The 132,968-nt window shown below is 41.4% G+C and overlaps 3 protein-coding genes across 8 annotated transcripts in view; 2 read left to right on the top strand and 1 right to left on the bottom strand.

Moving 5' to 3' along the window:
• Positions 1-13,943: 13,943 nt before the first annotated feature.
• LOC128698186 (cytochrome c oxidase assembly protein COX18, mitochondrial) lies at positions 13,944-55,647 on the top strand. Of its 6 annotated transcripts, none has more exons than XM_053790301.2 (7): positions 13,944-13,964; positions 26,199-26,813; positions 27,085-27,222; positions 32,719-32,866; positions 36,891-37,015; positions 37,099-37,209; positions 54,792-55,647. In XM_053790301.2, exons 2-7 carry the CDS (start codon positions 26,202-26,204, stop codon positions 54,969-54,971), a joined length of 1,314 nt encoding a protein of 437 aa, XP_053646276.2. In that variant the 5' UTR covers positions 13,944-13,964; positions 26,199-26,201; the 3' UTR covers positions 54,972-55,647. The 6 variants fall into 6 exon arrangements, with proteins under 6 accessions (XP_053646276.2, XP_053646275.2, XP_053646277.2 ...); XM_053790300.2 differs by lacking the exon at positions 13,944-13,964 and adding an exon at positions 18,353-18,478; XM_053790302.2 differs by lacking the exon at positions 13,944-13,964 and adding an exon at positions 18,442-18,553.
• LOC128698187 (transcription initiation factor TFIID subunit 10-like) lies at positions 55,567-84,370 on the bottom strand. The gene is made up of 5 exons (XM_070098666.1): positions 84,274-84,370; positions 81,589-81,644; positions 66,579-66,680; positions 56,105-56,169; positions 55,567-55,872 (listed from the first exon to the last, which is right to left on the bottom strand). The coding sequence occupies exons 2-5, from the start codon at positions 81,637-81,639 to the stop codon at positions 55,668-55,670; spliced, it is 423 nt and encodes a 140-aa protein (XP_069954767.1). The 5' UTR covers positions 81,640-81,644; positions 84,274-84,370; the 3' UTR covers positions 55,567-55,667.
• Positions 84,371-114,743: 30,373 nt separating this feature from the next.
• Positions 114,744-132,968, top strand: part of LOC128704759 (chloride intracellular channel exl-1) — a 231,239-nt gene continuing 213,014 nt past the window's right edge. The window contains exon 1 of the mRNA XM_070098661.1: positions 114,744-115,135. The gene's annotated coding sequence lies outside the window, so the exon portion shown is untranslated. The remainder of the gene's footprint in view (positions 115,136-132,968) is intronic.

Genomic DNA, 132,968 nt, shown 5'->3' with positions numbered 1-132,968 from the left:
TGGCAAGAAGAGCTCACTCCAGCAGAGCAAAGTTGCTGGTTATGGGGGATTTCAACCACAGGGAGATTGACTGGGAAAACCTGGAGCCACATGGGGGTCCCGAAACATGGAGAGCCAGGATGTTGGACGTGGTGCTGGAAAACCTCATGCACCAACATGTTAAGGACACTACCAGAGTGAGAGGGGAGGATGAACCAGCAAGATTGGACCTTGTGTTCACCCTGGGCAGCTCAGACATTGAGGACATCAAGTATGAGAGTCCCCTAGGAGCTAGCGACCACGTGGTTCTGTGCTTTGAATACATAGTAGAGCTGCAAGTGGAGAGAATAACAGGAGTAGAATGGGAAAAGCCTGACTATAAAAGAGGGGACTACATAGGGTTGAAGAACTTCATGCGGGAGGTCCAGTGGGACAGAGAACTGGCAGGAAAGCCAGTAAATGAAATGATGGAATATGTAGCAACAAAATGCAAGGAGGCAGTGGAAAGGTTCATTCCCAAGGGCAACAGTAACAACGGGAAGACCAGAACAAGCCCCTGGTTTACCCGACGGTGTAAGGAGGCAAAAACAAAGTGCAATAGAGAATGGAAAAAGTACAGAAGGCAGAGAACACACGAAAATAGGGAGATCAGTCGCAGAGCCAGGAATGAGTACGCACAGGTAAGGAGGGAGGCCCAGCGACAGTATGAAAATGACATAGCATCGAGAATCAAGACTGACCCGAAACTGTTGTATAGCCACATCAGGAGGAAGACAACAGTCAAAGACCAGGTGATCAGATTAAGGACAGAAGGTGGAGAACTCACAAGAAATGATCAGGAGGTATGTGAGGAGCTGAACAGGAGATTTAAGGAAGTTTTTACAGTAGAGACAGGAAGGGCTGTGGGAAGACAGCACAGAAGGGAACATCAAGAGGGAATATACCAACAAGTGTTGGATGACATACGAACAACTGAGGAGGAGGTGAAGAAGCTCTTAAGTGACCTTGACACCTCAAAGGCGATGGGACCGGACAACATCTCCCCATGGGTCCTTAGAGAAGGAGCAGAGATGCTGTGTGTGCCTCTAACCACAATCTTCAACACATCCCTTGAAACTGGGCAACTACCTGAGAAATGGAAGACAGCTAATGTAGTCCCCATATTTAAGAAAGGAAACAGAAACGAGGCACTAAACTACAGACCTGTGTCTCTGACATGTATTGTGTGCAAAGTCATGGAGAAGATTATCAGGAGGAGAGTGGTCGAACACCTGGAAAGGAACAAGATTATAAATGAAAACCAGCATGGGTTCATGGAAGGCAAATCTTGTATCACAAACCTCCTGGAGTTTTATGACAAGGTAACAGAAGTAAGACACGAGAGAGAGGGTTGGGTAGATTGCGTTTTCCTAGACTGCAGGAAGGCCTTTGACACAGTTCCCCACAAGAGATTAGTGCAGAAGCTGGAGGATCAGGCACACATAAAAGGAAGGGCACTGCAATGGATAAGGGAATACCTGACAGGGAGGCAGCAACGAGTCATGGTACGTGAAGAGGTATCACAGTGGGCGCCTGTTACGAGCGGGGTCCCACAGGGGTCAGTTCTAGGACCAGTGCTATTTTTGATATATGTGAACGACATGATGGAAGGAATAGACTCTGAAGTGTCCCTGTTCGCAGATGACGTGAAGTTGATGAGAAGAATTAAATCGGACGAGGATGAGGCAGGACTGCAAAGAGACCTGGAGAGGCTGGACATGTGGTCCAGTAACTGGCTCCTCGAATTCAATCCAGCCAAATGCAAAGTCATGAAGATTGGGGAGGGGCAAAGAAGACCGCAGACAGAATATAGGCTAGGTGGACAAAGACTACAGACCTCACTCAGGGAGAAAGACCTTGGGGTGACCATAACACCGAGTACATCACCGGAGGCACACATCAACCAAATAACCGCTGCAGCATACGGGCGCCTGGCAAACCTGAGAATAGCGTTCCGATACCTCAATAAGGAATCGTTCAAGACACTGTACACTGTGTATGTTAGGCCCATACTGGAGTATGCAGCACCAGTCTGGAACCCACACCTGGTCAAGCACGTCAAGAAGTTAGAGAAAGTACAAAGGTTTGCAACAAGGCTAGTCCCAGAGCTCAAGGGAATGTCGTACGAGGAAAGGTTAAGGGAAATCGGACTGACGACACTGGAGGACAGAAGGGTCAGGGGAGACATGATAACGACATACAAGATACTGCGGGGAATAGACAAGGTGGACAGAGATAGGATGTTCCAGAGAGGGGACACAGGGACAAGGGGTCACAACTGGAAGCTGAAGACTCAGACGAGTCACAGGGACGTTAGGAAGTATTTCTTCAGTCATAGAGTTGTCAGCAAGTGGAATAGCCTAGCAAGTGAAGTAGTGGAGGCAGGAACCATACATAGTTTTAAGAAGAGGTATGACAAAGCTCAGGAAGCAGAGAGAGAGAGGATCCAGTAGCGATCAGTGAAGAGGCGGGGCCAGGAGCTGAGTCTCGACCCCTGCAACCACAATTAGGTGAGTACAATTAGGTGAGTACACACACACACACACACACACACACACTGTAAGTACATGCCGGTAAGTCCCAGGAGGTTGGGGGTCAGGTCACAAGAAGTTGTGGGCAGCCAAGGACCACTGAGACTTACATTACAACGCACAAGCCACCTACCTTTCAGTACATAATAAACCCACACATAATTCCACACAAAATTACACACAAAATTACACACACACACACACACACACACACACACACACACACACACACACACACACACACACACACACACACACACACACACACACACATATCCAGACTCACACATACACTCCCCCCTCCCCCACCGACATCTCACTACTTCCCCTGATCCCTCCCCTCCATCGATCACCCTCCCCTCCCCCGCTCACCCTAAACCCTCCCCACCCCTCCCCACTCCTCTCCCACATAGCCACAGTTCCTCCACTACTTCCCCCTCCACACTCTGACATACACACTACTAACCTAACATACAGAACTACATAGGTTTCCCACTCTGAGGCAATCAGGATAAAACAAAAATGGGTTGCCAGAGAGCAACAAGAAAAACCAAGGGACAGGAGGAGGAAACTGCAAAGGAAGATTGGGCAGCAGAGCTCATAAAAAGGGATCATGAATGGGAAAAGAAACTAGAAGAACTTAGCATGAGAATGGAAGAGAGGATAGATATGGAAAGCAGGAAGTGGGAGGTGCATGTCAAAGCAGCAGAAGCTAGGATACAGAGTTTAGAAGAGGAATTGAAAAATCTGAAACAGCCTAAAGAACTAAAGAACATTTTGGGATTGACAACAGAGACTGCTACCTCAGCCACAAATAAGGGGACTGTAGGGAAAGAAGGGGCACAACTGCATGGAGAAGCTCTATCAGAGGAGACTGTAGCAAATGAAAGAGCTAAGCTTTATGTGGAGGCCCTAACAGACAACAACAGAGCCCAAGGAAAGCCGAGAAGGGAAAATGACAGGCCACTGAGCCCAAGTACATTAGCCAGTGAAACTGATGAAAGGAAAGCTGCAGTGGAGGAAACCAAATTAAATGAGGGGATACACAGGGATATGCAGTGGGAGAATGAAAGGGTGAGGTCAGTCTTTGTGTATGGGCTCCAGGAAGTTGAAGGGGAAACATATGAAGCAAGAAAACAAGGGGAAAAAAAAGCAATTGAAAGCATCATGAAAGCAATAGGAGAAGACGACATGACCCAGCTGGAAAATTTTCGGAGAATAGGGGGGTTTGTAAAAAAAAGAACCCGGCCAGTGAGAGTGACCTTCAAGGCAGAAGCGACTCGGACCAGGATCCTGCAGGAGAAAGCACGATTAAGGGACATGCCGGCATACAGGAAGGTGTATCTCGACCGCGACAGAACACAAGAAGAAAGGCAGAAACTGAGAGAGATGGTACAAAGGCGAAAGGAGGAAAGAGAGGGGATGGAGAAGACAGACAGGAGATCCCAGACCCAGGAAGAAGATCAAATACAGCCTCCCTCACAACTTCCTATAGAAGCCTCCCAACCAGGTCAACCCCAGTGCAACCAAACACTCTAAATCAAAACACCCATGCCACATCCAATGCCCCCACCCACTACATTACAAACTCCACCCCCACAGCAACAACCCATAGTTCCTTACCAGGTCTCCCACTTCCCCAACCCCAATATACCTCCCAGACCACAGTCTTAGAAAAGAAGTTGAAGGTGTGGTATACAAATGCAGATGGAATAACAAACAAGTATGAGGAGTGGCACGAAAGAATCAAAGAGACATCCCCAGACATAATAGCACTCACAGAAACAAAACTCACCAGAATAATAACAGATTCAATCTTTCCATCCGGATATCAAATCCTCAGGAAAGACAGAGGGAGGAGAGGGGGAGGAGGAGTTGCACTGCTCATTAAAAACCAGTGGGGTTTTGAGAAAATGGAAGGAATGGATGGCACGGGCGAAAGGGACTACTTAGTAGGAACAATCCAGTCTGAGGGACATAAGGTGATAATTGCAGTAATGTACAACCCACCACAGAACTGCAGGAGGCCAAGAGAAGAATACGATGAGAGCAACAGAGCAATGATCGACACACTAGCCGAGGTGGCCAGGAGAGCACACATGGGGGGAGCAAAGTTACTAGTTATGGGTGATTTCAATCACAAGGAGATTGACTGGGAAAACCTGGAGCCCCATGGGGGTCCCGAAACATGGAGAGCCAAGATGATGGATGTGGTACTGGAAAACCTCATGCATCAACATGTTAGAGACACTACCAGAGAGAGAGGAGAGGATGAACCAGCAAGGCTGGACCTTGTATTCACCATGAGTAGTTCGGACATCGAGGGTATCATGTATGAAAGGCCCCTGGGAGCTAGTGATCATGTGGTTCTGTGCTTCGACTACATAGTTGAGCTCCAAGTGGAGAGAGTAGCAGGAATAGGCTGGGAAAAACCAAACTACAAAAGGGGGAACTACTCAGGCATGAGGAACTTCCTTCAAGACATTCAGTGGGAGAGGGAACTGACAGGAAAACCAGTACAAGAAATGATGGACTATGTAGCAACAAAATGCAAGGAGGCAGAGGAGAGGTTTGTTCCCAAGGGAAACAGAAATAATGGGAAGAACAGAACGAGTCCTTGGTTCACCCAAAGGTGTAGGGAGGCAAAAACTAGGTGTACTAGAGAATGGAAAAGGTACAGAAGACAGAGAACTCAGGAAAATAAAGAAATCAGCCGAAGAGCCAGAAACGAATATGCACAGATAAGAAGGGAGGCTCAGAGACAATATGAAAATGACATAGCATCAAAAGTAAAGACTGACCCGAAGCTGTTGTACAGCCACATCAGGAGGAAAACAACAGTCAAGGACCAGGTAATCAGACTGAGGAAGGGTGATGGGGAATTCACAAGAAACGACCGAGAGGTTTGTCAGGAGCTCAACACAAGATTTAAAGAGGTATTTACAGTGGAAACCAGTAGGACTCCAAGAAATCAGAACTGGGGGGCACACCAGCAAGTGCTGGATGAGGTACATATAACCAAGGAGGAGGTGAAGAAGCTGCTATGCGAACTTGACACCTCAAAGGCGGTGGGACCAGACAACATCTCTCCATGGGTCCTTAAAGAGGGAGCAGAGATATTGTGTGAGCCATTAACAAAGATCTTCAACACATCATTTGAAACTGGGCAACTCCCTGAGGTATGGAAAATGGCAAATGTAGTCCCAATTTTTAAAAAGGGAGACAGACATGAGGCACTAAACTACAGACCTGTATCACTAACATGTATAGTATGCAAGGTCATGGAGAAGATCATCAGGAGGAGAGTGGTGGGGCACCTGGAAAGAAACAAGGGTATAATTGACAACCAGCACGGTTTCAGGGAAGGAAAATCCTGTGTCACAAACCTACTAGAGTTTTATGACAAGGTGACAGAAGTAAGACAAGAGAGAGAGGGGTGGATCGACTGCATATTTTTGGACTGCAAGAAGGCCTTCGACACAGTTCCTCACAAGAGGTTACTGCAAAAGCTAGAGGATCAGGCACACATAACAGGAAAGGCACTGCAATGGATCAGAGAATATCTGACAGGGAGGCAACAACGAGTCATGGTACGCGACGAGGTGTCAGAGTGGGCGCCTGTGACAAGCGGGGTTCCACAGGGGTCAGTCCTAGGACCTGTTCTGTTCTTGGTATATGTGAACGACATAACGGAAGGGATAGACTCAGAAGTGTCCTTGTTTGCAGATGATGCGAAGTTAATGAGAAGAATCAAATCGGACGAGGATCAGGCAGGACTACAAAGAGACCTGGACAGGCTACAAGCCTGGTCCAGCAACTGGCTCCTTGAATTTAACCCTGCCAAATGCAAAGTCATGAAGATTGGGGAAGGGCAAAGAAGACCGCAGACACAATATAGTTTAGATGGCCAAAGACTGCAAACCTCACTCAAGGAAAAAGATCTGGGGGTGAGTATAACACCGAGCATATCTCCTGAGGCACACATCAATCAGATAACTGCTGCAGCATACGGGCGCCTGGCAAACCTACGGATAGCGTTCCGATACCTCAGTAAGGATTCGTTTAAAACTCTGTATACCATCTACGTCAGGCCCATACTGGAGTATGCAGCACCAGTTTGGAATCCACACCTAGTCAAGCACGTCAAGAAATTAGAGAAAGTGCAAAGGTTTGCAACAAGACTAGTCCCAGAGCTACGGGGATTGTCCTACGAAGAAAGGTTGAGGGAAATCGGCCTGACGACACTGGAGGACAGGAGGGTCAGGGGAGACATGATAACGACATATAAAATACTGCGCGGAATAGACAAGGTGGACAAAGACGGGATGTTCCAGAGATGGGACACAGACACAAGAGGTCACAATTGGAAGTTGAAGACTCAGATGAATCAAAGGGATGTTAGGAAGTATTTCTTCAGTCATAGAGTAGTCAGGCCATGGAATAGCCTAGAAAGGGATGTAGTGGAGGCAGGAACCATACATAGTTTTAAGGCGAGGTATGATAGAGCTCATGGGGCAGGGAGAGAGAGGACCTAGTAGCAATCAGCGAAGAGGCGGGGCCAGGAGCTGTGACTCGACCCCTGCAACCACAAATAGGTGAGTACAAATAGGTGAGTACACACACACACACACACACACACACACAAACACACAAACACACAAACACACACACACACACACACACACACACACACACACACACACACACACACACACACACACACACACACACACAAATGCACAAATGCAGATGGATTAACGAATAAACATGAGGAATGGCAAGAAAGAATCAATGAGAAGTCCCCAGACATCATAGCAGTTACAGAAACAAAACTCATGGAGACAATAACAGATGCAATCTTCCCACCAGGATACCAGATCATGAAGAAAGATAGAAGGGGCAGGGGGGGAGGTGGGGTTGCTCTGCTCGTAAAAAACAGATGGAAATTCGAGAAAATGGAAGGAATAGATGAGATGGGAGAAAGAGACTACATAGCAGGTACACTTCAGTCTGGGGAACACAAAGTGGTCATTGCAGTGATGTATAATCCACCACAGAACTGCAGGAGGCCAAGAGAGGAATATGAAGAGAGCAACAGAGCAATGGTGGACACACTTGCTGAGGTGGCAAGAAGAGCTCACTCCAGCAGAGCAAAGTTGCTCGTTATGGGGGATTTCAACCACAGGGAGATTGACTGGGAAAACCTGTAGCCACATGGGGGTCCCGAAACATGGAGAGCCAGGATGTTGGACGTGGTGCTGGAAAACCTCATGCACCAACATGTTAAGGACACTACCAGAGTGAGAGGGGAGGATGAACCAGCAAGATTGGACCTTGTGTTCACCTTGGGCAGCTCAGACATTGAGGACATCAAGTATGAGAGTCCCCTAGGAGCTAGCGACCACGTGGTTCTGTGCTTTGAATACATAGTAGAGCTGCAAGTGGAGAGAATAACAGGAGTAGAATGGGAAAAGCCTGACTATAAAAGAGGGGACTACATAGGGTTGAAGAACTTCCTGCAGGAGGTCCAGTGGGACAGAGAACTGGCAGGAAAGCCAGTAAATGAAATGATGGAATATGTAGCAACAAAATGCAAGGAGGCAGTGGAAAGGTTCATTCCCAAGGGCAACAGTAACAACAGGAAGACCAGAACAAGCCCCTGGTTCACCCGACGGTGTAAGGAGGCAAAAACAAAGTGCAATAGAGAATGGAAAAAGTACAGAAGGCAGAGAACACACGAAAATAGGGAGATCAGTCGCAGAGCCAGGAATGAGTACGCACAGGTAAGGAGGGAGGCCCAGCGACAGTATGAAAATGACATAGCATCGAGAATCAAGACTGACCCGAAACTTTTGTATAGCCACATCAGGAGGAAGACAACAGTCAAAGACCAGGTGATCAGATTAAGGACAGAAGGTGGAGAACTCACAAGAAATGATCAGGAGGTATGTGAGGAGCTGAACAGGAGATTTAAGGAAGTTTTTACAGTAGAAACAGGAAGGGCTGTGGGAAGACAGCACAGAAGGGAACATCAAGAGGGAATATACCAACAAGTGTTGGATGACATACGAACAACTGAGGAGGAGGTGAAGAAGCTCTTAAGTGACCTTGACACCTCAAAGGCGATGGGACCGGACAACATCTCCCCATGGGTCCTTAGAGAAGGAGCAGAGATGCTGTGTGTGCCTCTAACCACAATCTTCAACACATCCCTTGAAACTGGGCAACTATCTGAGAAATGGAAGACAGCTAATGTAGTCCCCATATTTAAGAAAGGAAACAGAAACGAGGCACTAAACTACAGACCTGTGTCTCTGACATGTATTGTGTGCAAAGTCATGGAGAAGATTATCAGGAGGAGAGTGGACGAACACCTGGAAAGGAACAAGATTATAAATGAAAACCAGCATGGGTTCATGGAAGGCAAATCTTGTATCACAAACCTCCTGGAGTTTTATGACAAGGTAACAGAAGTAAGACACGAGAGAGAGGGTTGGGTAGATTGCGTTTTCCTAGACTGCAGGAAGGCCTTTGACACAGTTCCCCACAAGAGATTAGTGCAGAAGCTGGAGGATCAGGCACACGTAAAAGGAAGGGCACTGCAATGGATAAGGGAATACCTGACAGGGAGGCAGCAACGAGTCATGGTACGTGAAGAGGTATCACAGTGGGCGCCTGTTACGAGCGGGGTCCCACAGGGGTCAGTTCTAGGACCAGTGCTATTTTTGATATATGTGAACGACATGATGGAAGGAATAGACTCTGAAGTGTCCCTGTTCGCAGATGACGTGAAGTTGATGAGAAGAATTAAATCGGACGAGGATGAGGCAGGACTGCAAAGAGACCTGGAGAGGCTGGACATGTGGTCCAGTAACTGGCTTCTCGAATTCAATCCAGCCAAATGCAAAGTCATGAAGATTGGGGAGGGGCAAAGAAGGCCGCAGACAGAGTATAGGCTAGGTGGACAAAGACTACAGACCTCACTCAGGGAGAAAGACCTTGGGGGGACCATAACACCGAGCACATCACCGGAGGCACACATCAACCAAATAACCGCTGCAGCATACGGGCGCCTGGCAAACCTGAGAATAGCGTTCCGATACCTTAATAAGGAATCGTTCAAGACACTGTACACTGTGTATGTTAGGCCCATACTGGAGTATGCAGCACCAGTCTGGAACCCACACCTGGTCAAGCACGTCAAGAAGTTAGAGAAAGTACAAAGGTTTGCAACAAGGCTAGTCCCAGAGCTCAAGGGAATGTCGTACGAGGAAAGGTTAAGGGAAATCGGACTGACGACACTGGAGGACAGAAGGGTCAAGGGAGACATGATAACGACATACAAGATACTGCGGGGAATAGACAAGGTGGACAGAGATAGGATGTTCCAGAGAGGGGACACAGGGACAAGGGGTCACAACTGGAAGCTGAAGACTCAGACGAGTCACAGGGACGTTAGGAAGTATTTCTTCAGTCATAGAGTTGTCAGCAAGTGGAATAGCCTAGCAAGTGAAGTAGTGGAGGCAGGAACCATACATAGTTTTAAGAAGAGGTATGACAAAGCTCAGGAAGCAGAGAGAGACAGGATCCAGTAGCGATCAGTGAAGAGGCGGGGCCAGGAGCTGAGTCTCGACCCCTGCAACCACAATTAGGTGAGTACAATTAGGTGAGTACACACACACACATGCACACATGTGGTAATGCTTTATTTACAGCTAGCAAAGTCAGGGTATTTCTCCAGAATGGTCTGTAATATACCACTGTGGATAAAATACTTAGCCATTTCTTGAACACTTCTGAGTGAGTTGTTTCTAAATTCATTAATTTTATCGCACTCCAGTACATAATGACGCAGGGTGTGACAATAGTCCATCTGGCAAAGTTTACATTTCGTTTGGTCTACATCTGGTGGTGGTGATTTAACCTGCCAAAGATACTTGTAACCCAGCCGGAGCCGGGCAGTAGTGACATCCAAGAGTCTGCTTATTTTGTTGGATGCACCATAGACATGTGGCTCCTCCTGCATGATAGAATGATGATAGATGGACTCACTGGTGTCAATCTCCCTGAGCCTTAAGTCCATAAAATTCAGTTGAAGTTCTTTTCGTATTATTGTTCTGAAACTACTACCTGACAAGCCAAGATTGTAATCTACTCCCTCTTTGAAAGCGTACAGCTTAGCCAATTTATCAGTTCTATCATGCATCTGAAGACCAATGTGAGATGGAATCCACAGCATGTGCACTCTGACTCCACTGTCCACAATCCTACCATACCTGTGTCTGGCTTCTGACACAAGCATGCCACAATTTATGTTTAATGAGTTGAGAGCATTTATGGATGACAGAGAATCAGTTACAATTAAACTGTCAATCTTTGATACATAGATGCATTTCAGTGCAAGGAGTATGGCAAACAGTTCTGTCTGAAGGGTAGAGGCCCAATTATTGATGTGTGCTCCAATTTCTTTAAGAGAGCCATCACTCTGTACGACAACAGCAGCACTACCAGCTGCACCAGTGGATTGGTGAACAGAACCATCAGCGTAAATAATTTGCGAGAGTGTGTGCTGTGTGACTAAGTTATCAATACAGCTTAAGGCCTCATGTTTGGCTTCAAGGCGAAGTTTTGGTTGTGATTTAAGAAGTAGTTTGGGGGGAAATGGAGGAATGGTAGTTTGGAATAGGGTAATATTCCATGGAGCGGAGAAGTGCCGCTGTTGCCTTACTTGACATAGATTGTGGAAATTTATTTGGTCCCTAAAATTCCACAGGACAGATCCAGCATGGCCGTATGGGACGGCTGAGCTGGATGGCCCTTATACCCCACCCAAACAGGGAAGCATTCTCTTGTATGCGATGGATTCTTGGTAGGCATGTATTTAAGTTATAGATTTACTCTTCAGGGAAGGAGTAGGTAGTTTTACTGGTAGTACACTAATATTAGGTTTACTAAGGCATCTGTAGATAATGATAATGTAGACCTAAGACCTTAACATAGGTAGTAATAGGCCGATAATGTAGGCAAACACTAGGATAAGTTAGCTAGGGAGAACTGGCAGCCCTAGTTTGAAGGAAGAGACGAGGGTCTGGAAGAGGGACCAGCTCATTCTTCTTAAGACAGACACCAACTGGACAAGACGTGCCGTGATCAGCAGACGGCGCCCCCACGTGTCTTCACATCTGAGACTTGGGGAAATCTGGTAGAGGCACCTCGATGTACTGTAGATGACCTCCTCTGTCAGGCCCATACAGTAAGACAAGACCTTCACTTTTTTTCTCGTAGATTACTGGCCAGTGTCTGGGGAGATTGTGAGTCAACTGTCGGCCCGGTTGCAACAGGTTGAGCATGCCCAGCAAGTACCAGTGTCTCAGAGCAGTCTTGAAGCTAGTGTCTGAGTCTGCATAGTTATACTAGGGGATACATACCCTCTTGGATATAGGAATTTCTGAGGTGCAGGCAGGACACTAATTACGATTGAATATTGCAGGAATTAATGCTCCCGGTTGCACGTGGTTTCTGAGGGGGAGTCCAAAGGGGCTAAGGCTAGCTTAGGGAAGTGAAGATCAGGATATATGCTGCAACACCAAGTAAGTTAGTCCTTTATACGTGCATGCAGGCGAGGTTTCTTGCAATACCAATCATTTGTGAAAATCTGTACTATAAGCCACTTGTGAGGCTGAGGTACCCACCTCAGAGCTCGGTGTCAACAGAGTTTGCCAGGGTAGGCGACTCACTTGGAGGCAGTCCACACAAATTTTCACATAGATCATGTATCTGATTCATGCGGAGGTCGGTTCCAGTTTTTTCGATCCATCTAGAGGAGTGTTCACCAGTGCTGAGGAAAGTTTGGAGGGCTTCTGTGCAGGGGTTTGAATGAGCTTGCCTGAGCATATTAACCCCAATTAGGATATTTCTTTCAGTAACACGATCTCTGATGCTTGGAATATCAAGTTCTTTTTGCATATTTAAAATTTTGGCAGTACGAGGGCATCCTAAAATGATCCTCATTGCTTCGTTCTGCAGTTTTTCCAGCCCTCCAAGCTTCCCGTCAGACACAAGAGCAAGTAGTGGCGCAGCATAATCAACCAATGATCTAATATAAGCAAGATACATCATTTTCACAATTTTAACATAAAGGTCCAGAGTGGTAAAGAGGAGTTGATGTATGGTTCGCAAACTGTTCTCCGCGGCCTTAAACCCAGTTGACTAACTAACCAATTTTAATGTTAAAATTGGTTAGTTAGTCAACTGGGTTTAAGGCCGCGGAGAACAGTTTGGGAACCATACATCAACTCCTCTTTACCACTCTGGACCTTTAAGGCCGCTAAGAAGCCTGTTGCTGACTCTCAGAGTGTGGGTCTGGCTCTGTGTAAGTTTATCCAGGTATACACAAATACAGTTACATAGAATTATCATACATAGCAGCATATGTGTAGAGAACCTGGGATAACCCAAAAAAGTCAGACAGAGTGACTTATTTCCATTGGGGTCCTTTTGGCAAATTAATGTCTGAGAGTGTGGGTCTGGCTCTGTGAGACCAAACGAATGTCTGGATAAATAATTTTACGATTGTGACCGGATATGAACATGTAAATAGTTAATTACCACTGTAACTTGTTCATCTATCAACACTTTATGGTCCACTCCTTGGACCCATTATGTACCGCTGTATTCCTTTGACTACCGCCTATGGGATGGGTATGGGGTGCGTAATAAAAATGTTAATCTAAAATTAACTCTGCATGTGTTTAGGTGTACTGTCCACCTGACTTAACTGGGACCTTTTTGTTTCCATTAAATCACTTTGTCTGACTTTTTGGGTTATCCTAGGCAATCTACACATATGCTGATGTGTATGATAATTTGTGTATCTGGAAGGCAACGCTCTCGCTTCACACACGAGATTGTAACGGAGAAGTTAAGTAGCAACAGCAACACTCACAGTAAGATGCATTCTTGAACTTTCCCAGCGCTCGGGCTTCGGCCCAAGCTGGAGTGTGGCTCCAAAAGGATCCTGTAGTGCTTGCTGCCCTTGCACCTCTTGACATCGTCTGCTGCTATGCAGCTGCCACCCTTCGAGCCCAGTGTGGGAGGGGTTTGTGGCAGCCCAAGGTGCCCAGCTTCTCCCTCCGAGCCCCGTGGGGGCGGGGAATGGGGCTAGGCCTGGGGACAGCTGGTCCCAGAAGATGAGGAGGTACTTGTATCTCCTCCTCCCATGGCAGACATTGGTCTGAGACACTTCCTTAACAAGGAGCCAAGGGTGGGCCACCTCTTGGTAAAGACCCGGGCCGGGCGATTATACCGGCGAACCTACAACAGAACAGAACACTGAGTGTCTGTGGTTCGATCCCCAGCAAGGGTGAAAATATTGGACGTATTTCCTTTCACCTGCTGTCCCCATTCACCTAGCAAGTAAGTAGGTGGCTGGGTGTTATTCGACTGGTGTGGGTCGCATCCTGGGAGGATCAAATTTAGGGACCCCAATAGAAATAAGGCAGACACCTTGCACCTCTTGACATCGTCTGCTGCTATGCAGCTGCCACCCTTCGAGCCCAGTGTGGGAGGGGTTTGGGGTCAGTGTTCAGTGGTCAGTCGTCACGTGAGGTCACAGACCCTGAGCTGCTTTGGGGATTAGCGTGGACGGTTACAAAGCATGGCTTGCTTCTGCAGTGTTTTAAAAACTGAGTTTGGAGAGTTGAAGGAGGAGGTCTTGCTTCTCCAGGAGGAGATTAGGAGGCTGAAGGTCCACCTCAATGGGCCTGGGAGAGAGTGTGAGGTGGTTGGAGATGTGGGGAATGAGGCTTCTAGCAGTGAGGTGCAGTCGGTCTCTCACTGTGAGGAGGCTGTAGGTGGGGAGGTAGCAACGGGTACCAGCAGTGAGGTGCAGCCCAGCACCTGCTACAAGTGGCGAGTTGTTCACAGTAATGGGAGGCGCATCAGAGTAAGGAAAGTTAAGAGTGAAGATCTGAAGGTAGGAAATCGCTTCTCTGTTCTCCAGGATGAATGTACTTCAGTGGCCAGTGAAGGTAAGGGTACTACTGCCCCTGCTAATGAAGGTAAGCGCATTCTTGTGGTTGGTGACTCTCAGGTAAGATATGTTGACCGTGCTTTTTGTAATAGGAATAAGAAGATGAGAGATAGAGTGTGCTTCCCTGGAGCTGGTGTTGGGGACATTGTCAACAGACTGGATAATATCATGTCAGGTAATGGGAACAAGCCCATTATCTGTCTCAGTGCTGGTGGAAATGATATTGGGAAGGGTAGGAGAGAAGAGCTGCTAGATAAGTACAGGTCAGCTATAGATTTCATTAAGTCTAAGGGAGGGATCCCAATCATATGTAGCATCTTGCCTAGAAGGGGAGTAGGAAATGAATGGTTGTCTAGGGCAATTGGTGTAAATTGCTGGCTAGACAGATACTGCAAGGAACTTGCAATCCCATTCATTGACAACTGGAACAACTTTTATGGCAAACATGATATGTATGCAAGGGATGGGGTTCATCTCTCTGGGGCAGGGGTGGTAGCACTTGCAGACTCGATTGAGAAGGCCATTGGTGAAATGCCTATGATTTTAAACTGATGGAAGATAGAGGTATGGGTGTGTGTGGGAAACAAGCAGGTTGCAACACTAGGGTTGGAAACAGTAAATGTATAAAAGGCATTCAGCATGAAGTTATAAATAAAGACAATAGAACAGGTCAGAAAACAAAGGGGGACAGCAGAGGGCAGCAAGGGACTAGCTCCCTTAAGGTTTACTATACTAATAGCAGGAGTGTTAGAAATAAGATAGATGAGCTAAGATTAATTGCAAGTGCAGGAAACATAGATATTATTGCTATAACAGAGACCTGGCTCAATCTGAAAGATAGAGAGATGCCATCTGAATGTCACATACAAGGCTATAAATTATTCCACACTGACAGGGTCAACAGGAAAGGTGGTGGAGTAGCGATGTATGTCAGAGACAATTTAAATTGTTGTGTTAGACAAGATATTAAATTAGAAGCGTCAGCCACTGAATCTGTTTGGTTACAGCTTCTCGAGGGCCGAGAAAAACTAATTTTGGGTGTGATTTACAGGGCCCCAAATCTTGATAGGGAGTGCAGTAAACTTCTATGGGACGAAATTCGTAAGGCATCTACATACGAAAATGTTGTGCTAATGGGAGATTTCAACTATAGACAGATTGACTGGAGCAATTTGACAGGAAATTTAGAGTCGGGTGACTTTCTTGATACGATCCAGGATTGTTTTTTAAAACAGTTTGTGACAGAGCCAACTAGGGGAAATAACCTCCTTGACTTGGTTCTTGCCAGTAGGGAAACACTAATTAATAATCTTGAGGTTAATGATGAGCTTGGGGAGAGTGATCACAAATCACTCAGTTTTAACATATCATGGAATTCCCCTAATAATGGCAATCAAGTCTCCGTCCCTGACTTTCGCTTGGCTGATTTCATAGGACTGAAAAATTACTTAGGTGGGCTGAACTGGAATGACCTGACTAGGGGTCAGGTAGGTGGTGATGGTTGCCGATATGATGCTTTCCAGGGCATAGTTCTAGCTGCTCAGTCAAATTATGTTCCAAATAGGGAAATCAGATCAAACAAAAATGATCCTAAATGGATGAACAATAGATTAAAATATCTGATTGGTCAAAAGAGAGGCATATATAGGCAAATCAAAAGAGGAGAGGGGCAATTAAGAAATCGATATATTCAGTTAAAGAGAGAAATAAAAAAGGGAATTAGAAAAGCAAAAAGAGATTATGAGGTTAAAGTTGCAAGAGAATCGAAGACTAACCCAAAAGGATTCTTTCAGGTATACAGAAGTAAGATCAGGGACAAGATAGGCCCACTCAAAAGTTCCTCGGGTCAGCTCACTGACAGTGATAAGGAAATGTGTAGAATTTTTAACACATACTTCCTCTCAGTTTTTACACAGGAGGATACCAGTGATATTCCAGTAATGATAAATTATGTAGAACAGGACGATAATAAACTGTGCACTATTAGGGTCACAAGTGACATGGTCCTTAGGCAAATAGATAAATTAAAACCTAACAAATCCCCAGGCCCTGATGAACTGTATGCAAGGGTTCTAAAGGAATGTAAAGAGGAGCTTAGCACACCTTTGGCTAATCTTTTCAACATATCACTACAAACTGGCATGGTGCCAGATAAGTGGAAAATGGCAAATGTGATACCTATTTTCAAAACAGGTGACAGGTCCTTAGCTTCGAACTATAGACCAATAAGCCTAACCTCCATAGTGGGAAAATTTATGGAATCAATAATTGCCGAGGCAGTTCGTAGCCACCTTGAAAAGCATAAATTAATCAACGAATCTCAGCATGGTTTTACAAAGGGACGTTCCTGCCTTACGAATTTATTAACTTTTTTCACTAAGGTATTTGAGGAGGTAGATCATGGTAACGAATATGATATTGTGTATATGGACTTCAGTAAGGCTTTTGACAGGGTCCCACATCAGAGACTATTGAGGAAAATTAAAGCACATGGAATAGGAGGAGAAATTTTTTCCTGGATAGAGGCATGGTTGACAAATAGGCAGCAGAGAGTTTGCATAAATGGGGAGAAATCAGAGTGGGGAAGCGTCACGAGCGGTGTTCCACAGGGGTCAGTGTTGGGCCCCCTGCTGTTCACAATCTACATAAACGACATAGATGAGGGCATAAAGAGCGACATCGGCAAGTTTGCCGATGACACCAAAATAGGCCGTCGAATTCATTCTGACGAGGACATTCGAGCACTCCAGGAAGATTTGAATAGACTGATGCAGTGGTCGGAGAAGTGGCAGATGCAGTTTAATATAGACAAATGCAAAGTTCTAAATGTTGGACAGGACAATAACCATGCCACATATAAACTAAATAATGTAGATCTTAATATTACGGATTGCGAAAAAGATTTAGGAGTTCTGGTTAGCAGTAATCTGAAACCAAGACAACAGTGCATAAGTGTTCGCAATAAAGCTAATAGAATCCTTGGCTTCATATCAAGAAGCATAAATAATAGGAGTCCTCAGGTTGTTCTTCAACTCTATACATCCTTGGTTAGGCCTCATTTAGATTATGCTGCACAGTTTTGGTCACCGTATTACAGAATGGATATAAATTCTCTGGAAAATGTACAAAGGAGGATGACAAAGATGATCCCATGTATCAGAAACCTTCCCTATGAGGATAGACTAAGGGCCCTGAAACTGCACTCTCTAGAAAGACGTAGAATTAGGGGGGATATGATTGAGGTTTATAAGTGGAAGACAGGAATAAATAAAGGGGATGTAAATAGTGTGCTGATAATATCTAGCCTAGACAGGACTCGCAGCAATGGTTTTAAGTTGGAAAAATTCAGATTCAGGAGGGATATAGGAAAGTACTGGTTTGGTAATAGAGTTGTGGATGAGTGGAACAAACTCCCGAGTACCGTTATAGAGGCCAGAACGTTGTGTAGCTTTAAAAATAGGTTGGATAAATACATGAGTAGATGTGGGTGGGTGTGAGTTAGACCTGATAGCTTGTGCTAACGGGTCGGTTGCCGTGTTCCTCCCTTGAGTCAATGTGACCTGACCTGACTAGGTTGGGTGCATTGGCTTAAGCCGGTAAGGACTTGGACCTGCCTCGCATGGGCCAGTAGGCCTTCTGCAGTGTTCCTTCGTTCTTATGTTCTTATGTTCTTATGTTCAATCCTCGATGACGCCCTGACTCTTGGGTTATCCTGGGTGGCTAACCCTCCGGGATTAAAAATTCGAACAAATCTATCTGTTTATTCGAATGGAAATTCAGTTCCCTTCCCTGTTTCCGTTTAGCTTTTGGGCAGCTTCGACACTATTCCTAGGGTGTCCCGTAGCTCGATCTCTAGCGCACTTAGCCAACACACTGAGGTCCAGAGTTCGAATCTCCGGTACGACTGGAAAACATTAGGGACGTGTTTCCATAAGACACCTGCTGTCCATGTTCAACCAACAGTATAAAATGGGTAACTGGGTATTAGTCTACTGGTGTGGGTCGCATCCTGGGACAAAACTGACCTAATATGCCCGAAATGCTCAGCATAACAAGCGGGTTTCTATATAGTAGTATGTCACTGATGTCAGCTATGGTCAGTATACCTTGTATATGTACTTGTAGAACTAAATATATTATAATTTTATTCCGTAGAAAAGAGGAAGCAAGACTTGATACACAAATAACCGGCGTAAGCAATAGTGGCCCTCAAAACCCTCAGCAACAACAATTTACGCTTCATAAGTAATTTGAAACAATTGTTTTATACAGTAAATTATAAAGAATTTAACCTAGGATAACCCATTAGAGTGAAACTGTGATTTATTTCTATTGCACCATTTTCATTATCGATGTGTAATAATTAGTGATGTTGAAAATGACAGCCTGTATAATTTAGCCAGAAAAGGGGGGATTTTATTTATCAGGGAAAATTGATCTATAGATCTTCTCTGCTGGTGAGGGGCTCTTGATCTGGGGAACTTGATTTGTGTTCCAGTTCCCCAAATTGAGTGTGAATACCTTCCATCCCCCATAGGCACTGTATAATCCCTACGAGTTTAGTGCTTCCCATGATTAGTAATATAGATCTTATCTCAGACTTTTCACTGGAAGAAACACTGCCAAATCTATCAGTTTTCTCTGCTTGATGCTGGTGAAGGACTTTTGGTTCAAGGAATTAAGAGCTATCCTATCACTGACTCTTGGGGTATACCTGGAGGGAATTTCGGGGGTCAACGCCCCCTCAGCCCAGTCTGTGACCACTCCTCACAGTGGATCAGGGCCTGATCAACCAGGCTGTTACTGCTGGCAGCATGCAAACCAACGTACGAACCACAGCCCGGTTGGTCAGGTACTGACTTTAGGTGCCTGTCCAGTGTCTTCTTGAAGACAGCCAGGGGTCTATTGGTAATCCCCCTTATGTATGCTGGGAGGCAGTTGAACAGTCTTGGGCTCTGGACACTTATTGTGTTGTCTCAGTGTACTCGTGGCGCCCCTACTTTTCAGTGGAGGAATGTTGCATCTCCTGCCGAGTCTTTTGCTTTCATAGGGAGTTGTTTTCGTGTGCAAGTTTGGTACTAATACCTCTAGGATTTTCCAAGTGTATATTATCGTGTATCTCTCTCGCCTGTGCTCCAGGGAATACAGATCAAGGGCCTTCAACCATTCCCAGTAATAGGTTAGGTTATATTATATTAGGTTATATTACAGTGGACCCTCGACCAGCGATGGCATCGATTAACGATAAATCTGACTAGTGATACATTTTATCGCAAAAATTTTGCCTCAATTAGCGCTAAAAAACTCAACCAACACTATTCGTTCCGTCTAAGACGCGTCCACTTCTGGCCAGTGTTTACAAGCCAGCCAGCCACCGTGGTCGCTTCCAAGCATACAATCGGAACATTTCATATTATCACAGCCTTTTTAGTGATTGCACCTGCAAAGTAAGTCACCATGGGCCCCAAGAAAGCTTCTAGTGCCAACCCTACAGCAAAAAGGGTGAGAATTACTATGGATATGAAGAAAGAGATCATTGCTAAGTATGAAAGTGGAGTGCGTGTCTCCGAGCTGGCCAGGCTGTACACAAAACCCCAATCAACCATCGCTACTATTGTGGCCAAGAAAACGGCAATCAAGGAAGCTGTTCTTGCCAAAGGTGCAACTATGTTTTCGAAACTGAGATCGCAAGTGATAGAAGATGTTGAGAGACTGTTATTGGTATGGATAACGAAAAACAGATAGGAGGAGATAGCATCTCTCAAGCGATCATATGTGAAAAGGCTAGGAAGTTGCATGAGGATTTAATTAGAAAAATGCCAGCAACTAGTGGTGATGTGAGCTAATTTAAGGCCAGCAAAGGTTGGTTTGAGAGATTTAAGAATCGTAGTGGCATACATAGTGTGATAAGGCATGGTGAGGCTGCCAGTTTGGACCAAAAAGCAGCTGAAAAATATGTGCAGGAATTCAAGGAGTACATAGACAGTGAAGGACTGGAACCTGAACAAGTGTTTAATGGTGACACTGACAATGTTGTGAATCACTTTAGGAATGTCATAAAGGAACGGGAGGTACAGGCCTCTATGGGCAGATATGTTGTGCGACAGAGGTCCAGTGACTCTCAAGCTGGTCCTAGTGGCAATAAAAGAAGAAGGAAAGTAACCCCGAAAAAGGACTTGCCACCTCAAGTCCTAATGGAAGGGGATTCCCCTTCTAAACACTAGGTCCATCAACACACTCCCCTCTTCCCATCCCATCAATCATCACCAGATCTTCAATAAAGGTAAGTGTCATGTAACTGTGCATGTCTTCTTCAGTTTGTGTGTATTAAAATTAATATTTCATGTGTTAAAAATTTTTTTTTTTTTCAATACTTTTGGGTGTCTTGCACGGATTAATTTGATTTCCATTATTTCTTATGGGGAAAATTAACTTGACTAACGATTATTTTGACTAACGATGAGCTCTCAGGAACGGATTAATAGCGTTAGTCGAGGGTCCACTGTATATTGTTGTCATATTTATTGCTTGGTGGGCCACTACTTCTGAATTTCTTTAAAGAAAGGATGCTCAAGAATAACAAAAAAATTATTATTATTACAGGGCTTCCTGATAATTTTGTTTTACTAAATACTGTATATATATATATATCTATATATATATATGTGTGTGTGCATTGTGGGAGAAATTATAACATAAGAAAACATGAAAGACCTCTCCATACCTAGCAGCAGTTTAAGAACATCAGTGAGATCACTGGTATTTTTTAAAGTTACATACATATATACAATATATCTGAAATGCGTAGGGAGTCACTGGTCAGAGAAATAGCAAACATCGAACTTAAGCTAAAGGAATCTTATAGGAGTCAGGAATCGCGGGAAGAAATAAAAGCCATAAATGAAATCGAAAGAAACCCAAAGTATTTCTTTTCTTATGACAAATCAAAGTCGAGAACAACATCCAGTATTAGATTAGGTTTTGCCACCGAAGTGGATAGTTTATTGTGCACCCCATATCCATCCTGTGGACGGTAGCACAAGAGCATATGGATACACAAAAGGCCTAGGAACTAGGCCCCAAAGGGTTAACAGGAATACATATGAATTTATATCTACATATCTATACTTCACTTATCTGTTAAAAGCAAATTTAGAAAATTTGCTTAGTATATCTGGTATCTTATTTTCATTAATAAGATATCTTGACATGTCACATAGGTTATTATACTGTCTGTCTCTGTATTCCTCATTAAGTGGACAATTAAGCACATAGTGTTCAAGACAGTGACCATATGCCTGATCACATAATTTACATTTAGTTTGATCATCGTCTGTGTGTCTCCCAAACTGCCAGAAGTACTTGTAACCAATCCTAAGCCTGGCCACTACAACATCAGTCACTCTGTTCACATTGCACGTTGCTCCATAAACATACTTATCTACGTTCATGTTATCATAGTGGGTTATAGATCTACTCAGGCTTCTAACTGCATTCCTATAACAATCATTTTCATTATTTACTTCTCTCCTACTATTATTCCTAATGCTAGACACAGTTATACCAAAGTTATATTCTACATTCTCCTTCTGGGTACTCTTCTTGGCTAACATATCAACTTTATCATGAAGGAGTAATCTAATGTGTGATGGGATCCATAACAACTGTACATTAATTCCTTTGTCCCTGATTTTTGAGTATCTATACCTGGCTTCTCCAATGAGCATGTTATTGGAGTCATACGAGTCAAGAGCCTTCAATGATGACATAGAATCAGTAATGATGATACAGTCAAGCTTGGTGTCATAAGTTAGCTTTAGCGCCATTAGGATTGCAAACAATTCAGTTTGCAGTGTAGACGCCCAGTTATTAATTCTTATGCCTAACTCAACAAATTTATTATCGTTCTTAACTAAGGAGGTGGCAACAAGAGCAGATGCAGCCCTTCCAGAAGACTCCTGTTTAGATCCATCAGTGTATATAACTTGTGATAATTTATTACTACCAGCTAGGCGAGAAATTTCTTCTTGAGCAGTTGCTTTAAGAAGTGATTTAAGGAAGGGATTACTAGCAATGAGCTTCTTGGGAGGGACTTGCAGGTATATGATATTAAATGAACACATCTTCCATGGAGGGGTGAAATGCTCTTGTTGTCTCAATGATACAGTTCATGCAGGTTATAAAACTTAATGCAATTGCACGTTTTCACAATCCGTTTAGATCTGTGTGTATCTACCTCTAGACACTTGGTAAGATGCATTGTGACAGAGTCTGGTTCATTTCTCAACATTCTAATACCGAGTACAGTGTTAATCTCAATAATCCTATCACTTATACTAGAAATACCAAGCTCCTTCCTCATATTAGAACCTTTGTAAATCTGGGACATCCAAGAATAATTCTGAAAGTTTCATTCTGCATTAACTCCAAGGGTCAGAGAAAATGACAGCCAGAATAATTTAGCCAGAAAAAAAGTGGGGATTTTATTTATCAAGGAAAATTGATCTATAGATCTCAGACTTTTCGCTGGAAGAAACACTGCCAAATCTATCAGTTTTCTCTGCTTGATGCTGGTGAAGGACTTTTGGTTCAAGAAATTAAGAGCTGTCCTATCACTGACTGTTTTGGGGTATACCTGGAGGGAATTTTGGGGGTCAACGCCCCTGCAGCCTGGTCTGTGACCACGCCTCACAGTGGATCAGGGCCTGATCAACCAGGTTGTTACTGCTGACCGCACGCAAATTGACGTACGAACCACAGCCCGGTTGGTCAGGTACTGACTTTAGGTTCCTGTCCAGTGCCTTCTTGAAGACAGCCAGGGGTCTATTGGTAATCCCCCTTATGTATGCTGGGAGGCAGTTGAACAGTCTTGGGCTCTGGACACTTATTGTGTTGTCTCAGTGTACTCGTGGCGCCCCTGCTTTTCAGTGGAGGAATGTTGCATCTCCTGCCGAGTCTTTTGCTTTTATAGGGAGTTGTTTTCGTGTGCAAGTTTGGTACTAATACCTCTAGGATTTTCCAAGTGTATATTATCGTGTATCTCTCTCGCCTGTGCTCCAGGGAATGCAGATCAAGGGCCTTCAACCATTCCCAGTAATAGGTTAGGTTATATTATGTCACTCTTGAATATAAAGTTTAGTATCTCTTCATCATTGTTGTCATATTTATTGCTTTGTGGGCCACTACTTCTGAAGTTCTTTAAAGAAAGGGTGCTCAAGAATAACAAAAAATTATTATTATTATTATTATAGGGCTTCCTGATAATTTTATTTACTAAATACTGTATATATATATGTGTGTGTGTGTGTGTGTGTGTGTACTCACCTATTTGTACTCACCTATTTGTGGTTGCAGGGGTCGAGTCCTAGCTCCTGGCCCCGCCTCTTCACCGGTTGCTACTAGACCCTCTCTCTCCCCGCTCCATGAGCTTTATCAAACCTCGTCTTAAAACTGTGTATGGTTCCTGCCTCCACTACGTCATTTTCTAGGCTATTCCACTGCCTTACAACTCTATGACTGAAGAAATACTTCCTACTATCTCTCTGACTCATTTGTGTCTTCAACTTCCAATTGTGGCCTCTTGTTTCTGTGTCCCCTCCCTGGAACATCCTGTCCTTGTCCACCTTGTCTATTCCACGCAGTATTTTATATGTCGTTATCATGTCTCCCCTGACCCTCCTGTCCTCCAGTGTCGTCAGGCCGATTTCCCTTAATCTTTCTTCATAGGACATTCCCCTTAGCTCTGGGACTAACCTTGTTGCAAACCTTTGTACTTTCTCTAGTTTCTTGACGTGCTTTATCAAGTGCGGGTTCCAAACAGGTGCTGCATACTCCAGTATGGGCCTGACATACACGGTGTACAGTGTCTTGAATGATTCCTTACTAAGGTGTCGGAATGCTGTTCTCAGGTTTGCCAGGCGCCCATATGCTGCAGCAGTTATCTGATTGATGTGTGCTTCCGGAGACATGCTCGGTGTTATACTCACCCCAAGATCTTTCTCCTTGAGTGAGGTTTGCAGTCTTTGGTCACCTAGCCTATACTCTGTCTGTGGTCTTCTGTGCCCTTCCCCTATCTTCATGACTTTGCATTTGGCAGGATTAAATTCGAGAAGCCATTTGCTGGACCAGGTGTCCAGTCTGTCCAGGTCTCTTTGAAGTCCTGCCTGGTCCTCATCAGATTTAATTCTCCTCATTAACTTCACATGTGTGTGTGTGTGTGTGTGTGTGTGTGTGTGTGTGTGTGTGTGTGTGTGTGTGTGTGTGTGTGTGTGTGTGTGTGTGTGTGTGTGTGTGTATTGTGGGAGAAATTATAAGATAAGAAAACATGAAAGACCTCTCCATACCAAGTAGCAGTTTAAGAACGTCAGTGAGATCACTGGTATTTTTTAAAGTTATATAGTGTAGCATTCTTCATTTAGGTATATAATACTACTACTACTACTACTACTACTAATAATAATAATAATATTAATATTACAGCCTCTTCTCACTTAATGACGGAATTCCATCATTGATAGTTTTAATGTCTCCTTTGCGCCATTTATAACATTTCTGGTGTATTTTTAAATGTTTATACAGTAGTGTACTGTGTACTGAAATAAACAGAATAGAGGAAGTCAGTTTTAATTTACATTATTTAATTATGAATACAGGTCAGACAGCCTGTCGTAAGTCTGAGGCATCAGTAAACGAGTATGTCGCTAAGTGAGGAGAGGCTGTATTATTATTATTATTGTAATTATTATTATTATCATACCATTGTTGTATGCTTAAAACATCTATCTGCCCTTTAAATATATCTTTAATTTAAATATTTCCTTTCTCTGGTTAATACTGACATTTATAAAAATGATAAGAAAGAAGGACGATCCTGGTATGGGAAAGCTACTGAGCATATTCTGAAAAATACTATTGCTAGTTTTCACTTTACAGGGTGTGTGTCAGTCCCACAATTTAAGGGTTGTGGGTCAAACCCCCAGAAATGAGCATTGAAAAATTTACAAGTAATTTTAGGGGGGCATGTGCCAAGCCCCATAATTTAAGAGTTGTGGGTCAAACCCCAGAAATAGGCATCAAAAAAATTGCAAGTAATTGAATATTCTTGGGATGATGATCAATAAAATTTAAAATTAGGCAGCACATAAATCTGAGGTTCTTCTTTCAGACCAAGGTCAGTGGTGGAGTCATGTTGCAATTTTATTAAATGAAATATTGACAAAGTACAGCAGCTTGCTGATTATGGGGATTCATTCATCACTCATCCTGACTTCCTCTTTCTGACAGATAGTTTCAGCTTTCACAATATAGACAATCACCTTCGTTATGCTTTGCTAAAGATAGCTTTGGCTTTTTACCTTAAAGTCATGATACATTGTGTATTTTTCACATTGTGTATTTTTACACATTTTGAGTTTGTTATAAGCCAGCTATGAATATTATTTGATAAGCATTTTTAGTCGTAGTTATACTGTATGTTGTGATAATGAAATTTTGGTCAATATTTTTTTCAGTTTTATAAAAAACATTCCCTCCAAAAATTATTTAAGTTTTAGACTATTATACATTGTAGTACTAGAGTTTAATATGCCATGTAAATAATGCTATTATTATACTTACAGAATATGTGGCATGGAGCACTACATCTTCAGATCAGGGAATCCTGTGGCTTGCCGTATAAATGGATACAAAAATCTTTTCATTCCACTAATATCTTGTTAAAAAGGAAACTTCACATTGAAGTTAGGCCTGATATTCTTTACTCCCAAAAATATGGTATGGCAATGAAAAGAAATATGCATAGTTTTACAGACTCTCGCAGAAAATCTATTTTTATATCTCCTTTCAGTTCTTGTTATGCATATACTTATTTGTTACAGAAAGAAATTTTATCTAGATGTAACCCACCACATGCTCAGAATTGTTATTATCACAGCTTCTCAGGTAATTGGATTTTCACTCAAAGAGGAATGGAACATAGTTTTCTCTTAACCTCATTGCAGTGTTCTCCTATAAATAGTGTATCAAACAGGCATTTTTCATTTTCATGGTTGGATAGTTTAGCAGTTTCTCAGGCAGGATGGTTCCAATCATTATCTAAGTCAAGACTTGTGGAAGGCTTGATGACAAGTTTGCAGGGAATCCATGACAATTTACATATCCCATGGTGGGCTGCTATACTTCTTTCAACTGTCTTGATGAGAGGAGTTCTTACCTTCCCTATAGCTGTTTATCAGGTATGCTATTTCTTAATTACTGTATTCTAAGTGTGTGTTTCTTGAATAAATTTAAATTACTTGTGCATTTATTTTAATACTGTATTAGTCTTTGTTAACACAAATGTTATATCTAGTTATGATTGTTAATTATTAGTAGTACAGAATCAAAATATGCTTTTCACAGTAGTAAATGTAAATTATATTTATTAAGCAAAATATTTGTAGATAACAATGATTTAAAAACATTCACTCTAGCTGATCATGACTACTTTTTTATTTCTTCCATCAGAATTACATAGTTTCAAAACTAGAAAATCTGAAACCAGAAATGGATGAATTGGTTAAAGAACTGAAAAAAGAAACTGCATATGCCATAAGGAAATTTGGCTGGAATGAGAAACATGCCCGTCATATGTTCAACAGATCGGTTAGTTTTTTAAATTAATTAATTAGGTATGTGTGTACATCATGTGAGTGTGTTCTTGCCCCTTTTATAATTCCTGTCCTCTTCATTAATTTCAATACACAAGGGGATTGTTGAGGTGGTTTGGACATTTATATGATGGTAAAGGAGGTTTTGTGTGCAAGAAGCTTAGACTTCCAACAGCATGTGTGAGCATGTTAGATAGGAGTAAGTGGAAACAAATGGTTTTTATGACTTGATGCACTGTTGGAGTGTAAGCAAAGTAACATTTATGAAGGAATTCAGAGAAACTGGTTAGCCGGACTCGAGTCTTGGAGGTGGGAAGTACAGTGCCTGCACTCTGAAGGAGGGGTGTTGATATGTTGTAGTTTTTTAATTGTAGTGTGGGCATGCCTCTGGCAAGACAATAAATGAGTGAATGATGATGAAAGTGTTTCTTCTTTTTCAGGTCACCCTGCCTTGGTGGGAAATGGCTGATGTGTTAATAAAAAAAATCTTAGCAAACAATCTTTAATTTCCACAAGATACAGTATACATAGTCGTACAAGATTGAATGACGTTTGATAGTAGCCATGGAAAGCCCCTGGTTATGCATAGCATTTTGGGCATGCTAAACCCTAAGACTAATAAAACATAAACAGTCCACATATTTATATACAAAGACATTAAACAGACAGTAATTCTAATGAAGATAAACATACAGGCAGAAAAATAACAACATTGTTTAAAAGTAGAACACTGGATGTTGTTGCATCAGTCAAGGTTCCTCTAGTGTCAAATGTAAGGTAGAAAACTATGTTTAATCTTAGAAAGGAATTTCATGAGTCTCAAATATTCCAGAGCAAAAAGAAGGGATGTAATGGAGATGTGATTGTAAATAGGATTATTATTAAGAAATTATTTCATGTAAAAAACAACAATCATTATTTGTGCATCGATGTTTTAATTATTTTTTTTTTTTTTATTATCACACTGGCCGATTCCCACCAAGGCAGGGTGGCCCGAAAAAGAAAAACTTTCACCATCATTCACTCCATCACTGTCTTGCCAGAAGGGTGCTTTACACTACAGTTTTTAAACTGCAACATTAACACCCCTCCTTCAGAGTGCAGGCACTGTACTTCCCATCTCCAGGACTCAAGTCCGGCCTGTCGGTTTCCCTGAACCCCTTCATAAATGTTACTTTGCTCACACTCCAACAGCACGTCAAGTATTAAAAACCATTTGTCTCCATTCACTCCTATCAAACACGCTCACGCATGCCTGCTGGAAGTCCAAGCCCCTCGCACACAAAACCTCCTTTACCCCCTCTCTCCAACCTTTCCTAGGCCGACCCCTACCCCGCCTTCCTTCCACTACAGACTGATACACTCTTGAAGTTATTCTGTTTCGCTCCATTCTCTCTACATGTCCGAACCACCTCAACAACCCTTCCTCAGCCCTCTGGACAACAGTTTTGGTAATCCCGCACCTCCTCCTAACTTCCAAACTACGAATTCTCTGCATTATAAGAGCGTTGGTAAAACTATACTCTCATACATTCCCCTCTTTGCCTCCAAGGACAAAGTTCTTTGTCTCCACAGACTCCTAAGTGCACCACTCACTCTTTTCCCCTCATCAATTCTATGATTCACCTCATCTTTCATAGACCCATCCGCTGACACGTCCACTCCCAAATATCTGAATACATTCACCTCCTCCATACTCTCTCCCTCCAATCTGATATTCAATCTTTCATCACCTAATCTTTTTGTTATCCTCATAACCTTACTCTTTCCTGTATTCACCTTTAATTTTCTTCTTTTGCACACCCTACCAAATTCATCCACCAATCTCTGCAGCTTCTCTTCAGAATCTCCCAAGAGCACAGTGTCATCAGCAAAGAGCAGTTGTGACAACTCCCACTTTGTGTGTGATTCTTTATCTTTTAACTCCATGCCTCTTGCCAAGACCCTCACATTTACTTCTCTTACAACCCCATCTATAAATATATTAAACAACCACGGTGACATCACACATCCTTGTCTAAGGCCTACTTTTACTGGGAAAAAATTTCCCTCTTTCCTACATACTCTAACTTGAGCCTCACTATCCTCGTAAAAACTCTTCACTGCTTTCAGTAACCTACCTCCTACACCATACACTTGCAACATCTGCCACATTGCCCCCCTATCCACCCTGTCATATGCCTTTTCCAAATCCATAAATGCCACAAAGACCTCTTTAGCCTTATCTAAATACTGTTCACTTATATGTTTCACTGTAAACACCTGGTCCACACACCCCCTACCTTTCCTAAAGCCTCCTTGTTCATCTGCTATCCTATTCTCCGTCTTACTCTTAATTCTTTCAATAATAACTCTACCATACACTTTACCAGGTATACTCAGCAGACTTCTTCTTTCAGCGTACCAGCCGTATCCCACTGAGGTGGGGTGGCCCAAAAGAAAAAACTGAAGTTTCTCCTTTTAAATTTAGTAATATATACAGGAGAAGGGGTTACTAGCCCCTTGCTCCCGGCATTTTAGTCGCCTCTTACGACACGCATGGCTTACAGAGGAAGAATTCTGTTCCACTTCCCCATGGAGATAAGAGGAAATAAACAAGAACAAGAATTAGAAAGAAAATAGAAGAAAACCCAGAGGGGTGTGTATATATATGCTTGTACATGTATGTGTAGTGTGACCTAAGTGTAAGTAGAAGTAGCAAGACTTACCTGTAATCTTGCATATTTATGAGACAGACAAAAGACACCAGCAATCCTACCATCATGTTAAACGATTACAGGCTTTCGTTTTACACTCACTTGGCAGGACGGTAGTACCTCCCTGGGCGGTTGCTGTCTACCAACCTACTACCTACAACTCAGCAGACTTCTTTCTTTCAACACACCGGCCGTATCCCACCGAGGCGGGGTGGCCCAAAAGGAAAAACGAAAGTTTCTCCTTTTACATTTAGTAATATATACAGGAGAAGAGGTTACTAGCCCCTTGCTCCCGGCATTTTAGTTGCCTCTTACAACACGCATGGCTTACGGAGGAAGAATTCTGTTCCACTTCCCCATGGAGATAAGAGGAAATAAACAAGAATAAGAACTAGAAAGAAAATAGAAGAAAACCCAGAGGGGTGTGTATATATGTGCTTGTACATGTATGTGTAGTGTGACCTAAGTGTAAGTAGAAGTAGCAAGACTTACCTGTAATCTTGCATATTTATGAGACAGACAAAAGACACCAGCAATCCTACCATCATGTTAAACGATTACAGGCTTTCGTTTTACACTCACTTGGCAGGACGGTAGTACCTCCCTGGGCGGTTGCTGTCTACCAACCTACTACCTACAACTCAGCAGACTTATCCCCCTATAATTTTTGCACTCTCTTTTATCCCCTTTGCCTTTATACAAAGGAACTATGCATGCTCTCTGCCAATCCCTAGGTACCTTACCCTCTTCCATACATTTATTAAATAATTGCACCAACCACTCCAAAACTATATCCCCACCTGCTTTTAACATTTCTATCTTTATCCCATCAATCCCGGCTGCCTTACCCCCTTTCATTTTACCTACTGCCTCACGAACTTTCCCCACTCTCACAACTGGCTCTTCCTCACTCCTACAAGATGTTATTCCTCCTTGTCCTATACACGAAATCACAGCTTCCCTATCTTCATCAACATTTAACAATTCCTCAAAATATTCCCTCCATCTTCCCAATATTGCAAGATCTATATTAAATAGAAGACATGGCTGAATTCACTTATTCAGCAATGAAAACCTCTTAATTGGTTTTCATTAAAATCTTCTTCTTTCAACAAACCGGCCATATCCCACCAAGGCAGGGTGGCCCAAAAAGAAAAACAAAAGTTTCTCTTTTTAACTTTAGTACTGTATACAGAAGGGGTTACAAGCACCTTGCTTCTGGCATTTTAGTCACGTCTTACAACACGCATGGCTTGTGGAGGAAGAATTCTGTTCCACTTCCCCATGGAGATAAGAGGAAATAAATAAGAACAATAACTAGTAAGAAAATGAGAGATGTGTTTATACATGCTTGTACATGCATGTGTAATGTGACCTAAGTGTAAGTAGAAGTAGCAAGACATACCTGAAATCTTGCGTGTTTATTGAGATGGAAAAAAGACACTAGCAATCCTACCATCTTGTAAAACAATCACAGGCTTTCATTTTACACTCACTTGGCAGGACAGTAGCACCTCCCTGGGCAGTTGCTGTCTACCAACCTACTACCTAGATTTTCATTAAAATGTACTTTTTTAAACAACTAGGAGGTATGAACAATAAAATGGTATAAAATACCGACAGGTTGTTTAGGTAAGACACATATGCAACAGTTAGGTATAAAGATAAAGATACCTAACTGTTGCATATGTCTTACCTAAACAACTAGGAGGTATAAAAAGCTGAGGAGATGTAGTTTTATTAGAATCTGCATTATTGACATTACACTAACCCTTTCACTGTGTCATACATAGATCTGTATTATTGACATCAGGGTCACTTATGTAGATCTACGTTTTGAGCTCAGCTCCCTCAGATAAGCTCTGAGCGGTAAATCTGACCTAGATATGAGAAAATGGGTCTGTGCTGTGAGTGTGCATGATGGGAAAAGCAAACCTCTGACCTTGTCTTTAGTTTAAAATTACAAATTTGAGGTGCTTTCAAGTATGGTATTTATGGTTTCATTGGTTGTTTCTTGGTATAATTTGATAGAATGGAAAATATATTACTGAAATAGAGATGATTTTGGTTGGTTTTGGGAAGGAATTAGCTTGAAATTAAGGTAACAGTAGCAGAAATATTTGACTTGACAATTTAACTGAGGTCTCATAAGACTCGCCATTTCCTCCACACACACACACCCTCCAGTCTGTTTTATGGGTTTTTACCAAGTCTGATTCAATTACTAAAGCATGACCAGTCATTCCCGGTTATATTATATTAACTTCCTTTTGTAATGAATTCAGAATGGCAAAATGGAGGACAAGTGTAATAAAGGACAGGCCTGAAGACATGATTAATGAACACAGGAAATGTTGCTGTAGTGTGTGGAGTATCTATAGTGTTTATTTTGGACTCACTTTTTAATTTTTTTTTAATTTTGTGTAAAAATGGCCAAATTACCAGTTTCTCCGTACTTGATAGGGTAGTTCTGATAGTTAATTGGGCAGTTTCTTGTGCTCAGTCGATAAAATGGAAGATATAAAAGGAAAATAACTAAGAATTTGTTTGAACTGAGTAGTAGAATTAGCTTAAAATAGGACTCAAAGTGGGTAAAACCACCAGTTTATAAATTGTGCCCAGAACACAGTAATTCCAGAATTTTTCCATCAAATTTCATATTTTTTGTGTCATTACCTTTAGAAAAAGATTCTCTACAATTTTCTTTTTTAAATGCTGACACTGGGCACTTTTAACAGTGAAGGGATTAATTGGAAACAATGTTACGTAAACAAGTTGTGCTCTCTTTTTTTCAGGCTCGTAAAATTTGGAAGGAATTGGTTATTCGAGAGAATTGCCATCCATTCAAGACCAGTATATTGCTGTGGGTACAAATACCTCTTTGGATTGCAATGACCATGTCTTTCCGTAACATGGCGTCCATGATGCCACATCAGGATACAGGTGAGTCAAGGATGGAAGATGAATGGTTTCTCATATTGTCATGCAAAATAATATTTTTTGTAGCTTTTATTTGTTCTTAAATTGTCACGAAGCACCGAAATGTAGCAGATGAATCATTATTACATTCATAAAAAGCACTAAACTCCAGTGTCATTCACTGCTGTAGTACTTGAAGATTCACCAGAAAAAGCACCTAAAGTCAGACATTCCAATTGCATAATTCTGTCTTGTATTCCTCATCCACACCTCCAAACCTCACAGAGTAACTTGCACCTTCCCTTTTTCCAGCAAGACGTTTCACTAATACAGTGCACTATTGGTACCGTATAGCACATTTAACGTATTCTAAAACTATCAAGCCATTTTTTCCTTTCATTGTATTGCCAACTCTCAGCAGATTTTTTCTTCCTGCTCTTCTATCTATATAGTATAAGGTATGCCCTTATATTTTTTAAACGAGAGGTACAGTGCTTACTCTCTGAAGGAGGGGTAGGGATGTTTGGGAGTTTGAAGGGCCATCTGAACTGTGATGTCAGCATGTTTCTGACAAGACAGGGAGTGAATGAGTGACAATAGAAGTGTTTCCACTTTTTCAGATCACCCTACCTTGGTGGGAGATAGCTGGTGTGTTAAAAATTACTGGAGGAAATATAATTCTTACATTATCAATTAATTTTTTTCCTCTTTTTGAATTCTTTTATTCTGGTTTTAACCTCGAATAAATACAGTTGTTTTATGTCCTATAAAAAGCTACCCTTAGTAAAGTTCCTTGTACAGTTGCTGTAATCCCTAAGATTCCACAAGAAATTTGTTCCACAAGAAATGCAGAGATGGTGAATTTGCAGATATGGAACTTATATTTTGGCAACAAAAGGTGATATGCATTTTATAAGTGATATCCAAACATTGAAATATTCTTAATAGAAATGCATTATCAGGAAAAATGTATAATAATGTAATAGTGTATACGGATTACAGTAGAGTAATATAATACTGTACAGAATTGTGGTTTCAAAAACCAAACTTGTGAATAACAGTATAAATTTGTGAATCTCAGTTCTGGGAGTCCATCTTTTGGGCCAAGACATAATACCATACTTGAATCATGGATCCACATACTCAATAGGTAATATTTTTTTTTTATTTTATTTATTTATTTTAGCATACATACAGAGGTACAAAAAAAATACAGATAAGAGCAGCATGCCAAAGCCACTTATACTATGCATAGCATTACGAGCTGGCTTAAAATTAACTTAAGATTAACTAAGCAATGATGAAATCAGTGATAAGACATTATTGTAAACAGATAACTATAAAATAAAACATTCGAGACAACTTTAAGACAGGCACACATTAATGCAACACTCATGATACTGCAAATACATTATGTTGTTTACCATATTTATAGATGGGGTTGTAAAAGAAGTGAATGCTAGGGTGTTGGGAAGAGGTGTGGCATTAAAATACAATGGACCCTTGGTTATCGGCCATAATCCGTTCCACAAGGTCGGTCTAAATTTAAATCACTATTAAATACCTTTATTGAAGACTCTTGTTGGCTTATGGAATAAAGGGAGGAGGAGAGAGGGAGGACTGATTATTATTTGGAAGGGGAATCCCCATTCAAAAGGACTGCAGGTATCAAAGCTCTTTCTGGGGTTACTTCCCTCCCTGCCTGCTACACTCTGTACATGCCTGCTACACTCCCTGCCTGCCTGCTACACTCCCTGCCTCCCTTCCACACACTGTTTCCCTGCTACACTCTCTGCATGCCTGCTGCACTCCTGCCTTCCTCCTACACCCTGCCTCCCTACTACACTCCCTGCTTGCCTGCTAAACTCCCTCCCTCCCTGCTACACTCCCTCCCTACATGCTACACTCCCTGCCTGCCTGCTACACTCCCTTCCTCCCTGCTACACTCCCTTCCTCCCTGCTACACTCCCTCCCTCCATGCTATGCTTCCTGCCTCCCCGCTACACTCCCTGCATGTCTGTTACACTCTCTGCCTTCCTCCTACACCCTGCCTCCCTACTACACTCCCTGCCTGCCTGCTTCACTCCCTCCCTCCATGCTACACTCCCTCTCTCAATGCTACACTTCCTGCCTCCCTGCTACACTCCCTGCCAGCCTGCTATACTCCCTCCCTGCTACACTCCCTCCCTCCATGCTACACTCACTGCCTGCCTGCTACACTCCCTCCCTCCATGCTACACTTCCTGCCTCCCTGCTACACTCCCTGACTGCCTGCTACACTCCCTGCATGTCTGTTACACTCTCTGCCTTCCTCCTACACCCTGCCTCCCTACTACACTCCCTGCCTGCCTGCTACACTCCCTCCCTCCCTGCTACACTCCCTCCCTCCATGCTACACTCCCTCCCTCCATGCTACACTTCCTGCTACACTCCCTGCCAGCCTGCTATACTCCCTCCCTCCCTGCTACACTCCCTCCCTCCATGCTACACTCCCTGCCTGCCTGCTACACTCCCTCCCTCCATGCTACACTTCCTGCCTCCCTGCTACACTCCCTGACTGCCTGCTACACTCCCTGCTAAACTCTCTCCCTCCATGCCACACTTCCTGCCTCCCCACTACACTCCCTGCCTGCCTGCTACACTCCTTGCATCCCTTCCACAGTGTAAGTGTAAAGAACCTAGGATAACCCAAAAAAGTCAGACAGAGTGACTCATTTCCATTGGGGTCCTGCCTCCCTGCTACACTCACTGCCTCCCTTTCGCAACATTACCTTCCTTGATGTTTGGATGAATGAGCAGAAGCATCCTCACTTGCCCAGAGCCACAGCCAGACTGACTCACGAACGTGCAAAGGGCTGGTGGACAGGCAGGTGGACGCGTCCAATACGGCCAATAAGTGAAATAATGGCCGATAACCGGAAGCCGAAAAACTGGCCGATAAGCGGAACAACTGATAACCGAGGGTCCACTGTATATAGAATCTAATACAAAGTGGGATTTGTCACAGCTACTTTTTTGTAGATGACACTGAGCTTTTGAGAGATTCTGAAGAAAAGTTGCAAAAATTGGTGAACGAATTTGGGAGGGTATGTAAAAGAAGGAAATTGAAAGTAAATATGGGAAAGAGCAAGGTGATGAGGACAAAAAATTTAGGTAATGAAAGATTGGATATCATACTGGAAGGAGGGAGTATAGAGGAAGTGAATGTGTTCAGATATTTAGGATTTTACTTGTTAGTGGTTGGGTCTATGAAAGATGAGGTGACCCATAGAATTGATGAGGAGAAAAAAAAGTGGGTGGTGCATCGAGGCATCTGTGGAGACAAAGAAAATTATCTATGAGGGCAAAAAGGGGAATTGTATGAGAATATAGTGGTACCAACATTCTTATATGGATGTGAAGCATGGGTTGTGAATGTTACAGCAAGGAGGAAGCTGGAGGCAGTGAAGGTGTCATATCTGAGAGCAATGTGTGGTGTAAATATTATTCAGAGAATTCATAATTTGAAGATTAGGAGGTACGAGGTTACAAAAAGTGTTATCCACAGGGCTGAGGAGGGGTTGTTAAGGTTGTTTGGACATTTAGAGAGGATAGAGCAAAATAGGATGACTTGGAGGGTGTATAAATCTGTAGTGGAGGGACAGCAGGGTAGGAGTTGCCCTAGGAAAGGTTGAAGAGCTGGGGGCCAAGAAGGTTTAGTATGCTAGGGGCTTGGATATTCAGCAGGTGTATGTGAGTGTGTTAGATACGAATGAGTGGAGGCAAGTGGTTTTTATAATTGATGTGCTGTTGAAGTGTGGGCAAGGTAACATTTATGAAGGGATTCAGGGAAACCGGTTAGCCAGACTCGAGTCATGGAGATGGGAAGTACAGTGCCTGCATTCTGAAGGAATGGGGATATTTACGGTTTGGAGGAGCACCTGAATGGTAGTATCCGCATGCCTCCGGCAAGAAAGTGCCTCTTCTTTTATGTAGGAGCATAATTTATTGACTTCTCAGTCAAGTAATACAGTATACTCTGTACAATTGCTCATAATTTTTGTTCCAGCTGCCCAGGTCCTGTTCTTGGAGTTAAGTGTAGGAGGGTTTGGATGGATACCAAATTTAACACAAGTGGACCATTCTCTTATCCTGCCTATAGCCATGGGAGTCCTCAATCTCATAATCATAGAGGTATGGCTTGATTTTCACTGATACAGTACTGTATAAATAAAGAAAAAAGAACAATCCTTTACTTCTTTACTTATGGTTTACAGGTGAATGATGTGAACCGAATAGGGGAAAAGACAAAACTACAAAAAATTGCCACCAACATCTTTCGTGCATTGAGTGTTGCTATGATACCTATCGCAGCTTCTGTTCCATCGGTACGTTTATGTAATAATAGTATTTTATATCCTAGGTAGTAGGTTGGTAGACAGCAACCGTCCAGGGAGGTACTACCGTCCTTCCAAGCGAGTGTAAAACGAAAGCCTGTAATTATTTTACATGATGGTAGGATTGCTGGTGTCCATTTTCTGTCTCATAAATATGCAAGGTTTCAGGTACGTCTTGCTACTTCTACTTACACTTAGGTCACACTACACCTAGTAGCGACCAGTGAAGAGGCGGGGCCAGGAGCTTGGACTCGATCCTTGCAACCTCAACTAGGTGAGTACATACATGTACAAGCATATATATACACACCCCTCTGGGTTTTCTTCTATTTTCTTACTAGTTCTTGTTCTTGTTTATTTCCTCTTACCTCCATGGGGAAGTGGAACAGAATTCTTCCTCTGTAAGCCATGCGTGTTGTAAGAGGCAACTAAAATGCCAGGAGCAAGGGGCTAGTAACCCCTTCTCCTGTATATATTACTAAATGTAAAAGGAGAAACTTTCGTTTTTCCTTTTGGGCCACCCCACCTCAGTGGGATACGGCTGGTGCGTTGAAAGAAAGAAAGAAGTATTTTATATTCTAAGAAAGCATAAAAGTCACTTTCAACTTGCAAATTTATACTTTTCTATGTTTTAATATTCAATATCAAATGAGTACTCATATTTATAAGGGTGTGTAAAAACTACTAAACTTAGGATAACTGGAGCAAATTCTATGGCAAATGGGATATGTATGCAAGTGATGGGGTTCATCTCTCTGGGGCTGGAGTGGTTCCATTAGCCAATTCGATTGAGGGGGTAATTGATGACTTGTCTAAGACTTTCAACTGATAGATTATAGAGGTATGGGTGTTTGTTGGAAACAATCAGGCTGCAGTATTAGGGTTGAAAACAGCAGGTATTACTGGGATACCTCAGGGATATGTTTAAAAGACAATATTCAAGATAAAGTTGCTAGTAAAGGCAAAGCAATTGATCAACAAACAAAGAGAGATAGTAGAGGGCAACGAGTGACTAGTTTCCTTAAGGTTTACTATACAAATAGTAGGAGTCTAAGAAATAAGATAGATGAGCTAAGATTACTTGCATGTGCAGGTAATATAGATATTATTGCTATAACAGACATGGTTCAACCTGAAAGATAGAAAAATGCCTTCTGAATGCAACATACAGGGTTATAAACTATTCCACACTGATAGGGTCAACAGGAAGGGTGGTGGAGTGGTGATGTACGTCAGAGATAATTTAAATTGTTGTCTTAGACATGATATACGATTAGAAACATCAGACACAGAATCTGTTTGGCTACAGTTTCTTGAGGGCCGTGACAAATTAATTTTGGGTGTGATTTATAGGCCCTCAAACCGTGGTAGGGAGTGCAGTAAGGTGTTATGGGACGAAATTCATAAGGTGTCTAGATATGAAAATGTTGTGTTAATGGGAGATTTTAACAATGTGACAGGAAATCTTGAATTCAGGATTGCTTTTTAAAACAGTTTGTGACAGAACCAACTAGAGGAAACAATCTGCTTGACTTGGTTCTTGCCAACAAAGAATCGCTAGTGTACGAAATGGTATATAATACCGACAAGATGAGAGTAAGACACATGTGCAACATCTGGGTATCTTTATTGTAGACGTTTCGCCATCCAGTGGCTTTATCAATACAAATTCTAGGACATAACTTGACAGTAGAACTATGTACAGAAGATGAGGTAATCAGTCCCTCAACCTAGGAGTAGGTGCGAACATCACCATAGTCGTGGAGATTCTGAAGCAGAAGAAAGAATCCTGGCGCTTATATAGTAACGTCAGGTGTAGCAGACGAGGGCATATTCACTGGTAGGCGGGATTCCCCAGTGGAAGTAGGTCCTTCCCAAAGAGATGGGTTAGTTGTAGAGGTAGTTGTCGTAGTCGTGGAGGTTATGTACATGTCCTCAGAATTAAGATTCCATGATGTCGCAGTGTCTGACAGGTTGTGTACGAAATGGTATATAATACCGACAAGATGAGAGTAAGACACATGTGCAACATCTGGGTATCTTTATTGTAGACGTCAAGTTATGTCCTAGAATTTGTATTGATAAAGCCACTGGATGGCGAAACGTCTACAATAAAGATACCCAGATGTTGCACATGTGTCTTACTCTCATCTTGTCGGTATTATATACCATTTCGTACACAACCTGTCAGACACTGCGACATCATGGAATCTTAATTCTGAGGACATGTACATAACCTCCACGACTACGACAACTACCTCTACAACTAACCCATCTCTTTGGGAAGGACCTACTTCCACTGGGGAATCCCGCCTACCAGTGAATATGCCCTCGTCTGCTACACCTGACGTTACTATATAAGCGCCAGGATTCTTTCTTCTGCTTCAGAATCTCCACGACTATGGTGATGTTCGCACCTACTCCTAGGTTGAGGGACTGATTACCTCATCTTCTGTACATAGTTCTACTGTCAAGTTATGTCCTAGAATTTGTATTGATAAAGCCACTGGATGGCGAAACGTCTACAATAAAGATACCCAGATGTTGCACATGTGTCTTACTCTCATCAAAGAATCGCTAATTAATAATCTTGAGGTTAATGATTAGCTTGGGGAAAGCGATCACAAATCACTTAGTTTTAATATATCATGGAATTACCTGTCTTACGAGTTTATTAACTTTTTTCACTAAGGTGTTTGAGGAGGTAAATCATGGTTATGAATATGATATTGTGTATATGGAGTTCTAGGTAGTAGGTTGGTAGACAGCAACCGCCCAGGGAGGTACTACCGTCCTGCCAAGTGAGTGTAAAACGTAAGCCTGTAATTGTTTTACACGATGGTAGGATTGCTGGTGTTTTTTCTGTCTCATAAACATGCAAGGTTTCAGGTACGTCTTGCTACTTCTGCTTACACTTAGGTCACACTACACATACATGTACAAGCATATGTATACACACCCCTCTGGGTTTTCTTCTATTTTCTTACTAGCTCTTGTTTCTTGTTTATTTCCTCTTATCTCCATGGGGAAGTGGAACAGAATTCTTCCTCCGTAAGCTATGCGTGTTGTAAGAGGCGACTAAAATGCCAGGAGCAAGGGGCTAGTAACCCCTTCTCCTGTATATATTACTAAATATGAAAGGAGAAACTTTTGTTTTTCCTTTTGGGCCACCCCACCTCGGTGGGATACGGCTGGTGTGTTGAAAGAAAGAAAGTATATGGAGTTCAGTAAGGCTTTCGATAGAGTTCCACATCAGATGCTATTGAGGAAACTTAAGGCACACAGAATAGGAGGAGAAATTTTTTCCTGGGTAGAGGCATGGTTGACAAATAGGCAGCAGAGAGTTTGCATAAATGGAGAGAAATTGGAGTGGGGGCATGTCACAAGCGGTGTTCTGCAGGAGTCATTGTTGGGCCCATTGTTGTTCACAGTTTACATAAACGACATAGATGAGGGAATAAATATCGACGTAAGCAAATTTGCTGATGACACTAAAATAGGTAATTTAATTCATTCTAATGAGGACACTAGAGCACTCCAGGATGATTTGAATAGACTGATGCAATGGTCGGAGAAGTGGCAGATGCAGTTTAATATAGACAGATGCAAAATTCTAAATGTTGGACAGGAAAATAACCATGCTACATATAAACTAAATAATGTAGATCTTAATACTACTGATTGCAAAAAGGATTTAGGAGTTCTGGTTAGCAGTAATCTAAAACCAAGACAACAGTGCATTAGTGTTTGCAGTAAAGCTAACAGAATCCTTGACTTCGTATCTAGAAGTATAAATAATAGAAGTCCTCAGGTTGTTCTTCAACTCTATATATCCTTGGTTAGGCCTCATTTAGATTATGCTGCACAGTTCTGGTCACCATGTTACAGAATGGATATAAATGCACTGGAAAACGTACAGAGGAGGGTGACAAAGTTGATCCCATGTATCAGAAATCTTCCCTATGAAGACAGACTGAGGGCCCTGAATCTGCGCTCTCTAGAAAGGCATAGAATTAGGGGGGATATGATCCAGGTGTATAAACGGAAAACAGGAATTAATAAGGGGATGTAAATAGCGTGTTGAAAATTTCCAGCCAAGACAGGACTCGCAGCACTGGTTTCAAGTTGGAAAAATTCAGATTCAGGAAGGATATAGGAAATCACTGGTTTGGTAATAGAGTTGTGGATGAGTGGAACAAACTCTTGAGTACAGTTATAGAGGCTAAAACGTGTAGTTTTAAAAATAGGTTAGATATATACATGAGTGTGTGGGGGTGGGTGTAAGTTGGACCTGACTAGCTTGTGCTACTAGGTCTGATGCCATGCTCCTTCTTTAAGTGGGAGTGACCTGACTAGGTGGGTCATTGGGCTAAGCTGGAGGGTGACATGAACCTGCTTCACATGGGTCAGTAGGCCTGCTGCAGTGTTCCTTCTTTCTTATGTTTTTAAATAACCTGTCATTTAGACACACTTTTTCAACAGCCAACCTCATTTAATCATAATCTTGATTTGAACATTGTAGCATTCTTATAGCAGTACTCATTATAAATCACCACTTGCTATTTCCATTACTTTTATTGTATGATAGTAGAAGATGTTAACTCATTCAGTGCTGTTTGGCAGGGGTGTTTGAGAGAGAAAAAAAGAGGTGGTGCTGATGAGAGAATTTTGACAAAAGGTTAGCACGCACATCATTTTTCAGTTAAAAAATCATGAGTTCTGCCTTATATGTGAGGCCATCAGGGAAGGGTAGCTGAGTAAATGTGTCAGGGTACTGATTGAGGCAAATAATATGAAGTCAGGAAATAAATATAGGCTTTGGAAAACACAGCAGTGAGGCTCCATGTTAAGAGTAGAGATCTTCTTTCAAAAGGAAAAGCAAAAGTTTCTCCTTTTACATTTAGTAACATATACAGGAGAAGGGGTTACTAGCCTCTTGCTCCTGGCATTTTAGTCGCCTCTTACGACACGCATGACTTATGGAGGAAGGATTCTGTTCCACTTCCCCATGGAGATTAGTGGAAATAAACAAGAACAAGAACTAGTAAGAAAAATAGATGAAAACCCAGAAGGGTGTGTATATACAGTGGACCCTCGCCTAACGAACGCATCACATAACGTTAAATCCACCTAGCGATACATTTTAATGCAAAAATTTTGCCTCTGCTAGAGCTAAAAAACTCGGCAACGCGATTCGTTCCATTTGAGACGTGTCCACATGTGGCCTGAGCGCGCCTCACTTGTCCTGTGGGTGCCAGTGTTTACAAGCCAGCCACCGCGGTCGCATCCAAACATACAATCGGAACATTTCATATTATCACAGCGTTTTTAGTGATTGCACCTGCAAAATAAGTCACCATGGGCCCCAAGAAAGCTTCTAGTGCCAACCCTGTGATAAAAAGGGGTGAGAATTAGTATGGAAATTAAGAAAGATTTTGAAGGGTTTGGGGCTAACCCTGAGACGCCTATGCCAGTTGTGGAATCCATTGTGCCTACTTCAAAAATTAAGGAAATGCGTGCAAAGTGGGTTGAACTGCAAACCTTTATGGATGAAAATCGCCCTAACACAGCTATTGCAAGCCGTGCTGGTGACTATTACAGTGACAATGTTATGGCCCATTTTAGACAAATCTTAAAGGAACGGGAGGTACAGAGCTCTATGGACAGATATGTTGTGCGACAGAGGTTCAGTGACTCTCAAGCTGGTCCTAGTGGCATTAAAAGAAGAAGGGAAGTAACCCCGGAAAAGGACTGGCTACCTCAAGTCCTAATGGAAGGGGATTCCCCTTCTAAACATTAACACCATCCACACACTCCCCTCCTCCCATCCCATCAATCATCACCAGATCTTCAAGAAAGGTAAGTGTCATGTAATTGCACATGTCTTCTTCAGTTTGTGTGTATTAAAATTAATATTTCATGTGGTAAATTTTTTTTTTTTGTCATACTTTCGGGTGTCAGGAACAGATTAATTTGATTTCCATTATTTCTTATGGGGAAAATTAATTCGGCTAACGATAATTTCGCCTAACGTTGAGCTCTCAGGAACGGATTAATATTGTTAGGCGAGGGTCCACTGTACTCACCTATTTGTGGTTGCAGGGGTCGAGTCATAGCTCCTGGCCCTGCCTCTTCGCTGATTGCTACTAGGTCCTCTCTCTCCCTGCCCCATGAGCTTTATCATACCTCGCCTTAAAACTATGTATGGTTCCTGCCTCCACTACGTCACTTTCTAGGCTATTCCACGGCCTGACTACTCTATGACTGAAGAAATACTTCCTAACATCCCTTTGATTCATCTGAGTCTTCAACTTCCAATTGTGACCTCTTGCGTCTGTGTCCCTTCTCTGGAACATCCCGTCTTTGTCCACCTTGTCTATTCCGCACAGTATTTTATATGTCGTTATCATGTCTCCCCTGACCCTCCTGTCCTCCAGTGTCGTCAGGGCAATTTCCCTCAACCTTTCTTCATAGGACAATCCCCGTAGCTCTGGGACTAGTCTTGTTGCAAACCTTTGCACTTTCTCTAATTTCTTGACGTGCTTGACTAGGTGTGGATTCAAAACTGGTGCTGCATACTCCAGTATGGGCCTGACGTAAATGGTATACAGAGTCTTGAACGAATCCTTACTGAGGTATCGGAACGCTTGTACATGCATGGATAGTATGGCCTAAATGTAAGTAGAAGTAGCAAGTCATGCCTGAAATCTTGCATGTTTACAAGACAGAAAAAAGACATCAGCAATCCTACTATCATGTAAAACAATTACAGGCTTTTGTTTTACACAAGATTAGAGATTATTTTTTTTTTTAAACAAGTCGGCTGTCTCCTACCAAAGTAGAGTGACCCAAAAAGAAAGAAAATCCCCAAAAAGAAAATACTTTCATCATCATTCAACACTTTCACCTCACTCACACATAACCACTGTTTTTGCAGAGGTGCTCAGAATACCTCAGTTTAGAAGCATATACATATAAAGATACACAACTTATCCCTCCAAACTGTCAATATCCCAAACCCCTCCTTTAAAGTGCAGGCATTGTACTTCCCATTTCCAGGATTCAAGTCCGGCTATATAAAAATAACTGGTTTTCCCTTAACTAAATATTACCCTGCTCACACTCCAACAGCTCGTCATGTCCCAAAATACCATTCGTCTAAATTCACTCCTATCTAACACACTCATGCACGCATGCTGAAAGTCCTAGCCCCTCGCCCACAAAACCTCCTTTACCCCCTCCAACCTTTTCAAGGACGACCCCTACTCCGCCTTCCTTTCCCTACAGATTTATACGCTCTCCATGTCATTCTTATTATTATTTTATTATCACACCGGCCGATTCCCACCAAGGCAGGGTGGCCCGAAAAAGAAAAACTTTCACCATCATTCACTCCATCACTGTCTTGCCAGAAGGGTGCTTTACACTACAGTTTTTAAACTGCAACATTAACACCCCTCCTTGGTAGACAGCAACCACCCAGGGAAGTACTACCGTCCTGCCAGATGACTGTGAAACAAAAACCTGTAACTGTTTTGCATGATGGTAGGATTGCTGGTTTCTTTTTCTGTCTCATAAACACGCTGAGATAACAGGGATATCTTGCTACTCCTACTTACACTTTGGTCACACTTCACAGACACGCACATGCATATATATATATACATACATCTAGGTTTTTCTCCTTTTTCTAAATAGCTCTTGTTCTTTTTTATTTCTTCTATTGTCCATGGGGAAGTGGAAAAGAATCTTTCCTCCGTAAGCCATGCGTGTCGTATGAGGCGACTAAAATGCCGGGAGCAATGGGCTAGTAACCCCTTCTCCTGTATACAATTACTAAAAAAGAGAAGAAGAAAAACTTTATGTCATTCTACTTTGAGCTATTCTCTCTAAATGGCCAAACCACCTCAACAGCCCCTCTTCAGCCCTCGACTAATACTTTTATTAACTCCACAACTTCTCCTAATTTCCACACTCCAAATTCTCTGCATAATATTTACACCACACATTGCCCTTAGACAGGACTTCTCCACTGCCTCCAAACGTCTCCTCGCTGCAGCATTTACAACCCAAGCTTCACACCCATATAAGAGTGTTGGTACCACTAAACTTTCATACTTTCCCTTCTTTGCTGCCATAGATAACCTTTTTTGTCTCCACATATACCTCAATGCACCACTCACCTTTTTTCCTTCATCAATTCTATGGTTAACCTCATCCTTCATAAATCCATCCGCTGTCACGTCAACTCCCAAATATCTGAAAACATTCACTTCTTCCATACTACTCCTCTCCAATTTGATATCCAACTTTTCTTTATCTGAATCATTTGATACCCGCATCACCTTACTCTTTTTTATGTTCACTTTCAACTTTCTACCTTTACACCCCCAAACTCATCCACTAACCCTTGCAATTTTTCTTTAGAATCTCCCATAAGCACAGTATCATCAGCAAAAAGTAACTGTGTCAATTCCCATTTTGTATTTGATTCCCCATAATTTAATCCCACCCTTCTCCCAAATACCCTAGCATTTACTTCTTTTACAACCCCATCTATAAATATATTAAACAACCATGGTGACATTACACATCCCTGTCTAAGACCTACTTTTACCGGAAAGTAGTCTCCCTCTCTTCTACACACCCTAACCTGAGCCTCACTATCCTCATAAAATCTTGTTACAGCATTTAGTAACTTACTACCTATTTCATATACTTGCAACATCTGCCACATTGCTCCCCTCTCCACTCTATCATATGCCTTTTCTAAATCCATAAATGCAATGAAAACTTCCCTACCTTTATCTAAATACTGTTCATATATATGCTTCAATGTAACCACTTGATCTACACATCCCCTACCCAATCTAAAACCTCCTTGCTCATCCACAATCCTACATTCTGAATTACCTCTAATTCTTTCAATAATAACCCTACCGTACACTTTTCCTGGTATACTCAGTAAACTAATTCCTCTATAATTTTTACAATCTTTTTTGTCCCCCTTCCCTTTATATAAAGGAACTATGCATGCTCTCTGCCAATCCCTAAGTACCTTCCCCCTCTTTCATACATTTATTAAACAAAAATACCAACCACTCTAACACTATATATCCCCCTGCTTTTAACATTTCTGTCATGATCCCGTCAGTTCCAGCTGCTTTACCCCCTTTCATTCTACGTAATGCCTCATGCACCTCCCCCACACTCACATCCTGCTCTTCTTCACTCCTAAAAGATGGTATACCTCCCTGGACAATGCATGAAATTACTGCCTCCCTTTCTTCGACATTTAAAAGTTCCTCAAAATATTCTCGCCATCTACCCAAGCGTGTCAGCGTGCCTCATTGTGCTCCGGGTTTTCTCGTGTTTTCACGGTCGCTCTTACGTGCTAGAACTTTAATTTGTGTCATCAATCCTATACGATACATCCCTCTAGCGCCTGGAACCAATCTTGGGCGGAAAACATTATATACCGTATCAAAAAAAGGAGAATTAATGTGCACTACCTAGCAGAGTTTACTGCCAGAGTGGAATCAGGCCTGTGTCCCGTGTGAAAAAAAATAATAATAATTGAACTTTTCGTGTCAGAGGAAAGAAAGTCTCCCTGATAACATTGAGTATACATAGTGTATAGTGTATACTACAGTGGCTCCCTAGTATATTGATGATAAAGGCTAAAGTGTCATTTGAAAACAGGTGAATTTGTAAATGAAGTGATAAGCCTATAGAGGCAGGTGCCAGAAGTCGCCAGAAACTTACCACAGGTCAGCTGTTTTTAATAATCTTCCTGGCTTGCTAGTGTACTCACATATAATCTAGTGATACCAGTGAATAGCAGAATACAGTGTTGTAGTAGCAACTAACCAGTATTATAATGGTACTTAGTGGAGTGGAGTGACTTTCATTAGTTTCTTTTTTCTTGAAATACCAGACGTATACTGTGAATTTCATATAAACTGTAGTTACCAGCGGTCGCAATATACACAACGAGAAGCAATTATTACTACAGAAAAAGCGTCCTTCCTCCAAAATTTCCACCAGTCAACTATAGTGATAATATAGCATTTATTGTGGTGGAGACGGAAAAAAAATAGAAAAGCTAGATACAGCGATTGATAAACAAGGGTTGAGGTCGACCGTTCGTCATTGTAGGAGTTGCCAGCAGTCACCGGTTTCTTCAACACGCAAGTTATACTTTTGTATCAATCAAATCACATATTACTCGGGTAGATAATTTCCAGTAGATCCTTCATGTGTTAGCTCAAATCACCGACCAGTATGTTTTAAATAAGTGACCCACTGATCAGATCAGATCGACTGGTCCGAACCCTTGACTGGTCCGAACCCTTGACTGGTTTCAAACGGTTTCGTTGGACAATAAAGCAGACTGTAAACGGATGGGGTTGTAGGCGCCCTTATAAACACAAACATTAAATATAAATCAGGAAAGTGCACGGTAAGCTGTCCAATATACAAAAACAGTTAGAAACAGAAATACAAATAGCTAGAGCTTCATTTAAGGAGGTTATTAATAGAATATTCAAGAGGTTGCTAGTAGAATTGCAGTAAATCAACCATTCAAATCATTATGAAGCTGTGTGTAGTCTGTGGTCAGTCAAACAAACGGGCTTCCACATGGGTAAATTGTCATTTTTGTGGAAATTGGTGTCACGCCCCTTGTGCAGATATCCAAGAACTAGCTACAAGCAGTGTTAAAACAGGGAAGTGTTTTTGGGTATGCCCAAATGAGATAAATCTGTGGACTAAAATCACAAGGGTATTAAAAGAGGACAACATCAAAGCTGCTTTCATAGAAAACCTGGAAGCTTTCTACAACAGATGGGAACATAAAAAGTCTGGGCTGAATGGTACTGCCCTTGATACTGGCCATGTAGTCAGAAACTGTAAGGCTGGAGATGAAGTCCTGGTAGTCAGTAAATGTGGGGCTGATAGTGCTGTCCTGGGAGACAGTAATGGTGAAGCTGGAGGTGCTGTCCTGGGAGACAGTAATGGTGAAGCTGGAGGTGCTGTCCTGGGAGACAGTAATGGTGAAGCTGGAGATGCTGTCCTGGGAGACAGTAATGGTGAAGCTGGAGATTTTGTCCAGGTAGTCGGGAATTATACGCAGGAAGGAATACATATAAATGACCTCATAGGGGACAGGAGCCATAGTAGGGAAACAAGTGTAGTCAAAGATAAGATAAAACCAATATTGCAAACTAGAAATACCGCAGGAAATAGCAAACAAGAGGACTCCACTAGCAATAGTGAGGATATATTACCAAAAACAACTGGTGGGAGCTCCATTGTTGGTGCTAGGGAGGATAGAAGTAAGACAGGGAAACATGCACCAACAGGGAATACAGTCACAGAAACCCAAGGCAAACGGAAACCAAGCCTGTGCACATACTATGCACTTGGTATCTGCTGGCATGGGAAATCTGGAAAAACAGATGGGACGTGCAACTATGACCACCCTAGAAAATGCCATGCCCATATGACAACAGGAAAATGCAAACTCCCTTCCTGTAAGCTTTTTCACCCTGAACTGTGTACCTCTTCAGTACAGGAAAGACTGTGCTATAACTTAAATTGCCAGGCATACCATCTAAAGGGGACAAAAAGATACAAAACATCCAGGCCATGGGAAAACCTGGGTAGCCACAGCCACTCAAGAGGGAGAGGTTTTTTAGTGCCAGGAAGGAAAAAAAACTGGCAGGAAATGGCAGAAATCATACACCAAATCCAGTCATTCCTGGAGTGGAACCACAGTCGATGGCCTCCACTCCAAACCAACAGATACAGATACTAATGCCGGAAAAAAAATCCCCCCCCCCAGTACCAACAATACCACCAGTCCAATAACATTCTTCTTTGCAAATATACAGGGTCTAAAGCCAGCAACAAACAACAAAATACCTTTCATCCGTGGACTGCTTGCAGAGGCAAAGGCAATGTTCGCGGCTTTCACTGAGACCCACATAAAGGATCACTTGGACAACGAAATATGGATCCCAGGTTACAACCTATACAGATGTGACAGAGTGAACAGGCAAAAGGGGGGGGGGGGGGGTTGGCCTGTACATTGCAGAGTCACTTGTTTGCACAGAACTGCTTAATGCCTCAAATGATGTAGTGGAAGTTTTAGCAGTAAAGGTCGAGAACCAAAACCTAGTCATTGTGGTAGTCTACAAGCCTCCGGATGCAACACCCCAGCAATTCCAGGAAGAGCTGTTAAAAATTGATCACTGTCTGGAAAATCTTCCAGCTCCTGCACCCAACATCTTGCTCCTGGGGGATTTCAACTTAAGGCACCTAAAATGGAGGAATATAGCAAATAATATTGTTGCAGTAATAACACCAGGAGGCAGCTCTGATGAAAACTCACACTCACACGAGCTTTTAAATCTCTGCACAAAATTCAATTTAAACCAGCAAATAATAGAGCCTACTAGACTGGAGAATACACTAGACCTCATCTTCACTAACAATGATGATCTGATAAGAAATGTCACCATATCAACAACAATATACTCAGATCACAACATAATTGAGGTTCAGACATGTATGCGTGGAGCCCCAGACCGACATAATGAGACTAGTCACGAGGGAGCATTCACCAAATTCAACTTCAATAACAAACAAATAAAGTGGGACCAAGTAAACCAAGTCCTAACCTATATAAGCTGGGAAGATATACTAAGCAACACAGACCCCAACTTATGCCTAGAACAGATTAACTCGGTGGCACTCGATGTATGCACAAGGCTTATTCCTCTAAGAAAAAGGAGGAGTAGATGTAAAATAGAAAGAGACAGGCGCTCCCTTTACAGGCGACGGAAAAGAATAACAGAGCGGCTAAAAGAGGTCAATATATCTGAAATGCGTAGGGAGACACTGGTCAGAGAAATAGCAAGCATCGAACTTAAGCTAAAAGAATCCTTTAGGAGTCAGGAATCGCGGGAAGAACTAAAAGCCATAAATGAAATCGAAAGAAACCCAAAGTATTTCTTCTCCTATGCCAAATCAAAATCGAGAACAACGTCCAGTATTGGGCCCCTACTTAAACAAGATGGGTCCTACACAGATGACAGCAAGGAAATGAGTGAGCTACTCAAGTCCCAATATGACTCAGTTTTTAGCAAGCCGCTAACCAGACTGAGAGTCGAAGATCAAAATGAATTTTTTGAGAGAGAGCCACAAAATTTGATTAACACAAGCCTATCCGATGTTATCCTGACGCCAAATGACTTCGAGCAGGCGATAAATGACATGCCCATGCACTCTGCCCCAGGGCCAGACTCATGGAACTCTGTGTTCATCAAGAACTGCAAGAAGCCCCTATCACGAGCCTTTTCCATCCTATGGAGAGGGAGCATGGACACGGGGGTCGTCCCACAGTTACTAAAAACAACAGACATAGCCCCACTCCACAAAGGGGGCAGTAAAGCAACAGCAAAGAACTACAGACCAATAGCACTAACATCCCATATCATAAAAATCTTTGAAAGGGTCCTAAGAAGCAAGATCACCACCCATCTAGAAACCCATCAGTTACACAACCCAGGGCAACATGGGTTTAGAACAGGTCGCTCCTGTCTGTCTCAACTATTGGATCACTACGACAAGGTCCTAAATGCACTAGAGGACAAAAAGAATGCAGATGTAATATATACAGACTTTGCAAAAGCCTTCGACAAGTGTGACCATGGCGTAATAGCGCACAAAATGCGTGCTAAAGGAATAACAGGAAAAGTCGGTCGATGGATCTATAATTTCCTCACTAACAGAACACAGAGAGTAGTCGTCAACAGAGTAAAGTCCGAGGCAGCTACGGTGAAAAGCTCTGTTCCACAAGGCACAGTACTCGCTCCCATCTTGTTCCTCATCCTCATATCCGACATAGACAAGGATGTCAGCCACAGCACCGTGTCTTCCTTTGCAGATGACACCCGAATCTGCATGACAGTGTCTTCCATTGCAGACACTGCAAGGCTCCAGGCGGACATCAACCAAATCTTTCAGTGGGCTGCAGAAAACAATATGAAGTTCAACGATGAGAAATTTCAATTACTCAGATATGGTAAACATGAGGAAATTAAATCTTCATCAGAGTACAAAACAAATTCTGGCCACAAAATAGAGCGAAACACCAACGTCAAAGACCTGGGAGTGATCATGTCGGAGGATCTCACTTTCAAGGACCATAACATTGTATCAATCGCATCTGCTAGAAAAATGACAGGATGGATAATGAGAACCTTCAAAACTAGGGAGGCCAAGCCCATGATGACACTCTTCAGGTCACTTGTTCTATCTAGGCTGGAATATTGCTGCACACTAACAGCACCTTTCAAGGCAGGTGAAATTGCCGACCTAGAAAATGTACAGAGAACTTTCACGGCGCGCATAACGGAGATAAAACACCTCAATTACTGGGAGCGCTTGAGGTTCCTAAACCTGTATTCCCTGGAACGCAGGAGGGAGAGATACATGATTATATACACCTGGAAAATCCTAGAGGGACTAGTACCGAACTTGCACACGAAAATCACTCACTACGAAAGCAAAAGACTTGGCAGACGATGCACCATCCCCCCAATGAAAAGCAGGGGTGTCACTAGCACGTTAAGAGACCATACAATAAGTGTCAGGGGCCCGAGACTGTTCAACTGCCTCCCAGCACACATAAGGGGGATTACCAACAGACCCCTGGCAGTCTTCAAGCTGGCACTGGACAAGCACCTAAAGTCAGTTCCTGATCAGCCGGGCTGTGGCTCGTACGTTGGTTTGCGTGCAGCCAGCAGCAACAGCCTGGTTGATCAGGCTCTGATCCACCAGGAGGCCTGGTCACAGACCGGGCCGCGAGGGCGTTGACCCCCGGAACTCTCTCCAGGTAAACTCCAGGTAAATACCTCCATCTCCCCATCTACTAACTCCCCTACTCTGTTTTTAACTGACAAATCCATTCGTTCCCTAGGCTTTCTTAACTTGTTTAACTCCAAAATTTTTTCTTATTTTCATTAAAATGTCTTGACAGTGCCTCTCCCTCTCTATCATCTGCTCTCCTTTTGCACTCTCTCACCACTCTCTTCACCTTTCTTTTACTCTCCACATACTCTGCTCTTCTCATAACAATTCTGCTTTGTAAAAACCTCTCATAAGCTACCTTTTTCTCTTTTATCACACCCTTTACTTCATCATTCCACCAATCACTCCTCTTTCCTCCTGCACCCACCCTCCTATAACCACAAACTTCTGCCCTTACATTCTAATACTGCATTTTTAGAACTATTCCAACCCCCCCCCACTACTCATACTTGCACTAGCCCACCTTTCTGCCAATAGTTGCTTATATCTCACATGAACTTCCTCCTCAGTTCATACACTTTCACCTCTCTCTTGTTGTTGCCATTTTCCTCTTGTCCCATCTACTTCTTATTCTAACTGTAGCTACAACTAGATAATGATCCGACATATCAGTTGCCCCTCTATAAACATGTACATCCTGGAGCCTACCCATCAACCTTTTATCCACTAATATATAATCTGACTACTTTCATTATGTGCTATATCATACCTTGTATATTTATTTATCCTCTTGTTCATAAAATATGTATTACTTATTACCAACCCTCTTTCTACACATAGCTCAATTAAAAGGCTCCCCATTTTCATTTACCCCTGGCACCCCAGATTTACCTACTACTACTTTCACAACATTTTTACCCACTTTAGCATTGAAATCCCCAACCACAAGTACTCTCACACTTGGTTCAAAACTCCCCATCGCTAAATCACAACGCATGCACACATTTCCCAAAATCTCTCTCTCCTCTACACTTCTCTCTTCTCCAGGTGCATATATGCTTACTATAACCCACTTTTCACATCCAACCTTTAGTTTACTCCACATAATCCTTGAATTAATACATTTATACTCCCTCTTCCTGCCATAGCTTATCCTTCAACATTATTGCTACTCCTTTATTAGCATATAAATAAGCCTGTTTAGCACCATGTATAATGTGATGTACATACTCCATTGCCTTCTTGAAATTTGAATAGCAATCAGCAGTACACTTGTATCTGTAGGATTCCCACACAGTGAGCTGTAGACAAATATTCATGTAGGTTTTTCTCTTGCACTCTTCCCCTCACTCTCCCCTGTCCTTCAAAGATCTCTCCCAGCAGTGCTGTATGACTCCTTCAGATTTAGTGCCTAACTTGATTATTTAGACAAATACCTTTCAAGAGGTTCTTTGATGCTGGTGACTGGGCTCTTGATCTAAGGAACTGGACCTGCCCTCATCTTGTATTGAACCTGAATGCTTCCCATGCTTTCAGGTAATGGATGATTCCTTCAGATTTAGTGCTCCCTCATGAATGCTATAATTTAGGCCAATAGCTCAAACACAAATATTTAAAACATGAATTGGTAAGTCAGTGATGATAATTACAGAAGTATAATATATATTGGGGGAAGTGCTCAACCCATAGGGGTCATACAGCACCTGGGGGATTATTATAATAAAATTAAGCACTAAACCTGTAAGGGTCACACATGGATGTACACAGGTCAAGAATGAGCAAGAGGTAGGGGTGGGGACTAGTGCAAGCAAAATTGAAATAAAAATTTGTGCAATAGGTTAATTTCGGTTAAAAGGTTAGAGGGAGTCTGCGTCAAAGATGGGACATTCAGTAAAGTCAGTAAGAGAATGTTGGCGTGGTTTAGATTATGTAAATGGATCCTGCATGCACTCTGATAGGACAATGCAATCTGACAGTCCTCACAGAATGGTGCCAATTGTTTCTCCATGTAAGATCTGTGAGTGAGTTGTGTGTGTCCAAACACCTAAATGTGAGAGTATGGTCTCCCAAGCCCAACAACAATGGGAAGATGGCCAGAATTCTAAACCTAGTTTGACATCAAACAATTTGTTGTCATTCTGTGGAGGTGTTGAGAGAGAGCACTGAAAAATAGTCTTAGTAAAGAATACCCTTATGGGATATCTGAAGGTCTTGAATAGCTGAACAGACAGTTGATTATAATTATTTTATCATAACTAAGTGCTAAACCCACAGGGTCATACAGCACCAAATGGCTGAATCTGCATGTTCATTGCCCTGAACATCAATATGTCCAGGAACACAGTAAAATGAGACTGTTCCTGATAGAAATGCAACACAGCCAAAGCTAAGTTTTTGTGCATCATTGTATTTGTCATGTTCACACTTCTGAAAAGACAGCTAGGGAATACATGATTTTGAATGTACAATACAGTGGACCCCCGGTTAACGATATTTTTTCACTCCAGAAGTATGTTCAGGTGCCAGTACTGACCGAATTTGTTCCCATAAGGAATATTGTGAAGTAGATTAGTCCATTGCAGACCCCGAAACATACACGTACAAACGCACTTACATAATTGGCCGCATTCGGAAGTGATCGTTATGCGGGGGTCCACTGTATTTTCCTTTCTTGGGGTCACCCTGCCGAAGTGGAGAAAAGTCAGAATAGAGAAAAAGTGATAAAAACTTATTCTGTATATTCTTATGTTTTACAGTGTGTGTCCCTTTACTGGGTTATTTCGAATACATGTGGGCTTGCACAAAACTTGGCCTTGATGCACCCGGGGCTACGACAGTTGTGTGGCATACCATACTCGTCCTCCCAGAGAGCAAATCCTTATCAACACTTATGGCAACAATTGCAGAAGAAAGTGATAAAGAAAAGGAAAGAGTAAATTTTTTGCTCATCAGTAGATATTTTACTTATGAATGTAGTATACCTTTGTAAAACAAAAATATATATGCTGTACTTTTTATAAAATGTTTAACAGGCAAAATTCTCCTGAACCTCATGTTAAATTCTGCACACAAATATTTAACCCCTTCAGCACTGCATGCTGAAGGAGGCAAGTAATTAGGGGTGTTAAAAAAGCAGGAGAAAAATGCTAAGGGTGGGCACAAAACCAGAGGGGAATTTTAAATTGGTGCAGTTCAGTTGTGGTCCAGAAAATTATGACAGTTTGCATACTTAAGATGCGTATTTCGGGACAATTTGTCAAATTGTGTTGACCTGTTAAGCATAATGTAGAAATTTTGCAGCAGTACAAGTCACCCCTCCAGGACTAATGCAGAGTCATGACCTTCCAAATTACAACTAAGAAACATATGAATGAAGAAGGGTTAAGAAATGACTGGGCAGAATTTATTTGGAAATGCAATAGTTATGATAAATCTCATTTGCCCACTTAGTGATTTGCCATCACAAGTCATTAAAATACATTTTCCTGTATTTAATCTATTTTCATTTCCAAGGCTTATACAAACTATCACTACAACTAGTATTTATTTCACATTTTATTCATAATACATGAAGACATTATCAATATGATTGGAATAAAGTTAGAAGTAAAACAGATTTTTAATTTCCTCTACTAAATGTAGTAGTGAGGTTTCTTGACAGTGATGCCATACTCTGCAAGAACAGGTGTGAGATCTTCCATAGTGAGTGTGAATCGCTTGTCTTTACCTTTGGTCTTGCTGCTCGACTGCTGGGAGCCTCGCATCTTGCAGTGTTGCAAAGCATCATTAGTTATATCAGAGATAAATTTTTGAGCTGCCAGTGAAATCAAACGAACACTGTAAAAAATGATAGTTATTGTTCAGTTACAGATGGGCAACGCTGTACAGCCCTTGTGGCTTAGTGCTTCTTTTTGATTATAATAATAATACAGATGGGCAAGATAAGGAAAAATGTAGCCAATAAGAATCCCATGACATTAAAGCATAACATAATTTATAACAAATACAAAATAAATAATAAATAGCAGTTCATATATAATACAGCAGAGACCACTATTAATTTACTTACAGTCTACCATCAGCAGCTTCAAAACCAGAACAATTCAAGTAGTAAGCTGTCACAGCATCTGGAATCTAAAAAATAAATAATTGAGAATATAAATCCTTGCATGTTTGCCATTCTTAAATATGAGCATTATTAAACCTGTTGGGACAGAAAATGGATACCATATATAGTACAGTCACAATGCAACTATGAAGAATGTATTTTTCCCCACTTCTGTGGCACTTGCCAGAATGCAAACTACTGCAATGAAACTTGCCACATTAAACAAAGTACAGTGGAACCCCAAATATCGGCCACTGCGTTTATCGACCAATTTGTATTTAGGCTGGTTTTTGCATGGAAATTTTGCTCTATTTCAGCCGGTGCCTCGTAAATCATGTGTATCAATACGCGTCAGCCCGCCTCCCGCCGGGACACTGCGTGCAAGTGAGTCAGTCTCCCTGTCTCTCTTGGTGAATGAGCATGTACTCCGTGCATTCATCCAAAAAATTTCTGCAAAATAAATTATTTTTTTTGCTTCTTTATTAAGTACAACTGTGAAATAAGCCACCAAGGGCCCAAAGAAAGTTCAGAGTGCCAGCCCTTTGGTAAAGAAAGTGAAAAACACGATGGAATTTAAGAAAGACGTTACTGAAAAATATGAGAGTGGTGTTCGAGTGCTAGAACTTGCCAGGATGTATGGGAAATCGAAATCAGCAATCACTTCCATCCTGGCAAAGTAAGTAGAAATCAAGGAAGCTAATGTTGTGAGAGAGTTTAGCAGGAAGTGTATCAGGAATGCAGGGAGTGTATTAGGCATGCAGGGAGTGTGGAAGGGAGCTGGGAGTGTAGCATGGAGGGAGGAAAGTAACCCCAGAGAGGGCTTTGATACTTGAAGTCCTTATGGAGGGGGATTCTCTTTCCAAACAATAAGCAGTCCTCCCTCTCTCCTCCCTGTCTTCCATAAGCCAATAAGAGTCTTCAATAAAGGTATGTAATAGCGATTTAAATGTTCATTTATTTATTTTATTTAGTTCTCATTGTTTTGTGTATGTAAAACTATAATTAATCATAAAAAAATAAATTTTTTAAAATTTTTCTTGGGTGTCTGGAACGGATTAATTGTATTTACATTAATTCTTATGGGAAAAATTGCTTCGAATTTAGGCCAACCTTCTGGAACGGATTACAGCCGATATTCGGGGTTCCACTGTATATACATGTATGCTATTCACAGAGAAATGTAGAATACGGTATGTGTGTGTACTCCCCTCATCCCCTTCCTTTGTGGCATCATGGCCACTAGCACACAATTTCCAGCCTCTGCCCTAGGGTTGGGGTTCTACTGTATACAGTATGCTACTCAAAAAAAAGTGATGGATAATTTTAATCATGAAGGAAACTACATATGAAGTACACATGTTGTTACGGTCCCCTGCCAAACTAGCGGTTAAATAGTTAACCTGCCGGCCGGCAGTACCACTGGGTACGTCATCAAACCCAATGTGGGGACTGCTGAGCCGGCTTTAGAGGCAGTAAGTACCTGAACACCTCACGGTACACATCTAAGCAGTAACTACCAGAACACCTTACGGTAGATATCTACTGGCATTAGAGTATTCGTCTGACCGTCATATTATATATATCTACTGGCGTTAGAGGAAGCGCTCACTGCAGCTCACTGAGTCTGTTGGCCTCAGTTACTTGACGGCTGCATTCAGTGAGCTTGCAGCATGGTGTTTTACAAACCCTATTTATCAACTGGTCTTGAAGGCAGTAGGAAGTGCTCACCAGACCACCTTACGGTGTACTTCTACCGGCCTTGGAGAGTATTTAAAGGACAGGTGATGTCTGCGGACTCACCGCCTATGCTGGTCAACTGTGGGCCGGAGTCATCGGATGCTGTTGTAGTGGAACACTGAGAAGAAAAGGGTGTCGTGTGACACTAAAGAAGTTACGGTTATAGTGTACATTGAATAGTATCATGTGACTGGCCTCGAGAAAGATGCTGTGTGAGTGTGTCGCTGGGTGTCGGGTGACAAGTGTATGATGCAGAGAAAAGGGTGTCGTGTGACACGGAGAGTAGGAGCATCAACGCAGAGAAAAGGGTGTCAAGGGACACAGCTGAGATGGAGCGTCATTACACGGATAAGTGTCGTGCGAGACACAGGGAGCGTCACAACTCGGATAAGTGTCGTGTGACACGGAGGGTCATTAGGGTGTCGTGAGACACGGAGTTGACTGTAATTTATTATTGTACAAATGTTATTTATAATTTATTATTTTAGCATAGATATATATAGTGACACAGTAGTGTCTGGAAAGTAGTACCCTGTGTGTAGGGTTATGAATCATTATTTATTATTTTAAAATGCTAATAATTTATTATTGTAATACATTTTAAATACCTCTAGACCAAAGATTTTTTTTATATAATATTAAAGATTAATTTATTTTAATGTGTATACAGGTGTCCCTCAACATTCGCACAATGTGTCAACCACTCCCTCGTATTTTTGTACAATTTCCTTCTTCAATTATATCGTATTATTATTATTATTATTATTGTTATTATTATTACTATTGTTATTATTAGCAGTAGCAGAAATGTTTGATTCTTTGCTGTGTTCAAGAGTAAACACATGATGTCACCGTCCAATACCTGTCCAAATAGCCATTCCAATATGCAGTCATGAATGTGTTTACATTATTTATACTGTAGTTTAATAGCAAATAATGAACAAACAAAACACTCACCACACTGAGTGGTGGGAGGGCTGGCTGCCAGTTGCGGGGGTCGGAGGGAGGGTAGTAGGGACTCGCAGGTGGCGGGAAACTTGAATATGATTTGGCGGCTGGGAATTTGGTGGCTGGGAATTTGGCGGTTGGGAATTCGCGAATGTGTGAAGCCCGCGAAAGCTGAAAACGTGAATGTTGAGGGAGACCTGTATATGTATCCCAAACTTTTATATTACTAACACTAATGTAAAACCCAATTAGTGTTTTTGTAATACATGTCAATGACATTTTTAGTCCTCAGTTTATTAAATCATGAGCATTTCACTGGTGCACTGTATAAAAATTTTCTCCAATTCTCTAATAAATTAGACATGTGCAAAATCCAATTCTTTGAGTGACTTAAAAACTAGAGTGACTTGTGTAAGGAATCTCAAGGGAGTTTCTTTTTTCTGCTCTCAGACAAGTATAATACTCTTTCTACTGACCCAACTTGAAAAGGAACTGCAATTATCTTACCCTTGCTACTACTAAGAAGTCACCAACAGCACCCTGTCTGACAGTACTTTTCTATACTGTACCATAAATTAAAATAAAAGAAATCTGAAAATGACACTATTTTTGCAATTACTGTATATCAATTTACTTATTTCAGTATTTTAGTGCTTGTAAGTAAATTTTATCTTGTATAATAGGCATGTTTTAACACTGACTGTTTTGGTCGTATACAGTGGACCCCCGGTTAACGATTTTAATCCGTGCAAGAGGGCTCATCGTTATGCGAAATAATCGTTATGCGAATGAATTTTCCCCATAAGAAATAATGGAAATAAAATTAATCCGTGCAAGACGCCCAAAAGTATGAAAAAAATTTTTTTTTACCACATGAAATGTTAATTTTAATACACACAAACTGAAAAAGGCATGCACAATTACATGACACTTACTTTTATTGAAGATCTGGTGATGATTGATGGGATGGGAGGAGGGGAGAGCATTATCTTCTTACTGTTTAGAAGGGGAATCCCCTTCCATTACGACTTGAGGTAGCAAGTCCTTTTCCGGGGTTACTTCCCTTCTTCTTTTAATGCCACTAGGACCAGCTTGAGAGTCACTGGACCTCTGTCGCACAACAAATCTGTCCATAGAGCTCTGTACCTCCCGTTCCTTTACGATTTGTCTAAAATGGGCCACAACATTGTCATTGAAATAGTCACCAGCACGGCTTGCAACAGCTGTGTCAGGGTGATTTTCATCTATAAAGGTTTGCAGTTCAACCCACTGTGCACACATTTCCTTAATCTTTGAAGTAGGCACAATGGATTCCACAACTGGCATAGGCTTCTCAGGGTTAGCCCCAAACCCTTCAAAATCTTTCTTAATTTCCATACTAATTCTCACCCTTTTTACCACAGGGTTGGCACTAGAAGCTTTCTTGGGGCCCATGGTCACTTATTTTCCAGAAACAGCACCGAAAACACTGTAATAATACGAAATATTCCGAGTGTATGCTTGGATGTTACCGCGGAGGCTGGCTGGTAAACAATGGGACGGCCGGCACATGTGAGGCTGGCTGAGGGCACATTGGACGCGTCTCGGACGAAAATCGGTAAGCGGGTTTTTAATCGGTATGCGCGGCAAAAATTTTGCGATAAAAGTAATCGGTATGCGGAAAAATCGCTATGTGATGCCATCGTTATGCGGGGGTCCACTGTATATACATCTTACGAGCCACCATTTTTGACTATATATACTCATAAATTCTAGCGGCTTCAAATCAAGCAGGAAAAAGCTGGTAGGGCCACATGTGAGAGAATGGGTCTGTGTGGTCAGTGTGCACCATATAAAAAATCCTGCAGCACGCAGTGCACAATGAGAAAAAAAAAACTGACCGTTTTTTTTTTAATTAAAATGCCGAATTTATGGTCTATTTTCGAAGAGTATTTATGACTGTAGTCTCGTTTTCTTGGTCTCATTTGATAGAATGGAAAGCATATTATAGAAATAGAGGTGATTTTGATTGGTTTTGCTATGAAAAGAACCTTGAAATGGAGCTCAAAGTAGGGGAAATGTTTGATTTTTGCCAATGTTCAAAAGTAAACAAATGATGTCATTTTCCAATAAATGTGCAAGTAGCCATTCTAATATGCAGTCATGAATGGGTTGATATTATTTATACAATTATTACAATATTGCAGTAGTCTGCATAACAGTAAATCTATTTTTTGTTTGAATAAAAATTCAAAATAGAAAGCAAGAGTAATATCAGAGGGGCATGGAGATACGACTGATGAACAAAGAAAATGTCATTTTAGAGCCAGGAATGTCTGCATTGTTCATCCTGGACCCTGTTTTGAAATTGTCATATTTTTTTAATTTTCATGAAATTGGCCAAATTGCAAATTTCTGACCACGTTATTGGGTAGTTGAAATCGGTAAATGGGTAGTTTCTTGTACTCAATCGATAGAAAAAATGGAGTTCTAAAGAAATAGTTAAGAGTTTGGTCGACTGGAACAATGGAATTAGCCGAAAATAGGGCTCAAAGTGGGCAAAATCGCCGATTCGTAAATATCGCCAAGGTCGCTAACTTTGCGAGAGTGTAATTCTGTCAATTCTCCATCAAATTTCGTTCTTTTGGAGTCATTACAGTTGGGAAAAGATTCTCTATCATTTCATAAGAAAAAATAATTTATTTTTTTTTTTGGAAATTTTGCGACACCAGGAGACACCTCAGGATTTGGGGTTGCAACAGTCAAGGGGTTAAGAGGATGCTCATGTCAGTGAATGATAATGACACCTACCTTTGATATACCTCTAAATTCAGCCAAAATAGGTGGTGGTTTTTCCCAATTATTTTCTTTTAAGTTTTCGGTCAATTGAATATAATTTTCCATTAAAGTATATTTTATACACATGTGGTGTGTTCATATTTATCCTGAACAAAATGGATAAGAATTGTGGGATTTTTATCTCCTTTAAATTAATTTTTGTTTATTAAATGCAGCGATGTTTGGAAACCAGGCATCCATAAATATCTATACAGTGGACCCTTGGCTGACGAACGCATCGCATAACATTAAATCCGCCCAACGAAGTGTTTTGAGTGTAAAAATTTTGGCCTGGCTAATGATAAAAAACTCACCCAACATGGTTCGTCCTGAACCTGTCTGTCCAGCCTGAGCGCCTCAGCTGCCCTGCCATCACTGTTTACAAGCCAGGGTGGCTGGTTTTATGCATACATTTGATACATTTTGTATTATTCCATTGTTTATAGTGCTTGTAACTGCTAAATAAGCCACCATGGGCCCAAAGAAAGCTTCTAGTGCCAACCCTGTGGTAAAAAGGGTGAGAAAACTATCATACCACAGTCAGCTGCTGCTGAACCACCATCAGCTGTTGCTGCACCGTCAGCTGTACTACTCGAAGATGTGGAGAGACTGTTGTTGGTGTGGCTTAACGAGAAACAATTACCGACAAACAATTAAACCCAGAGGGTTAGCCACCCAGGATAATCCAAAAAAGTCAGCAAGTCATCGAGGACTAACTTATTTCCATTGGGGTCCTTAATCTTGTCCCCCAGGATGCAACCCACACCAGTCGACTAACACCCAAGTGAATAGGAAAAAATGCCTGGAACTAGTGCTCATATTGGTGAATTTAAGGCCAGCAAAGGTTGGTTTGAGAGATTTAAGAATCGAAGTGGCATACACAGTGTGATAAGGCATGGCGAAGCTGAAAAATTCCAACCCCAACAGTGCTCAATTGTGACAAAACAGGCCTGTTCTGAAAGAAAATGCCAAACAGGACCTACATTACTCAGGAGGAAAAGGCACTCCCAGGACACAAGCCTATGAAAGACAGGCTAACTTTCTTGTTTTGTAGTAATGCTAGTGGGGATTGCAAAGTGAAGCCTTTACTCATGTATCACTCTGAAAATTCCAGAGTGTTCAAGAAAAACAGTGTCTCATCACTTATCAATACTCTTCAATAAAGGTAGGTGTCATTTTAACATTTATTTATATAGTTATTGTGCAAGTCTCATTGTTTTCTTTGTAGGGAAATGTATATTTCATAAAAAAAAAAAAAAAAATTTTAATACTTTTGGTTGTCTGTAACGGATTAATTGGATTTCCATTATTTCTTATGGAGAAAATCAGGGTCGGAGCGCTACGTGCGCATAGATCTACTTTTGGACAGTTTAAGGGTTAAAAGCTGACCTAACAAAACAACAGTGGCTATTAACCCTTTGAGGGTTTCGGACGTACTAGTACGTCTTACGCGTAGGGGTTTTTGACGTACTAGTACGCACAAATTCTAGCGCCGTCAAATCTCACGGGAAAAGGCTGGTAGGCCTACATGTGAGAGAATGGGTCTGTGGGTCAGTGTGCGCGGTAGAAAAAAATCTGGGACCCAGTGGTGCATTGTGGGAACACCATCTTAGTAAACAATGTCCACCATGCCTCGCGGTAAGAAGCTCCTCACTCCTCGGCAAATTGGGACACTTTTGTTCCCCAGTGACAGTTCTATTACTGATGGAAGTGCCAGTGAAGATGAGTTTCAAGGTTTTCGTGAGGTTTTGACCGAAACTAATGACCATAATATCGGTAATAGTGAGGAAAACCCAGACGACCCTCAGCCTTCCACCTCTGGTGCTGGGCCGTCTTGTTCACGTTCAGTTGTACCAGAATCCAAGAGGAAACTTCTATTTTCCCAAATCCCAGACTCAGATGAGAGCATGGGTGATGACAGTGATAGTGAATATGAACTACAAGCTCTTCAAACTAGTTCCAGTAGTGATAGTGAAGTGCAATATTCCCCAGTGAAGCGTCAGTATATACGACGATATATGCGCTCTGGTAGTGTGCCATATGCTATTCCAAGGGGAAGGAGTGCATCTCGGAGTACATCCCGTGGCTGTACAACAGGAACAGAGAGTGAAAATGACGATGATACTGTTGCAATTGGGATGGAAAATGTGCGTGGTGGTAGTGGTGCCGGCGGTGAGGCACCAGCAGTGGGCCATGCTGCCACCCACGCCGCTGCCTCAGCTGATCTACAACAAAGGCCACCATCCCCCACCCACCCACCACACCAGCCTCCACAACCACAACCTCCACAACCACAACCACCTGTCATTGTCCAGTACCCACCAGCAGACCGCACCTGGGATTGGCAGGAAGCTGTCAATTTTGTTCCAAATGCCCACCAGTTTGATGACAGCCAAAGTGGAATACGGCCATCTTGTACACTTGGGAACAATGCCACTGAACTGGAATGTTTCGAGTTATTCTTTGACGAACCACTGATGGAAAGTATTGTCATGGAAAGCAACACATACTACGAGTACACCATGGCAAACACATTACTTTCACCAAAATCACGTCTACACCAGTGGAAGGAGGCAACTGTGGCTGAGATGTATCTTTTCTTTGCTGCAATAATGCTTATGCCACATGTGTATAAGCACAAAGTGAAATCATACTGGTCAACAGACCGCCTGATTGCAACCCCAGGTTTCAGTGATATAATGCCAGTGAATCGATTTGTGCTAATGTTACATATGCTTCATTTCTCAGACAAAACCAGGCCTGACAGAACTGACAGGTTATATAAGATTAGGAATGTGTTTGTGTATCTGAAAGAGAAATTCAGTACGCATTTTTATCCCTTCAGGAAGCTTGTAATTGACGAGTCTTTGATTCTGTTCAAAGGAAGACTCTCTTTCAAGCAGTACATACCAAGCAAGAGGAAACGCTTTGGTATAAAGTTGTTTGTGCTTTGTGATTGTTACAGTGGTCTGGTATTGGATATTATTGTGTACACTGGAAGTTATACATTGCAAAATACCAGGAAGTTATTGGGCATCTCAGGTGATGTGGTTAGAACAATGATAGAACCATACCTTGGTAAGGGGCATATATTATATACAGATAACTGGTACACAAGCCCCTCACTCAGTGATTTTTTGCGAGTGAACATGACAGATGTGTGTGGCACAGTGCGTGCAAATCGGAAACATATGCCCAGGTTTGACGCTGGCACTCGTAGAGGTGAGGTGCAGGCGTTTGCTGCCAATGACATCATGGCATTTCGGTGGCATGACAAACGAGATGTCACACTGTTGTCATCAGTTCACCCTAATGAAATGGCAGACAGTGGCAGGCAGCATAGAGAGAGCAATGAACCCATTCTAAAACCTGCAGCTGTGATTGATTACACCTTCAACATGCATTCAGTGGACAAATGTGACATGCAGATTGGGTTTGCTGATTGTGTTCGCAAGAGTTATAAGTGGTACAACAAACTGTTTTTCCATCTTCTGGACATTTCCATGCTCAATGCTTATAATATGTATAAGATGAGGACCAGAAACAAACCACAGTATGGCGAATTCTGTTTGTCTGTCATCAGACAAATAGTATTCAAGTACCAAGGAACAGCACCTGCAATTGGCCGCCCACCAAATTATCAACAACTACCTGCTCGTCTGAAGCATGGTGATCACTTCCTGGTAAAAGTGCCTGCTACTGCTTTCAAGAAAAAGGCTCAGAAGAGGTGTTACGTCTGTGCACTTACAAAAAAACGCCCACAACAACGCAGAGACACTCGTTTTATGTGTGAGGAATGTAAAACACCACTGTGCATGACACCATGTTTCAAAGAGTTCCACAGGCTGCAGAACTTCTAGAAACATTCCGTGACTGTATATGTGTATATAAAATATAGAAAAATAGTAATAAGCAACATTTCATATCGTTTGTGTAAATATTTTTTGTAAACAAAATAATGACAACAGTGTTTACGCCCTTATTGTGTAGTATTGAAAAAGAAATAACTTACAAAATACTGATCATGTTGGCCTCAGAGACCATAAAAGTTACTCAGAAAAAGAAAAATTGAAAAATAATTGAAAATAGTACATAAGAAAGTAAATAGAAAAATACCGGGTGATGGCAGTCGGCGATGTTACCAGATGTTGTTCAATTTTGGCAAACTTCATGCCTCCATATCTCGGTAAGTATTGACGGTAAAAAATTTTTGTTTAGCCTATAATGTTTAGAAAAAAAAAATATTTTTTCATAAGGAAAAATAATTTTTTTTTTTTTTGAAATTTGGCCGACCCTGAGAACGAGTTTCGGAGAGGGCCTGTTGACCCTCAAAGGGTTAACTAATGATTATATTATCTGCCTCCCATAAGTCAGATGACAATTACTGTGCTATAGCCTTTTTCATAGAAAATGCAATAATCTGCTAGGCTTTATACTATCACTTCAAATTACTTAAAGTATTATATGGTACAGGATTTGTTTTAAAAGTAGATTTTAATGTGCTGCAGGCAGTGATACTCAACTAAATATTCAGCATGGCATTCAACATTCAAAGTAAACAATATAATACCATATTATTCAGCATAAAAAGCACACAACAGAAGTATCATGATGGTAAATCAGTAGTCATATTTAAGGGTTAATTACTCTTACTTTACTCTAAAGCATAATGCAAAGCCTACCCTTGACCTGACCTTCAGCATATAAGGCACACTTGTGGTAAAAAAAAATTATAATAAATTACCTGATACAGCATGTATTTAAAATACATGGTACATGAAGTTACAGTACAGTATCTAATACTACAAATATAAAAGAATGTGCAAAACTAAGGACTTGAAATCTGCATGGCTTTCTGGCTTGTCTTTCAAAGAACTTCTGAGAAATACAAACAAGGAAGCATACAGTAACCCAGGTTACCACTATTTCTGACCGTTGGGTTGTAGTCCTCCAGCTGCATCAAGAAGTCAGACAGTGGAAGACCAGCAGTACGTGAGATCTGGCTTCCTGCACCACCACCACCCCCACCACTTTGCTGAAAGTAAACATTATACACTATGTAATTAAGAGCTACTTTGAAAACTAGGGTAGGATTTTTGGCTAGGCTTTTTATTCCCTAAAGAGAATTTCTATGGGCCATAAGATTATCAATTTTTTCCACTAAGGAGACAGCAGCAAGATGGACCCTGGAAAGAGTAATAGTTTTTACAGTAATCCCCCCATATCTGCAGGGGATATGTTCCAAGACCTACTGTGGATAGTAGCAAACCCTATATATGTCATTTTTCATTTACTACATACATATTTATAATAAAGTTTAATTGATAAATGAAGCAAAGTAAGTCTAGAATTAGCACGCTTTCACTGATGGGAAGCATTTTACAGGTTCTCAGGTTTTGAAGAACTGCCAACTTCACTACTTTTGCACTTTAGGGCCATTATTAACCCTTTCAGGGTCCAAGGCCCAAATCTGAAGTGGTGCCCCAGTGTCCAAGAATTTTCAAAAAAAAAATTATTTTTTCTTATGAAATCGTAGAGAATCTTTTTGTGAAGGTAATAAAACAAAAAGTACGGAATTTGGTGGAAAATTGATGAAATTATGCTCTCGCGAATTTTGATGTGTCAGCGATATTTACGAATCGGCGATTTTGCCGACTTTGACTCCCATTTTAGGCCAATTACATTATTCCAATCAACCAAATTCTTAGCTATTTCACTAGTATTACTTCTATTCTATCGATTGAGCACAAGAAATCGCCAAGTCAACTGTTTCAACTACAAAATAAAGTGATCGGAAATTGTTAATTTGGCCAATTTAACACAAAGTTCAAAATATTCCAATTTCAAAATAGGCTCCAGAATAAACAATGTAGGTATTCCTGGAACTAAACTAACATTTCCTCTGTTCATTAGTTACATTTTGAGGCTTTACAAATAAATTCCATTTTGATTTTTTATTCACATAATGAATTTTTATTCACACCAAAAAATAGAAGATTTACTGTTATGCAATGCTGTAATAATTGTATAAATATCATCACCATATTTGTGAATGTATATTAGACCCACCAGCTGACGTGTATTAGATGTGTGAGGTCGTTTGTTTACTCTTGAATATCGGCAAAAATTTAACATTTCCGCTACTTTGAGCTCAGTTTCAAGCCATTTCCAGTGCTAAAACCAATCAAAATCATCTCTATTTCTGTAATATGTCTTCCATTCTATCAAATGAGACCAAGAAATCGCAAATACAACTATAAAAAACATACGAAAAAACACTGCAAAGTCGCTGTTTTAATCGAAAAATCATGATTTCAGTTTTTTTCTCTCATTATACACAGTGTGCTGCAGGATCTGTTTTATGTGGTGCACACATACCACATAGATGTATTCTCTCATATCTAGGCCCAAATGTACCACTCACAGTTTATCAGAGTGAGCTGAGCTCATGGCGTAGATCTACGGTTTGGACCCTGAACGTAAAGCCGTAGATCTACGGGACGGACCCTGAAAGGGTTAAACAAAATTAAGGTTTATTTCTGGGCCACGGTAAACAGTGGACGATTGAAACAGCCGATACTGAATATATGGATATGGGGGTCCTACTGTAATACCACAAGATGGAGAGGAATACAGCTTTACATTTTTGTACGAGAGCTCGAATTTATGACATCACTAGTAAAAACTAAAAAATAAACCATAAGCAAAGGAGGGACTATTCTAAATTATGTCTGATTTTTTAATAGTAAAATACTGAACAGCCATACTGCCCATTAAAAAGCCAAAATTGTACATGTAAAGCCCCATATAAAATATACAGTGGACTCCCGGTATTCGATATTAATCCGTTCCTGAGAGCTCATCGAATACCGAAAATATCGAAAAGCGAATCAATTTTCCCCATAAGAAATAATGGAAATCAAATTATTCCGTGCAAGACACCCAAAAGTATGAAAAAAAATATTTTACCACATGAAATATTAAGTTTAATGCAATAGAATAATTACAATAACAATAGAATAATTGACACTTACCTTTAATTAAGATCTGGTGATGATTGATGGGATGGGAGGAGGGGAGAGTGTGGATGGTGTTAGTGTTTAGAAGGGGAATCCCCTTCCATTAGGACTTGAGGTAGCAAGTCCTTTTCCGGGGTTACTTCCCTTCTTTTAATGCCATGAAATTGAGAGTCACCGGACCTCTGTCGCACAACAAATCTGTCCAAAGAGCTTTGTGCCGCCCATTCCTTTAAGATTTGTCTAAAATGGGCCACAACACTGTCATTGTAATAGTCACCATCACAGCTTGCAATAGCTGTGTTAGGGTGATTTTCATCCATAAAGGTTTACAGTTCAACCCACTGTGCACACATTTCCTTAAGTTTTGAAGTAGGCACAATGGATTCCACAACTGGCATAGGCTTCTCAGGGTTAGCCCCAAACCCTTCAAAATCTTTCTTAATTTCCATACTAATTCTCACCCTTTTTACCACAGGGTTGGCACTAGGAGCTTTCTTGAGGCCCATGGTGACTTATTTTGCAGAAACAAGCACCAAAAACAGTGATAATATGGAATGTACCCTTAGATGCGCACACACTGGCTGGCTTGTAAACACTGGCACACACAGGGCAGTTCAGGCCACATGTGGACACGTCTCGTACGAATCGTATCGAATACCGGGTTTTCAATCGGATACAGAGGCAAAATTTTTGCGTTAAAATGCATCAAATACCGGATTTCTCGAATACCGATGCCATCGAATATTGGGGGTCCTCTGTACACGTATATACAGGTAGGTCCCTCTTATACAACAGGTTAACCCTTTGACTGTCGAAACCCCAAATCCTGAGGTGTCTCCTGGTGTTTAACCCTTTCAGGGTCCAAGGCCCAAATCTGGAGTCACGCACCAGTGTCCAAGAATTTTCAAAAAAAAAATTTGTTATTTTTTCTTATGAAATCGTAGAGAATCTTTTTGTGAAGGTAATAAAACAAAAAGTATGAAATTTGGTGGAAAATGGACGAAATTATGCTCTCGCGAATTTTGATGTGTCAGCGATATTTACGAATCGGCGATTTTGCCGACTTTGACTCCCATTTTAGGCCAATTACATTATTCCAATCAACCAAATTCTTAGCTATTTCACTAGTATTACTTCTATTCTATCGATTGAGCACAAGAAATCGCCAAGTCAACTGTTTCAACTACAAAATAAAGTGATCGGAAATTGTTAATTTGGCCAATTTAACACAAAGTTCAAAATATTCCAATTTCAAAATAGGGTCCAGAATAAACAATGTAGGCATTCCTGGCACTAAACTAACATTTCCTCTGTTCATTAGTCATGTTTTGAGGCTTTACAAATAAATTCCATTTTGATTTTTTATTCACATAATGAATTTTTATTCACACCAAAAAATAGAAGATTTACTGCTATGCAATACTGTAATAATTGTATAAATATCATCACCATATTTGTGAATGTATATTAGACCCACCAGCTGACGTGTATTAGACGTGTGAGGTCGTTTGTTTACTCTTGAATATCGGCAAAAATTTAACATTTCCGCTATTTTGAGCTCAGTTTCAAGCCATTTCCAGTGCTAAAACCAATCAAAATCATCTCTATTTCTGTAATATGTCTTCCATTCTATCAAATGAGACCAAGAAATCGCAAATACAACTATAAAAAACATACGAAAAAACACTGCAAAGTTGCTGTTTTAATCGAAAAATCATGATTTCATTTTTTTCTCTCATTATACACAGTGTGCTGCAGGATCTGTTTTATGTGGTGCACACATACCACATAGATGTATTCTCTCATATCTAGGCCCAAATGTACCACTCACAGTTTATCAGACTGAGCTGAGCTCATGGCGTAGATCTACGGTTTGGACACTCACCATAAAGCCGTAGATCTACGGGACAGACCCTGAAAGGGTTAAAAAAAAAAAAAAAAAAAAAAAGGTTCTCATGAAATGATAGAGAAGCTTTTCCCGATGGTAATGACACCAAAAGAATGAAATTTGATGGAAAACTTACGTAATTTATGCTCTCGCGAAGTTAGCGACCTTGGCGATATTTACAAATTGGCGATTTCGCCCACTTTGAGCCCTATTTTCAGCTAATTCCATGGTTCCAGTCGACAAAACTCATAGCTATTTCCTTAGAACTCCATTTGTTCTATCGATTGAGTACAAGAAACTGCTCATTTACCGATTTCAACTACCTAATAATGTAGTCAGAAATTTGCAATTTGGCCAATTTCATGCAAATTAAAAAATATACCACTTTCAAAATAAGGTCCAGAATGAACAATGCAGACATTCCTGGCTCTAAAATAACATTTTCTTTGTTCATCAGTCACATCTCCAGGCCCCTCTGATATTACTTTTGCTTTCTATTTTGATTTTTTATTCAAACAAAAAATAGAAGATTTACTGTTATGCAGGCTACTGCAATATTGTAATAACAGTGTAAATAATGTGAACCCATTCATGACTGCATATTAGAATGGCTAGTTGGACATTTATTGGACAATGACATCATTTGTTTACTTTTGAACATCGGCAAAAATCAAACATTTCCCCAACTTTGAGCTCCATTTCAAGGTTCTTTTTATAGTAAAACCAATCAAAGTCACCTCTATTTCTGTAATATGTTTTCCAGTCTATCAAATGAGACCAAGAAAACGAGAATACAACCATAAATACTATAGGAAAATACACCACAAAGTTGGCATTTTAATCCCCCCCCCCAAAAAAAAAACCGCTCGGAGGTTTTTTTTTTCTCATTATGCACTGCGTACTACATGATTTTTTTATATGGTGCACACTGACCACACAGATCCATTCTTTCACATGTGGGCCTACCAGCTTTCTCCTGCTTGATTTGAAGCCACTAGAATTTATGAGTAGGTAGGATAATTGATTCAAACGTAGATGTTAGGGAACTTCAGGAGGATTTAAACAAACTCTTTTCTTGGTCAGAAAAGTGGCAGATGCACTTCAATGTAGATAAATGCAAGGTTCTGAAGCTTGGGAGTGCCCATAACCCTAGTACTTATAAATTAAATGATGTAGAACTTAGCCATACAGATTGCGAAAAGGACTTGGGGGTTATGGTGAGCAGCAACCTTAAACCAAGACAGCAGTGCCTAAGTGTACGTAATAAGGCAAATAGATTACTGGGATTTATATCAAGAAGTGTAAGCAACAGAAGTCCAGAGGTCATACTGCAGCTTTATACATCATTAGTAAGGCCTCACCTAGATTATGCAGCTCAGTTCTGGTCTCCGTATTACAAAATGGACATAAATTCGTTAGAAAACATTCAGCGTAGGATGACTAAATTAATACATAGCATCAGAAATCTTCCTTATGAAGAAAGATTGAAGACTCTTAAGTTACATTCACTTGTTAGACGAAGAATGAGGGGAGACCTGATCGAAGTGTACAAGTGGAAGATAGGTATTAATAAAGGGGATATTAATAAGGTCTTGAGGATGTCTCTCCAAGAGAGAACGCGCAGTAATGGATTTAAATTAGATAAGTTTAGATTTAGAAAGGACATAGGAAAGTATTGGTTTGGAAATAGGGTAGTTGATGAGTGGAACAGTCTACCTAGTTGGGTTATTGAGGCTGGGACTTTGGGTAGTTTCAAATCTAGGTTGGATAAGTATATGAGTGGGAGGGGTTGGATTTGAGTGGGACTTTCACATCAGAGCTTATTTCTTGGGTGGCATTGAAAATTGGGTTGGGCAAATGTTTTGTTAGTGGGATGAATTGTAAAGGACCTGCCTAGTATGGGCCAGCAGGCCTCCTGCAGTGTTCCTCCTTTCTTATGTTCTTATGAGTATATATATGGTAGGGTGTGCAAAAGAAGAAAATTAAAAGTGAATACAGGAAAGAGTAAGGTTATGAGGATAACAAAAAGATTAGGTGATGAAAGATTGGATATCAGATTGGAGGGAGAGAGTATGGAGGAGGTGAATGTATTCAGATATTTGGGAGTGGACGTGTCAGCGGATGGGTCTATGAAAGATGAGGTGAATCATAGAATTGATGAGGGGAAAAGGGTGAGTGGTGCACTTAGGAGTCTGTGGAGACAAAGAACTTTGTCCTTGGAGGCAAAGAGGGGAATGTATGAGAGTATAGTTTTACCAACGCTCTTATATGGGTGTGAAGCATGGGTGATGAATGTTGCAGCGAGGAGAAGGCTGGAGGCAGTGGAGATGTCATGTCTGAGGGCAATGTGTGGTGTGAATATAATGCAGAGAATTCGTAGTTTGGAAGTTAGGAGGTGCGGGATTACCAAAACTGTTGTCCAGAGGGCTGAGGAAGGGTTGTTGAGGTGGTTCGGACATGTAGAGAGAATTTAAGAGAAACAGAGTGACTTCAAGAGTGTATCAGTCTGTAGTGGAAGGAAGGCGGGGGTAGGGGTCGGCCTAGGAAAGGCTGGAGGGAGGGGGTAAAGGAGGTTTTGTGTGCGAGGGGCTTGGACTTCCAGCAGGCATGCGTGAGAGTGTTTGATAGGAGTGAATGGAGACAAATGGTTTTTAATACTTGACGTGCTGTTGGAGTGTAAGCAAAGTAACATTTATGAAGGGGTTCAGGGAAACCGGCAGGCCAGACTTGAGTCCTGGAGATGGGAAGTACAGTGCCTGCACTCTGAAGGAGGGGTGTTAATGTTGCAGTTTAAAAACTGTAGTGTAAAGCACCCTTCTGGCAAGACAGTGATGGAGTGAATGATGGTGAAAGTTTTTCTTTTTCGGGCCACCCTGCCTTGGTGGGAATCGGCCAGTGTGATAAAAAAAAAAATAATATGTACGTCAAACACAGTGGCTCGTAAGACGTATATATACGACCGAAACAGTCAAAGGGTTAAGTTCTGGGCTACTGCTGTAAAGCAAAACCTGCTATAAAGTGAAACAGCCTTTTTCACTTTCAAACATGCTTATGCTATCATATTAACCCTTTCAAGGTTGGTGCCGTACTAGTACAGCTTGCATGCCAGGGTTGGTGCTGTACTACTACTCAAATTCTAGCACCTTCAAATTTGGCGAGAGAAAGCTGGTAGGGCTACATATGAAAGAATGGATCTATGTGGTCAGTGTGCACAGTAAAAAAAAAAATCCTGCAGCACACAGTGCATAATGAGAAAAAAAAAAAAACTGACTGTGTTTTTGGTTTAAAACAGCGACTTTGCAGTGTATTTTCGTATGCTATTTATGGTTGTATTCTAGTTTTCCTGGACTCATTTTAAAGAATGGAAGACATATTATGGAAATTGAGATGATTTTAATTGGTTTCACAATGAAAAGTACCTTGCAATTGAGCTCAAAGTAGCAGAAATGTTCAATTTTTGCCAAAGTTCAAAGGTAAACAAATCATGCCACGCGTCCAATACACATCAATTGGCGAGTGTAATATTCTTTCACAAGTGTCTTGATATTATTTATACCATTTCTATGCCATTTCTACACGAATGCAGTAGTCTGCATAACATAAATCTTCTATTTTTGTGAGAATAAAAATTCAAAGTGGAAAGCAAAAGAAATGTAACAGAGGCCTGGGGACATGAGTAATGAACAGAGGAAATGTTATTTTAGTGCCAGAAATGTCTGTCTTGTTTATTCTGGACCCTTTTTGGAAATTGGCATCTTTTGAAATTTGTGTGAAATTGGCAAAATTGCCAATTTCTGACCATGTTATTGGATAGTGGAAATCAGTAAATGGGTGGTTTCTTGTACTCATTTGATAAAAATATGGAGTTCTAGCGAAATAGGTATGATTTTTGTCGACTGGTACATTGGAATTGGCCGAAAATAGGGCTCAAAATGGGCAAAATCACAAATGCGTAAACATCGTCAAGACCGCTAACTTCACGAGAGCATAATTCCGTAAGTTTTCCATCAAATTTCATACTTTTGGTGTCATTATGATCGGGAAAAGATTCTCTATCATTTCATAAGAAAAAATAACTTTTTTTTTCGAAAAATTTCCAACCCCGAGAACAAGTTTGGGAGAGGCCCTGCCGACTCTGAAAGGGTTAAGTGAGCAATAAAACTAGGCCTAAAAAATGCATATACAGTAAATGCATTACTTACCTTTAAATACTTTCATCCTTAACTTATAGTGAGTGGTGAAAAGATGAAGTCTGAATAGATGAAGAATGGGTAATTGAAAACTGATGCATTAGCAGAACACCATAAAGTCGAAGTGTACCTGTAAAGTGGGGCCTGCCTGTATAGTATATATTGTATGTTTTCCCACCAGTTCAAAACAAGCCCAATTATATAATCATTAGTTACACAAAATTCCCTATAGTCCACCACATCTAACGAAGGTTATTAATCACAGAAGACAAAATTAATTATGCCTCTTTCTCTTAAGTTTTTTTTTATAAATTTATCCTTCTACTGAGCATCAAAACCAACCCAATTATTAGTGAGTTACACAACGATATACAATGAATCACCTATTTATTAGGATACAGTACAATGTATTATAACTATTACATGGAGTAACAGACTCAATCTAATCCAGTGAAGTACAATAATAGATCACCTCAATCAAAAAAACTAAAATTTGGCAGGTTAGGGCATATTATGCGAGTTCACACAAGGCACATTCCTCTTGCACATAAGTATAAAAGGAATGTACCCTTTTTAAACTGCGTACTAATCTTTGACATATCCAATAGTATCTTGGGTTTCATGTACAGGTTGGCCATCACTAATCCGGCATCGTTGGGACCTGTAGTGTGCCGGATTAGTGAGTTTGCTGGATTACAGAGTGATTAGGTTAGAATACATTTAATTAACCTATCAATACTCTTTCTGCTACATCTTCCTCATTTTCATCACTACTGTCTCCTCCACTGGCTTGCTGCTGTGGATTTACAACCATCTGCACAATTTCTGAGTGAGTATAATGATGAAATTTGAGTCAGTTATAATGATTTGAGTCAGTATAATGATGAAATATGAAATTATGCTAGCTGAAATTAGTGCCGGATTACTGATGGAACCGGATAACTGATTGCCGGATTAGTGATGGCCGACCTGTATAATTAAAGGCAATTCCAAATATTACATTCACCAAACCTTAATGTGGACACCATCACCTTAGCAAGTTCCCCAGTCCACTGGGTGTCCAGTGGTCTACCAATGAAGGAACAAAGCATAGTTCTTCGTTAAATTAATCTAAACTGACCCACGAAATATTAATGAAATGTTCATAACTCGCCAACTAGGAATTCTGAACCCCATGGCAAACCAGTCCTAAAATTAACAGGCCAGCCTGGTCTAATAAGATTTGCCCAATGGATTAAAGAAATCTTATTACATACAACGATATTCATGGTACCTTGCCAGCTTTAGGACTTTCTTGCTATGATAAAGATAAAGACTCATTTCTTTGTAAAGGTTACAATGCATAATTACAATTTTGGGTTGCTAAGTACATACAAAGAAAGTCACTATCATGCCGGGGCATTTCGGGCAGACTAATCCTAATACATAGTACTACTTAAAACTAGACAAGATAATAGTGGTTAACTTTATTACAATCTTATTTAATCTTAATACTAATGCAAAGTAGTCAAGGTGGAGGTTTATAAGAATAATAATCTTGAAGTTGCACATAATAAAAACAATATTACAATTAATGGTTCAAGCAGTAAATATTTCATGGATTGGCAGATGTTTAAAAAATAGAGATCACATAACATAACTAACTAGAAGTTGTTTTGGTTGATTTGGTTAGTATTGAGAAATAAGATGATTTTTTTAGCAAAGTCCTAAATTTATAAGTAGTCAGGGGATCCTTTACCAGTTCCAAGATCTTTTACCAGGGGATCCTTAGCGAGTTCCAGATTTTCAGGCCCTTAATGCGCATTGTGTTTTTGCATATTGTGAGACTAACACAAAAGAAGTTGAAGAGTGCCTTATGCCTTGTATTGTGACTGTACATTCTGTTGTAACTATCAAGAAGTTTAAGTGGAGGATTTATAGTGGAGTTTAATGTTCTGTATACGAAGTAGGCACAATAATATGAGTGTATGTCTTGTATATTTAGCAAGTTCAGGCTTTTGAAAAGTGGTGGGATGTCCTGGCTAGCACAGGAGCTGGTAATAATCTGCACAGCAGCTTATTGTTGGGTTATTAAAGGTTTAATGTGGTTGGCTGTAGTTGATCCCCAGGCACAAATACCATAGGTGAGGTAAGGATACATTAACCCTTTGACTGTCGCGGCCGTATATGTACGTCTTACGAGGTACCGTGTTTGACGTATATATACTCATAAATTCTAGCGGCTTCAAATCAAGCAGGAGAAAGCTGATAGGCCCACATGTGAGAGAATGGGTCTGTGTGGTCAGTGTGCACCATATAAAAAAAATCCTGGAGCACGCAGTGCATAATGAGAAAAAAAAAACTACGACCGTTTTTTTTTTATTAAAATGCCAACTTTGTGGTCTATTTTCGTATAGTATTTATGGTTGTATTCTCACTTTCTTGGTCTCATTTGATAGAATGGAAAACATTTTATAGAAATAGAGGTGATTTTGATTGATTTTACTATAAAAAGAACCTAGAAATGGAGCTCAAAGTAGGGGAAATGTTTGATTTTTGCCAATGTTCAAAAGTAAACAAATGATGCCATTTTCCAATAAATGTCCAATTACCCATTCTAATATGCAGTCACGAATGGGTTGATGTTATTTATACAATTATTACAGTATTGCAGTAGTCCGCATAATAGTAAGTCTTCTATTTTTTGTTTGAATAAAAATTCAAAATAGAAAGCAAGAATAATATCAGAGGGGACTGGAGATGTGACTGATGAACAAAGAAAATGTTATTTTAGAGCCAGGAATGTCTGCATTGTTCATTCTGGACCTTATTTTGAAATTGTCATATTTTTTAGTTTTCATGAAATTGGCCAAATTCCAAATTTCTGACCACATTATTAGGTAGTTGAAATCGGTAAATGGGCAGTTTCTTGTGCTCAATCGATAGAAAAAATGGAGTTCTAAAAAAATCGCTATGAGTTTGGGCGACTGGAACAATGGAATTAGCTGAAAATAGGGCTCAAAGTTGGCGAAATCGCCGATTTGTAAACATCGCTGAGGTCGCTAACTTCGCGAGAGCATAATTTCGTCAGTTTTTCATCAAATTTCGTTTTTTTGGTGTCATTACAATCGGGAAAAGATTCTCTATCATTTCATAAGAAAAAATCATTTTTTTTTTTTAAATTTGCGACACCAGGAGACACCTCAGGATTGGGGGTTGCGACAGTCAAAGGGTTAAAGAGTGGTATAGGGTAAGGAGTGTCATTCGTGGTACATAGTATCTTGGAAAGGATGCCTACTGATTTGGAAATGGGAATGAAATTTAAGATTACAGTCAAGGAGAAGACCTAGAAATTTACCCTCAGTGTGTCTTGAAACCAAACAGCATGAAGTATGTTTTGTCTATGTTGTGAGTGAGTTTGTTGGTCATCATCCAAGTACATGTATATATTTTTAGCAGCTTGTTGTTTACAGTGTTTCTAAGTATAGCTGGGTTTGAATGGGAGTAGACATAAGGAGTTGGGATGCATTGGGGAGATCACTCATGTAGATGAAAAAGAGGAGTGGGCCTAGGACACTACCCTGGGGCACTCCGACAGCTACTGACTGGAGTTGACTATTTGCATATACATACTGGTGTCTGTTGTTAAGATTTTAGGTAATCAAGGGAATGTCCTCTGATGCCGTAATTATTTAATTTTAGGTGCAGGAGATTGTGGTCCACTGAATCGAGTGCTTTTTGTAGGAGTTCAAACCCTCCTTTCAGCAAATCTATGTGTGGTCAGAAAAAACAGTTCTTCCAAGCTCTCCAATGCATTTGTCAGTTTTAATGAATTATTAAAGTCAATCAGATCAAAGGTATATAATACCAACAAGACAGTGCAACAGCTGATGTAACTTTGTTCAACAGATGATTCACCCACCAGGAACTATCAAATGGAGCTCTGGGGGCTAAAGCTCTTGCTTCACACGGCGAGGGTCTGGGTTTGATTCCCAGCCAAGGTAGAGACATTGGGCGTGTTTCTTTACACCTGTTGTCTATGTTCATCCATCAGTAAATGGGAACCTGGGTGTTAGTCGACTGGTGTGGGTCACATCCTGGGACACCGACCTAATTTGCCTGAAATGCTTAGCAAAACAAGGGACTTTCTATATAGTAGTATGTCATTGATTTCAGCTAGGCCTGTATACCATGTACATGTACTTGTAGTAAATAAAGATATTATTATTATTATTATTATTATTATTATTATTATTATTATTATAATATTTGGTGGGTGGGTGAAATACACTACATCTTAAGGAAATGAGGTGTTACATTTATGTCTTATTCATCATTATTAGTCACTGGGAAATGCTAAATCTGTATGGGTCATACAGAGCCTAGCAATGGGAGGCAATGGTTTGATCCAAGATAGGAGGGTTGCTTAAATTGCTCCTTTGAGGATTACAATTCTTTTGGAAGATTCTGAAGAGAAGTTGAAAAGGTTTGTCAAGGAATTTGGGAATGTAGTATGTAAAAGGAAGTTAAAAGTAAACATACAAAAAAAAGATGAGTAATAAAATCTAAGCAATAAAACAGGGAGGTAGTATGAAGTGAATGTATTCTGATATTTGGGAGTGGATGTGTTAGCAGATGGGTCTATTAAAGGTGGAGTGAACCAATGAATAGATAAGGGATAGGAGAAAGGCAAGCAGTGTGTTAAGGCATCTGTGTAAGGAAGTGCATCTAGAGAGGCAAAAATGGGAATGTGCCAGATAATAGCAGTACCAACACTTACATGGATATAAGGAGAGGACTTTAAAAATTGCACCAAGAATGCTGGAGACAGTGAAGATGTCATATTTGAGAGCACTATGTTGTGAATATTGTGAAGAGAATTTTGAGTATAGAAATCAGAAGACTATGGGGTTAATTCAGGTATAATTCAGGAGCAGTTTTCAATGTAGTTTGGACATTTAGAGTCAATAAAACAGAAGTGGATGTATAAATCTGGGGTGAATGTTAAGAGGAGTAGGGTTCATCCCATGTAGGGTTGGAGGGAGGGAGGGGTTAAAGGTGGTACTGAGTATTAGGGGCTTGAGCACCCAGCAGTCGTCAAGAAAGAATTTAGGCAAACTAATTAGCTGGACTAAAGTCCTGGGGTGAGAAGCACACTGCTTGCACTCTGAATGAGAGTTGGGAATATTACAGTCTGGAGGCTTGTTTGTATTGAGATGATTGCACATGACAGCTATATAATGAGTGATGGTGAATGTTTCATTTGGTGCCACCCTACCTCTGTGATATGCCCAGCATGTTAAAAAAAAAAAAAAAATGGTGGAAAGACAGAGGCAAAAATAAGTGCACAAGTTGGTTAATGAGGTTTAAAGCTCAATGACCAAACTAAGGCCATTAAGACTGCATGGTAACCTTTTCACCACCAGACAAGGATACTGAAATTCCTAAGAAAGAATTAAAATCTCAGCATATATAAGCTGAGAAATGTACCCCTCTGGTTGTATATCCTGTGTGCATGAGTATGAATGCTACTGCAATTTGGTCAGATATATTGGACATTCATATTTATGCATTTCAAATTTACATCAAAGTCAGGAGGTCAACTTTTTTAAACAACTGAATATCAAAGCACTACAACTGGCCTACTGTCCAGTACTAGGCAAGTCCTACTCTTCATAATCATTCTCACTCTTACACAACTGCATTGCTAAATCCATTGCTTTCCAAAAGAACAAAGGCACTGCAGTAGGCCTTCTGGTCTATGCTATGCAGGTCCTACCCTCAGCCATTCAGATAACTATTGCTAAATCACTGCTTTTCTAAACACCATTTCCTGACTTTTGACCAAATTCACAAATCAAGAAATGTGTAATTTGCGAGTCTCAACAAGCATTCCTTGTGATTTACATATTAAAATGGGTGCATTTTACGCAATTTTGCTTTATGTGCCAGGGTCTGGAACACATCTCGCACATACAGAGGGGACACCTTTATGTAAAATTCACCTGTGACAGATAATGGTAAGATGCGCATAAAACATTCAAAATAAATTACAAATAAGAGAAGCATCTATCTGTGATGATAAAGCAGTAAGTAGAGTGGGAATTAATTAATTAATTTAAAGCAAAAGACTCGGCAGACGATGCAACATCCCTCCAATAAAAAGCAGGGGTGCCAATAGCATGATAAGAGATGATACAATAAGTGTGAGGGGACCCAGACTGCTCAACTGCCTCCTAGCATACTTCAAGAAGGCGCTGGACAGGCACCTAAAGTCAGTACCTGACCAGCCGAACTGTGGTTCGTACGTTGGGCTGCATGCAGACAACAGTAACAGCCTGGTTGATCAGGTCCTGATCCACCATGAGGCCTGGTCATAGACTGGGCCATGGGGGCGTTGACGCCCAAAACCCTCTCCAGGTATACTCCAGGTAAATAGAAAAAAATGGTTTCTTAACAGCCATCAGACAGGCTAACTCCCTTATTTTAAAAGGAAGCATTATTTTCTGATTATATCTATGTTTTAAATATTGATGTGAAGATGTGTCTCCATATCCTCCAGAAACAAAAAATGCATAAAAATTTAGGGAAACAACCATGAGATATTCTTGTAACCAGGAAAATTATGAAAACCTGACAAATGACTTAATTCCATTTTTTTCAGTCTGTTCAGAATTCTGTACTTATTTCATCACCTAAACTTAACAGACCACTTCTGTTGCTGAATCTAAAGGCCCAGTATTAATTGTTAATTTCTACTACATTTTCAAACAGTGCTATCCATATCTGAGTGTCCTGAGGATATGTATTTATTAATAATTAATATTAGGGAATAGAGATGCAAATCTGTTGTGGGACAAGGCTTACCTGTTGCTGCTGTTGCTGTTGTTGTTGCTGCTGCTGTCCTGCTTGCTCCATTATGTCTGAAATGTTTTTTGGGTTTTTAAACAATAAAATTATGTACAGTACTATATAGTACAATAAACTGCAATTTAACAATATCTGTAGTAATTTTTAAATGGCTACGTATTGTTATACAGATCAATAAAATGAAAAAGCATTTTTAAGAAAAACTGATTACATGCAAACTATTTGTTTGGTCCTGATCTGAGATCCTGTTTAGCATAACATCAATGGAAAATGGAAGGAATGATTGTATTTACCAAAGAAATAAATGACAATTTGATGCAGTGGGTACTTTTATTAACAAGACATCACCAATACAGTGGGCCTTATAGAGCCTGCTGTGTGGGTTTAACTTCATTAATAAAAGGCATCTGTGACTTGTACTCCACCTTGTCAGTATTTACATACAATTCCATTCCCAGTATTTACCAGTATTAAGTTCCATCAAATGGCACATGAATGAGGTGTATCTTATTATTTTTACATTATTACTCTATGAGGTGCTATTAAAAAGTTCAAAAACTTGAATTTTCATGCACTTCCTGGAGAAAATATTGCAGTTGCACAAATCACACTGCAGTACACTCCTTTGTGAAGTAGTGTGGCGAGTTTCAGTGCGGTTATTCTGCTGAGGTTAGATGGGTATTTTTTGTTACAGTTTTTTGTGCAATGAAATGGAATCCTTTAAAGAAAGAATAGTGCGAGTGCATGGCTTGCTTCAGTAAGCATTTAGTAATGGGCTGGACACAGTGTTTTGAGTGGGTTTCTCGATTCACAGCAGGACAAACATTAGCCGAGAATGATAAATGCTCTGGTCATCCATCAACATAAAAAAACAGCGGCCAACACTGAAAGAGTGAGGAAGCCTAACCACAAAAATCATTGCCTGAGTATCCAGGACACTGCAATTCTGTGGGAATTTCTTATGGTCATTTCAAAGTATTTTGACTGAATATTTAAATGTAAGGTGAATGACTGCAAAATTTGTGATAGCGTGCTTGCCTCTCATTCAAAAGGTTGAATCCTGCTGCTCCTGTTACCTAGTAAATAACGTACACACATACCTTGGAGTTAGTCGACTGCTGAGGTTGACATCCTGGAGTGGATGCAACAGGGCCCCAATTAAAATAAGCCATATGGTTTTGTTGGTTTTTCTGGGTTACTAAATCAATGAGGTTAATCATAAAGTGGCCTTCAACACAAACATGCAGTAATTTCACCAGATTATTATATTCATATGGAAGTGCTAAACCTGGGAAATGGGACCCCTATGGGAAATAAATCACATCCTCTGACCTCGTTTTTGTTTTATCCTAGGTAAACATATGATAAACTATGTATGCCAATTGTATTTATGTGTACCTATACCTTAATAAACTTACTAAAAACCCTCTATTAAAGTGGATTTTACTAAAAAGATATTTTTGAGCCCATTCTGAGGTTTGGAAAACATGTCAGTAAAAAAATATTCAACTAATTACACTGAAAATATTAAAACAATCTTTCTGCAAGAATATTGCAAAGCATCTTCAAAACTGAAACACTGCTAGTTCCCAGAGATAAGATACAATCTTAATTTTTAAAGGGATAATAGACCTTTAAGCCAGTGGAAGGCCTCAGTCAGATGACCAAAAGCTCCAGTGACAGTCATCATATGACTAAGACCCGAGTCAGGAAACACCTGAACTTTTGCCTGACAAATCTTACTTAACTTAACCTGCTAGTTCCATCAAAATTAAAAATACAATAAGTAGAAATTCTGATAGGATTTGAGTGTAACTATTTACTCGCATGACGGCATAGGTGGAAATGTGGGTATGTTTCCTTACACCTGCCGTCCCTGTTCACCTAGCAGCAAGTAGGTACCTGGGTGTTAGTTGACTGGTGTGGGTAGCATCCTGGGGACAAGATTAGAGGACCCCAGTACTGACTCTTGGGTTATCCTAGGTAGTTAACCCTCCCCCGGGTTAAAAATCCAAACAAAATCTTAAACTATCTTAAGGGGGCCTAAAGCCACAAAAGAAAATATAACAACTATCCCGTGAGAATAAAATGTTAATTTCCTTACAATACACTGAAGTTACACTGGATGGTTTTACAGTTAATATGGCTACAGATTAGTTAGTTTCAAGAAAAAATGTTATATATTGTTAAGTATACAAGTTTATTAAGGTATAAGTATACACAAGTACAATTACAGTATTCAAGTATACATAAGTACAATTATGGTATACGAAGTATAAGTTACATTATTTGCTTTACTGGGTTAGCCTCTGTTATATGTACATAATGTACATTTTTTATGTTCCTATTATCTGTGTTCGTGGGAAGCAATGTACAAACAAATTATATATCACGAATCAAGTTTAAATAAGTTTATTTAGGCACAGGTACACATAAAAGCCAATTACACTAATTATCATACGTAAGTAACATGTGTAAATTACCAAAGATAACCCAAAAAAAGGGTTAGTGACTTACTTCCCCCGGAGTCCTTGTTTTAAACCAGAACTTATCACCTGCCCATCCAAAATAAGTCACCTTGTTTGACTGTTGGGTTATCATGGGTAATTTGAACATATATTATTATACAAGGCAAGTATAATCGTCCAAAAATTGTGTAAAAATGTAGGTAAATAAACTCACTTGTCGAAATTTCCGCTGCTGCTGCTTTTGTTGTTCACTGTTGTTGGGTGTAGAGGTTGTGAGGACCTAAGTTAGTACGTCACTAGTAAGTAACTTTATTTAGGTACAGTTACACGGAAGTATATTCAGGTACAGGTACACATAAATAAAGTTACGTAAATTATCATATATAGCAGCATATGTGTAGATTACCTACGAAACCCCCCAAAAAAGTCAGACAAAGTGACTTATTTTCATTGGAGGTCTTTGAAGTAAGTTTATTTAGGTATAGGTACACATAAGTACAATTATCATATATAGTAACGCATGTGTAAATTACCTAGGATAGCCAAAAAAAAAAAGTGAGACATAAGAACATAAAGGAGCATTGCTGCAGGTCTACTGGCCCATGCTAGCCAAGTCACACCCATATAAGAAGGAAGGAGTACTGCTGCAGGTCTCACACTTGATCACACAGTCCGATCATACAGTTGCTCTACACCGCAAGAAGCCTCTTTTCGACCCCGTCGGGGTGTAGAATTTATATTCTACAAACGTGATATCCTTTTCACAATGATGTCGAATCGTGTGAAAATCAAGCCTGTGAATGGTGCAATAAATGACTCCTCGAAGTTAGCTTTAGCTACCGTCGTTAGGACCTGCCTGCAGGTCAAATTTACTGCAATCCACTCTCTGAAAGACTCCTTCATTGTCGTCTGCACAGATGACACGGAAGCACTAAAACTAATGGACGACTCTTCAATCAGGACCCTACAAACACAACAATTCACTCTATCCCCGTCTCCATTCTTGAAGTCGAAACGTTCGGTCTTTGTGAAAAGACTTGACAATATCGTCACCTCTCTCTCTACTGAAGCACTGAAGACATCTATTGGGGAACAAAACACGTGGGCCTCGGTAGACAGCATCTCAAAGATCCCCAACGCCGCATCAATGCTAAAGATTGCATTCTCAGACATCTCCATGGCTGCCCAAGCTCTCTCTGACGGTCTGGCCATCTCATATTACCACATTCACCCAAGTCATATAGAACAAGAACGTTTCACATACATCTCCCACTGCTGGACCTGCTACTCCTATAATCACACCACCAAGGACTGCCCCATCAAGAATAAGAAGTTTTGTTCAAAATGTGGGAATGATGGACACGATTTCAGATCCTGCACCATTACTACAGCACCTACATGTCTTAATTGCAAGGGTAATCATCATACTCTTGCAGCTAACCTGGAGTTTACCTGGAGAGAGTTCCGGGGGTCAACGCCCCCGCGGCCCGGTCTGAGACCAGGCCTCCTGGTGGATCAGAGCCTGATCAACCAGGCTGTTGCTGCTGGCTGAACGCAAACCAACATACGAGCCACAGCCCGGCTGATCCGGAACTGACTTTAGGTGCTTGTCCAGTGCCAGCTTGAAGACTGCCAGGGGTCTGTTGGTAATCCCCCTTATGTGTGCTGGGAGGCAGTTGAACAGTCTCGGGCCCCTGACACTTATTGTATGGTCTCTTAACGTGCTAGTGACACCCCTGCTTTTCATTGGGGGGATGGTGCATCGTCTGCCAAGTCTTTTGCTTTCGTAATGAGTGATTTTCGTGTGCAAGTTCGGTACTAGTCCCTCTAGGATTTTCCAGGTGTATATAATCATGTATCTCTCCCTCCTGCGTTCCAGGGAATACAGGTTTAGGAACCTCAAGCGCTCCCAATAATTGAGGTGTTTTATCTCCGTTATGCGCGCCGTGAAAGTTCTCTGTACATTTTCTAGGTCGGCAATTTCACCTGCCTTGAAAGGTGCTGTTAGTGTGCAGCAATATTCCAGCCTAGATAGAACAAGTGACCTGAAGAGTGTCATCATGGGCTTGGCCTCCCTAGTTTTGAAGGTTCTCATTATCCATCCTGTCATTTTTCTAGCAGATGCGATTGATACAATGTTATGGTCCTTGAAGGTGAGATCCTCCGACATGATCACTCCCAGGTCTTTGACGTTGGTGTTTCGCTCTATTTTGTGGCCAGAATTTGTTTTGTACTCTGATGAAGATTTAATTTCCTCATGTTTACCATATCTGAGTAATTGAAATTTCTCATCGTTGAACTTTATATTGTTTTCTGCAGCCCACTGAAAGATTTGGTTGATGTCTGCCTGGAGCTTTGCAGTGTCTGCAATGGAAGACACTGTCATGCAGATTCGGGTGTCATCTGCAAAGGAAGACACGGTGCTGTGGCTGACATCCTTGTCTATGTCGGATATAAGGATGAGGAACAAGATGGGAGCGAGTACTGTGCCTTGTGGAACAGAGCTTTTCACCGTAGCTGCCTCGGACTTTACTCTGTTGACGACTACTCTCTGTGTTCTGTTAGTGAGGAAATTATAGATCCATCGACCGACTTTTCCTGTTATTCCTTTAGCACGCATTTTGTGCGCTATTACGCCATGGTCACACTTGTCGAAGGCTTTTGCAAAGTCTGTATATATTACATCTGCATTCTTTTTGTCTTCTAGTGCATTTAGGACCTTGTCGTAGTGGTCCAATAGTTGAGACAGACAGGAGCGACCTGTTCTAAACCCATGTTGCCCTGGGTTGTGTAACTGATGGGTTTCTAGATGCGTGGTGATCTTGCTTCTTAGGACCCTTTCAAAGATTTTTATGATATGGGATGTTAGTGCTATTGGTCTGTAGTTCTTTGCTGTTGCTTTACTGCCCCCTTTGTGGAGTGGGGCTATGTCTGTTGTTTTTAGTAACTGTGGGACGACCCCCGTGTCCATGCTCCCTCTCCATAGGATGGTAAAAGCTCGTGATAGGGGCTTCTTGCAGTTCTTGATGAACACAGAGTTCCACGAGTCTGGCCCTGGGGCAGAGTGCATGGGCATGTCATTTATCGCCTGTTCGAAGTCATTTGGCGTCAGGATAACATCGGATAGGCTTGTGTTAATCAAATTTTGTGGCTCTCTCATAAAAAATTCATTTTGATCTTCGACTCTCAGTCTGGTTAGCGGCTTGCTAAAAACTGAGTCATATTGGGACTTGAGTAGCTCACTCATTTCCTTGCTGTCATCTGTGTAGGACCCATCTTGTTTAAGTAGGGGCCCAATACTGGACGTTGTTCTCGATTTTGATTTGGCATAGGAGAAGAAATACTTTGGGTTTTTTTCGATTTCATTTATGGCTTTTAGTTCTTCCCGCGATTCCTGACTCCTAAAGGATTCTTTTAGCTTAAGTTCGATGCTTGCTATTTCTCTGACCAGTGTCTCCCTACGCATTTCAGATATATTGACCTCTTTTAGCCGCTCTGTTATTCTTTTCCGTCGCCTGTAAAGGGAGCGCCTGTCTCTTTCTGTTTTACATCTACTCCTCCTTTTTCTTAGAGGAATAAGCCTTGTGCATACATCGAGTGCCACCGAGTTAATCTGTTCTAGGCATAAGTTGGGGTCTGTGTTGCTTAGTATATCTTCCCAGCTTATATCGGTTAGGACTTGGTTTACTTGGTCCCACTTTATGTTTTTGTTATTGAAGTTGAATTTGGTGAATGCTCCCTCGTGACTAATCTCATTATGTCGGTCTGGGGCTCCGCGCATACATGACTGAACCTCAATTATGTTGTGATCTGAGTATATTGTTTTTGATATGGTGATATTTCTTATCAGATCATCATTGTTAGTGAAGATGAGGTCTAGTGTATTCTCCAGTCTAGTAGGCTCTATTATTTGCTGGTTTAAATTGAATTTTGTGCAGAGATTTAAAAGCTCGCGTGAGTGTGAGTTTTCATCAGAGCTGCCTCCTGGTGTTATTACTGCAACAATATTATTTGCTATATTCCTCCATTTTAGGTGCCTTAAGTTGAAATCCCCCAGGAGCAAGATGTTGGGTGCAGGAGCTGGAAGGTTTTCCAGACAGTGGTCAATTTTTAACAGCTGTTCCTGGAATTGCTGGGATGTTGCATCCGGAGGCTTGTAGACTATCACAATGACTAGGTTTTGGTTCTCGACCTTTACTGCTAAAACTTCCACTACATCATTTGAGGCATTTAGCAGTTCTGTGCAAACAAGTGACTCTGCAATGTACAGGCCAACCCCCCCCCCCTTTTGCCTGTTCACTCTGTCACATCTGTATAGGTTGTAACCTGGGATCCATATTTCGTTGTCCAAGTGATCCTTTATGTGGGTCTCAGTGAAAGCCGCGAACATTGCCTTTGCCTCTGCAAGCAGTCCACGGATGAAAGGTATTTTGTTGTTTGTTGCTGGCTTTAGACCCTGTATATTTGCAAAGAAGAATGTTATCGGACTGGTGGTATTGTTGGTACTGGGGGTACAGGAAAGAAATCATATTGAAGAAAACTAAAGTTCTGAAGAAGACCTCCAATTCACCGACATATGCTGCAATAACCAAACCACAAACCGACACCATCAAGACTCTACACGCTAAACTACAGGCACCATCGCCCAGCAACTCCCTCTCTCCACTCCCCGACGGTGCTCCTTCCAAGGTGCTGTACTGCATGGTGTATGCACACCTTGCAAACGCAGCAAACCCAGGCACTTTCAACACCACTATTAACGAACTATTCCGTCTGAACAACATGCCTGTCTTCAATTTTCCGGACTCCACACCTTCAGAAGACATCCTCAAGATTCTTCCCAACGTCCTGAACTTTACTGCACCTGCAGACCTGTCTCCTGCCCAAGCAACTGCTCCTGTAACTTCTATAACCACTTCCACCGCTGACAACGTTGATCAAGTTGCCTCAGCCACCGTCTCCCACCTCTCCCAGCCTGCTGTTACACAACCATTACACCTCACAGCTGCTCCTGTGGAACCTCAGTCACCTGCTACAACCATTGTAGATTCTCCCAGTGAATTCACTCCAGAAGAGGAAGATAACGACGACTCCAGTAAACCCTCATGGGAAAACCTTACCTTCTACACTTCTCCTTCAAATACTGACACCATGACCTGTACTGAACTCTACAAAAGCCTCGGTGCTGGAACAGTCAAGTATGCATGTGAATCACCGCTTCACTTCACACTCACCCAAGTTCTTGAGTTCATCAAGCCTCTACGTTTCACCTTCAGCAACAAGGCTAAATTATACCACCTATCTAGAAGCAGCTTCAAAAAGTTCGAAAATGGCTCCATTGCTAACCTGCCTCCTCAGTTACTCCTATAACTCTCATATGTGTTCTACCCTCTGATGAGACCTAGCCTGCTGCCAGCTACTCAAGATTCAAGACTTCAACTACCACAAGTTCAATGCAACAGTCCCTGCTATTCCTGTTCTCAAGTCTGCCCCACGATCGCCTTAGCTGCTGGGTTAAGCCCTGGCTCTATTTCTCTTGTTAGGTAAGACACATATGCAACAGTTAGACAACTTTATTCCGAAACGTTTCGCCTACACAGTAGGCTTCTTCAGTCGAATGCAGAAAGTAGGCAGGAACAGTAGAGATGTGAAGACGATGTAATCAGTCCATCACCCTTAAAGTCGTAGAATTTGAGGTTGTCAGTCCCTCGGCCTGGAGAAGTTCAGTTCCATAGTCAGGAACTATCCAGATAGTTCCTGACTATGGAACTGAACTTCTCCAGGCCGAGGGACTGACAACCTCATAGTCTGACCTTCATAGACTGACAACCTCATAGTCAGGAACTATCCAGATAGTTCCTGACTATGGAACTGAACTTCTCCAGGCCGAGGGACTGACAACCTCAAATTCTACGACTTTAAGGGTGATGGACTGATTACATCGTCTTCACATCTCTACTGTTCCTGCCTACTTTCTGCATTCGACTGAAGAAGCCTACTGTGTAGGCGAAACGTTTCGGAATAAAGTTGTCTAACTGTTGCATATGTGTCTTACCTAACAACCTGTCGGTATTGTATACCATTTTGATGTTCATCTATTTCTCTTACTAAGAACACTCCTCTCCAGAGCTATTCTTCATCTATCCCGTCTTCCCCGCTCATCCCATTGGGATCTTACCTAAACTTGTTTGCTTGTTTTGCTTTGCTTGCTGCAGGTCTGGCCTAGGTTAAGCAGGTCCACCTCACACCCACTCATGTTCTGATCTAACCTATTTTTAAAGCTACACAAGGTTCTCGCTTCAATGACTATTCGGGAGTTTGTTCCACTCATCCACAACTCTGATTACCAAACCAATGGTTTCCTATATCCTTTCTAAATCTATTTTCTTCCAGCTTGAACCAGTTGCTGCAAGTCCTGTCTTGATTAGATATTTTTAACGTGTTATTTACATCTCCTTTATTTATTCCTGTTTCCATTTACACCTCTCAATCATATTTCCCTAATTCTACGCCTTTCCAGAGTGCACCCTCCTCAAGGAAGGTTCCTTGATGAAATTAAGACACATGTGCAACATCTGGATATCTTTATTGTAGACGTTTCGCCATCCAGTGGCTTTATCAATACAAATTCCAGGACATAACTTGAAGACAGTAGGACTACAGAAGATGAGGTAATCAGTCCCTCAACCTTGGAGTAGGTGCGAAGAGCACCGTAGTCGTGGAGATTCTGAAGCAGAAGCAAGGACATGTACATAACCTTCAGGACTACTACAACTAAGCCATCTCTTTGGGAAGGACCTACTTCCACTGGGGAATCCCGCCTACCAGTGACTATGCCCTCGTCTGCTACACCCGACGTTAGTATATAAGCGCCAGGCTCCTTGCTTCTGCTTCTGCTTTAGGGACAAGATTGGCCCACTTAAGAGTAACTCTGGTCAGAACACTGACAGTGATAAGAATATGTGTGAAATTCTAAATACCTACTTCCTCTCAGTTTTCACCCAGGAAAATACTAGCGATATTCCTGAAATAATAGATTATGTAGAACAGGATGATAAACTATGTACGATTGCGGTAACTAGTGACATGGTCCTCAGACAAATGGAGAAACTAAAACCTATCAAATCCCCAGGTCCTGATGAACTGTTTTCAAGGGTGTTAAAGGAATGTAAAGAGGAACTTAGCATACCTTTGGCTAATCTTTTTAACATGTCACTACAAACTGGCATAGTGCCTGATAAGTGGAAAATGGCAAATGTAATACCTATTTACAAGGCAGGTGACAGGTCCTTGGCTTCGAACTATAGACCAATAAGCCTTTCCTCCATAGTGGGAAAATTTATGGAATCAATAATTGCAGAAGCAATTCGTAGCCATCTTGACAGGCACAGATTGATTAATGAATCTCAACACGGTTTTACAAAAGGGCATTCCTGTCTTACGAATTTATTAATTTTTTTCACTAAGGTGTTTGAGGAGGTAGATCATGGTAATGAATATGATATTGTGTATATGGACTTCAATAAGGCTTTCGATAGAGTTCCACACCAGAGGCTATTGAGGAAACTTAGGGCACACGGAATAGGAGGAGAAATTTTTTCCTGGGTAGAGGCATGGCTGACAAATAGACAGCAGAGAGTTTGCATAAATGGGGAGAAATCAGAATGGGGGCACGTCACAAGCGGTGTTCCTCAGGGGTCAGTGTTGGGCCCGTTGTTGTTCACAATTTACATAAAAGACATGATGAGGGAATAAATAGCGATATAAGCAAATTTGCTGATGACACCAAAACAGGCCGTCCAATTCATTCTAATCAGGATTGTGGAAAATTGCATTTATCTGAATGTAACTCATTATATACATAACAGAAAATGATAACAAAGATAATTATTATTTATCAGAGTTACATAGACAAGTAGGAATTTGGGACACCTAGGTCGCAAAAATGTCCCCCTTCGATACCTACAACTGTCATATCCACAAGTTGCTCTGGACCTATTAATTAAATGAAATATACATACACCAGGAATACTGGTAAATATATAAATTTGTGGACTGTATATTAAAAATAATAAATGGTTATATATATTACCTGGAGTTTACCTGGAGAGAGTTCCGGGGGTCAACGCCCCCGCGTCCCGGTCTGTGACCAGGCCTCCTGGTGGATCAGAGCCTGATCAACCAGGCTGTTGCTGCTGGCTGCACGCAAACCAACGTACGAGCCACAGCTCGGCTGATCCGGAACTGACTTTAGGTGCTTGTCCAGTGCCAGCTTGAAGACTGCCAGGGGTCTGTTGGTAATCCCCCTTATGTGTGCTGGGAGGCAGTTGAACAGTCTTGGGCCCCTGACACTTATTGTATGGTCTCTTAACGTGCTAGTGACACCCCTGCTTTTCATTGGGGGGATGGTGCATCGTCTGGCAAGTCTTTTGCTTTCGTAGTGAGTGATTTTCGTGTGCAAGTTCGGTACTAGTCCCTCTAGGATTTTCCAGGTGTATATAATCATGTATCTCTCCCTCCTGCGTTCCAGGGAATACAGGTTTAGGAACCTCAAGCGCTCCCAATAATTGAGGTGTTTTATCTCCGTTATGCGCGCCGTGAAAGTTCTCTGTACATTTTCTAGGTCGGCAGTTTCACCTGCCTTGAAAGGTGCTGTTAGTGTGCAGCAATATTCCAGCCTAGATAGAACAAGTGACCTGAAGAGTGTCATCATGGGCTTGGCCTCCCTAGTTTTGAAGGTTCTCATTATCCATCCTGTCATTTTTCTAGCAGATGCGATTGATACAATGTTATGGTCCTTGAAGGTGAGATCCTCCGACATGATCACTCCCAGGTCTTTGACGTTGGTGTTTCGCTCTATTTTGTGGCCAGAATTTGTTTTGTACTCTGATGAAGATTTAATTTCCTCATGTTTACCATATCTGAGTAATTGAAATTTCTCATCATTGAACTTCATATTGTTTTCTGCAGCCCACTGAAAGATTTGGTTGATGTCTGCCTGGAGCTTTGCAGTGTCACAAATGGAAGACACTGTCATGCAGATTCGGGTGTCATCTGCAAAGGAAGACACGGTGCTGTGGCTGACATCCTTGTCTATGTCGGATATGAGGATGAGGAACAAGATGGGAGCGAGTACTGTGCCTTGTGGAACAGAGCTTTTCACCGTAGCTGCCTCGGACTTTACTCTGTTGACGACTACTCTCTGTGTTCTGTTAGTGAGGAAATTATAGATCCATCGACCGACTTTTCCTGTTATTCCTTTAGCACGCATTTTGTGCGCTATTACACCATGGTCACACTTGTCGAAGGCTTTTGCAAAGTCTGTATATATTACATCTGCATTCTTTTTGTCTTCTAGTGCATTTAGGACCTTGTCGTAGTGATCCAATAGTTGAGACAGACAGGAGCGACCTGTTCTAAACCCATGTTGCCCTGGGTTGTGTAACTGATGGGTTTCTAGATGGGTGGTGATCTTGCTTCTTAGGACCCTTTCAAAGATTTTTATGATATGGGATGTTAGTGCTATTGGTCTGTAGTTCTTTGCTGTTGCTTTACTGCCCCCTTTGTGGAGTGGGGCTATGTCTGTTGTTTTTAGTAACTGTGGGACGACCCCCGTGTCCATGCTCCCTCTCCATAGGATGGAAAAGGCTCGTGATAGAGGCTTCTTGCAGTTTGACTAGTTATTAAGTTGTATCATACTCAGAAAAACCTCACTAACTAAATTTATGAAAACACTGGCCAGAATTATACACAAATCTAGAAAGCTTATCTGAGGTTCCTGGAGCTGTCTTGTCCAGTCGTCTGATATCTCAAGTTATGCAGGAATGCATGTCCAACAATTTCGCCTCCTATTTGAGAGGTGTCAGCCCAATTTTAACCTCTAGAGCACGAAAATTCCTTCCCATTGAACTAACGTTGTATCCAATTCAAAACCAAGATGGCGAGTCTCTTGCGCATGCGCAGAGCCTCCCTGTCGGCTCCATTCTCTTCTTTTAAAAATACACTTTTAATCAAGTTTATTTACATAGCATAATATTGGAAAATTATTTTCCACAAAGATATTAGAGCACTCCAGGATGATTTGAATAGACTGACGCAATGGTCTGAGAAGTGGCAGATGCAGTTTAATATTGACAAATGCAAAGTTGTAAATGTTGGTGTGGAAAATTGCATTTACTTGGATGTATCATTATATACATAACAGTAAATGAACATAGATAATTATTTATCAGTTAGACAAGTAGGAATTTGGGACACCTAGGTCGCAAAAAATGTCCCCCTTCGATACCTACAACTGTCATATCCACAAGTTGCTCTGGACCTATTAATTAAATGAAATATACTTTACCCCATGGACTTCTCGTACGTTTAAGGTGTGCATTTATCATCGCTTGAAGTAGGAATGGACTGGATGTAGCACCAAATAATAAAGCGAAAGGTTTTCAGAGGGCTAAGTGGGTCAATAGGATTCTCAGGCCATAAGAAGCAGGTACAATCCCGGTCAGCCTCTTGTAAACCCACTCTTAGGAAAGCTTTACTTATGTCAGCCATAAAGGCTGATATCTCCTAATTTTTCCGTCAACGACGGACCTGTCATCAAACAGCCATTTAAACTAGGTACATTTTTGTTACTCCTGTCACTACAATTAAACACAATTCTCAGAGGAGTGGTCTTAGAATCCTTCTTCACTCCGTGATGTGGCAAATAGTGACCATAAATTTTGGCTAGCTCAGGAGGTACCTCTTCTATAAATTTATTAATTGACTGCTCAGCAATTATATCATTATAGGCAGTTAAGAATTCTGGTGTCTTACTCAGTTCGCGGAGCTGAGCCTTTAATTGTCCATATGCCATTCTGTAATTAGTGGGCAATTCTGGATGATTCAGTCTCCACGGAAGTCGCACCCAGTATTGTCCAGATTCAAATTTTACATCTCTCAGGTATTGCTCCTGAGTAAAAGAATCGTCTGGACTTTCTTCATTTACATTTATTCCAATGCTGTCTAATTCCCACAATTTATGCACTGGCTCAACACCATCCTCTATGGAAGAATTATACTGGGGTACGACTTCATGAGTAAGACACACAGTTATGGTATTTGTAGTTTCCTCTAGTCATGAATTATTATTACGAGGAATCCTACCATACATTACATGGCCTCCTGCAGTCTTCAAAAGGGTGACACCACATTTCTTTACCATACCCTTTACAAAGGAGGCATAATAGTCACTACCTATCAAAATATTTATTGGGCCTACAGAATCATCACTTACACCAGAAGGTGCTAAATTTACATTATGTGAGTCTTTCTGTAGCTTTACTAAGCCCTACTGTAGATATTTTCTCTGGAAGTCTATCTACAATACTGCATTAACACGTTTTTTTCTCATTGCCCAACCTGACAGTTACATAAACAGTGTCATACAATTGAGACCTTTTATCCGAGAGAAACCCAGATAATTTTAAAGTTGTGGGATCTCCCATCTGTACTTTCATACCATCAAGACATTTACGTTTAATGAAAGCTTAAGTCTCGAGACACTCCCCAGAGAGGGAGCCAAGGCCGGGTCACCACTACCTGGAAAAGACCCGGGCCGGGAGAATACCGGCGAATAAAAAAAAATGAAAGCACGTTGGGATCCTTGGTCTAATAATGCAGTTACATTTCTTGATTTATGCCTTTTATCATCAATTTTTACCTGTAACACAGGTAAGGCTACTTCAGCAAAACCATCATTAACATTAGCAGCAATTTTTACATTAGCTACTGTTGTGTCAGGATTGTCAACATTATCATTATTATCAACATTGTCATATAGACCCTTACACATGACTATATGGTGTCTTCCTTTGTGACATTGATAACAGTTGTTTAATTTGGCATAACAATACTTTACATTGTGATTACCCAAACACCTGATACATCTGTCAAGTTCCTCCAATCTTTCAACTTTATCATTCCATGAATTTTATGCAATGCAATTCTTAGAAAAATGAGTACCCTTGCAGAAGAGACAATCTCTCTTTTCTTTGACTGGTTTCTTATTAACTGGGCTACTCTTAGGAGGGTACTTATTCTTCTTACTTTGTGGAGAATCATTATTTCTGATTCCTGCTACTTGATATGCACCTATCCAACTCTTTTTAGGAAATGAAATTTGATTATTACAATTGGGATAATTTTTCCCTTTGTGAAACTTGACAGATACCTCAGAGTTATTATGTGTTGCATCTTTAAAATGAGTTGGTTGGCTGGTCTGCAACTGAACAATTAATTCTTGTAGACCTAGTCTTATTTCCTCCAGACCAAAATAACCCTTGTGATATTTGTTCGAGAAACATTCAATTGTTTTACAGCTTAATTTATTCTGTACTATGGCACTCAATAACCAGTCTGATTCCTTCAGATTATATTTATTGCTTAAAGTTTTGAGAGTGCTCTCCAGTTTAACTCTAAACTGCTGTAAACCTTTGTAAGTGTGATCTGGAGATTTTAAATTAACAATGATATTCACTAGATCCAACCTACTTTGTTCTATATTACCATAAGTGACCTTCAACAAGTCAACTGCTTCCTTGTAAGAGTCATCTACATTGGGAAAGGCTTGTATGAGTATGTGAGCATCTCCTCTTACCTGTCCTTTGAGGTAAAATAATTTAGTTACACAGGCTAGGTCACTCCTGTCATGCACAGCTGCTTTAAAAATTGACCAAAATTCCTCCTAATTTTCACCAGGATTAAATACAGGTAAACATAGTTCTGGGAGTTTTGGCAAAGACATATTATTTGTTGGAGCAGACTGATTAACTGCCTGGTTTACACATTTTAATTTATTCAAGGCCTGACTTTTACAAGAAAGAATCTTTTCCTCTAATTCATAATACTGATTAATCATGAGATCTATTTCAGTCTCATCTACACAGTTTACTAATAAATCTCCTTCATATTTGTTGTAATATAATTTGTATGATTCATATCTATTCCCTAAAGCATCTAAATACAATTTTAAATCATCAGTATTCACAGTTTCTTGATTCATTAATTCCAAGCACTTATTATATGCCTTGGTTACATGAACTTTTCTAGCCTGTATTGATGCTTTCTTTACTCTATATTCCATATGTTTGTCTTCTATATTAATTTCCTCATTTTCAGCCATGATGCAATGTATTAAATTCAACTTAATAACACTGATTACAACTCACAACACTGACACAACTTACCTTTGAATAAATCCCAGCTACTTGAGCTTAGCAATTACATGTAAGAAAATAATATAAACTTCAAATGTACATTAATACAAACAAACCTTTAGCCAAACTTGGCTTATCAAAATTAATATTACACAGATTAATATAATCCTTGCCAGAATTTGGCATAGCAAATTAATATTATACACAGTATAATCTTTAGCCACACTTGTCTTATCAGTTACACATACACTGATATAAATCTTGGCCAGAATTGTCTTATCAAATTAAAATTATACAAATACATTAATATAAATCCTAGCCACTTTGGCTTTGCAAAATTAATATACACATTAATATAATTAGCTACACTTGACTTATCCAAATTAATATTGTAATAATTATAATCCACTACACATTAAGTAAATTTGTGAACTTAACATCCACCTCCTTCTGTCATTTCACATATAATTATTAAGTAATTAACTAATTAATGACTTCACTAATTACCTCCGGTTCAAGAAGGACCAACGGGCAAATTAAATGTGGAAAATTGCATTTATCTGAATGTATCATTATATACATAACAGTAAATGAACATAGATAATTATTATTTATCAGTTAGACAAGTAGGAATTTGGGACACCTAGGTCGCAAAAAATGTCCCACTTCGATACCTACAACTGTCATATCCACAAGTTGCTCTGGACCTATTAATTAAATTAAATATACATCACCAGGATTGCTGGTAAATATATAAATTTGTGGACTGTATATTAAAAATAATAAATGGTTATAGATACACATATATACACATTTATACAACAGAAGCAGAATATATCTTAATCATAACACTCACCAATTTGACTGGAGATTAATGTGTCATGTACAGGACCCCCCATTCTGCCTTCATTTATGAAGAATTTACTGGCCAGAAATTAAACATAATTTAGACAGCTTATCTGAGGTTCCTGGAGTTGTCCTGTCCTGTCGCCTGATTCTCAAATCATGCAGGAATGCACATCCAACAATTTCGCCTCCTATTTGAGAGGTGTCAGCCCAATTTTAACCTTTAGAGCATGAAAAATTTTTTCCCATTATTCACAACGTGTTATTCAATTCAAAGAAAATGGCGACTCTCTCCCCCAGTCGCAGGTTTCCCATTTTCGATAACATACTTCTTTTAAAAATACAATATAGGGCATCTATATGTACCTATAAATTACCATATTTTCCGAAAATATATACAGTATTTTCCACAGTTGGACAGTTAAATAACCATGCCACATATAAACTAAATAATGCAGATCTTAATACTACTGATTGTGAAAAGGATTTAGGAGTTCTGGTTAGCAGTAACCTAAAACCAAGACAACAGTTCATTAGTGTTCGCAATAAAGCTAACAGAATTCTTGGCTTCATATCTAGAAGTATTAATAATAGAAGTCCTCAGGTTGTTCTTCAACTCTATATATCCTTGGTTAGGCCTCATTTAGACTATGCTGCTCACTTCTGGTCACAGTATTACGGAATGGATATAAATGCTCTGGAAAACTTACAAAGGAGGATGACAAAGATTATCCCATGTATCAGAAATCTTCCCTATGAGGATAGACTGAGGGCCTTGAATCTGCACTCTCTTGAAAGGCGTAGAATTAGGGGGGATATGATCGAGGTGTATAAATGGAAAACAGGAATAAATAAAGGGGATGTAAATAGAGTGCTGAAAATTTCCAGCCATGACAGGAGGTGTACCTCTGTAATCTTTTGACTACCGCCCACAGGATGGGTATGGGGTGCATAATAACTAACATGACAGGACTCGCAGCATTGGTTTCAAGTTGGAAAAATTCAGATTCAGGAAGGATATAGGAAAGTACTGGTTTGGTAATAGAGTTGTGGATGAGTGGAACAAACTCCCGAGTACAGTTATTTAGGCTAAAACGTTGTGTAATTTTAAAAATAGGTTAGATAAATACATAAGTGGGTGTGGGTGGGTGTGAGTTGACCTGACTAGCTTGTGCTGCTGGGTCTGGTGCAGTGCTCCTTCCTTGAGTGGAGATGACCAGGCTGGGTGGGTCATTGGGATAATCCGGGGTGTGGGTTATTGGTCTAATCCGGGGGGAAACATGGACCTGCTCTGCTTGGGTCAGTAGGCCTGTTGCAGTGTTCCTTCTTTCTTATGTTCTTATGTTACACAAATAACCTGCACATAAAAGAGAGAAGCTTACGACGACGTTTCGGTCCGACTTGGACCATTTACAAAGTCACACTAACTTTGTAAATGGTCCAAGTCGGACCGAAACGTCGTCGTAAGCTTCTCTCTTTCATGTGCGGGTTATTTGTGTATCGTTCCAGTCACGTTATTGTGCCTTTTTTGTTATTTATGTTCTTATGTTCCAGACTCACATACACACCTTCATCGACCAACGATCTCGCCTCTCTAATTACCCCATGTTGAGAGAGACTTTCCTCAGAGTGGTCGTTACTGGACCTTCGTCTCACCATCAGGATTGGTGCGTCGGTGGCTGCCTACCCAAGGGCAGGAAGCCTCCCTCTGCACTCCTGTTGCTGTCTGAGGTCTCCACGCCTCAGACTGTATGTGTAGTCTACACGCCATACAGCTAGTGTTGCCTCTCCTCGCCGCTCACAGCCAGTGTTGCTTCTCCTCGCCGCTCACAGCCAGTGTTGCCTCTTTTCCTCCAGTGGTGGTTACTGGAGCTTCGTCTAGACCAGCAGGATTGGTGCGTCGGTGGCTGCCTACCCAAGGGCAGGAAGCCTCCCTCTGCACTCCTGTTGCTGTCTGAAGTCTCCACGCCTCAGCCTGTACGTGTGGTCTGCATGCCATACAGCCAGTGTGCCTCTTATCGCCGTTCAGAGCATACAGTGCTCCATCAAGCTACAGCTCACCTCCTCAGTGTCCTGCGCCTCCAGCGACGGACTCCACAAGAAAACTTTAAAGTTATAACCAGGCAAGTACGTGTGTCTACTTCACACGTACTTGCCTAGCCAATTATTCTCACAGATTTGGCCGCCACATCTAATTTAAGATGCCTTCAATGCCTTCCACTTCCTTCCCCCTTACCATTCCTCCTCTACCGCCAACACCTGCCTCTACTCTGTCTACTCCTGCCTCTAAGGCCTACCCTGCCTCTATCTCTTCCAAACCCAATTCTTTCTTGCTTAACCTCAAATACTCTAAATCTGATCATGCCACTATCTGTCCTGGAAATTTATTGTACCAGATCACTGGCGCACCTCAGCTGAAAGTCTTTAAAACCAACTCAGGCTTCAAACTCCTTCTTGACAGACATTCCTATGAAACGTACACCTCAACCGAGACCAGACAAAAACTTCTCATGAGCACTGCACCAAATGCACAGTGATCGCAAAACACGTAGATTATTCTCTCCTGACTGCCTATGACACAGACAAAGAAGACTTAATCAAAGACATTAGTACTAAGAACAAAGTCTCTGTTGGTGATATTTACAGACCTGAGAACTCTACCATCCTCAAAATCCGCTGTTCAAGTCCTGACGCCTCTACACTCTTTAATCAAGGAATCCTTGCCAAGACCATCTGCATTCCTCCAAACATTCTCTTCACTCCAAACTTTCACCCCATCACACAATGTCTGAAATGCTACAAATTCGGCCACGACAAAATCTCATGCACTTCCACACAAATCTGCTCCAGATGTTCAGCAACTGGCCACTTCTGGAACACTTGCAACCTCCCCCTTAAATGTTCTAACTGCGGCGGGTCACACACTGCAGTTACAAATTCCTGCCCTTCTAGAAAAGACATTCTCTCCACCCTCAGAGCCAGCCAACCTCCCTCCCTCCGCAACCCCTTCCCTGCACCTCCCTCCCCTACTATACCTTCCTCTCCTACCCCCAATGCCTGGGCTACTCCACGCACTTGGTCTACCTCTCCTACTCTACACACCTCAAACACCAACACACAGACTACAAGCACTTCTCCTTCTACATCTACACCCACACTAGACTACAAAACTAACTGCCAACTCGCCACTGCTGCCCACTCTGCGATGGTAATTTCTCAAGCTTACCAATCAGACTACTCACATGTCCTTATCCTAATCTTGTCTGCAAACAATCTTCCCTCTTTAATTATCCCTCCTTCCTGCTTCTCTTCTAAGCCCCCTACAACCTCTACCTCCTCCCTCTCTCCCACCCCCCACTTCCTACACCCACCAGCTCTCCTCCTCCCCTACCCCTCTGCACTACTTCTACCCCTCCCACCAACACCCCTACTGCTACTGCTACGACCACCCCTTCCCCCACCTCCTTACCCACTTCCTCATCCCCAACCAAAGCTTCCACTTCCTCATCCCTTACCATAGCTTCCACTTCGTCTTCCCCTACCAAAGCTTCCACTTCCTCTGCATCTACCTTCGCCCACTCCTCCACCTTAGTTTAATATGTTTATTATGCACCCCATACCCATCCTGTGGGCGGTAGTCAAAAGATTACAGAGGTACATAATTGGTCCAGGGACTGGACTCCAAAGTTTTGATAGCTGAGCAAGTTACAGAGGTAATGAACTCACAATTTACAAAGGTAATGAACTCACAATTTACAAAGGTAATGAACTCACAATTTACAAAGGTAATGAACTCCAGGTAAGTCTGGTCACAATCATGACAAGTTACAAAGGTATTTACAGATTACAGAGGTACGTAATGGGTCCAGGGACTGGGCCCCCAAAGTTTTGATACCAAAACTTCATCCAATTCCAACTCTACCTCCTCCAGACAAAATCCACTCAAACCTAAACCTGCCCCAACTTCTGACAGACAGACCAAAGAACATAAAAACAGATCCATCTCTTCCTCCCCCTCCAGGAAACGGGTCCATAACACCTACAAACACACATCCACCGATGGCACCACTATCATGGGCTTTAATCCAAACTCCTCCCACGACATTAACTTTGCTTTGACGAAACCATTAAATCATGTTTAAAGTGATTCAGTTCAACGTATGTTCTTACTATACAATTAGACACCTACTGGCCGAGCTCCTTGAAGCAGAGAGGCCAGATATTGTTTTGCTAAACAGTACCTGCCTCAAAGCCCCTCAACGTATCCGCCATTATGGTTATACTGCACTACAGTCCCCCTATGATTCCCACGATGGGGTTGCCATCCTTGTCAAATCCAACATAAAACACAAATCTCTCCCAATCCCTTTTATTCACAAACACTGTCTTGCAGTCAGAATACACACCCACCTTGGTCCCTTTATCTTTTTCACCACCTATGCTCGCCCAAACACTATTCTCAACATACACGACCTCTCCTTAGTCTTCAACTACACCAACACACCAACATACCTACTAGCTGACATGAATGCCAAACACACCGCCTTTCATCACACCAGTAACAACCAACTTGGTCACCAATTACTCAACTTCACAAACCATAAACACCTAATTCATCTTGGCCTAGACTTCAACACCTTCTACAACCACACGGGCCAAAGCAAACCAGACATAATTCTGGCAAACAGAGCCAGCGCTCTATTTCAACACTACATCTCACCTGGCCCTATTACAGGCTCTGATCACATCCCAGTCATCTTACACATCTCCTCCAACCCTATCCTCATTCCAACCACACCTTCCTTCTCCTACAAGAACACTGACTGGGATGCTTTCAAACAACACATAGACAATATTAACCTCACCTATGACTACAACAACAAACCTATCTCTGACATCGATACTCAACTTGATCTCATCCGGGACACCATTACACAAGCAGCCGACACCGCAATACCAAAGAAAACTCACACCACTCGTTATTCCTTCAAACCGTCACTCAGAACAAGAAGACTAATTATCTGCTACCACAACCGCTTCCTCTACAACACACATAGATTTAATCAAGTCCAATTAGATCTCACTTACCTTAGAAACAACATTTTACACAGCCTAGACCAAGACCACAACAATCACTGGTCACAACTCATACAACAAGCGGACAAACAGCGTATTAAAACACTAAAGCCTTCTGGAACTTTATAAAAAAAATCAGAGGCACAACTCCCACCAACAAATTCAAACACATCACCCACAACAACACACACATCTCAGACCCGCAGGCTGCTACCAACATCTTCAAACACATCTGGGAGAACATCTTCCACCCTCACCCACCTCACCCTAACGTTATTCAACACATTCAGAACATAGAACACTGGAACACTGCACACACACAAGAAACAACACCAGATAGCCACATACATCTAGACTCTCCCACCTCCTCCCAAGAACTCGACACTCCTTTCACCAACACAGACATTAAAACTCTCCTCAGACACCTTCCTCCCAAGGCTCCTGGTGCCTCTGGCCTAAACCATATTATCCTAAAACACCTTCCTGACTCTATCATTACTGCCTACACAAACCTCCTCAATGCCTCCCTTGCCTCTGGATACTTCCCTCTTCAAAGCTGCTACTGCTATCCTCCTTCCTAAACCCAATAAAGACCACTCTGACCCTAGAAACTATCGCCCTATCAGCCTCCTCGAAACTTTAGGAAAACTCTTTGAAAAACTCATCAACCATCGCCTTCGCGATGGTTGATGGGTATATATAGGCTCAGAGTGAGGTACAATGCTAGTGGTAGTAGTAGTAATACAATATGTTAGAACAATTAACTTGCGCATGAGTAAAGGATATAAAAGCTATTACTTGGGAAACGTAAAAATTTATTAGACAAATATTTCTATTGGAGGCTGGATAGAGAAGGCCTGCACCTCACTCTGAGCCTATATATACCCTCTGTGTCCATGTACTGTTTGTAACGGCTTGATAAAGCTCCTGGAGAGCGAAACGTTGCCACAATAAAATGTCACATTAGTTCCACTTGTGTCCTTTTACTTTACATATTGTCGGTAATTCTACCAACTTTATTACAATACAGAGAAAGTATAATAACCTATGTGACATGTCAAGATGTCTTATTAGTGAAAATAAGATACCAGATATACTAAGGAAATTTCCTAATTTTGCTTGTAAAAGATAACTGAACTGTAGATATATATATAAATATAAACCCATATGTACACCTGTTAACCCTTGTGGGGCCTAGTTCCTAGGCCTTTTGTGTATCCATATGCTCTTGCGCTACCGTCCACAGGATGAATATAGAGTGCACAATAAACTAGCCACAGGATGGACATGGGGTGCACAATAAACTAGTCTTCCTGGTAACTGAAGTATGTTCAAGGCATATTCCCCCCAGAAAGAAGAGAAATAAACTGCAGAAAGAAAGACGCTCCCTCTACAGAAGACGACGAAGAATCACTGAGCTCCTCAAGAATGTTAGATTATGATACACGGAAGGAAGCGCTGACCAGGGAAGTGGAAAGTATCGAACTTAAGTTAAAGGATTCTTACAGGATCCAGGAGAGACACGAGGAGCTAACAGCGATTAGTGAAATTGAAAGAAATTCGAAATATTTATTTTCGTATGCCCAAAACAAGGCAAATACCACATCTAGTATCGGGTCCTTGCTCAAACAAGATGGGACTTACACAGATGACAATATAGGAATGAGTGAGATACTGAAATCCTAATATGACTCTGTGTTTAGCGAGCCACTAATCAGTCTAAAGATCGACAATCCAAATGATTTTTTCATGAATGAACCTCAAAACTCCATCAATGTATGTCAGATTTCCGACATTACCCTAACTCCGATTGACTTTGAGAAAGCCATTGACAACATGCCCATGCACTCAGCCCCAGGTCCAGACTCGTGGAACTCTGTGCTCATTAAGAACTGCAAGAAACCCCTTTCGCATACCCTAAGTATACTATGGAGAAAGAGCTTAGACATGGGTGAAATTCCACAGACACTAAAAACAACGGATATAGTCCCACTCCATAAAGGTGGCAGCAAAGCATTAGCTAAGAACTATAAACCAACAACTCTAACGTCGCACATCATATAAATCTTTGAAAGAGTGCTAAGAATCACGATTGTAAACCACTTGGATTCCCAAAAACTGCACAATCCAGGGCAACATGGGTTCAGAGCAGGTCGCTCCTGCCTCTCGCAACTACTGGATCACTATGATATGGTCTTGGATGCACTGGAAGAAAAAACAGAATGCATATGTAATATACACAGACTTTGCAAAAACCTTTGACAAGTGCGATCATGGCGTAACAGCGCACAAAATACGTGCTAAAGGAATTACTAGCAAAAGTAAGGAGATGGACCTTTAACTTTCTATCCAATCGAACACAGAGTAGTGGTCAACAGAGCTAAATCGGAAGCTGCCATAGTGAAAAGCTCTGTTCCACAAGGCACGGTACTCGCCCCCATCCTCTTCCTCATCCACATATCAGACATAGAAAGATTTGTAATCCACAGTACCGTGTCATCCTTTGCAGACGATACTAGGATCTGGATTAGACTCATCTATTGATGACACGGATAACCTCCAAGAATATATAAACCAAGTTTTCCAATGGGCAACGGAAAACAATATAATGCTTAATGAAGACAAATTCCAACTACTCCGTTATGGAAAACTGAAGGAGATAATAATTGGAACCGAGTATGCTACAAACTCTGATCATACAATAGAGTGGAAAAATAATGTAAGAGACCTGGGAGTGATAATGTCTGACGATCTCACTTTAAAGGATTACAACAGTGCCACAATCACAACTGCAAAGAAAATAATAGGATGGATAATGAGAACGTTCAAAACAAGAGATGCCAAGCCAATGATGATCCTTTTCAAATCACTTGTTCTTTCTAGGCTGGAATACTGCTGTACATTAGCATCTACGGTCAAAGCAGGTGAAACTGCAGATCTAGAGAGTGTACAGAGAACCTTTACTGCACATATAAGCTCTATTAAACACCTCAGCTACTGGGAACGCTTGGAAGCACTTGACTTGTACTCGTTGGAACGCAGGCGATATATCAAAAGCTATACTTGGAAAATCCTAGAAGGAATGGTCCCGAATCTGCATACAGAAATCACTCCCTATAAAAGTAAAAGACTGGGCAGGCGGTGTAAAGCACCACCAGTGAAAAGTAGGGGCGCCTTGGTACACTAAGAGAAAACTCCATAAGTGTCCGGGGCCCAAGACTGTTCAGAAGCTTCCCACCATGCATAATGGGCATTACCAATAGGCCCCTGGCTGCCTTCAAGAGGGAGCTGGGCAGATACTTAAAGTCGGTGCCTGATCAGCCGGGCTATGGTTCGTACGTTGGACTACGTGCGGCCAGCAGTAACAACCTGGTTGATCAGGCCCTGATACACCGGGAGGCCTGGTCGTGGACCGGGCCGCGGGGGCGTTGATCCCCGGAATAACCTCCATGTAGACTCCAGGTAGCCAGGATAAGTCACATAAGTAAAGATAACCCTCAAAAGCATGATAATAATCAAATAAGCCAAGATAACAGTCACAGAAGCCAGGATGACACTGAGTCACACGAGATAAGATGATAATCAGTCACACAAGTCAGCAGGACAGTCAATCAGTCAAGCCTGACAGTCAGCCAGTCCTGCAAAAATGGTGCAGTCACAACAAACTGATAGAGAGCATGAAGGAGCAACAGTCTGAGCCACCGGCGCCACCTGAACAAACATCCACAGCAGTGAACTATGTTGGCTGAATGTTGGTTGGTTGAATGTTGTCTAGCTGAATGTTGGTTGGATGAATGTTGTATGGCTGAATGTTGGTTGGATGAATTTTGTATGGCTGAATGTTGGTTGGATGAATTTTGTAATGGCTGAATGTTGGTTGGCTGAATGTTGGTTGGCTGAATGTTGGTTGGTTGAATGTTGTCTAGCTGAATGTTGGTTGGTTGAATGTTGTCTAGCTGAATGTTGGTTGGATGAATGTTGGTTGGATGAATGTTGGTTGGTTGAATGTTGGTTGGTTGAATGTTGTCTAGCTGAATGTTGGTTGGATGAATGTTGTATGGCTGAATGTTGGTTGGATGAATTTTGTAATGGCTGAATGTTGGTTGGCTGAATGTTGGTTGGTTGAATGTTGTCTAGCTGAATGTTGTCTGGGTGGATGTTGGTTGGCTGAATGTTGGTTGATTGAATGTTGGTTGGTTGAATGTTGTCTGGGTGAATGTTGTCTGGGTGAATGTTGTCTGGCTGAATGTTGTCTAGCTGAATGTTGGTTGGTTGAATGTTGTGTGGCTGAATGTTGGTTGGATGAATGTTGTATGGCTGAATGTTGGTTGGTTGAATGTTGGTTGGTTGAATGTTGTCTGGCTGAATGTTGACTGGCTGAACACTGGTCTTTCTGAACGCTGGCTGGCTGTTACCCTACGGATTTAGCGCTTCCTCATGAATATATAATCATTTGCCCTAGCTCCCTCATCCTGGCTCTCTCCCTTCATGTAGATCCTCCCTCAGCCTAGGTCCCTTGCCCTGACCCTACCCTATCTTCGCCTCTGATAGAGTTCCACACAGGTGACTACTGAAGAAAGTAGCAGCACACGGAATAGCGGAAAATTTTCTCCTGGATGGAGGCGTAGTTGATCAGTAGGTTTCAGAGTTTGCCTGAATGGGGAGGAATCAAAATGGGAATGTGTTGTTAGTGGTGTTCTACAGAGTTCAGTACTGAGCCCTTAATTAAAGATAATCCAAATAAACAAAAAAACAAAAAAACAAAATACCGTGACTGGAACAATACACAAATTACCCGCGCATAGGAAAGAGGAGCTTACGACGACGTTTCGGTCCGACTTGAACCATTTACAGTGTGTGTACGAATGGTATATAATACCGACAAGATGAGAGTAAGACACATGTGCAACATCTGGGTATCTTTATTGTAGACGTTTCGCCATCCAGTGGCTTTATCAATACAAATTCTAGGACATAACTTGAAGACAGTAGAACTATGTACAGAAGATGAGGTAATCAGTCCCTCAACCTAGGAGTAGGTGCGAAGAGCACCTATGGTGCTGTTCGCACCTACTCCTAGGTTGAGGGACTGATTACCTCATCTTCTGTACATAGTTCTACTGTCTTCAAGTTATGTCCTAGAATTTGTATTGATAAAGCCACTGGATGGCGAAACGTCTACAATAAAGATACCCAGATGTTGCACATGTGTCTTACTCTCATTTACAGTGTGACTTTGTGAATGGTCCAAGTCAGGCCGAAACGTCGTTGTAAGCTCCCCTCTCCTAAGTGCGGGTTATTTGTGTAAGATAACCTAAGAAAGTCAGTGCACCATCAAGGACTGTTTGTCTTATTTCCACTGGGGTAGTTTATTTTAGTCTCCCAGAGTGCGACCCTCATCAATCGACTAAGAGCCAGGTATATACTTACTGCTAGGTGAAAAAAGGGACAGCAGGTGTAAAGAAACATGCCCAACGTTTCCACCCATGCTAGGGATTGAACCACGGACACTCAGTGTGTGAAGCAAGTGCTTTGCCGTGTTCTTACAATCTACATAAACGACATAGATGAGGGAATAAATAGCGACTTAAGCAAATTTGCCGATGACTGTAGAAAAGGCCATGAAATAAATTCTGACGAGAACACTACAGCGCCACAGGAAGATCTGGATATGTTGATGCAATGGTCGGAGAAGTGGCAGATGCAGTTCAATGTAGACATATGTAAGGTTTTAATAACCATGGGGAAAAAATAACCATGGCACTTATAAACTAGATAATGTAGATCTCAATCAAACAACATGCGAAAAATATTTAGGTATTCTAGTTAACAGCAATCTAAAACCAAGATAACAGTGTGTTCGCAATAAAACTAATTGAATTTTTGGCTTCATATTAAGAAGTATAAATAATAAAAGTCTTCGGGTTATATCTCAACTTTATCTTTGGTAAAGTCTCATTTAGATTATGCTGCTCAACTCTGGTCTCCATATTACAGAATGGACACAAATATGCTGCAGAACATGCAGAGAAGGATGACGATGTTGATCCCATATATTAACTCTTTCGTAAGATGACAGAATTTGCACCCTCCGGAAAGGGGTAGAATTAGTGAAAATATGACTTAAATGTTAAAATGGGGATATAAATAATGTACTGAAAATATCTAATCAAGGCAGGTCTTGCAACAATGGGTTCAAGTTAGACAAATTTAAGTTTAGATAGGATATAAGCAATAGCGTTATGGGTGAATGGAACAAACTGCCTAGTAACGTCTATGAAACAAGAGGTTTAAGTAGCTTTACAAATAGGTCGGACAGAGCTGTGAGTGGGTATAGGCGGATGTAAGCTGGACCTGCCTAGTATGGTCCAACAGGCCTGCTATGGTACTTCTCATATATTCTAATGTTCATATAGCCTGCCTCAACCTAGCTCCCTAACCCTGTCCCCCTGAGTATCTCCCTCTACGTATAGCCTCCCTCACACACTCTCACCCTGGCCCCTGCGTCTATCCCCCATATATAGCATCTCCTCGTTCTCATTATAAATATTTACAATATAGAAGGGGATGCGGATGCCTTCATTGCCCTAGTAACACCTTTCCTCTCACTAGCTACGCTGCAGAATAATAATAATAATAATAATAATAATAATAATAATAATAATAATAATAATAATAATAATAATAATAATAATCTAATAATAATAACAGCAACACGGAAACATCATCAACAACAACAACAACAACAATAATAATAATAATAATAATAATAATAATAATAATAATAATAATAATAAAAATCTAATAATAATAACAGCAACACGGAAACATCATCAACAACAACAACAACAACAACAACAACAACAATAATAATAATAATAATAATAATAATAATAATAATAATAATAATAAATCGTCTCCCTGGCTTGCACTGTTTTTCACTTATCATCATTAGATACAGAACATTATGGACTATCATTATCCAGCATACAACTGTGTTCCTCAATGACGAACACACGAAACATCGTAAGTCTTTATTATATTAGGTAAAAGGACACAAGTACAACTTTATTATAAGAGCGTTTCGCTCAAGGAGAAGTAAGCAGCAGCAGCAGCAGCAGCAGCACCGCGAGTATACCTGGAGAGGGTTACAGGGATCAACGCCCCCGCGGCCTGGTCTGAGACCAGGCCGTGTGACGACGTTTCGGTCCATCCTGGATCATTATGTGACAAAAATTATCTCTACACAGTTAAGATAACATTTTGTTCGAATTTTTAACCCCGGAGGGTTAGCCACCCAGGATAACCCAAGAAAGTCAGTGCGTCATCGAGGACTAATTTCCATTGGGGTCCTCAATCCCAGGATGCAACCCACACCAGTTGACTAACACCCAGGTACCTACTTGTTTTCTAGGTAAATGGGGCAACAGGTGTAAGGAAATACGCCCAATGTTTCTACCCTTGCCGGGGTCAAACCACGGACACTCAGCGTGTGAAAAGAGAGCGTTGCCCACCAGGCCACGGGCCACCGTTGATATGCTGTTACTGTTGCAGTTGCAACGGTGCCCTGTGGCCTGGTGGCTAAAGCTCTTGCTTCATACGGCGAGTGTCCGGGTTCGTTTCCCAGTGAGGGTAGAAACTTGGGGCGTGTATCTTTACACCGGTTGTCTATGTTCCCCATCAGTAAAATTGGTACCTGGGAGTTAGTCTACTGGTGTGGGTCGCACCCTGGGACAAAATTGACCTAATTTGCTCGAAATGCTCTGCATAACAAGCAGCTGTCTATGTCACTGATGTCAGCTAGTCCTGTATACTTTGTACATGTACTTGTAGGAATAAAGATATTTATTTATTTATATCAACTGCTGCAGATGCTGCTGTTATTGTGGCATAACGCAATAAAGTCAAGTAGTAGAATTTTTTTCCAGTGAAGTCCTCCCTAGGCGGCACTAATTAAGAGACCAGAAACTTTTAACCAATTACCTAGTTCCCAGGTAGCCACGGAGCGAGACACTCAAGGTTGCACGAATCTCACTCATCTACTGATCTACGATCATTAATTTTATACAACCAAGCCACAAATTGCAGACGAAACTAAACAATATTTCGTTCCTCTCTTGGACCATCTGCTGGTCGTAACTTGACACTGGTCCAGGACGGACCCGAGCGTCTAGTTTTATTTCGGATTTATGTGATAATAGCCCGAAATGTGCGCTTCAGAACTATGGCTTTTCACGTGCACTCTTGATTGCCTTCTAATTTTGTAATAAAATATGTAACATGTGGAAATAAAGAATTTACTCATTTAAAATTGCATCAGGCGCGGTATGATGCGTAAGTGGTTCATTGCCTTTATAACTTGTTCATGACTGTGGCCAGATATAGACATGTAAATGGTTCGTTACCTTCGTAACTTGTTCAGCTATCAAAACTTTGTGGTCCAGTCCCTGGACCCATTATGTACCTCAGTAATCTTTTAACTGCCACCCACAGGAGGTGCCTTAATGACGCTGAAGAGATTTTGATTCATGAAATTGAAGGCACCCTTCTCTTTCCCAGGATCAAACCTAGTGCCTAACATTCCCCAGTCACTCTATGACCCCTATGAAGTTAGTGCTTGTCCGTGAATTTAATAATGTTGTCCATCTCATACTCAAACATGTGTAGAACTAGGTGAATAGACAGCATATCTGTCTCGTGATTACTGATGGAGGACAGAACCGGAGTCTCCACCACTTGTGCTGAATGACCTACACGAGTTTGAAAATACAGTGTTTGTTATTATGAGACAGATGCTGCTGGCTATCTCATCAGTGTCCATCTACTGTGAGAAATATGGAACGGGACCTTTCCTCTCCCGCTGCCGCCGCTACTACTACTACTTCCTTCTTTAACTAACCATACCACGGGTGGGATTAGAACCCGCGATCAGAATCTCAAAACTCCAGACCGTCGCGTTAGCCACTGGACCGTTGGTCCAGTGGTCCAACTAGGTATATTTCTACACCATAGGAAAGTTAGCATAGGCACGACTGTGACCACAAATGCAAGTTTTTACAGACGAATCTCCCGCTAGCGTGGCCGTGGCAAACTCTAGCTCGCTGTCGTATTATCTTCTGGCCTTCTCTACTTTTCTCACCTCATTTGGATTTGACAGTGGTCCAGAATGGACCGAAACGTCGTCATAAAGTGCGGGTGTTTGGTGAAAGAAGCAGGTTCCTGGTTCTGCTGAGAGAGAATCGATGCTCAGCAGAAAGTATACCATTAGTGGTTGGTGAAGTCAGCAGCGTGTGGAGAGATCAGTGTATGTGGAGAGAAAACGAGGGGTTGATAGAATTTATGAGAGATTGGAAAAATGTGTTTTGTCTTTGGAGAACTACAGGACTCGTAAGGGGTCATACATCTCCTGTATTTGATCCGTGGAAGGGGAAGATAGCGCTAATTTCTTGCATAAAGAGCTCTTTATCAGCATTAATTTATCCCGCTTGAGGGGAGTTAAATCCCACTTGAAGGGAGTTAAATCCCGCTTGAAGTGAGTTAAATCCCACTTGAAAGGACTTAAATCCCGCTTGAAAAGAGTTAAGAAGTTGGAGAGAGGATTGTTGGAGTAAGGTTAATCAAACAACAAATATTTATGATGTGTAAATGGTTGTGTGTACGTGTCTTGCTGAACCAGTAGTTGATGGTTGCATAAGCTTTTACTGGGACAACGTTCCATTCTGTGTAGAACTTTATGAAGTCATGATTTGATAACAGTGTACACAGCTAAACCTTGTCCCAGTAAAAACATATTCTGCATCATATGTTTTCACTTATTGACTGTACGTCATTTATAATCTACGAAGACTCAAAAGTGGAGTGTCCTTATACTATGTGCTCCTTTAAGTGTAAGTATATTTTTAAGATAATTGTATGTATATTTTTATGATAAATATATCTTACTCCTCCGAATTTAATATTTCTTACTTTGAATTACAATGAGTTTAATTTGTTTCTGATGTATACGATAACTGTTCTAATCAGCTTTAACCTGTATCTTTTAGTCTGTCTGAACTTAGAATGTACATAATTCTAAATGACTCTTTTATGATTTTGAGTTAAAATTCAAGAAGAATTTGTTCAAAATCCTTCCTGAAAATTCACCAAATAGATTCCCAGGGAAAAAGGGGGAGTGTGTAAACAAAATTTATGTAAAGATAAGATTAGAAATTAACAATAAACTAACCGCTCGGAAGAGATAAATACAAGTTATCTAGGCTGTTGTCCATAAATATGAGAATAAAATAAGCAAGTTCATTCAGGTATAATTGCAGAGTCTTTGGATGATTACAACTGTCTTACATAATAACATGTGTACATTGCCTAGGATAACCCGAGAAAATCAGTGTTTTTTGATGGCACATGAGTTGCAGAAGCTTTCACTGGGGTAAATAAAAGGTTGTTAAGCAACTTGTGTCTTTATCATCATGACGTCGTTCCCTAGTATGTGTCCAACAACAGTTCACTAACAACCAGGTGTAAGGAGACTTGCTCGTCTCGTTCCTGTAAGTAATCGAACCCTGTGTTTTTCGGTTATGAGTCGAATATTCTATCGCTGAACCTACAAGGCAATCTAATAGCTACGAGAGTACATAAGAAAGCGAAGGACCTGATTCTCCTGTTCAACTAGCAGTAAATAGGTACCGCCTGAGCAGCTAGTTTATTGAGCACCTCATTCTCATCCTGAGAGCGGTATCGACCGTTGTGGGTCGCATACTAGTCTAGTTTTTATTTAGGCTTTGGGTACATAACATACCAATTTTTTACAGTAATCTTGAGGGTTACCTGTAGACGCTTCCGGAGGTCACTGCCTCCGCGGACTATTATGTATATGAACTATATGAAGTAATTGTAAAATATGAAAAAACCTATTGTGACCTCTGTAATCTTTTTTTTTTTTTTTTGCGCTACCGCTCACAGGATGAGCTGTGGATGAACAATAAACTAGCCGCTCAGGCGACACAACTAACTAGCCTTGGGTTGGGGAACAGAACTCTTCACTATTATTCATTGGGTTCTGTTAATTAGGAAGTTAAATATACCTCTGCTTACCTTTCTAGTTATTCCTTTTGCACATTTTGTGTTCAATTACTCCATGGTCGCACTTGTCGAAGGCTTTTGGAATTATTGTACACTACATCTGCATATTGTTTGTCTTCCAGTATATCAGAGATCATGTTGTAATGGTTCAGCAATTGCGAGAGTCAAGAGCGACCTATTCTAAAGCCATGCTAACCTGGGTTGTGCAAAAACTGCGATTCCATGTGATCTACCCTAGAATAATCCAGTAAAGTCAAAGTGATTTATTTTATTTTTCATAGGGATAAACTGGTAAGCCACACTGTTTTTTTGGGGATTCGGTTACTAGTCATTTGGGGTTAATAATCCGAATATAGTCTTGCTCAAGGACGCACGTGCGAGAAGTCAAGCAAGGGTGGCGTTAAGCAAGGTGCGAGAGGCAGCTGGGTCCGAGGCCATTTTGAGTGGCTGCGGGCGGGAGTTATCTAGCAACGGCAGCGATGGTAACTTCAGTATGTGGTGAGCCGTCCTGAGGGGCGGACTTGTTAACCTGTCGTCTTGTGCCTCAGTGTACATGCTTGTTTCTCTCCGTCTGTCTCTCAAACTTACAACTTTATTTCCCCGAAAAGAAAAGTTGACATTATAACTCCTGATCAGTGCCATCATTTCTTAAGCCATTATGTGATTTACAATGAATTATAACTTTTGGGATCAGCACTTTAGACGAAATGAAAGGTATCTGTGATGAACCAGTAGAGTATATACTTCAGATACAAAAGTGTTGAGGGGAGGAAGGCGCAGCAGCAGTCGTGGGGGACATCTGACCCCGGGACAACTACCAGGGGTCCCAAGCACACTTCTGGTCTTCTGGGACCCCCAGCAGGGGACCCACAACACTAGGTGAGTCACTAGTCCATACCCCTCCCAGGGAGGTCCCATAGACCTTACTATAACTAGAGCGTCATGGATCATCAATCTGTCCGTATGCGGTTTACCTAAGTGGTAGTCTTTGATTCACAATCAAAGGGACCAGGATATGATTCCCGAGCAGGGCATTAAATAGGTATCTGGGTGATGGACGACTGTTGAGGATCGTATCCTTGGGAAGGATGGTCTCCAGTGTAAATAAATCACGCTACTGTATTAGAATTTATTCGGGTATTCTTAAGGATGTCTTATTCGTCCTGCAGAAGACTGTAAATTGTATTGCATGACGCACTAAACCTACGAGGGTCATTCAGCGCAAAAAGTTGTAGAAACTCATCCTGTCTCCGATCAGTCAAGTTGTTGGTAGAAAAAGAAATCACGGGAAACGGGATGGGAATTGAGCCCGAGGCTGTACGTGTACAAAGCCTGCTGTATTCACCTATACATGGTGGCAGGGGTCGAGTTACAGCTCCTGGCCTCGTGTGATGGTTACTAAATAATCACAAAGATATGTTGCCCAAGCCATCAAAATGGTTCACTTTACTAATGAAGTTTAGGGAGACCCTGGCTGCTAGAGTATGTGCGGAGCGAGGATCGAGCCTTCACTCCTTACGTTGAATGGCCTAAAATGCTTTAGTGCTTGATATAAATTATATAATAATTTACACAAACCTATAGCCATAAAAACTGTTCTGGTGAAAAAATGAAAATACTGCGCAATTGTTGAGATTTCGACTATAATATTTCAGTTCATGAGTTTCTTCAAGAGCACAATAATTCAAATATCTTAAGTGCCAGACAAATGGGAGCGTATCATAAGAGCTTATCAAACAAGAAATTCTAAGTCAATGATAACACTTCATAAAGCATTTTACGCTGTCCATGACTGTCGGAATTAATGATCTAGAAAATGTGCAAAGCATTCACCAAGCGCGTTCGTCTATATTTCTAAGCTACTGGCAGCACCTAAAAAGCCTTCACATTGTTCTCACTGTAGATCAGGCGAGACAGATAGCAATTTTGCAATTGCATTTCTGCAAACTATGTCTGCTCACGTTGGAATGTCACCAGTCAGGGGGTTGGGCTAGAGACCGGACCGTGGGGACTGCGATGTCTTTAACTATCACTAGCTAAATATTAAGCAATGGAATAATATGTTATATATAATGAGATGTATAACTCTCAGTGTGTGAATATACACTATGAGGTTAATTGGTTGGTTAGTTGGCTTAATAGCGTATCTGCTACACGAGGGTCGTTAAGGCGGCATGTAACCTGTTCATTACCTGTCAAGAATGCTTGAAAAATAGGGATTAAAGCGAACTCTCAGCATGTACTGAGAGATTTGTGTTTCCCGGCGTATTTATCATGTACGTGTAATTCTTATTTCAGGGCTTAAAGGATTTTGATGTTAGTGTTCATGGCAATAATGGGATTAGTATTATTTTTATCACTAGCCATCCCACCTAGGAAAGGTGACCCCAGAAAAGAATACACTTTTACCATCATTCAGGTAAGAGTTATTAAGCCAGAAGTGTGCAGAGATAACAATTCAAATAACCCTGTGAACTGCGACACCCCCCACCCCTCCATCAGAGTGCAAGCACCATACTTGTTCACCTCCAGGACTCTAGTCTGGTTAACCGGTTTCCCTGAATCCCTTCATCAATGTTACGTTGCTCACACTCCAACAGTACGCTAGGTCATAAACAAAAAACACTTAGTTTCTACTTCTGTTTAACATGTTCGTACAAGCCTGCTGGATGCTCAAGCCCCCAGCAGTCAAACCCTTCTATACCCTCTCCCGAAAACCCTTTCCGTGGCTTGGTTTAATATCTTTATAATGCAACCCATACCCATCCTGTGGGAGGTAGTAAAAAGATTACAGAGGTACATAATGGGTCTAGGGACTGGGCCACAAAGTCTTGATAGCTGAACAAGTAACAGTAGTAATGAACTATTTACATGTTTATATCTCGTCACAATCGTAATGAGTTAATTATGCAAACACGAATTTAGGTCGCACACACACAAATACAATTGGTAATGCTTTAATTGCAGTGAGCAAAGGCAAGGTATTTTTCCAGAATGGTTTGTAATATACCACTGTGGGTAGAATACTTTGACATTTCTTGAAAATTTCTGAGTGAGTTGTCTCTGAATATATTAATTTTATCGCATTCCAATACATAATGACGCAGGGTGTGACAATTGTCCATCTGGCATTTACATTTCGTTTAGTCTACATCAGGTGGTGATTTAGCCTCCCGAAGATACAGGTAACCCAGGGGTTTGGTAGGCAGTGCACTCGCTTCACACACTGTCCGCGGTTCAATCCCAGGCAAGGGTGGAAATGTTGGGCATGTTTCCTTGCACCTGTTCACCTAGCAGTAGGTAGGTACCTGGGTGTTAGTCAACTGGTGTGGGTCGCATCTTGGGGAATAACATTGAAGGACCCCAATGGAAATGAGACAGACAGTTCTCGATGACGCACTGACTTTCCCGGGTTATCCTGGGTGGATAAACCTTCGGGTTAAAAATCCGAACAAATCTTATCTTATCTTAACCCCTACCCATCCTTCCTTCCACCCCCGATTAATATACCTTCGTCATCCTATTCTGCTCCATTATTATTATTATTTATATACTGATACACAAATAACCCGCACATAGGAGAGGAAAGCTTATGACGACGTTTCTGTCCGACTTGGACCATTTACAGTTTTACACTGATGAATCTAAATAAGATTCCCAGTGGCGAGGCTGCATCTACTCTCCCTGCCACTTCACTGGACAAGAATTTTAGCAGCCACGTAGTGCTGGCCATAAGAATTAACATTTGTGCTTCTATGGTACAAGCTATATTGTTTGCAGCCTAATGGTACCAAAGCAACATTAATGAGCTTGGCTCATGATCATAATTAAATGTCATTACTGAATATACTGAATGTACTTTCTAAAATGTTCTCTTATACGTTTAAAGGTACATTTTTTTCATTTCTGTAATACAAAAATTAACAATTTTGTGCAGGAAAAACCTTAGAAAACTTACCTAACCTTATTATAACAAGCGCAATTTAATTTAGCCTAATACAATTAAATGTATTTTAGTTATGTTTACAATAATTTAATAATAAATAAACACAATTAAATATATTTTTTTCCGCTAGGTTCAGAATGATTTTAGCAAGATTATTGCATACACAAATTTTCGCTTGCCTTATTGGGCAAGAAGAGCGTTGCTATTAAGCCACAATCGCAAGTTTACCTATTCGGCACCACACACGCAAAGTATATATATATATATATATATATATATATATATATATATATATATATATATATATATATATATATATATATATATATATATATATATATATATTATATTTTATTTAAAGACAAAATACATTGACAAAACATTCACAAAAATATGATACAAAGTAAAACAACATAGGTAACTCAGAGCTACATCTCGAATACTTCGTCCAGCTCCCCTGCGGTGGGCCGCGTGCCCAGAATGCTGCAGGCATTTCCTCTCTGGATCGCAACACTGAGTCTCTGAAAGAGGAAGCTGGTCGCCCTGTGGTCCTTGGTTTCTATGATGAGCTTTTCACCCAGCTCTTTGAGGAACTTTAGAGCACACTTGCCCCATGCTCCAAGGGTCTCCGACCCTATTGGAATGAAGTTATAGCAAGGGGGAAGGTCTTCATATTTTCGGATCTTCTGGGTCTCCCTGTGGCTGGCAGCTCCACCCCCTTCCACTACAGAGTATGGCAAGTAGGTGTCTGCCAATGTGGCAGCACAGGTATAGTCCCAGGCAATCTGCTTTCCATCCTTCCAGGGTAGCATAGTGGCTCCATCAGGACGCTTTTGACTTCCATCAGACCTCTGTACTTGGGGTTCCCGTTGAGCTGGGCAACGGGCTGTGGCAAGGCTTCTCTTTATTATGTCATTGATCTCCTCATGTCTGGCATACTTCCCTTCTGCTGTGTGGCACACGAGACCATGGAGTCCGAATTGATCAGCTGTCGCCCTGCCGCAAATACACCTATGTTCGGTGAGGATGGGGGCGGCTAGGCGAAGAGCAACACCAATCCGAATGGCCTGTGGGTCGAGACGGGTGCCCAGGGAGGAATTGGGAACAGCTAACAGGAAATCTCCTGAGTGTGGTGCCTTCACTGCCAGGAGACGAGCTTTGTTCTTTCCTGAAGCATTGGAGAGCATTGTGTTGGCGATTTTATATTATATATATATATATTTTATATATATATATATATATATATATATATATATATATATATATATATATATATATATATATATATAAGCACAACAACCACTCTGAAAGAATAGAGAAATTCCAAGCGCATTCGTGACTGCTCACATTATCCTTGATAATATGAGTAGTCACGAAAGCGCTTGGAATTTCTCTGTTCTTTCAGAGTGGTTGTTTTGCATATTCTGAAATCACCTGTTTACTGTGATCTTATTGCATATATATATATATATATATATATATATATATATATATATATATATATATATATATATATATATATATATATATATATATATATATATATACATACATAAATTTATATTAGAATATCAAGGAGGAAGACTTCATTCAGATTATTATCCTGAAGTGTAAGTAACCCAGAATAACCATTTACCCCCAGGATGCCACCCACAAGCCACCAGCACCCAGGTACCTACTTCCTGCCAGGTGAATCGAGGCAATACGTACAAGGGAACATACCCGACGTTTTCATCAGTGTGCCGAAGGCGCTACCACTTGAATCACAATCCATTATAAATGAATTAATGTATTATTTTTATAGATTCCATTTCGCGTTCAATTACTCCTGCATGATACAGCTGACAACTCAGCCAACGAAAGTACTTTGAAATAAATGAAGAATATCTTTTATCCATGTCAAGCATTAGAAATAATGAGAAAAATAATGAATGTGAATGTCAGGACTGCAGTTAGAAGGCTGAGAGGAGCTGTAACTCGCTATGATAATAACGTAGGTAAGTAATTTCGGAGCAGCTTGAAATACACACAGACTTTTTGATGTAGTAGCCAAGCTGAGGCTTGGTTACAAGTATCTTTCGTAGTCTAGCATGTACATATACTAGAGAGAGAGAGAGAGAGAGAGAGAGAGAGAGAGAGAGAGAGAGAGAGAGAGAGAGAGAGAGAGAGAGAGAGAGAGAGAGAGACAGAGAATCAAACTGAATGCAAAGTATGTGGTCACTTAAAACTACGGTATGTACTTGATTGTCCACTTATTGAAGAATATAGCAACAGTACAATAATAAATAAGTAAATATGTGTGTGTCTTCATCTGCACACCTGACGTCTATACATCTACAAGAGAAGTTAGAACTTTCAGCGTTGGTTCAGAAATAGTATCAAGTTATCATCATAAATCATCACACAAAGCCAAGATCATTATCATTATGTTACATCACTATGCTCACTGTTATTAATGTTACATCATTACTATGATTATTGTTATGCAACATCACTATGCTCGTCCTGAGAATGGACCAACGTAATTATGTCGCTCACAAATTTCACAACGGTTGACGCCTAGCAAAGTTATCCACATTATTTACTTCAAAAATTGTTGTATAGTTACTTGTTTTATGTATCGACAGTGTGTGACATATATTCTCCAAGGTTTAGGTATAATTTAACGCATTAAGGACCATCGTTTTTACCGGTAATAAAATGTTAATAGGCATGCTATGTCTTGAGGCATGTTGAGCAAGAGTCAGCTAGTGGAGGTGAGTACACAGGCAAGAGTCAGCTAGTGGAGGTGAGTACACAAGCAAGAGTCAGCTAGTGGAGGTGAGTACACAAGCAAGAGTCAGCTAGTGGAGGTGAGTACACAGGCAAGAGTCAGCTAGTGGAGGTGAGTACACAGGCAAGAGTCAGCTAGTGGAGGTGAGTACACAGGCAAGAGTCAGCTAGTGGAGGTGAGTACACAGGCAAGAGTCAGCTAGTGGAGGTGAGTACACAGGCAAGAGTCAGCTAGTGGAGGTGAGTACACAAGCAAGAGTCAGCTAGTGGAGGTGAGTACACAAGCAAGAGTCAGCTAGTGGAGGTGAGTACACAGGCAAGAGTCAGCTAGTGGAGGTGAGTACACAGGCAAGAGTCAGCTAGTGGAGGTGAGTACACAGGCAAGAGTCAGCTAGTGGAGGTGAGTACACAGGCAAGAGTCAGCTAGTGGAGGTGAGTACACAGGCAAGAGTCAGCTAGTGGAGGTGAGTACACAAGCAAGAGTCAGCTAGTGGAGGTGAGTACACAAGCAAGAGTCAGCTAGTGGAGGTGAGTACACAGGCAAGAGTCAGCTAGTGGAGGTGAGTACACAGGCAAGAGTCAGCTAGTGGAGGTGAGTACACAAGCAAGAGTCAGCTAGTGGAGGTGAGTACACAAGCAAGAGTCAGCTAGTGGAGGTGAGTACACAAGCAAGAGTCAGCTAGTGGAGGTGAGTACACAAGCAAGAGTCAGCTAGTGGAGGTGAGTACACAAGCAAGAGTCAGCTAGTGGAGGTGAGTACACAAGCAAGAGTCAGCCAGTGGAGGTGAGTACACAAGCAAGAGTCAGCTAGTGGAGGTGAGTACACAAGCAAGAGTCAGCCAGTGGAAGTGAGTACACAAGCAAGAGTCAGCCAGTGGAGGTGAGTACACAAGCAAGAGTCAGCTAGTGGAGGTGAGTACACAAGCAAGAGTCAGCCAGTGGAAGTGAGTACACAAGCAAGAGTCAGCCAGTGGAAGTGAGTACACAAGCAAGAGTCAGCCAGTGGAGGTGAGTGCACAAGCAAGAGTCAGCCAGTGGAGGTGAGTGCACAAGTAAGAGTCAGCCAGTGGAGGTGAGTACACAAGTAAGAGTCAGCTAGTGGTGAGTACACAAGCAAGAGTCTGCCAGTGGATGTGAGTACACAAGCAAGAGTCAGTTAGTGGAGGTGAGTACACAAGCAAGAGTCAGCCAGTGGAGGTGAGTACACAAGTAAGAGTCAGCTAGTGGTGAGTACACAAGCAAGAGTCTGCCAGTGGATGTGAGTACACAAGCAAGAGTCAGTTAGTGGAGGTGAGTACACAAGCAAGAGTCAGCCAGTGGAGGTGAGTACGCAAGCAAGAGTCAGCTTGTGGACGTGAGTACATAGGAGAGCATTCTCACTCGTTCAAACATGATGAAGTGGTGGAAGTAAATCCCATACGTTGTTTCAAGAGTAGGTGTGACAGGAAAGAGGTCTTTCTTATTACCCCAACCTTACACCCGACTCGGCCTCTTCTATCCCCTTTTCCCATGTATTCTATCTCTCTCTTTCTCTCTCGCCATTCACTCACAAACCTTCAGATATACCACCCCCATCCTCACTCCCACTACCCATAAATTCTTAGCACTTGTACTCATAACTTTCTACGTCAACACTTTTAAACATCTTTCTCTTCTCCCCTCTTTCCTCGCATTTCCCCTTCACCCCTCTACCAAATACTTCCCCCCTCACGACTAAACTTAGCTTTTCAGTTGGCCCGGCTGGGTTCGATTGGCAACGCACTCGCCTCACATTTTGAGTGTCCGTGGTTTAATTATTCCAGGCATGGGTGGAAACGGTGGGCATGTTTTCTTACACCTGTTGTCCTTGTTCACCTAGCAGTAAGTAGGTACCTGGGTGTTAGTCGACTGGTGTGGGTCGCATTCTGGGGAACAATATTGAAGGGCCCCAGTGGAAATAAGACGGACAGTCCTCGATGACGCACTGACTTTCTTGGGTTATCCTGGGTGGCTAACCCTCCGGGGTTAAAAATCCTAACAAATCTTATCATATCTCGAAGGTTCCAGAGCCCAATCAGGACATAAAATTGTTGACATTGCCTCTAGCCAATAGAGGAACTCATCGTCATCTACATTAACCAGTGAGAGCCGTAACTCCTTCCCAGGGGAAGTGAGGAGGTGAAATGTGAGTTATTGTAGTTTTAGACTTGGGAGAGGGTGATCCACAATTACTCGTAAGTAAGAATTTTGACCATTTGGACTTTCAAAAATTCATAAAAACTATTAAAGTTACGACAAAAATCATGATTAGAAAAGGCCAATTAGCAGACGATACAGGATAGAATTCGAGGAATTAAATATAAGATTCAGGAATATTTAAAAAAAGGAACAAGACATGAGAAGTCAGGGCAGATCAATAGGAGGTGAGGAAGCTATTGAAGGAGATGAGGTACGACAAAACTCAGGAGCAAAATCACTGAATTTATAACGAGGAAATTTAACAAGTAGCTGGAGACGACGGGACAACAAATGAATTGTTGGAAGAGAACTAATGTAGGCTCCAATATTTGAGCAATGAGAGGGCAGATGATGCTAAACAACAGGCCCAGTATCACTGACATGCATTCTGCCAAAAGTAATGAAGAGGGGAATATTAGCGCAACAAGAGAAGGTCAAGGGTTTTGCTTGTCAGAGAAACCCAACATGGATTCGTGGACGGAAAATCGTCTAAAAAATCCATTAGAGACCTACATCAGTTACACAGATAAAGCAAAAGACAGAGACAAGGTGACTGAATCTTCCTGGACTGCAGAACGTATTTAGCATAGTTTTCCACCAGAAACAAATTTACAGATTAGAAGATCAGAGGAAGGGCTGGGGTGAAAAGTGGATACAGGAGTACCTGAAAGAGAAAAGATAGGAAGTGACAGTAAAGGAAGAGTTTTTAATGATAAATAAGCGATGGTAACAAGTGTGGATCCCCAATGAATAATACTAGAGCCACTACTGTTCTGGTTATATGTAAATGACGGAGTATATGTAAATGAACAGAGTATACTACTGACTCCGGCCATACAATAGAGCGGAAAAATAATGTAAGGGACCTGGGAGCAGTAATGTCTGAGGATCTCACTTTCAAGGATCACAACAGTGCCACGATCGCACGTGCAAAAAAAATGATAGGATGGATAATGAGAACTTTCAAAACGAGAGATGCCAAGCCCATGATGATCCTTTTCAAATCACTTGTTCTCTCTAGGCTGGAATACTGCTGTACATTAACATCTCCATACAAAGCAGGTGAAATCGCAGATCTAGAGAGTGTACAGAGATCCTTTACTGCACGTATAAGTTCTGTCAAGCACCTTAACTACTGGGAACGCTTGAAAGCACTTGACTTGTACTCGTTGGAACGCAGGAGGGAGAGATATATCATAATCTACACTTGGAAAATCTTGGAAGGAATGGTCCCAAATCTGCACACAGAAATCACTCCCTACGAAAGTAAAAGACTGGGCAGGCGATGCAAAATGCCGCAAATAAAAAGTAGGGGCGCCATTGGTACACTAAGAGAAAACACCATAAGTGTCCGGGGCCCAAAACTGTTCAACAGCCTCCCATCAAGCATTAGGGGAATTGCCAATAAACCCCTGGCTGCCTTCAAGAGAGAGCTGGACAGATACCTAAAGTCAGTGCCGGATCAGCCGGGCTGTGGCTCGTACGTCGGACTGCGTGCGGCCAGCAGTAACAGCCTAGTTGATCAGGCCCTGATCCATCAGGAGGCCTGGTCGTGGACCGGGCCGCGGGGGCGTTGATCCCCGGAATAACCTCCAGGTAACCCTCCCAGCCTCCCACGCCATGAATAAAGCTTACCGCCACGTGCCTTCACTTTTCCCTTCATCTCTCTTTCTCTTTGTTTTCCTTTATCAATGCTACTGTGGAAGAGTATTTCAAGTTATACCTGGGGAGGTAAATAAACCAGAAATATTGCTCTCACAGCCACTAATATTATTCTTACTGCTGGTACAACAACTAATATTACTACTACTACTACTTGGCTACAGTTGAAATCAAATTGGTTGCTGATGGCGAATCAGCACCACTAAAATGACAAGCCACCACCATTTAAATGGACTACAACCTATATCAACCATATCTAACCCATCATCACCATAATCCACACTAGCCATCGCTACAACAGCCAACAGCCACAGCCACCACTGCTAACTACCACACCACTAACCACTATTACAACCACTACATCAACCCACACCAATCACCACTATAATAACAAACAACTACCACCACCCACACCAACTGCCAAGTGACACCAGCTACTCAGCAAAAACGTAAATACAATCTGGCTCGAATTATGGTTTTCTTAGGCCACAGTGTGAAGATATATTATACCAACATGACTTAACAGCTGTTCGTTCGACCTTCTACCAGTCGCTGAAACACTCTATATATATATATATATATTTTTTTTTTATTTTTATTATCACACCGGCCGATTCCCACCAAGGCAGGGTGGCCCGAAAAAGAAAAACTTTCACCATCATTCACTCCATCACTGTCTTGCCAGAAGGGTGCTTTACACTACAGTTTTTAAACTGCAACATTAACACCCCTCCTTCAGAGTGCAGGCACTGTACTTCCCATCTCCAGGACTCAAGTCCGGCCCGCCGGTTTCCCTGAATCCCTTCATAAATGTTACCTTGCTCACACTCCAACAGCACGTCAAGTATTAAAAACCATTTGTCTCCATTCACTCCTATCAAACACGCTCACGCATGCCTGCTGGAAGTCCAAGCCCCTCGCACACAAAACCTCCTTTACCCCCTCCCTCCAACCCTTCCTAGGCCGACCCCTACCCCGCCTTCCTTCCACTACAGACTGATACACTCTTGAAGTCATTCTGTTTCGCTCCATTCTCTCTACATGTCCGAACCACCTCAACAACCCTTCCTCAGCCCTCTGGACAACAGTTTTGGTAATCCCGCACCTCCTCCTAACTTCCAAACTACGAATTCTCTGCATTATATTCACACCACACATTGCCCTCAGACATGACATCTCCACTGCCTCCAGCCTTCTCCTCGCTGCAACATTCATCACCCACGCTTCACACCCATATAAGAGCGTTGGTAAAACTATACTCTCATACATTCCCCTCTTTGCCTCCAAGGACAAAGTTCTTTGTCTCCACAGACTCCTAAGTGCACCACTCACTCTTTTTCCCTCATCAATTCTATGATTCACCTCATCTTTCATAGACCCATCCGCCGACACGTCCACTCCCAAATATCTGAATACATTCACCTCCTCCATACTCTCTCCCTCCAATCTGATATTCAATCTTTCATCACCTAATCTTTTTGTTATCCTCATAACCTTACTCTTTCCTGTATTCACCTTTAATTTTCTTCTTTTGCACACCCTACCAAATTCATCCACCAATCTCTGCAACTTCTCTTCAGAATCTCCCAAGAGCACAGTGTCATCAGCAAAGAGCAGCTGTGACAACTCCCACTTTGTGTGTGATTATCTTTTAACTCCACGCCTCTTGCCAAGACCCTCGCATTTACTTCTCTTACAACCCCATCTATAAATATATTAAACAACCACGGTGACATCACACATCCTTGTCTAAGGCCTACTTTTACTGGGAAAAAATTTCCTTCTTTCCTACATACTCTAACTTGAGCCTCACTATCCTCGTAAAAACTCTTCACTGCTTTCAGTAACCTACCTCCTACACCATACACTTGCAACATCTGCCACATTGCCCCCCTATCCACCCTGTCATATGCCTTTTCCAAATCCATAAATGCCACAAAGACCTCTTTAGCCTTATCTAAATACTGTTCACTTATATGTTTCACTGTAAACACCTGGTCCACACACCCCCTACCTTTCCTAAAGCCTCCTTGTTCATCTGCTATCCTATTCTCCGTCTTACTCTTAATTCTTTCAATTATAACTCTACCATACACTTTACCAGGTACACTCAACAGACTTATCCCCCTATAATTTTTGCACTCTCTTTTATCCCCTTTGCCTTTATACAAAGGAACTATGCATGCTCTCTGCCAATCCCTAGGTACCTTACCCTCTTCCATACATTTATTAAATAATTGCACCAACCACTCCAAAACTATATCCCCACCTGCTTTTAACATTTCTATCTTTATCCCATCAATCCCGGCTGCCTTACCCCCTTTCATTTTGCCTACTGCCTCACGAACTTCCCCCACACTCACAACTGGCTCTTCCTCACTCCTACAAGATGTTATTCCTCCTTGCCCTATACACGAAATCACAGCTTCCCTATCTTCATCAACATTTAACAATTCCTCAAAATATTCCTTCCATCTTCCCAATACCTCTAACTCTCCATTTAATAACTCTCCTCTCCTATTTTTAACTGACAAATCCATTTGTTCTCTAGGCTTTCTTAACTTGTTAATCTCACTCCAAAACTTTTTCTTATTTTCAACAAAATTTGTTGATAACATCTCACCCACTCTCTCATTTGCTCTCTTTTTACATTGCTTCACCACTCTCTTAACTTCTCTCTTTTTCTCCATATACTCTTCCCTCCTTGCATCACTTCTACTTTGTAAAAACTTCTCATATGCTAACTTTTTCTCCCTTACTACTCTCTTTACATCATCATTCCACCAATCGCTCCTCTTCCCTCCTGCACCCACTTTCCCGTAACCACAAACTTCTGCTGAACACTCTAACACTACATTTTTAAACCTACCCCATACCTCTTCGACCCCATTGCCTATGCTCTCATTAGCCCATCTATCCTCCAATAGCTGTTTATATCTTACCCTAACTGCCTCCTCTTTTAGTTTATAAACCTTCACCTCTCTCTTCCCTGATGCTTCTATTCTCCTTGTATCCCATCTACCTTTTACTCTCAGTGTAGCTACAACTAGAAAGTGATCTGATATATCTGTGGCCCCTCTATAAACATGTACATCCTGAAGTCTACTCAACAGTCTTTTATCTACCAATACATAATCCAACAAACTACTGTCATTTCGCCCTACATCATATCGTGTATACTTATTTATCCTCTTTTTCTTAAAATATGTATTACCTATAACTAAACCCCTTTCTATACAAAGTTCAATCAAAGGGCTCCCATTATCATTTACACCTGGCACCCCAAACTTACCTACCACACCCTCTCTAAAAGTTTCTCCTACTTTAGCATTCAAGTCCCCTACCACAATTACTCTCTCACTTGGTTCAAAGGCTCCTATACATTCACTTAACATCTCCCAAAATCTCTCTCTCTCCTCTGCATTCCTCTCTTCTCCAGGTGCATACACGCTTATTATGACCCACTTCTCGCATCCAACCTTGACTTTAATCCACATAATTCTTGAATTTACACATTCATATTCTCTTTTCTCCTTCCATAACTGATCATTTAACATTACTGCTACCCCTTCCTTTGCTCTAACTCTCTCAGATACTCCAGATTTAATCCCATTTATTTCCCCCCACTGAAACTCTCCTACCCCCTTCAGCTTTGTTTCGCTTAGGGCCAGGACATCCAACTTCTTTTCATTCATAGCATCAGCAATCATCTGTTTCTTGTCATCCGCACTACATCCACGCACATTTAAGCAACCCAGTTTTATAAAGTTTTTCTTCTTCTCTTTTTTAGTAATTGTATACAAGAGAAGGGGTTACTAGCCCTATATATATATATATATATATATATGTATATATATATATATATATGTATATATATATATATATATATATATATATATATGTATATATATATATATATATATATATATATATATATATATATATATATATATATATATATATATATATATATATATATATATATATATATATATATAGAGTGTTTCAGCGACTGGTAGAAGGTCGAACGAACAGCTGTTAAGTCATGTTGGTATAATATATCTTCACACTGTGGCCTAAGAAAACCATATATATATATATATATATATATATATATATATATATATATATATATATATATATATATATATATATATATATATATATATATATATATATATATAGTAAAACTCATGTTTCGGTTCACTAATCGATACAAAAACTGGACGTCAATTACAATAAAAGAATTATAGAATAATAGTCAACTACACAATGAAATTTTAAAAATCCTGTTACAAAAGCCTCATAAAAGGCTGTTTTAAAAAAAGTGTAATTGCAGTCTATCACGCAAGCCTATTAAAATGAAGAAAATGAGAATTCAGAGGTTAGCAACGATATTCAAATAGGAATTAAAAGTTTTATACGAAAAAAAATATTGGTTTACCAGAAAAAGACAGTCGAAAAGGCCATTAAAAACTGAAAAGGAGAACCATAAATTACCTCCAGAATGAAAGCAAATAAGATAGATCTAATCCAGGGAATGTAAGCTTACGATATATTGTACTAGGAACTCGGACATTAAAATACCATTACCATCACGAAATGAAGACATGGTCTTATTATTCTTTTGCACAGAATGGTGGGCTAGATAATAAAATTTTGATGAATAAAAAAATAATAAGTCAGTAGAGACTGAAGGAGATTTAACAAAGTAGTGAGGGTTATATTTTAGCAGCTTGTTGGATTACGGTCAACCAGCGTTACTTTGTTCACCTTACATTTATATACTACCACCACCACCATCACCACAAATAGTCACACACCACCACCATCACCACAAATAGTCACACACCACCACCATCACCACAAATAGTCACACACCACCACCATCACCACAAATAGCCACACACCACCACCATCACCACAAATAGCCACACACCACCACCATCATCACCACAAATAGCCACATACCACCACCATCACCACAAATAGCCACACACCACCACCATCACCACAAATAGCCACACACCACCACCATCACCACAAATAGCCACATACCACCACCATCACCACAAATAGCCACATACCACCACCATCACCACAAATAGCCACACACCACCACCATCACCACAAATAGCCACACACCACCACCATCACCACAAATAGCCACACACCACCACCATCATCACCACAAATAGCCACACACCACCACCATCATCACCACAAATAGCCACACACCACCACCATCACCACAAATAGCCACACACCACCACCATCACCACAAATAGCCACACACCACCACCATCACCACAAATAGCCACACACCACCACCATCACCACAAATAGCCACACACCACCACCATCACCACAAATAGCCACACACCACCACCATCACCACAAATAGCCACACACCACCACCATCACCACAAATAGCCACATACCACCACCATCACCACAAATAGCCACATACCACCACCATCACCACAAATAGCCACACACCACCACCATCACCACAAATAGCCACACACCGCCACCACAAATAGCCACACACCACCACCATCACCACAAATAGCCACACACCACCACAAATAGCACACACCGCCACCACAAATAGCCACACACCGCCACCACAAATAGCCATAGCCACCGCCACCACAAATAGCACACACCGCCACCATCACACACCGCCACCACAAATAGCCACACACCGCCACCACAAATAGCCACACACCGCCACCACAAATAGCCACACACCGCCACCACAAATAGCCACACACCGCCACCACAAATAGCCACACACCGCCACCACAAATAGCCACACACCGCCACCACAAATAGCCACACACCGCCACCACAAATAGCCACACACCGCCACCACAAATAGCCACACACCGCCACCACAAATAGCCACACACCACCACCATCACCACAAATAGCCACACACCACCACCATCACCACAAATAGTCACACACCATCACAATTACCACCATTACCACAAATAGCCAGACACTACCACCATTACCATCACAGCTACCACCGTCACCACAAATAGCCAGATACAAGCACCTCCATGAGAACCACCACCAGCATCGCCACCAGAACCAATACCAGCACCAGAACCACCACCACCATCAGAATCACCACCACCACCGCTATCAGAACCACTACCACCACCACCACCGCCATCAGAACCACCAACACCCCCAGAACCACCACCACCGCCACCAGAACCACCAGAACCAACACCACCAGAACCACCAACACCACCAGAACCACCACCACCATCAGAACCAACACCACCAGAACCACCACCATCAGAACCACCAACACCACTAGAACCACCACCATCAGAACCACCAACACCACCAGAACCACCAATACCACCAGAACCACCAACACCAGAACCACCAACACCACCAGAACCACCAACACCATCAGAACCTCCAACACCACCAGAACCACCAACACCACCAGAACCACCAACACCACCAGAACCACCACCATCAGAATCACCACCACCACCACCACCAGAACTACCAACACCAGAACTACCAACACCAGAACCACCAACACCATCAGAACCACCAACACACACTTCAACATGAATCTGCGGCAACAAAGCTGAATGATTGTATGTTAAGTGAAACAATTAAGGAATGTGACCCTGAAAGCCTTCCTGTCGCTCTTTATATGCAAAATGGAGAATGACAGAGAGAGAGAGAGAGAGAGAGAGAGAGAGAGAGAGAGAGAGAGAGAGAGAGAGAGAGAGAGAGAGAGAGAGAGAGAGAGACCGACCTTACACACTCCTAGTACACTAAGCAAATACTGATCTTGAGTTTCCTAGTCCGTCCTCTCGACCTTTGCCCTCCTTCCCGGGCCTGGGTCACTGCTATGACCCATAACTTTCTCTACTCTAGTTTCACTAACACTCATCTACGTCAAGAGTGGGTCGCCGCGACCTTCACCCAGTAGCTGTTGCGGCTTGACTCACTCACAGACTTTTAACAGATGGCTACGTGCTGTCTAATGGGGGAGACGACAATAACCTTAACCTCGATTGGGGAGCATAGAGATGGGGTGAAGGAGGGGGAGAAAAAGGTGTGTGTGTGTGTGTGTGTGTGTGTGTGTGTGTGTGTGTGTGTGTGTGTGTGTGTGTGTGTGTGTGTGTGTGTGTGTGTGTGTGTGTGTGTGTGTGTGTGTGTGTGCTCACCTGTATGTACTTACCTATCTGTGGTTGCAGGGGTCGAGTAACAGCTCCTGGCCCCGCCTCTTCGCTAGTCGCTACTAGGTCAATCTTCTCGCTCCAAGAGCCTTATCATATCTCTTCTTAAAGCTGTGTATGAATCTTGCCTCCACTACTTCACTCCCCAGATGATTCCACTTTTTGACAACTCTGAGGCTAAAGAAATACTTACTAACATCCCTATGGCTCATCTGAGTTTTCAGCTTCCAGTTGTGGTCCCTTATTTTTGTGTCTTATCTCTTGAAACATTCTAGCCCTGTCCACCTTGTCGATTCTTCTCAGTATTTTATACGTCGTTATCATGTTTTCCCTATCCCTCCTGTCCTCTAGTGTCATCAGGTTGAGTTTCCTTAACCTCTCCTTATAAGATATACTATTTAGCTTCGAGACTAGTCTTGTTGCAGACTTTTGCACTTTCTCAAATTTCTTGACGTGTTTGACAAGGTGTGGGTGTGTACTCACCCAATTGTGGTTGCAGGGGTAGAGTCACAGCTCCTCGCCCCGCCTCTTCAGTGGTGAGAGAGAGAGAGAGAGAGAGAGAGAGAGAGACAGCGTGAAACAAGCTTTTATGCCACAAGACGGGCAGAAAGCAGCAACTTCACTCTGGCTGTACCCTTCTCCAGAACATCACTCCATCTGAGATCTTACATACCCAGGATGACTCGAGTATGGAACACATTCGTACAGCATAATGATGTCAACGAGATAACGTCAGTTGATCAAATGAAAATGCTGGCCCACAGATGGCTCCAACTTCATCCTGTTCCTTACTTGTATGTCTCATAACAATAAAAATGCTTTCAAATGAGCTGATGTAGGTAACAGCTCTTAGCTTGGGAGTAAGACACATGTGCAACATCTGGGTATCTTT

The sequence above is a fragment of the Cherax quadricarinatus genome, chromosome 63 (genome assembly GCF_038502225.1).
Source record: "Cherax quadricarinatus isolate ZL_2023a chromosome 63, ASM3850222v1, whole genome shotgun sequence".
Lineage (NCBI taxonomy): Eukaryota > Metazoa > Arthropoda > Malacostraca > Decapoda > Parastacidae > Cherax > Cherax quadricarinatus.
The sequence above is the reverse complement of the archived record's forward strand: the minus strand, read 5'-3'. Positions and strand labels throughout refer to the sequence as shown.

Coding starts and splice junctions, on each gene's coding strand:
- LOC128698187 (XM_070098666.1), bottom strand. CDS start 81,639: ATGGAGCAAGCAGGACAGCAGCAGCAACAACAACAGCAACAGCAGCAA. Junction 56,170..66,578: donor TGGAGGACTACAACCCAACG/GTCAGAAATAGT, acceptor TTTATTTTTTAG/ATTCCAGATGCTGTGACAGC. Junction 55,873..56,104: donor GAAGCTGCTGATGGTAGACT/GTAAGTAAATTA, acceptor CATTTTTTACAG/TGTTCGTTTGATTTCACTGG.
- LOC128698186 (XM_053790298.2), top strand. CDS start 18,611: ATGCCCGAAATGCTCAGCATAACAAGCGGGTTTCTATATAGTAGTATG. Junction 26,814..27,084: donor TCCCTATAGCTGTTTATCAG/GTATGCTATTTC, acceptor TTCTTCCATCAG/AATTACATAGTTTCAAAACT. Junction 37,016..37,098: donor TCAATCTCATAATCATAGAG/GTATGGCTTGAT, acceptor TATGGTTTACAG/GTGAATGATGTGAACCGAAT.